The following is a 128,648-nucleotide window of genomic DNA, read 5'->3' as shown; positions in this document are numbered from 1 at the left end:
GTAATGTGATTGTATGTATGATTGATTTTAGAGAATTGGCTCACATGATTTTGGAGGATGACAAATATAAAATTTTCAGGGTAGGTGGATAGTCTAAAGATCTGAAAATGAACTAATGCTGTATGTGGTTCAAATTCTAAAGCTGTTTGCTGCAGAATTTCCTCCTGCTCAGGGGAGGGCAATCTTCTCTTCTATTCAGACCTTCAGCTGATTAAATGAGACCTACCCTTATTATGGAGACAGTCTGCTTTACTCCAAAGTCCATGAATTAACATGTTAATCTGATCCAAAAATACTCCCACTGAGACATCCCAAATAATATTTAACAACATATCTGGGTACTGTGGCCCTGCCAAGTTGATATATAAATGAACCATCACACTTACTTTACTTTTTTTTTTTTTGGTACTGGGAATTGAACCCAAAGATACTTTACCACATAACTATATCTCCAGTGTGATATTATATATATATATTTATTTATTTTAATTTTGAGACAGGCTCTTGCTCAGTTGCCGAAGGTCTCACTAAGTTACTCAGGCTAACCTGGAACTTGTGATCCTTCTGCCTCAGAATCTTAGGAGAGGGATACAGCCATGTATCACTGTGCCAGGCATAACTTCTCATAAGTTTAATTTACAGCTGGAAGATTTTGAGACTTTTTAAAAGACTAGAATTTGCTGGGCTTGGTGGCACATGCCTGTAACAAGTTCACAGCCAGCTTCAGCAACTAATTGAGGTGCTAAAGCAACTCAGTGAGACCCTGTCTCTAAATAAAATACAAAAATAAGGCTGGGGATGTGGCTCAGTGGCCAAGTGCCCATGAGTTCCAAACCTGGTACCCCTACACTGTCCAACCCCCCCCCCAAAAAAAAAAAAAAAAACAAAAAAGATTACAACTTTTGCACCTGTAATCCAGCGGTTAGGGAGGCTAAGGCAGGAGAATCACAGATTCCAGGAAACCCTCAGCAATTCAGTGAGGCCCTAAGCAATTCAGTGAAACATTGTCTCAAAATAAAAACTAAAAAAGTGCAGTGGTAAAGTGCCTCTGATACCCAAAAACAAAAGAAAAAAAACATAATTTTAAAAAAAAATTTCACTTAATTTTCCTTTCTTTTTTCTTCCTGTTTTTTTGAGACCACATTCTCTGTCATTTTTTTTTTTTTTTTTTTTTTTTTTTGAGACAGTCTAACTTGCTTAATTGCTGAAGCTGGCTTTAAAGTTGTGATCCTCCACGCCAACCTCCTGGGCCATTGGGATTAGAGGCTTGCACTACCTTGCTGGCTCTAAAACTTTCACTTAGTTTTTAATTGGATCACTTGTATTATTTTACTATATTTTTACAAAAAGTGTCAAAGGGATGAAATTAAAACATCACAGATTCCTTTATTACTTTAGAACAACAACACGAAAACTTCCTTATCTAAGTAGATAAAGACACCAGACAAGGGCTGGGGTTGTAGCTCAGTGGTAGAGCACTTGCTTAGCATATGTGAGGCACTGGGTTCAATCCTCAGCACCACATAAAAATAAATAAATAAAATAAAGGTATTGTGTCCATCTACAACTAAAAAAAAGACACCTGACAAACAACACAGTGGCTTTGTTCTTGAAATCCACTTAAATTTCACCTATTATTTTTCTCATATCTTACTAATATATTGGGGAAAAATATTTTAGAATCTCATCTTGAGATGGCTAATTCTTCTATAATCATTATTTTGGGCCCTAGGCATGCATTCTGTTTAGGATTAAGAGTGTTTTGTCCACCCTCCTGAAATTTCATTGTTTGGGGAAGAATGGGTAACCTGCTCACATCTAGAGGAGTGGTGGAGGCCATCATTCACTGGTCCCTAACCTGTTTTGTTTTCCTGTCCTTGACAGAGCTTCCTATTTGTCCATCAATCTCTGGCCAGAAACTCAGCTGGAACCTCCTTATAATATAATGGAATAGCCATTGCCAGTCCCTGGGTTAAAATAGTACTGTAGAATTTTATTGTTGAAATTCTTTTACTTTGGCTCTAAATTTCCTTTTGATTTAGAGACTATGTCTGCAAGATCATAATTTCAAAGAGCTACAACTCTTCTTTTAGACAAGTGTACAGACAACACACATGAAACTATCAGCGCATAACCCTTTCTACTCTTTGGGGTTAACGATCATGTGTGTAACTCCTGTTAAAATAATAAAAGCATAATTCTGAATTTAGAACAATTGACTCTTGTTTTTATTGTTTTTCTGATTGTATGAACAATAAATGATTTCTTAAACATCCAAGAACACAAAATAATGTGTAAAATACAAGGTGAAATCACCCCCTTAGAGCTGCATTTTCTTATACAGTAGGCTTCTAGCCACATGTAAGCTAATGAGCATTTAAAATGTGGCTTGTCCTCACCGAGACATGTTGTAAATGTAAAATATACTTTTTTTTTTTTTAATTTATTTATTTATTTTTAGTTTTCAGCAGACAGAAATCTTTGTTTGTATGTGGTGCTGAGGATCGAACCCGGGCCGCACGCATGCCAGGCGAGCGCGCTACCGCTTGAGCCACATCCCCAGCCCTGTAAAATATACTTTGAATTTTAAAGACATAATTAAAAACAAGAATGTAGCTAAGCACAGTGGCATAGGCTTGTAATTGCAGTGACTTGGGAGGATGAGACAGAAGGATTGCAAATTTGAAGCCAACCTTGGCAATTTAATGAGACCCTTTCTCAAAGTAAACAAAGCAAAACAAACTTCTGGGATTTAGCTCAGTGGTACAGCATCCCTGGGTTCAATCCCCAGTATTTACATAGAACCAAGAAAAAACAGAATAAAAACCCAAAACAAGAATGTAAAAACATTAAGTTTTAAACATGCATATGTTGAAAGGAGAATATTTTTTGGTATATTGGGTTAAATAAAACAATGTTTCTTTTTACTTTTTAAAAATATGACTTAGAAAACTGAAAATTTCATAAAATCTATACTTTTTTTTTTTTTTACTGCAAAGTGCCACCTCTTAGCAATAATAATTTTAAAAAATTATTGCCTTTTATTGAGGCAGTAATTATTTACTGTTTTGGGTCTCTAAGATTTTTAATTGAATTATCATGGTGGTGATAATAGTTTGGAAATTATCATTGCTATTTTTCAGAAGGCAAAGCACAATTTAAATTACAAGTCCAAGATTAGGAGAAACATTACATATTTCTATAATATAACCTATTTCTATACGTAAATAGGTTACACATAAAAATATATGAAATTAGGAGAAACATTACTAACATATAAAGTAGTTATCACAAAGCCTAGCATAAAGCAGGAGATAAATAATGATAATAGATAATAAAGAAAGTTAATGCTCATTTGGGGCTTCTAGATAACTTTTAAGTGGATATTTCATTGTAGCAATCTCCTTCCTTGTTATGGTTCATAAATAAGGTTGCAAGACCTTAAAGGTCTACCAATGAATAATAACCAAGAAAGGGCATATTTAATTTAATGTACCTAAATCTTTGAATAAAGATTCGTGTGTGTGTGTGTGTGTGTGTGTGTGTGTGTGTTGTGTGTGTATGTGTGAGATATTGGGAATTCAATCCAGTGGTACTTTACCACTGAGCTACACTCACACTTTGAGACAGGGTCTTATTAAATTGCCAAAGCTGGACTTGAACTTTCAATCCTATGGTCTTACCCTTCTGAGTAACTGGAATTATAGCCATGGGCCACTGTGCCAGGCTAATGACTTTTTTATTGTAAAAAAATATCGGCATATTTTTAAAATCTTTACAGTATTACAATTCATTATATTAATAACAGTTTTAAAACTTGAAAACTTAAAAACTATTATGTTTATTTCTCTAAAAGATAATTAGAAAACTACCTTCGTTTTGTCAAGGTAAATTGTACTAATGTTGTTCCAGTTTTTTATCTACTTAGTACTTTGCGTTGTCTAAACTATATAATACTCTCCAGAAATCCACTATTACAACAATCTCCTTCCTGCTGCAGATCTACATTTCAGTTTAGCCTTGTTATATGAGCAGTGTAACTTTTCTAAAACACAAGCTCCATTGTGTCAATCCCTTACTTAAAAACACCAAAAAAAAAAAACAAAAAAAACCAAAAACTAGTGGATTGAAAGGTGGGAAGCAGAGTGAGGCCAGTAGTTTATAGGTGACCTTTGAAAGTTGACTTTCAAGTGGGAGCTTTTGAGAACGGGATTAATTCAATAAAAGGCGTTGTTTTACTTGGTTCATGCCAGTATGGTTGGCAGATGAATTAGAGCCAGCAAAGATGAGTCAGGGCAATTGTCTGTTGGCAATCAGGTATACTGGGTTGATAGAAACAAAAATGTTTCTTGTAGACCCTGGGCCTGCCAAAGAAATACTATCTTGCTGAGAGGCTCACAGTTTTAATTAGTAGAAAGCTCCAATTTTTTCAGAATTTGTAGGGTTAAATATATAGAAAATGAGTTAATTTAGTTAAATGGGTAGCCATTTGATTTTGGACATAAAATCTGTATCTGAAGCACAAAAGAATTTCTGTGCTATGATTGAAGGGTTGCTGAGTCATTTCTGCATGTGAGACCTTGCCCAGGAACATCTGGACTTTTTAAGAGCCATGACTATGCTTCTGCCATTAGGATCCTAGGGCAGGTAAACCAGTTAAAACTTTATTTTGGTTCTTGTTGGGGTTACCAGTACCCCGGGAGAGCAGATTCCTGTTTGGAGCTATGAACTGGCCAGGAAAATAAAGAGTCTGAAAATAATCAAAAAGGAACAGAAGACAATAGGCAGAAATAGTTATAAAGGCAGGGCATTGGTGGGTCTTCCAGCCCTGATAGGAACTGGAACTGAACAAGGGAAAAAGGCCCAAATCCTTTTTTTTAAGGGGAACTATGTCAGATAGGTTTCAGTGTGGTAGGCTTCTTGAGAAAAACAGGATAAAAATGGGGAGAACAAGTTGGGGCTTGGCAGGTTCCACCATCTCTAGGCAGCTGCATTTGAACCTAGGGCTGTGAGCTAAGTCAGGGTACCAGCATGATCTGGGCTTTCTTGGATGGGGGAATTTCACCCAGGAGTTCCCAGAAAAATAGGCTCCCTGCCTTATGATACTCAAACAAACCCATAATTTATACACAGTTTCCAACAAGTTCTTGCTGTAAATTTGCAGAAATCTGTGATTCTGAAGTACTCTCTAAACTTCCAGAATTCCCTCCCAAGTCATTACTGTCAACATTTTGTTCCTCCCTAAACTAGATAGATAGTCTTTTCTATCATCCTGGCTCATTTCAGGTGTGAAAGAAATGTGACCCTTGTCAGAATAAAAAGGGAGTCACTTTTGTCAACCCTAACAACAACCATAAATAAAGCTGGAGAATTATGAAGGAAGGATTTCTTCCTCATGATTCTATTATAATAATTATCATAAGAGATTCTGGCAGAGCCACAAACTTGCACAAAAGCCACCATAACCATACACAAAAACCAACAAACCAAAAAAAAAAAAAAACAACAACAACAAACAAACCACTTTTACAAGAACATCTGCCCAGTAACTGTTCACCTTGGACTGACTCCACTTTTTAAAATTTACCTTTGTGACTCAGATTGTTTCAAAATATCTGATACAATCTTCATTTTTGTCTTTAAAAACATTCCCTTGGCTTAGGGATGCATGTTGCTCAGTGATAGAGCACTTTGCCTAGCATGTGAAGCCTTGGGTTTGATCCCCAGATCCACAAAACCAAAAAAACAAAAGCAAAAATAAAACAACAAAAACAATTCCCTTCCCTCAACTTACTAGAATATGTTAGTAAATCAGGCCCATTTTGCATGCCATGCAGTAGGCCACTCACTGAAATGTCTAATTTTGCAGAAGAGAACATGTTTTGTCACAATGTGGCCAAGTGTGTACAGCCAGGAGAGCAAGTCTCAAGTCTACTTCCAGGAAGACATGGTTTGAGATATGTATGAGCAGGTACAGGGAAAAGTGACTGGAGGTTAACTATGAGAAGGTGGAGGGTTAGGTCTAGGAGGTTTAATCAGTAACTAAGAGTGGGTGGTTTATTCAGGTTTCCCCTCCCTTTCAAATATTCCCATAGTTTACTATGGTATACACATTCCCATCAGAGGGCTGTTCTATTCCCAAGTAAATTCATTGGAGAATCTCTCTTTGGTTGTTTTTTATTTTAGTTGACACAGACAACAGGCAATATTCATATTTGCTGTTCTTACACATATAATAAGACTGTGTTCTCTAGGAAATGGGTCTCTTGATTAAAGGAATAAGAATACTCCTTCTCATTGCCTCTTCAGATCCAGGTTCAGACTAATCCCGTGGGAAATAGAAAAAAGCTAAGGCAAATGAAGCCAGAGGTAGTAGAACCTGGGAAGGAGGGAGTCCTTACAGAATCAAATGCCTTAAAATCTAGAAGCTTGAGTTACTCGATTTTTCCCAAATTATCAGAGACTGGAGAACCATTTCAGAAAGAGGGGAGTTCAGTATAAAATGGGAGAGTTGGTAAAAGAAAGCAGAAGTTCCCTTTGTATATTTGGTATACAAATTTGGTATCAGATTATTTTTTCACTTCCTGTGAGCACAACTTCTTTAGCACCCTTCACCTGCATGCAGCCTGTGCTAATGTCTTTTCACTTTCTACTTCTGAACTGTTTTAAAGTCTATTTTAAAGTAGTAAAGTAGCTCCATTTTGCTTCCCCAATCAAGTCATTCCTGAAGATTATAATTTACCTTTATTTCTCCATTTTCTGAAATATTAAGTTCATACTTAAAATTACACCATTTAGTATGTAATAGGTATATAAAAAATGTAAGCCTACTCTCCTTCAATTAGATAATGTAATTCCTGAGTTTGGAAACTATATGTTAAACTTCTTTTGAATTATCTGGAAAAAAAAATTATGAGCTCACGCTTATTAAATATACTCCCAGGTCAGAAGTTCTGCCAACTATGCAAGAACAACTGCTTAAAAGCAATGTGTAACAGTTTCTCTTTCGGAATGCTTTAAACACTTTTAACTAAAATTTCATATAAACGTATCCATCCGTTTTGACTCAACAAGATCGCCAAGTTATTCCTATGACTGAGTTGATTGAGATCTTTAAACTTATTCAGAATTGTCACAAGAAGGGGCAGCCTTCACTGAGACTTCTAGCAATCAGCTCCCAAATTCGGTCCTCAGTAAGGAGCATCCTTATAATCATCCTATGATAAAAGCTTCAAATTTCGCAAACACCTGGGCAGGGTGTGAAACGATCATCTAACAATGCCATTTGCTTACCCGTCAAATAAGGCAGTTGACTAGGGTCCCTGAGCTCACTACCGCTCAGATCTTAGCTCGGGTTCACATCATTAGGCAGCCAATTGAGCCGTCTGGGTGCCGTGCATCCTGGGAGTTGTAGTTTCCGGCTCTTTCCTGCAGACCACAAGCTCCACTGAGCGGCTGGAGGACGGTTGCCTGGTGTTATTAGCAAGCGGCAAGTATGGCTGTAGCACGCGCTGATGCGACTTTGCCTCCCGGAGAAGGTAAGGCGATCCCTACCCCAGAATCCCAAAGTTTACTCCACCCAGCCGAATTAAACAGATGCCTAGTAGAGAGGAGAAGCCTGGGTTTAGAGATGCAGTTCTGGACCAGTTCTTTTGATGCGGAGCTGTGGGCGACGCGCAGGCGCGCTGCCTTCTGGGAGTTGTAGTCCCGGTGCGCTGTCCCGCTCCGCAGCGGCGCGGCGAGGGCTGTACTGGGGACTTCAGTCCCCAGGAGCCTTCGCGACGCCAGTCGTCCGCGTCCCGCGCTCCCAAGCCTGGCTGGGCGGTGGGCTTCGGGTTGCTGTGACCTTTCTTAAACGTTTAGTTTGAATTCGGGAATGCCTAAAGGGAATTGGCAGAATCTATCTGTTTTGCTTCACGCGTCCGTGTTCCCCCTCGGTTCTAAGAACGTTCAGGAAACATTTCCTCAGACTCTTCTCCGTAGACTGACTTGGAACCCTTGGAAATGGCCACTGGCCGTGATAAAAATCTAGGGGTGATCCAGAGCCCACAGTTCTCTACCCCTCGTTCTGCATCCTGGGTCGGGTTTGATCGTTGCTGAGCAGAGCGCGAGGTGTAAGTGGTTTTGTGGCCCGGAGATACCCCTGTGGAGTGCCGGACCTGGGCTCCTTTGTTTTGGTTACGGCTCTGAGGCTGGTAGCCGCCTTGTGGATTCTTGGCTGGACCGAGATCGAGGCTCGTCTCCACTACTCAGACCCGGGACTGGTTGTCTGGGAGCCGTAAATTCTTGGGGCAGGAGTCGGTAGACGGTTCTAAGAGGTCTGTCGATCTCTTGGAATAGTGTGAGGAGATTGCACTTTCCTGGGACAGCATACAGCTTTCAACAACATTCCCAGAGGGGCTTAAGACCCCTCACATGCTAAAAGCCTTTAGGTAATAGGAAATGTTGAGACCCGCCGGGAGAGCAATCACGCCTGATTATTTCCCGCAGTAGTCCTAATCTAGGTAGAAATTTGAAATTGGCAGTTTCTCTGGCCCCGCCCCTTCTGATGGTTGCTTTTCTTAAGAAATCTCCACCTCCATAGCCCACCAAGGCAATTTAACTGACGATAATAGCAGTTAACGGTTATAGAGCGATTTTTTATGAGCCCATTTTCTGAATGCTTTGCTCACCTCGTGTGTGTGTGTGTGTGTGTGTGTGTGTGTGTGTGTAAAACAGCATTTATAAGGCAGGTGTTATAGGATAAATTCCCATTTTACAGAAATAGAAAAAATGAGCTCAAGAGACATCGGAAACTTGCTTAGGATACCAAAGTGGTTTACTGGTGGAGCCAGGATCTGAATGTCTGTTATGTTACCCTAAAGAGCTTTCCTCAGCATCAGACTAATGTAATAAGTGTATTATTCTATTTTATAGAATTAACTGAACTATGCTTTGGTTTTCAAATAGTTTGGGCACTTACAGATAGGCCTATAGTTAGGTTGTAAGCAGGTTGATATTTATCAAACGTTTATTTCCATAAAAAAATACCATTGTTACTTACGTACAAAATATGGAAGTAATAGCTCATACTTAAATGGGAACAATTTCAAAGAATTATAGAAACTTGAATATCACAAATCTAGTTGTAATTTGATATTTCTGAGGAAAAATTAGTTATTGAATCTGTGGTTATTTAGAACTCAAGATTGCTTTAGCTTTACATTTTTAAAAAAAAATTATTGATTCTTCTTACTTATATATGACAGTAGAATCCATTTTGATAAAATTATACAAACATAGGATATATCTTATTCTAATTAGGACTCCATTTTTGTGGATGGGGCACAATAGTGGGAGCTTTAAAATTTTGATGTTTATTATGCTGTAGTATTTTTCTAACTTGTATAGAGGTTTTATTAGTATAATTCCATCCCTCTGCTCAGCTGTCATATTTTTTTTGTGTGTTTTCTAACAAATTTTCTTCTCTTTTCAAGGATCAGTGGTCAATTGGTCAGGGCAGGGACTACAGAAGTTAGGTTCAAATTTACCCTGTGAAGCTGATATTCACACTTTGATTCTGGATAAAAATCAGATTATTAAATTGGAAAATCTAGAGAAATGCAAACGATTAATACAGGTGGGTGTTGCTATCCGTGAAATAGCACTAATTTATTATTAAACAAAATAAAGCAATAAAATAACCTGACAAAAAGTAACTCTGCAGGCCTGGAAAGCGGTAAATGTTGCCTTAAATTTTTACATGACAGTTTCTCTTGAATATGAACACATATGTGCTACATTTAGAATAGACTAGAGAAAGAAGCATTATTAAAGAGAGGAAACATTTTATGTTGGTAAAATACTGTGTTAAGATAAACTTTTTAGGGGCTGGGATGGTGGCTCAGTAGAAGAGCCCTTGCCTAGCATGTGTGAGGCATTGGGTTTGATTCTCAGCACCACATATGCGTAAATAAAAATAAAGTTCTATCAATAACTAAAAAAAAAATTTTTTTAAAAAGATAAACTTTTTACCTAATAATGAGAGTAAAGAGTTTATTCAACCATTCATCATCCAAGAAATGTTTATTGGGTCTCTGTCATGTGTCTCTCTATATTCTAGGTTTTGACTCAGGGCTTACATTCTCAAGTTGTTGCTTTGTTAAAAATATCTTTAGAGACTGGGACTGTAGCTCAGTGGTAGAGCCATGCCTTGCATATGTGAGGCAGTGGGCTTGATCCTTAGCACCACATAAAAATAAAGATATTGAGTCCATTTACAACTAAAAAAAAATTTTAAAAAAAAGGTCTTTAGTGATTGAAGGAGGTCTAATCACTCAGTTGTACCTGTGTTTTCTGTTGCTTAGGAACAACAATAAAAAACTAATACTGCAAATAATAGATTTAGATGATATATGTGAAAGGTACAAATTGGGTTTGTGTGTTTTAAACCACTGTAATGTGAAAATAATGTACACATGTATACACATATAGACACATATAAACATACACACACACACACACATATTTGTTTGTTCCTGGGAATAATGATAATAATATGTTTCCTTTCTACAGTTGTCAGTGGCTAATAATCGGCTTGTTCGGATGATGGGTGTGGCCAAACTGACCCAATTGAGAGTATTAAATTTGCCTCATAATAGTATTGGCTATGTGGAAGGGCTAAAGGAACTAGTACATTTGGAATGGCTGAATTTGGCAGGAAATAATCTCAAGGTAAACTGTGTATTTAATTTTAGTAATTAGGTTTTTTAGTTTTTTTTTTCATTATAGATCTATTTTCTATAAAAAAGAAAAATTGAAGCAGTATAGAAATAAGTAGTTTAAAAAAAAATGAAATTACTCCCATTCTCCAGGGATAACGTTTGTCGACATAAAGTTTTAAAAAAAAATCTCATTTTTAAACACACAAAGCAGTATTCTTGTAAATGAGAACAAGAATCCATATTATATTTAGGAAAAAAGTCAATCAAACAAATATAATGGTAAGGACAGAGTTTATGTCCGCCGAATTAAGTGTTAAGTAATATTTAATGGTACAATGGAGAATATACTGTTTTAAAAGTCATAATATCGGGATTCTAGACCTGCTTCCACTACTTAGAAACTGTATAATTTTGGATAAGTTAATAAGTGTTTCTTTGTCTTACTTTTCAGTGGACTAGATTAAATGATAGTAATAGCTGCCTTTTGTTGAACAATTTATGCTAGTTATTCTCCTAGTGCTTTATCTGCTTTAGGTCATTCAATCTCACCACAGCCTACAAGGTAGGTATAGTTATGATACCAATTGTATAGATGAGGAAATTGAAGCATAGAGAAGTTAAATAACTTGCCTAAAGTCATACATCCAGGAAGTTGCAGAGCGAGGATTTAAATCCAGGATGTTTGGCTACATTCTAAACTTGTAAGCTCTGTATTAATTTTCATTTATTACGGTTTTTTCAGACTAAATATCTAGGATGGTATGAACTGCTTGCTAGTCCTCTATTCATAGAGGAATTGTGAGAGTGGAAATTTGTAGCATGATAGTTTATTAAATTTTGTTAGCACTCTTCCCCTTTCTCTTGTTCAACTTTGCTGCTCTGCTTCTAATAATAATAAGATATGGTAGGTAACTCTTTCAGCTTCAGGAACTATGGAATAATTTTAATTTTTGATTTTGAGTGCAATAAGTAATGTGATAATTTTCTTGTGATAGGCCATGGAACAAATCAATAGCTGCACAGCTCTACAGCACCTTGATTTATCAGACAATAATATACCCCAGATAGGTGATTTATCCAAATTAATATCCTTGAAGGTAAGCATGTTTTCTGTCATTTCTGAAATTGTATCCCAAAAAACAAGAAAATATCATCTGATTAACTTCAAATTAGCTTCCAATATATGAATAACAGATTGTTTTTATTATGATAAGAATTCTTTTAGAGTACCAAAATAAAGTATGGAGTTTTTTATAGTTCTTTTCTTTTTTATCCTATCTTCTCTCTTTCTTTTTATTGTGACAGAGTCTCAGTGTGTTGCCCAGGCTAGTCTCCAAATTCTGGGCTCAAGCAATCTTTTAACTTCAGTTTTTCAAATGCTGGGACTATAATAATACCCCACTATGCCTGGCTTTGTTGTTAGTTTCTATGACTGATTTGTTTTATGTGAAAGTGATCATTGTAGCTCAGATTCTTATTTACCATTGTGTGCACATGATAGAATTTCCTTCATGCTCAACCAGCAGACATGCTAGTGGCTTTAGTTATATAGTAAAAACACATTAGTAGGTTTGAAAGTAACAAAACCTGAACTTGAGTCTTTTTTGTTTGATATGGGGTCTTATGTTTTGTTGTGCAGCTCCTGAGCTCAAGTGATTCTCCTGCTTTATCCTCTTAAGCAGCTGGTGCTAATAGGTGCTTGCAACTTACAGGTGTGCACAATCATGCCTGGCTGAGTTTAGTTGTTTTTTTTTTTTTTTTTTTAACACTTAGTGTTGCTATTTTTTTATAATAGTTGCTACTTAATTAACAATTAATTTCTCTTTACTTTAAAAGATGAACACTTTTTTTTTTGTTTATTTTATTTTTTTTAAAGAGAGAGAGAGAGAATTTTAATATTTATTTTTTAGTTTTCGGCGGACACAACATCTTTGTTTGTATGTGGTGCTGAGGATCGAACCCGGGCGGCACATATGCCAGGCGAGCGCGCTACCACTTGAGCCACATCCCCAGCCCCAACACTTTTTAAATAAATATATTTAGTTGTAGAGTGACACAATACCTTTATTTTATTTATTTATTTTTATGTGGTGCTGAGGAGCAAACCCAGGGCCTCACATGTGCCAGGCAAATCTACCACTGAGCTATAAACCCAGCCCATAGAATATAGTACTTTTTAATGAAGGGTAATGTATCATGCAATCAACAGATGAAATCACAGCTTTGAAAAACATATGTAGGCCTTTTCTGTATTTTTGATTCATTGGATAGTAGTACTTAGATCAGAATAAACTCATTAAACCTTAGAAGCAATATCTTATCTCTGTGTTTTTTAAAAAATCACTTGGTTTTGGGGGATGGGGGTTGGTATACCAGGGATTGAATTCAGGGGCAGTTGACCACTAAACCACATCCCCAGCCTTATTTTATATTTTTTTAGAGACAAGGTCTCACTGAATTGCTTAGCACCTTGCTTTTGCTGAGGCTGGCTTTGGACTTGGGATCCTCCTGCCTCAGCTTCTGGAGCTACTGGGAGAAATCACTTTTAGCAACAACTATACTAAATACGTTGATGTAGACAGATACTACTCTAATAGATACTAAGAGAATTCAAATGAACTAAAGATAATTGAACATTTTAATTTGTTTTTGTTTTTTTCTGGAATGGAAACATGATTACCAGATCAGAATCCTGAATATTCAGAGTCTTGTTTTTATTCTTGTTTGTTGTTGACTTAATGTGAATCACCCTCATATGCAAAATGCACATTCTGCCTTCCTCCAGCTTTTTTTTTTTTTTTTGGTGTGTGTGTGGGGTACTGGCGATTAAACCCAGGGCCTAGGACATGGTAGACAAGCACTGTAGTGCTGAGCTAGATCTGCAACTTTTTATATTTTATTTTACTTTATTTTTTGAGGCAGGACCTTTCTAAGTTGCCTAGACTGGTTTTGAATTTAATGATATTGCCTCAGCCTCCTGAGTTGCTGGGATCATAAGCATGCACCACTGCACCTGGCTTCCTCTAACTTTTAGTTACCAAAAGAGTGTAGTTGTAACCTATGGGCTATTGTATTTTATTTTATTTTATTTTTTGCTGTGTTAAGAATTAAGTCCCGGGCCTTGTGCATGCCAAGCAAGTGCTTTATCACTGAGATACTCCCTAATCCCTGGTTGATTTTTTTTTTTTTTTTTTTTGGTCTGTTTGTTTGTCTTGTTTTTTATTTTATTTTTTTATATTTGTGGATGGTCAGCATGCCTTTATTTATTTAGTTTTTTATGTGGTGCTAAGGATTGAACCCAATGCTTCATACATGCTAGGCAAACACTCTGTCACTGAGCTACAGCCCCAACCCTGTATGATGGTTTTAATGACTTTTTGTTCACTTTTTTCATTCTCTATTTTGATGTTTTGAAGGAAATGAATGAGAGTATTCAAAATTGCTCTCTGTATTTAATAAGGTAAATCTCACAGTATGCTTGGACAAGTCTTTAACTTGGACAAGTCTTTAATCTTCCCTGAGCTTAAGATGCTGTCATGAAAAGACAAAGTTGGATCAGAATATATCCTAGGTCCCTTTGAAGTATTAATAATCTTTGATTTATGTGCAATGACAAGTATAACAAAATAGATTCCTTTATTCTTGCATATGCCATTTTAATGTTGTCTGACAATTTATTTGAACTTTATTCATTGGTAATTCATACTGTTTTTACGTTCAAGACCCTGCTTTTACATGGAAACATCATCACCTCGCTTAGAATGGCACCTGCTTATCTACCCAGAAGTCTTGCTATACTGTCTTTGGCAGAAAATGAAATCCGGGACTTAAATGAGGTAAAATTTGAAGATATTCTGTGGGATCCAGGATATTGGAAGGTCCAGGAGATGCATTGGAGAGGTTAGTGAGCTCACTTTTAGACTGTGAGCATCTTGGAAGAAAATCCATCAAGACGAAACACTTGGCTCTAGATAATCGTTATTCCCCCCCCCCCCCCCACTTTTTCTGGATGTAAGTCACACATTAAGGTTTAATTTCATTTGTTATACTGCAGCTATCACATTGGGAAGTGATTGGTGATAGTGAGACATCTACATTTCAAGTGTTACTAAGGCACCCTATGTTTTCAAAATAGGAGTATCTCTCCTAGGAAATAGTGCTGATACTTTTTAAGGGAATCTGTGCAGCAAGGACAAATGGTCATATTGTTGGAATTTTGGAAGTCTGTTGCTAATGAAAGAGTATTACTTATTGCTTTTCAGAACAAGAGGTAAATTGTTAAATTCTAAAATGCTGCCAAAGATGTGTAATCAGCGGAAACCCCGTGCTTGACACTGAATAGTCCATTTTGTTCAACAAATATATCCTTTGTTCCAGATCTCTTTTTTGGCATCTTTAACTGAACTGGAGCAGTTGTCGATCATGAACAATCCTTGTGTGATGGCAACACCGTCCATTCCCGGGTTTGACTATCGGCCATATATTGTCAGCTGGTGCTTAAATCTGAGAGTCCTAGATGGATACGTGATTTCTCAGAAGGAAAGGTGAACATGACCTCTTTAACATCACATAAATCATGGAAGACCGAAAAGATTTCTAATGTATTACAGATTAATAAATTGGATATTTCTAAAAATGTTCGTTTAGAAATTAAGAGTATTACTGCAATCACATAGCAGGCTATATGCTGATTATTTAGGATTGTCTCTCCCTTCTGCATAAGAGCAAGAAGAAAATGTGAGCCCCAAAAGTTGTGGGTAGTGAGTCTAACTTAGTGCCCAACCTTATAATAATTTAATTTTGAAGAGTTCTTTTGTTAATAAGTTGTTTGGAACTTGAAACAGTTTTGCATAGATAAGAGGTTATAGATATTGTGGAGCATCTTTGATCAATCCCACAAAAGCTTATAACCTATCATGTAATTAAGTGAAATATTAATGATAATATCTTAGTACTTAGGGCTAGTGATGTAGCTTAGTGGTAGAGTGCTTATTTACCATGCACAGGGCCCTGGGTTTGTCCCTAGCAACACATACTCACCCCCCCCCCCAACAACAAACAACAAAACAAAACAAATAACAATAAAATTAGAACCCAATTACCTTTTATAATTCGTGCAGAGAGTTCCAATTTGGAACTAGTAGCAGACATACCAATTGGTCTTTCCCTTCTCATACCTGAGAACTGGCAGAACTGGAACTTCCCCCTCTCTGGATCATTGATCCTCTCTGTGGCTTGGACTGGGACCCTGACAAGTGGAATCTTCTGGATACTGGTACAAGATCAGTAGAATCAGCAATTTAGAAGAGTTAAGGAACTAGGATGTGGACAAGAGTCAGGGAATTAGAGGGGATGAGATGAAAGTTACTCTTTTTACCATGCCTCATTTCACTCTTTGCTCTTAGTACATACACACATGCATTCATGAACATAGCACTTACATTCTCCCTCACTTTTAAAAATCCTCTGTACTACAGATAGGTTACTTGAGGGGTTTCCTCATAGAGGATGAGTGGCATATTGTAATGAAATTTCCTTCTTGAAATTTCACGTAGTTGCTGGATAGAGTAGGGAACAGTGAGGAAAGGCATCCAGGAACTAAATAGTGGTGATGCTGGTACAGATTAAAAGATATATGTTAGGTCTAGTTTGCTCACAAAATGGGTGGCTTTTCCTTTTTCCTGAAATTAGTGTTGCTCTGAGAAGAAACCTTATTTTGTTTCAAACTGATTGGTTCTAAAATTAGAATATAGGCTTACTTGAATTATCTTCTGTGGTTCTTCCTTTAGGAGAAAGAAGATATAATTATTGCATTTTTCTATAGTGGCAGCGTTTTCATATCTGAGAAGCATTTTTATATCTGGTAAGGTGGACAGAGATAATGACCTTCCATAAGAGCCCAATTTCAACATGGCCAACCTGGTTTCCTTTATGTACCTTCATTTACTCCCCCCTTTTCTGTATTATTTTGAAGGAAATCTCAGTTTACATATCATTTCATCTGTGAATATTTCAGTATTTTTCTCTAAAAGAGCTTTTAAAGTGGTAATCACAAAACTAATATTACATCTCAAATAATTAAGGATAATTTTGTAATTACAGATATTCAGTCAGAGCTTACATTTCTAATAGTTTTTCTATTTTTTAAAATGGATTTTTTTTGAAATAAGATTCAAATAAGGCCATGTTTTGCAATTGATTTATATTGCTCTTAAATTTCTTTTTTTAGTGTCTTAAAATATCAATTTTATTTATTTGTTTTTTAAAACACTTTTTTAGTTTTCAATGGGCCTTTATTTATTTACATGCAGTGCTGAGAATTGAATCCAGTGCCTCACCCTTGCTAGGCAAGTACTCTACCACTGGGGTCCAGCCCCAGCTCAATTTATTATTATTACATGCTCCATAGATTGATTGTGCTGATTGGGTGGTTTTCACTTGGGATCATATGTCCCTGCAGTCACATCACATGGGACTAGAGTCATCTGAAGGCTTGACTTGACTGGATGTCCAAGGTGACTCCCTTAATCCCTTAAATCTATCTTTTTTTTTTTTTTTTTTCTTGGTTGTTGAAGAAATTGAATTATTTGGCCTAAAAAGTTTTCCCACTGTCTGCTCATTTTGCTGGGTATGGTTATTTCCTATGTCTTTAACATGTTCTTCTCTCTTCTGTACTACCTGAAAATTGGTAACTGGATATGAAGATTTGATCAGGTTCAGGTTTTTTTTTTTTTTTTTTTAAGGTAAGACTACTACTTTGTGTCCTCTATTGGATGACATCCAGTGTCATGATTCTGATCAAAGCCTAAAACAATTAATTGATTAACAGTTGTAAAATGGTAAAATTCTAATTCTATCATTCAGTTTTTTATTATGAAGAATCTAGGTTACCCATTGGTATAGTTTGTATAAGAAATTATATTTAATTCTTGCCTTTATTTACCATTTTTAGAAAATGAGTTGGTGGTTTACTGGCATTCTCTGTGACTAGTTTTTTATTTTAAAAATTGTCATTATGAACTAATGGATTTAATGTTGTTAATGTACAGAAGTACTTCAGTTTGATAAGATGAATGGAGAAAATACTGATTGCTTCTCTGCAAATAATTTAAAAATATTTGGAGTAGGGCTGGGGATGTGGCTCAACCGGTAGCGCACTCGCCTGGCATGCGTGCGGCCCGGGTTCGATCCTCAGCACCACATACAAACAAAGATGTTGTGTCCGCCGAGAACTAAAAAATAAATATTAAAAAAATTCTCTCTCTCTCTCTCACTCTCTCTTAAAAAAAAAATATTTGGAGTCATTAATTCAACCTATGGAAAATCCTCTAAGTAAGAATAAAGCTTTAAAACATTATTAGAGTAAGAGAAATGAGTCAGAGCATAGATTTTTAAAAACTTGAATGGATTTATGAAAAATTGCCAATGGCTTTATAAAGGTTAATTAAGAAGGAATGTCATTATTGCTTAACAATGTATTTTGAATACTCCAGTGTCATCCTCTCTTCTTTATTTCTTTCAATTCCAGTTTAAAAGCTGAGTGGCTATATAGTCAAGGCAAGGGGAGAGCATATCGGCCTGGCCAGCATATCCAGCTTGTTCAGTATCTAGCTACAGTCTGCCCTCTCACTTCTACACTGGGTCTTCAAACTGCAGAGGATGCCAAATTAGAGAAGATTCTGAGTAAACAGAGGTAAACCCATTTATTTGTGGCAGTTGATGAATTCACAAGTGAAAATACCTCTAAGTCTTTTGTATGGTTAAGCCAGTGTTTTTGGCGTATATCTCCAGGCACTTATGCCCCTTGTCACTGCAGTAGTTCTGAATCACACAAGTGTTGCTTGCTCTGTGGCATCTGTATTACCAATAATTTCCCCTTAATGAGGGAGGAGCCAAGCAATATGAGCTGGGGGAATGGAATTTTTAAAACTATGTACTTGTCAGGGGCTGGGGGTTATAGTTCAGTGTAGTAGACTTCTTGCCTATCTTATTCAGTCTCTAGCACCTCAAAAAAATGTATTTGACTTTTTAATGTAGGCGTGTCATAGGTTTTTAAAGACTAATATTAAGAAGTATAAAAAAAAGAAGTGTAACTAGAAGCATTTAGTGGTTACTTTATCAGAGATCCTGTATTTAAATATTTCTGTATGTGTATACGTGTGTATATGAGGCTGTCTATAGAATTTAAAAATGTTTTAACCTTCTTTTTTTGTAGTGTTTCCAAATAAGACTATAATTTGCCAGTGATTAATGGTTCCTGCTTTGTAAACTTGTAAACTTCTACCTTTTTGACATTGTTACCTAGGAAGAATAAGAGCTTTCTCTTTTGTTTTATGCTGGATAACATCAGATGGTTTGATTTTTAGGTTTCACCAGAGACAGTTGATGAATCAAAGCCAAAATGAAGAGATGTCTCCTCTTGCTTCTATTGAAACAAGGGTACCCCTTGTACCTGAGCATTCAAGCCCTGTTCAAGATTGCCAGATAGTCCAGGAAAGTGGTAAGAAATTAATTTATTTCTATTCACTTTTCTTCAGGTCATTTGATTTATTTGGTATCATAATATAGAATAAGTACATATTTTATAATTTCTTATTTAACTTCACTGATCATTTGGATCTGCTGCTTTATAAATGTATGTGTGTGTGTGTGTGTGTGTGTGTACATTACAATTATTGCGTCTAATTTTAAAAAACATTTCAAGGACTATTAACCTTTTGTATGGACTTGAGGCATTGAGTATTATGATTATTACAAAAATTCATATTCTTAATAATGTTTGGTTTGATGTTTTAGGTATATTGGAGAAAATCACTGAAGGCATTTTATTGTATTTTATTATATTTCAAGGAATAGATTTCATTAAAAGCATACAACTAACAAAACAATTTAATGATTTAAATCATACTCTGTTGATTCTTCTAGAACCTGTCATCCAAGTGAATTCTTGGGTTGGGATAAGCAATAATGATGATCAATTATATGCTGTTAAGAATAGTTTTCCAGCCTCTACACACACTACAAGATATTCTCGAAATGACCTTCACCTGGAAGACATACAGACAGATGAAGACAAGTTAAACTGTAGTCTTCTCTCTTCAGAGTCTACTTTTATGCCAGTTGCATCAGGACTATCTCCAGTATCACCTACAGTTGAGCTGAGGCTGCAGGGCATTAACCTGGGTCTTGAAGATGATGGTGTTGCAAATGAATCTGTGAAGGAGCTGGAAAACCAAGATTTGGATAAGGAAGAGGAAAAGGCTTTATGGGTTTCAAATGAGGATTCTGTTCAGATGCTGAAAAGTAAGATCAGTTCAGAGATAAATGAAAAAGCTGTGTCGTTACCTTGTCCTGCACCAGCAATAATCAGTGCTATCTTGAAGGATGATAACCAAAATCTTACGTGTGTGTCATCTGGACAAAATGTTTCCCATATAGAGACAGATAGTGACGAAACTGTGTCTCAAATAACTTCAGAGAAATTTCCCTGCAGGATTTTAACCCAAAGATCTGTTGCTTTGGGACAAGATAAATGTACACTTCAGAAATTGAATGAAGCAGCCACAAAGCTTCAAGCCTATTGGCGGGGCTTTTATGCCAGGAACTACAATCCTCAAGCAAAAGAGGTGCGTTATGAAATCCGACTGCGCAGAATGCAGGAGCATATTGTCTGCTTGACTGATGAAGTAAGGAGGTGGGTCAAAAATCTTGTTGGGTGCTGTTTTGTCTGTTTGAAATATTGGTTTCTTAAGTCATTTGAACACTGTGCTGTTCTGGTCATGACACTTTTCATGCCATGTAGCCACTGTTAGCTTACTCGGTTGTCTTATAGAAAATGCTGAAAGCATTTTGAGGGTACAGATTGTCAAATGCATTCCTATCCCCTTCATAGCAATTGCTTCATGGATGCAGTATCACAAAATGTTGAATCAATGTGAACTATAAAGGCATCTATAATTCTAAACATAAAAAGGTCCAGATGATATAGCAAATTTGGATAAGTAAAAGAGAGAAGATGAGGAAGTGTAGATGACATAGACGTAGAGAAAATAGCAGGGACTTAAAAGGGACTAAAATTTTGCAGTTACAATAGGAATTCTTTCTTTTTTTTAATTTTTATTTATTTTTTTTTAGTCATACATGACAGTAGAATGCATTTTGATAAATAATACGTACATGTAATGTACATACATCAATCATATTGTCTATTTCTTTTTTTTAAATATGCATATATGTTTTTAGATGTAGGTAGACACAATACCTTTATTTTATTTTTATGTGGTGCTGAGGATCAAACTCAGTGCCTCATGTGTGCAAGGTGAGCACTCTACCATTGAGCTACAGTCCCAGGCCCGGAATTATTTCTTAATTCCATGGCTCATATGATTTACTGACTACCAACCCAAGAAGATTAGGATTTAATTAGCATTGCAGCTGGCAATATTTATTCAAATTATCAGATGGAAGAGGAGAAAGCAGCAAAGGAAATTGAGAAGGGACAACCTGTATGGTAGGAAAACTAGGAGAATAAGTGTCCAATTCCATAGGAGGAAGGTGTTTTAGGAAAGATGAAAAGTGCCTTAGGAAGGAGAGAGAACTAGACAGTAGATTTTTAGCAGTTGGAGCTTGTTGGTAATTGTGTTGGTGACCCTTAAGACTATTCTCAGGTGTTATGATTTGCTAATGTACTTACAGAACTCTGGAATATTCTTTTTTTCATGCTTATGGTTTATTTCAGCCAAACATACAGATTAAAACATCAAAGAAAAATGGCACATAGGGCAGAGGGCAGGAGAGGCCAGGTACAAGCTTCCTGTTGTGTTCTCTTGGTTGCGTTGTACAGACAGGGCTTAATTCTCACAGCTATGATGTATGACAACACATAGAAACTCTTGCCAAACAAGTATGCTCATTTTGAGTCCTGATGTTCAGTGTTTTTTTTTTTTTTTTTTTTTTAATATTGTTTTGTAGTTGTAGATGGATACAATACCTTTATTTTATATATTTATCTCTATGTAGTACTGAGGATCAAACCCAGGGCCTCACACAAGCTAGGTAAGCGCTTTACCACTGAGCTACAACCCCAGCCCCCAGGGTTTTTATCTGGGGGTCAGTAACAGGGATTGAGTGCTGACCTTAACTACTCAGACATCAGGTTCCTTAGACATCAGACTGACGCACTGTGGCCTAAGTTCCCAGGTGAACAAAACAGGTGTTCACTAGGAATCACATTGTTGGCATAAACTATCTGTTATGACTCAAGACTCCATGAATACAAAGATACTCTTCAGACAGGATATTCCAATGGCTTAGATTGGAGGTTATCAACCAGGAGCCAATCAGGGGCAGGTTCTGTCTTTGGAACATGCAGGCTTGAATGTGTCAGTCCTGCTGAGTTAAGCCTTTGCTGCACAGTGACTTTCCTACGAGCACCTAGTGGTGTAGGAGGATGAAAGCCAGTTTGAAATTGGTTGGATAGGAATGGGAGGTAAGAAGTTTAAAGAACAAGTATAGCCAACTCTTAGGAAGAGTTTCTTTAAGAAGAGAATCAGTGGTTGCTAGAGGAGAATCTGGAGTTAAAGAAGATTCTCTTTTTTTAAAGATGGGAAATACAGAGTGTATTTAGGTGTTGATGAGAATGATTCAGTGAGGGAAAAGCTGATGGTATGGAAGAAAAAAGGGAGAAGCACAGGATTGAAGTTCTTGGAATACAATAAGAAGGGATCCTGTGCAAAAGTAGAGGAAGTGGCGTGAGGTAGAAGCAGGAGAATGTAAGGTGGTGTGTTTGATGGTGGGAGGATGGGAAAGTCCTGTCTGATGTGTGGTCTTTTTTAGTAATATATTAGTTGTGGTCAATATTTGAAAATGAGAAGAGAAGTGAGGGTTGAAGTATGAGGTTTGAGATAGTCATCTTAATAGTGAATATATGAGAACTGGATGTTGTGATGCACCCAGTGACTGTGGAGGCTGAGGTAGGAAGATCATGGGTTCAAAACCAGCCTTAGCAAAAGCAAGGTGCTAAGCAACTCAGTGAGACCCTGTCTCTAAAAAGTGCCCCTGAGTTCAATCCCTGATACCCTAAATAAATAAATAAATAAAAATAAAGGAGGTTAAAGAACCATTTGAAAACAGCAGTGATAAGCAGTTTTCTGACATTGATGTACAGAAGGCAAAAATAGCTTCCACTTGAGAAAGTGATAACGTTCTCAAAAGTGGGTCTTCTTTGGCCAAGGAAAAATCCAAAGAGAAATTGAGTGGAAAGGGAGTTTGTGATCATAATTCAGAAGTACGTGACATAGCAGAATGTCTTGAGAGAGCTGGAGAAAGTAGAGAATTGGGCCTGAAGTTCAGAAAAGGGCTGGAGGCATAGCTCAGTGGTAGAGAGTGCTTGCCTGACATGCATAAGACCCTGGGTTTGATCCTCAGCTCTGGGGAAAAAAAAAAAAAAAGTTTGGGTCAAAATGGTAGTGACAGTTGGATAACTGAGGGAATCTTGGTTTGGTATGGAAATGGCAGCAGTGAGGTTTTGTGACAAAATTATGGAGATGGCAGCAGTGAGACCAGAGCTAAGACTTCTTAATAAATAAGAGGAGTGATAGATCTCAGAGGTCTGTTGATAGGAAGGAATATGTCAGGGACTAGGGCAAACAGGAATGTGAAGTTTGATGGGATTAATCCTGCTAGTCTTAGACGAACGAGGGTATTTCAAGGTGTGATCATAAGTGTTTAAGTGTGAGCCTTAACTTTTTGGATGTTTTGAATAACCAGTCCTTTCTGCACCTCCACCCCCTTAATGTATTTGGCTGGGAAATTGAAGGCAGATAAAGAGCCATTTGATATTTTATTTTTTAATTTTTTATAATACACAATAGTTTATAGAAGAATATCTGAATTTCAGTCACATCTTATTTTGTTTTTACTTTGAGTCATAGTTTAAAACTAAGGTGTCAGTTTAGATATTCTAAAAGTAGGAGAGAATTATTAGATTAATTAATGTCTTTATACTGCATGTGTTTATACTGTAGTTATATTAGGTAGTACAGGTCAAAGCAGCCTTCCTTGATCAAAAATGTATTTTGAATTATTGTAGATTAAGAAAAGAAAGAGATGAAGAACATGTTAAAAAAATCGTGCAAGAAGAGGCTGTCAAATTCCTTTGGAACCAGGTAAACCCCCTTTTATTGTTAAGAAAGAATACTAGATTCATTGAAACAACTATAGAGTAATCATGTATATTAAGTATGCTTTTTTTTTCTTTTTTCTTTTTCTCTGTTTATTTGTTTATTTTTGTGGTGCTGGGGATCAAACCCAGGGCTTTTTACACATGCTACCACTCTGCTGTATCCCCATGCCTAACCACTTTTTCTCAGTTAAGGGTGTATGTAGTTTTGTTTCTTTTGTTTGTTTTTGTACAGGGATTGAAGCCAGAGGTGCTTAATTTAAATTAAATACTGGGGTTGTGACTCAGCATTTAATTTCAACCCTAGGCCTTTTTATTTTTGGAGACAGGATCTCAATAAGTTGCTTAGTACTATAGTGACACAGCCACATCAATGTTTATAGCTCAATTCATAATAGCTAAGCTATGGAACCAACCTAGGTATTCTTCAACAGATAATGGATAAAGAAAATGTGATATATATACACAATGGAATAATACTCAATCATAAAGAAAAATGAAATTATGGCATTTGCCAGTAAATGAATGGAACTGGAGGCTATTATGCTAAGTGAAATAAGCCAGTCCCACAAAACCAAAGGCCAAATGTTCTCTCGGTATAAGATGCTGACATACAATAAGGGTAGGAGAGGGAAGAATAGAAGTTCATTGGATCAGACTAAGGAGAAGAAAGAAGGGAGGAGGGATGAGAATAGGAAAGACAGTAGAATGAATTAGACATAATTTTCCTATGTTCATATATGAATACACGACCAGTATAACTCCACATCATGTTCCACCACAAGAATGGGAAGTTATACTCCATGTATATATAATATGTCAAAATATATTGTATTATCATGTATACCTAAAAAGAACAAAAATTTAAAAAGTCACTTAGGGCCTCACTAAGTTCTTGAGACTGACCTCAAACTTGTAACTTGGGAGGCTAAGGCAGGAGGATCACAAGTTCAAGATCAACCAACTTAATAAGGCCCTAAGGACTTAGCAAGAACCTGTTTCAAAATAAAATATAAAAAAAGGGCTGGGGATGTGACTCAATGGTTAAGTGCCCCTGGGTTCAATACCTGATGCCAACAAAAAAAGTAAAGGTCCTATTATCAAGAATTTGGGATATTTTTCGGCATTTTAGGAAGTTACATAATACTGTATTTTTAGATAATAATTTAAAACATGACTATATTGAGATCTAAAATGAGAATTATGTTAAAGGATCTACTTAAACAAATAGGATCTAATCTGTCTTCTTGAATAATTCTTGATATATATTTTGTACATTATTGAACCCTTTTTCAGCTAGACAGGTACTGTTGTGCTTCTCGTTTTTCTGGTAGAAGCAAGAAAACTGCTTGGCCCATTCACACTGTCCTGGTGAGGGCCTCTTGTTACCAAGGACATGTTCTACTTGTGCTAGCTTCGTTAAGGCTAGGGCTGCTATAGAATGGATAAGTGGGGTCGGGTAGTTTTTAAAATTCCAGTTCTGCTATTTACTAACCTTCATGACTGCTGGAAATAAAAGCTCAGAGAATTGTTTTAAAACTAGCGTGATTTAAATATTTTTTTAGTTGTAGATGGAGACAATACCTTTATTTTATTTACTTATATGTGGTGCTAAGGATTGAACCCAGGGCCTCACACATGCTAAGCAAGCATTCTACCACGGAGCCACAACCCAAGCCCCCAAACTAGCATGATTTTTATCTTATATAAAACTGTACTCTCTGGTTTATAGGTAAGGTCTCTACAAGCTTGGCAAAAGACAGTGGATCAGCATTTAATTTCCTGGCATACTGATGTTCCTCCTATATCAAGCATTCTGGTACCATCTAAACCTCCATTATTCACCCAAAGTCATGAGCCTTCTTCTGATTCAAATTCTGATTGGTTCATTGCACATGATGAAGTTCGTCAAGAGAAATCTTTACCAGAATTTCCAGATTCTGGTTTTCATTCCTCCCTAACAGAACAAGTTCACCATTTGCAGGATTCTTTGGATTTTGAGAAAAGTTCCACAGAAGGCAGTGAAAGCTCCACAATGGGGAATTCCACTGATACAGTCAAATATGGCAAAGAGCCAGATGTAGGGGATGTTAGTGAAGATCGTGGTGACTGGAGTAAGGAAAGCTCAAATGATGAGCAGGATAATAATCTGCTTGAACAATATTTAACTTCAGTTCAACAGCTAGAAGATGCTGCTGAGAGGACAAATTTTGATGAAGGGACAGGAGATAGTAAGCTCCGCATAGCTTGTTCTTTGGAAAAGTTAGATGCTTTGTCTGACAGTGCTTCCATAGGTGAGACTCATGGTGTATCTCCTACTTTGCAAAATGAAGTCAGCCAGATGCCAGAGAATTATAAATTAAATGCAGAAGTCCAAGGACAGCAGCCAGAATGTGATTCTACATTTCAGGTATTGCATGTTGACGTTATTGTGTAGCATGTCTGGCTTCTAGGGAAGCAGAAATCCAACATTTTCTTAATGTTATAAGTTACCTTTTTTTTTTTTTCTTTTTTTGAAGGAGAGCAACCTCTATCCATTTTGTTACTATTTATATAAAATTTGTATTCTTGTCTCACTTTTCAGATTCTAGGTACTAAGCTGAGTCTTAATTTGATTTGCTAGCTTTATATATATATAAAATGTACCAAACAATATTTATATTGAAAGCTATATGCACTTTATTTCTTAACAATTGAATTAACAATGTTTCATTTATGTAATTGTTTCCTTTCAAAAATAAATTAGAATTTTCTAAAGAAAATTGAAAAATTTACCTTAATGATAAATAGAATTTTGGTTCTTTTGTTCTGGGGAAATTAATTATATATTAAACAATATTTTATAATCAATTTATATCAATATAAATGATAACTGTGAAGGTTGTGAACTATTGAAATTTGCGAGTCTACTTAGAATAAGAACATGTTTCCTAAGACCTTTTCTTTTTGAGTCAAAAAAAAGCCTTCTTATAAGCAAATTTAGAAAAAGAAAGTAAGATTATAGGATACTTATTTTTGTTTTGTTTTAGTTTGAACCCAGGGCTTCAAGCATGCTAAGCATGAGCTCTATCACTCAGCTATTTCCCATCCTCAAGATTATAGGATTCTTAGTGGGAATGACTAAATTGTCTCATGAAAAATTGTAGTTTATGTCATGCATGAGTTTTAACATATAAAGTAAAGTGTTCCATCCGGGATTAAAATCAAGCATACTTAAGAGAGGTAACCTAAAAATATTTCTTTTTGATATGAAGAAAGGAGATGCTAAGCTCCATTTACTTGTTAATGATGTCACTGCAAACATTTATCTTTTCATCAAGTGCTTTTTTACCCTGCTGATTGAGAATTAATGTGCCATTACATTGCCAGAAATTAATGTATGTTCATCTCTGTTCCTGCTTTTAGTTTTTTATGTATTTCAGCAGAGGATCCAAGGCCATTCATTTCACTTTTGACCTCTGCCCTATAGTGAAGAATATTTAAAATAAGATTAGTGGTAGAATGTGAATGATTTTTTTTTAAAGATTTATTTTCTGTCTACTCTTTGAAAAAAAGTGCCACATTTGAAAGATAATGGTATTTAAGAAAAAATAAACCTCACCTCACTTTAGTTGTTTAAAAGAATATATGTATGTAACTTCAGGAAGACTTAAGACTGTGTTTTAATGTTGTAGGTAGGTACATCTGTAAATCAGAGATAATTTTTTAGAAGCTTAGTATTTTATTCTTTTAGCACATTCTAATATTATTGGATAACACATATCTAATTTCCCTTAAACTATGGACATGTACCTATTTAAAACTATGATAACACTTGAGTGTTCTCTAAGTTTAGGTGCTAAATATGTATTCATAATTCTCTTTAGAGCCGTTAGATCCTCTTCTTTGAAATTATATGAAATAAAAACTTCTGATCCTTTAAGAATAAAGTTGAAGCTGGGTGTAGTGGTGCATGCCTATAATCCCAGCAGCTCAGGAGGCTGAGACAGGAGACTCTCAAGTTCAAAGCCAGCCTCAGCAAAAGCGAGTTGATAAGAAACTTAGTGAGACTCTGTTTCTAAATAAAATACAAAATAGCACTTTGCATGTAGGTCAGTGTTTGATTGTCCCTGAGTTCAGTCCCTGGTACCACAAAAAAAAAGTATTAATAAAGTTGAAGATCACATGGTATAGTTTGTTGATAGTTAGAAACATTTGTCTAGTATAGTCAGATGTATTTTTCTCAGTTTATAAATAAACGCAGGTTGAGAAAGCTTGGATTTCATTTTCTGAAATCTAGAATTCCTTGAAAAGGAATTGTTTTCTGTTTCTTATATGCAAAACAGCAATCTTATCTTCAAAAGGATTTTTTTTCCCTATGAAGCATGTGTAACATTGACTGCATGTTAAATAAAAATTGAATTTTTACTTTTTGAATAATGCTTATTATCTTTTATGGATGATGAATTTTAATTTCTTCTTAAATATATCATATTTTTCTATTTGTAAAGTGCCTCCTTTGCTGCACATACTTAACTAGAAAAACCAATTTGCACTGCACTTTTACCAAAATACTGCTTCATGGAATGTTGATTTTTCTGAAAGCTTCTGAAATGTCATGCTTCAGTATTACTTAAGTAGGTTTCTGCTAACATCTTTTTTTCTCTTTTCTTTTGTTAAGTAAGGGCAAATGCAGCTACATTTATTTTATCATCAGCATGTCACCAGGATTTTCTTTTTTGCCTTTGGTTTGTTTTTCTAGCCCATAAATATTATTCAGCATTCATTATAATAAATTTGGCAAATTATAATAATTTTTAATATTCTTCTTTATGTTTTACTTTTTCTGGCATTTAGAAGTACAAGAAAATTAAATAGCCAACTCTCTTAACTAGACAGAGTATGTTGAATGTAGATAGAATGAAAATAATGTAAATTAGAATGTAGGAAAACTGAGGCATAGACTTAATAGATTTTGATGGGTTTATAATGTAATTTGAATATCTAAGATATTAAGTTTTAACTCTTATGATGTATTCATTATCTTGACTGAAGAGGGAATAGGTCTGGTAAAATTTGTGAAGTTGAGCTTTCAACATGGTCATTTGCCACTTTTCTAAACCAGAGAGGTTTTGTTCAGTTGTGCTAATTTAATTCACATTAGTTCTCTTGATTTTTGGAAGAGCCTTAGTAATGTATATTTATATAATACATAAGATTTTCTCATAAAAGGCTGAATTTGATCTTATTTTATCTTCAGTTTTACAGAACAACAGTTTTATAATTTTAATTCTCCTGGTGGTTCAGAAAGCTTTAATCATGACAGTTGATGATGTTCAATTAGTTTGCTTTTATAAGTTTAATTATAGAAGACATCATAATATGCATATTTTAGGAAGGTGTTTAGCTACACAATTGTTTGTATAAATGTAAATAACTTTATTTTTTAATAATGTGAGTGCCATTCTTGAGTGTGTTTTTTCTTTGTTTTGGGTTGTTTTAAATATATAAATATCATCATAATGTATTTTTCTGTTATCTACTAAAAGACATCTATCTAGTTCGTTCTTTTTTTTTTCGATTCTGAGGATTGTGAATCTTGTGAATGTTATCCCTAGTCCTTTTCATATTTTATTTTGAGACAGGATCTTGCTAAGTTGCCCAGGCTGACCTCAAACTTGTGATTGATCCTCCTGCCACAGTCACTGAGATTGCAGACATGCAGTGCTGTGCCAGCCAAGTTCTACTTTTTGTAAAGATTTTCAGAAGATACAGGCTTTAATGTTATACTATTTCCTGTGGTATGTTTCTTTGTGCAAAGTTTTCAAATTGGATTTATGACATGAATAATATAAATGAGTCTGATCAATTTCCCATTCATAAAAAGAGAATTAATTGTTTAATGTGTATTTTATTTTGCCACACCCCTTATTAAAAGGTATTTATTATACTCTAATGTTTTAAATTTTAAATATGTGTGAACACTAATTCTGAAGTGAAACAGAAAGGGTCTGTAAGGAACATTCTAAACTTTTTTTGTTTTGAGAAGGGTCTTGCTATATTCCCAGTTGTCCTTAAACTCCTGGGCTTAAGTGATCATCCTGCTTCAGCCTCTGGAGTAGCTGGGAATACAGGCATCTAAATATTTTATTTTTCTTAATTTTTTTTTAATTGTAGATGGACACAATACCTTTATTTTTATTCATTTATTTTTATGTGGTGCTGAGGATTGAACCCAGGGCCTTCAAATGTTGTGGGGCAGGTCACTTAGAAAACACATCAAGTCCCAGTTTTGTTCAAATTGAAGAATCTTTATTTAGCTGGCCAGCTGGTGACTGCTCTTTGTAGGACCCATAACTGTCTTTGCAAGGAACAGCCCCAAGCCTGAGCATTTTAGGATATTTAAAGTTAAAAATCACATCCGAGTTGACGTAGCTGCAGGCAAGCAGGTACAGAAGCTGAATTTGGCAGTTAGTGGGACAATGCAATGGGTACATTGGTACTTCCCATGGGACTTTCCAGGTTGGCACAGCAGCAAGCAAGCAGAAGGGAAGGGGGTCAAAATGACCCTACTTGAGTACAAGTTAGAGAATGGTTACTAACGTCTAGACAATCTCTGACAAGGTACGTTACCAAAGAAACACGGAAAGCAAAGAGAACAATTTCACATAGTATAAGAATTGCTATTTTGTGTTTCCAAGTGTGTTATGCTAGGTAACTATTAATGGGTACAGAGGTGGGGCTTTCCCATGGGAGAAGCATTTCTTTCATGATATGGAGTCTCAGGGTAAAATGGAGTCTGTTTGGTCATTGCCATATAGCCTGACCCATAACATTCCCCACTGGTTTTATGGAACTAATCAAACCATTGATTAATCATCATTGGTATACAGTTGATTATAGTGAGTACAGAGGACCATCTGTTTTACAGAATTTACTTTTTATATATATCTTATTAAACAGTTGAAAATGCAGGGTCCAATTAAAAACCCTAAGAGGACAAACAGAAATGGACTGGCTACAGCTGATATAAGAGTAGTTAGCCAAGGGGACCAGGAGAACAAATTTTGATACCAGTTTCCTCATGTTGTCTTGCTTCTTCCCTTTCCTTTAATCACTTTCTGATTAGAGATAAACTGTCTCTTACCATTATTGAGTGATTAGTATAGAAGCAACATGTTTCCCGTAATGCCATACATAGGCTTCCCTGTTTTAAGAGCAAGAGATCTAAACCTCTTCTGTTTTGTAATACCACTTCTGCCAGGGAATCAAGAGAAGTCTCAAGTCTGTTCACTGATTAATAGTTCCCTCAGATCCAAATCTATATGTTTGCTCAGGGCTTTGAAATTTTTATTTCTAGTTAAAAGGAATGCTATACTCAGGGTCTGAAGATCCCACAACCTTTGGGCCCATTAGTAGGGGAACTAGTATAGGGGTTGTACTTCTAGGATGGTATATGAGCCCCAGATGTTTTTGTCTAACTTCTCGTCTAGCTACCATTATAGTGGCACACTTGGGGAATAGTGTGAACAGTCACACAAATTTGTCCCATCTTAATGTGCCAAAAAGCTGTAGGACAAGCAGGGAGTTACTCTCTCTTTTTTTTTTTTAGGGAGAGAGGGAGAGAGAGAGAGAGAGAGAATTTTAATATTTATTTATTTTTTTTAGTTATCGGCGGACACAACATCTTTGTTTTGTATGTGGTGCTGAGGATCGAACCCGGGCCGCACGCATGCCAGGCGAGTGCACTACCGCTTGAGCCACATCCCCAGCCCAGGGAGTTACTCTTGATAGGCAGGCAAACCAAATACCTTCTGGAGCCGCACAGAAATTAGAAGACTCCTGGAATGTATTTAATAATACCTTGGTGGAAAGACAGGAATGTCAGTAGGGGAGTTATGTATTTGGAATGGAAGCATAAGCCTTGTTCCTATAAGTTTCCTAATGTTTGACTCCACCTTTTGTAGTCCAAAACCATATTAATCATAAATGGCTGTTGTTATGATTTGAAACCATAAACAAATGTCATGAGATCTAAAATCATAGGCTGAGCAAGAGAAAAACATGATTTAACATTTTCTGGACTTAAGCTGGCCTTCATTTTGTGATTTAAATCAATTATTTATCTATTCTGACTGTAATTTTCCCCTCTAATGTTAGGGACCTCCTACTACTACTGTAAGGAAAAAGGACGATGACTGCTCTTGGTGCTTTGAGCTGAGAGGGGGCAATGTGCAGTGGGGCAAGCAGTTTGGAGTCCCTTTTTAGAAATTGGGTGGGTCAAGGAGTCCATGGTAAAAATCTGGTTCAGGAACAACCGGTTGTAAATTCATCTGGGGGTGGGCATACAAAATAGCAGTTGTAGCATCTGGAACGTGTCAGTGAATATCCTGAAGATGATAGAAATCAAAAATTGTTTACCAGGAGGTGGAAGACCTGAGAAATTGTCCCCATAACAAGGCCTAACAAAGCCTAATAAGGCCCCTTTTTAGGGAACATAAATCTTTAACATTGTCAAAGTTAAAAGGAATGTAGACACAACATTTAGTTAAGTTAGTTAATGTCATCTGATTTTTGTAAAATATCTTTTTTATTGGCATGACCTCTGTGTTCAGTAGAGATCCCTTTGTTACTTAGGGCTAGATAATTATACTAGCAGACATTGATTAAGTCTACCTGTGCAGGAGGTTAGGAAGATCTGTAGGCCTTAAACTGACTAAAAACTTCTGGCTCTGGCAGTTTCTATTGATAGTTATCAGGCATCCTTGCCTAAGAATCTCTCTTCTGTTGCCTCTTACTTATTCTTGGGGGTGCTAACACAAGTGTACATCTTAAGTTAGATTAAAATATTGTTTGTTTTTAATTGCCCAGGAATGGCTGTGCTTTGGTTTTAACTGTTTTTGCTAGGTGTTTAGGATCAAGCTGGTCAAACTGACCTTGCTCCTATCTATTGGTAAGAGTCAGCTGAGTTCCCTTGAGGGCAATATTGGGGAAATCATGAGCAGCATTTTAGTGCCATCTGCGTTAGGATGGGTCAAGGTCTTGCTGACCATGTGGCTTCCCTTGGAAGCATCAGGCATGTCTCCCCTTTTCAGTAACCCTCCTCTTTTGCAGCATGCACACTCATTGGCTGTCTGTTCTATAGTGGTCTCATTAGTCTCCCTTATCGGGAGGTTATGTGGCCCAGAGTTGCAAAACTCTTCTCCTTTTTCCTGGGTTCAGGCTGACTCAGAGGGCAAGAGCCAAATATCGGTTTTCTTGGCCCCTTTATTTTAACCTGAATCTTTAAGCCTTAGTCTTAAACATCCAGCAAGTCATTCTTATCAGTCTTAAACTAAGAGTACTGGCCTTTAACTTTAATGTTTATAACTTTACAGTTAATTTTTTTTTTAGTTGTACATAGAACAATAAATAAATAAATAAATTTATTTATTTATTTATTTATTTATTTATGTGATGCTGAGAATCAAACCCAGTGCCTCACATATGTAAGCAAGTACTCTCCTGCTGAGCCACAACCCTATTCCCTTTACAATTAATTTAATCCCTTTGAATTACTGTCTACAGCTGGTGGCTTAATATCTCAAATTAATTTAGTTGTGTGTTCTTGAAGTTACCTCTGCAAAACATTAACAGACATCAATTATAAGGAAAATACAAAGTGAAATAAACAATAGTAAAAACCTAGTTAGCTTGTATATAATCTTGAACCTTGACTGAGTTATACATTATATCCCCTATTTGAGATCACAGTGATCTTTACAATAAAGTCAATCTTTGAATACAACTTTAAATCAACTGAAGTCTGGCCTACTTTGAAGTCATTCTGACATGCCGTAGGGTGAGAGGTAGAGCCTTATCTCAGCTAAGGCTGGGCTCTTCACAAATCTTAGGTAAAGTATTCTAGTTCTGAAGCTGAAATTTGTCTCTCTTTTTAGATATCATTTTATAAAGTTTGCACATATTGTTTCCTGAGTCTGTATGAAAGTTTGCTAACTCAATGTGCATTACATCTAAAACATGAATCAAGGAAAGGCTGAGAGCTCTTAACTTTCCTTTTGTGTGGAAAAGTGGCAAAATGTTTTACAGTATTAACCTTTAAACAGATCACTTTCTCTTTATCTTTTTTTTTTTTTTCAGTGCTGAGGATTGAACCCAGGGCCTTAGTGCATGTGAGGCCAGCATTCTACCAACTGAGCTATGTCTCCAGCCCCTCTCATTATCTTTTAAAATACCTTTCAATTTTTGTATCACAATGTAAAAAGGAACATAAATTTTGGTTACAAAACATCAAATGATATAAATAAATCCCCAATAAAATCTGTTATCTTTATAAGTTTAAAATTATCATTACAGACAACTTTAATTTGGAGAACACCAGCTTGGTAAAATGCTCCTTTAAACTTTTTACCTTGTATACCTTGTATACCTGAAAGATGTGAACACATTTAATATATAAAGAAGAGTAATGTACCACAATTACATTGATATTTTTATAGTAACCAAGTTTAGCTTTTAAAGAAAAATCTAGACTCTGTAATGTAGAACAATATTCTAAAATAACAGTTGTTGTTTAACTACGATGTGCAAACCTTAATTTCTCCAAGATTAGTTGCTCTAGAGAATAAAACCTCAGATACAATGTAATTAATATATTAAGAAGTTTTTTTTTTTTTTTTTTGAGAAAGAGAGAGTGAGTGAATTTTTCAATATTTATTTTTTAGTTCTTGGCGGACACACATCTTTATTTTTTTATGTGGTGCTGAGGTTCGAACTCAGCGCCCCGCACCGCCAGGCGAACGCGCTACCGCTTGAGCCACATCCCCAGCCCCTGTTAAGAAGTTTTGTCATTTTAACATATAGGTCAAACTTTAGTTTTTATCAGCATATTAATATTTGTTCTTAGGGAACAACCTTGAATAGTTTCAACTATTTGTGTTACATGTATAACTAACTTAATTATATATAAACTTTTTAATATTTATCCTTTATTATAGACCTTTATATTACTTAATTAGACCCTCTTATTGTTTACTTAGATGTATTATAATTATACTTTACCACATAAAGACTTTCTTAAACATTTTTTTCTAAATATATTTTATATTTAGAACCTTTTAATAATTTTTAATCCATTAATCCCTCTTTGTTTATACCTTGAAATAACCCTTATAAATTTCTGAATTTTGATAAATTACTCCATTTTAATAAGATGAAATACTTCATTATTTACAGTACGCTAATTGAAATGCAGTTGAAACCTCTTGACCCCTTGTGTATAGAATTATACCTATTGGCACTTTTAACTTTTAGTAACCTTGTTTTTGTGATGATACAAAGGAATTTTAAATTCCTTTTTTATTTTTTAATTTACCAATTTATGAAAACACCAGTAATGTTTAAGTATTTTACCTTATGGAGTTTAAGGAGTTAAGAGTACTTGATATTATATTTAACAGTTAACATTTAAACTGTAAACCAATCAGATGTCTGTAACAAACACATCCATGATTAATTCCATACATGTCAGATCTAATTTACTTATTAAAAAAAATAACAAAACCAATATATCAGACAAATGCATTGAACAGCATTAGACATTTTTTTCTGTTGAAGAGAAATCCTAGAGACAATGGATATTAGACACTTTATAGACATTAACATTTTATTAACAACTGTTTGACCTTTTAGAAACAAAACTGTGCAAGAGTAACTTTGAAGACATTTTTACTTTTATTTATTTACCCAGTTTAAGTTCAACCTTTTAAATCATATGAATCAAAGGTATTTGGATGCACTTTTTAAGTTTTAATTTATGAGCTCATATGTCAATTTTGGTACCAGATATATGTAGACATGGCAGTACATGTAGACGGACAGTACACCTGTGCACCTACACAAGACAGACAAACAAAAGCTTTGTAGGTTATTTTTTAAAAACCTGTTAGATTGAGAGTTAACCATTGTAAATTGGCATTAGAACAAAGCAGAGTGTAATCAGAAAAACATTAACCTATGCCTATCAGATCAAAATCATGAATTTAACAAATATAGAATTTTAAAAGCCTTCCTGGCCTTCGTCCTGAGGTGGTCCTACTTATCAAAGCTAAAGAGAGTTAAGGGAACATAGACAAATGACGGGGACTTATTCTTCCCTGTAGGAACTTCCCAAACAAACAGCTCGATTGTCTCCTTGGGAGAGTCCCCCCAGGTTGGGGTCCCATTCTAAACTGGTTTTTCTGGTTTCTTGGATAGTGGCCACCAAATTTTAGCCTGACATTGAAAAATCTTTGGACCATTTTTAATAGTTGGGAGTTATTCATGCTTGCAAATACTAAGAGACAAAAGCTAAATTTCCTAGACAAGATTATGCTTTTTGTTATAAAATTTAAAAGTAACAATTTAATAAAATACTTTAGTCCTAATCTGCCTTCTATAGGAACTGAATTGGCCTCCAGCTTATATCTTCTATCAGTTACAAATATCAACTCAGAATGTATTAGACTTAAATGTAAGACCTGAAACTATGAAACTACTAGAAAAAAACATAGGGAAAATACTTCAGGACATGAAAATGGGCAAGCATATTTCTTGGACAAGACCCCAAAGCACAGAAAACAAAAGCAAAAAATAGACAAGTGAATTGTATGGAACTAAACAGCTGCACAACAAAGAAAACAATCACCAGTGTGAATAGATAACCTACAAAATGGGAAAAAAAAAATTTGCAAACTATACATGTGACAGTGAGTTAATATGAAGAATATATAAGGAACAAAAAGCTAAACATCAAAAAAAATTTTTTTAAATGGGCATTAGCTTCATTTATATACGATGTGTCAAAATGCATTCTACTATCATATTACTAATTAGAACAATTTTTAAAAAATATTTTTTAGTTTTAGGTAGACACAATAGCTTTTGTTTTATTTTTATGTGGTGCTGAGAATCAAACGCAGTGCCTCACACATGCTAGGTGAGCGCACTACCACTTGAGCCACATCCCCAGCCCTAGAACAAATTTTTTAAAAATCAAAAAAATTATATAAATGGGCAGTAGAACTAAATAGACATTTCTCAGAAGGATACATACAAATGGCCAATAATTATATGCCAAAATGCTCAAAAATGTTTAATATGACTATGTCATCAAGGAAATGCAAATCAAAACCACAGTGAGCTATCATCTTAACCTCATTTAGAATGGTTGTTTTAAAAAATGAAAAGTAAATGCTGATGAGAATTCAGAGAAAGGGGAACTTCTACACTGTTGGTGGGAATGTAAATTAGTTCAGCCATTATGAAAAACAATATGAAGTTTCCTCAGAAAAGGAGAACTAGAACTATGAGGCCCAGCAATACCATTACTGGGTGTTTATCCAAAGGAAATGAAATTGGTATTTTGACAAGACATCTATACTCCTATTAGCATATTCACACTCACTATTCACCATGACCAAGAGATGGAAATGATCTAAGTTAATGAACAGATTTAAAAATGTGGTATATAGACAAAAATTGAATACTATTTAGACATAATGAAATACTGTCATTTTGATAACATGGATGGGACTGGAGATCATTATATTACATGAAATAAACCAGGCACAAAAAGACAAGTACTGCATGATGTCACTCATTTGTGGAATCCAAAAAAGTTTGCTCTAGAAGTTGAGATAGAATGATGGTTACCAGAGGCTGGGGAGAGTGCCAGGGAGGGATGGGGAAAGGTTGATCAGTGAGTACTGAGTTATGGCAGAGAGGAGTTAGGAAGTTTGGGTGTGCTGTTGCACAGTATGGTGACTATAAATAACAGTTATATACTACTCATTTCAGAAAGGTAGAAGAAAAAATTTGGAATGTTTTCACCATAAAGAAATGATAAATGGGAAGATGGATACATTTAACCTTATTTAAACATTATACAGTATATACTCTACCATGCGGCCAGCGCAATGGTTTCATTAATGAGGTTCTTGGCATAAAAGTTAGCTAGCAGAGATCGAAATAAACACACAGACTCAGTTACCTTTTTCTATGACCAGGTCTGAGACGGCTCCCCTCTCTGGTTCACTGTTCTAACCGCCCGGCAGGGCAGCAAGGATTACTCAGGGCTAGCAGGAGAGAGAGAGAACACGCCAGGGAGTAGCCTTTTATTGGGGAGCAAGAAATTCAGGGGAGAATTCCATCCAATGAAGGTTGAAGGGGGGGCCGCACTCCAAGGTCAGGGTCAGTGATTGGGCCCCCGGGATCAGTGGTCAGTTACACCCCCACACGGACAGGTTCTCTCAACAGGAGAGGGCCGGGAAAGCTCTCAGACCCTAACCGGGAGTCACCCAGTCACGTGTGAGAATGGCTCCCGACAATATACAGTATTGAAACATGGTACCTCATTAATATCTACAATTTTTTTAACATATCAAAAATAACTACTACATTTTGCCATTTCAATATTTCTTTAAAATGGAGTGAGAACCTAAAAGAATTTACAAAGCCATTTGAATTCAGAATACTTCTAAATTTTGATAATTTCTTTCTCTGGTCTTTAAGTCAATAGAAGGCCCCCCCCCCTCCGCTTTCAAACAATATACTTCTGAGTACTTCCACAGCATGTAACTTTGTTTTTCTTGACTATTTTATCTTTTTACACTTGATTTCAAAGCTTCATATGATACTAGGTAATTAGAATATGTGATTAACAGTAACATAACTGGCATAAACTGGTTTGGAAACAAATATAACTCAAATGGGTGGAAATAGGAAGGAAGAAGTCAGCAGGGTAACAAAACTTTTCTTGTATCTTCTCATGCTTCTTTGAAAGGAAATAAGACCTCTTTGCACCTCAGACAAGGTTCTTCCAAATTTAGATAATTTAACCAACCTGGGAGGTTATACCCTTTAAAAATGTGTCTAAAATGAGACTGACTCCCAGTTTGGTGATTAGTTGGATGTCAGTGCTTTATCACATGGTATCTGAATTAGTAAGAATAATGGTTGCCAAACTTGCTGATAATCAAATCTTGGGAGTACACATTGTATGATTCTGTCTATATAACATTCTGGAAAAGGCAACACTATAGGGAGAGAAAAGAGGTGAGTGGTTGCTAGGCATTGAGGAAGGGATTGACTTTTATAAAGGGGTCACATACAGGAATTTTTGTGTAATGAAACTATTGTATATCAAACTGTAGTTGTGGATATGAGTCCATTTCTTTGTAAAAGTCTATACAACAACATATTAAAAGATTAAACTTTACTGTAAGCAAGTTTTATCACCTTCCCAAATCTGAACTATGATGCAGGGGAATCTCAGGATGGAATATAGACTATGAAAAAGAAATCCTACTGTGTAACAAATGTATGACATAATCTCACTGAAGGAGATGAACAAAAAGGGAGATAACCTAAGTAATTTTGGAAAATCATTTTGACTGGATAGTGTAAGGCTAAGACAAAAAGTAGGGGTGAGCATGGTTATGACCTCCTGTAACCCCAGCTAATTGCAAAGCTGAAGCAGGAGGATCCCAAATTCAAAGTTACCCTGGCCAATTTAGCAAGACCCTCTCTCAAAAATAGAGCTAGGGTGGAGTGCTTGGCTAACATGCACAGGGCTCTGGGTTCAAAGCCCAGTACCACATAAACCACCACCACAAGAAAACAAACACTTGCTCACAAAAAGCAAACAAACAAACAAAAAAATCTGTACTAATAGTACAGAAACAGTGTACTCTAGTTGATAAGTTTGTTTCTTTCAGGGTTATAAATTATCAGTTATTTTACTACATGTATACTAGGGTTAAGAGTGAAAATAATGATTGCTAGGTATCTTATTGGAGAAAGAAATAGGCAAAGGGAAAATGTTAGAATGAAACTTGTGATGCTTCATTCAAGTTATATATGTCTATCAACTGATGTTTATATTAATTTATATACAGTTATGGAACTAAATATAGAAATGTGTTTATACATGGGTTAGTGTACACACATGTACTTCTGGTGCTTTTGGTTGAGACATCCTAGAAAGAATGATGCTGCCATAGCAAAAAGCACACTTAGTACCCAGATCTTGGTCTCTACCAATTTTCAATACAAGAAAGCCCAGAACATCCTAAAGTGCCAGAAATATAGCAGTGCTTAAAAAAAAAAAGAAAAAGAAAAAAGAAATGACAGAACATGTCAACCTGAAAGAGCTTCAATGGCCAAAACTGTAATAATTTGAGCAATAATAGCTTTGTATTATAACCCAAGGAACAAAATAAATATCCATAAGTGTACCCTGATAAACAAACTGTTAAATAAATAAATTAAGCTGGAAGAAGGGAAAGCTATTTCTTACAGGAGCTTTCCAGACAATGAATATAGAGGAAAACAGAAAAATCATTTAGAAAACTGATTAATGCTAAAATTGGTGGACAGAACTTTAAGGAGAGACAGGATATTTACATTGCTTCAAAGTTTTTTTAAAAATATATTTTGTTTTGGTTGTAGATGGACACAATACCTTTATTTTATTTATTTTTATGGTGCCAGGGATCAAACCCAGTGCCTCACATATGTGAGGTAAGCAAGCACTCAACCACTGAGCCATAACCCCAGCCCCAAAGTGTTTTCCCCTAAACAAATATTGATTATTAAGGTGGTTTTAACACATATCCACAAGTTCTCTTATACTTCTTCCTTTAGAAACTAGAGCTCATTTCTCTTTCCTGAGCTTAGGCTGGATTTAATGGCATGTTTCTAACAAATAGAATATGAAAAGGGAAAATTAGAAATTCTTCTGTGGAGAAACCTAGATATCACTTAACCAAGTGATCAAGATTGACACCATGAATGATAAATCATGTTACTCTGATAGGCTTCCTGCTCTGATGTGATGGGAGGGACACTTCACTGTAGTATTCTTCTTCCAAATGCAGACCCCTGAAAAATTGTGAGTAAACACAAGACAAACCCAAATTGAAGGACAGTTTACAAAATGCCTGACCAGTATTTTTCAAAAGTTTTAAGTTTACACACACACATGCACACACACACACACACACAAAAAAAAAAAAAAAAAAAAAAAAACCACAAAAACAAAAAGGAGTGTTCGTCAGTTTTTCTGTCACTGACAAAATATCTGAGGAAAACAACTTAAAGGATGAAAAATTTATTTTGGCTTATAGTTTCAGTCCATGACTGCTTGGCCCCAGTGCTATGTATGAGGCTGTGCTGAGGCAGAATATTATGGGGGGAAGCATGTGGCAGAGCAGAGAGCTGGTCCACTTCATGGTGACTGGAAGGAGAGAGAGAGGGAAAGGGAGAGGGAGGTTGTGGTCCCAATATACTTCCTCCAATTAGGCCCCTCCTCCATCACTTCCCAGTAGCACCACTAGTTGGGGACCAAGCCTTCAACACGGGAGCCTTTTGGAGACATTCCAGACCCAAACTGTAACACAAGGAAAAGACCGTCACAGATTGGAAAAGACTAAGGAGACAAGATGAATAAATGCAACATAGAATCCTGGATCATAAAAAGAACATTAACGGAACAACTGGTGAAATCCAAATAAAGTCTACAGAAATAGTATTATATTGGTCTTCATTTCATAGTCTTGGTAATTGTGCTGTTGTTATATACAATATTAACTTTAAGGGAAGTTGGATGAGGGGTATACAGGTACTCTACACACTAGAGCTCTTTGTTACTCCTCTTTTCTTTAAAATTAATTGAATAGTTTTAACATAAAAAAGATTTTTAAAATCTGGAGAGTGCTGGGCTTGGTGGCATATGCCTGTAATCCCAGCTATTCAAGATTAAATTTGCCTGGGCAATTAAGCAAGACCCTGTCTCAAAATAAGAATAAATAAGACTGGGGATGCATTTTCCTAATATGTTTGAGGCCCTAAACTCAATTTGTAGGACTTAAAAAAAAAGTCTGGAAAGCTTAACATAATGCAGGTATTACATATTCCTGCCCTTGAGACTCTGACTCAGCAGACTGGAAATAGGACTTAAAATTTCTACTTTTATGTATGTGTGTGTGTGTGTGTGTGGTGCTGGGTGTAAGCAAAAATAACTGAAAACAGGAGCAGACCTCAATGGATCACCAAGCTGTCTTTATTAAGCAGCGGTGGAATGGCACATTTTCAGGGGAGAAATTAGCAATTGGTTGCAAGAGGGGTCTGTTTATAGGTTTTAATTGGAGTTAATTTTAGTAGAATGTTTAGTGTGACTTAATCATTAAAGACTTGGGTAGTCAGGAAACTAGTTATGCAGGTTCAAAGTGTAAATCAGGAAAACATCTGTAAAAGCTTCAACACCCATTGATACTGGGATGAAAGTCCAGATCCTAGAGCCCAAGAGCCCATTGTCTGCCTTTTCCACCCAGGACTCATAGTTACTGGGAAAGGATGAAAGTCCAGAGCCGAGAGCCGATTGTTTGCCTTCTTCATCCAGGACCAATCTTTTATCCCTGAGGGTTGTTATTTTATATCCTTCACTGGGTATTGAACCCATGGCCTCATGCATGTTAACAAATGCTCTACCTATTTACTGATGTTATTCTGATTATCAGTGGAATTTGATTTGAGCTGGAGAAATAAAGAGCAGGAAAAAAAAATCTAGTATCTCCCCAACCCATATATGTACAATTACCTATCATCAATTATAAGTTCAGAAAAGGAAAATAACTGGGCACAGTGGCCTGTACCTGTAGCTGCAGCTACTGGGGAGACTGAGGAAGAAAAATTGTGTGTTCAGGGCCAACCTGGACAACCTAGTGACATCTTGTCTCCAAAAAAAAAAGAAAGAAAAAGGCCGGGCTCTCGATGGCACATGCTGTGATCCCAGTGACTCCGGAGGCTGAGGCAGGAGAATCAGGAGTTCAAAGCCAGCCTCAGCAATGGTGAGGCACTAAGCAACTCAGTGAGATTCTATCTCTAATTAAAATACAAAATAGGGCTGGGATGTGATTCAGTGGTCAAGTGCCCCTGAATTCAATCCCCGGTATGGGGGAAAAAAAAAAGGAAAATAGACACATTTAACCTGATCTAAGCATTACATATTCTATACATGTGTTGCAACATCATATGGTACCTCATAAATACATAGTTATTATGTTCTATGTTTTTATGTAACAATTAAAAATATATTTAAATAAAAGAAGAAAATCTGTCCCTTAATTTGAGGGCATGGAACAACACAGTAGTGGCACCAAAACCTCTTCCTGTGCACTGGTTCATTATGGTTCATCATGTTTTTGGAATTAGTGGTTAGTATGTAATGTTATGCCGGACGCTTACTTTTTTTGTTTTAATATTTATTTCTTAGCTGTAGCTGGATACAGTAACTTTATTTTATTTATTTAGTTTAAATAATTATTTTTTATTTGTTGTTAGACACAATACCTTTATTTTATTTACTTTTATGTGGTGCTGAGGATCGAACCCAGGGCTTCCCACCGGCTAGGTGAGCACTTTACTGCTGAGCCACAACCCCAGCCCCAGGGTGCAAACTCACCACTTGTTCAAAGGGAGGAAGCAAAGGCACCAAATTAAGAACTGACTTAGGTTCCAGAGCACTGTACCCCAAGCTTCTGCCATCAGAGATGGAGCCAGATTTGCTAGTGAATTATCCCAAAATAGCTGCATCAGAAATGGGCTTAATTTGCTTTTACTTATCGACCCTTAATACCCACAGTCTATTTCCTAAGAGAAATAAATTCTGTGTTGGATGTGCTGAGTTGGAAGTGTGATGACTTTGCAGTGAGAAATCTTTTAAGAATCGAGTAGAGATGGACAGGTCTTTTTGCCCTGACTGCTTTTTGGGAGACTATAACTGTAAAATATGTGCACGATTACTCAAAGGCCTCATTTATTTTAAATGTACAGAGAAGTTCCTCTTAGCTCATTCTGAGGCTCTTCCTCTTTTCACTCAAATGCTTCTGGGTGATGAGTGCCTCTGAGTGAACGGGGTCAATGAATCCCAAATCGTCATGTCTTGTCTAAGTATTTGCCACTTGTGAGCCAAACTGTGAAGACTGGGCTCACCTATTGGGAGATAAAGCTTAATCAGAGCAGAAGTTCAGCCTGGGGCAGAGGGCAGTCTCTTCCTTAAGAACAGAGACATGGAAGCTACCTTTTATGACTACAAAAGGCCTTGGAAAGCTTTATTTCCTCCAGAAAGGAGAATGAAATTGTTACTCTAGAAGTTAGGGCAGAGCTACCCATTATTCCATTCTTGAGTCTGGTTATTCATGCATGTAGGGCTGCCATGAAAACATCTGAATGAGCACATCGAGTCCACTGTGATCAATATATGAAAAAAATAAGATCAGTTGTAATTTATATTAATTCTTCTCCTTCAACTGTGGGAAAACAGTCTGGGGGCGGGACACTTTTTGAACTTGTGTTTTGCTGTGATAACACACTGTGCTCTGAGCACTTTTGAGAAACTAAGAAGCCAGCAATTCCTTTCAGCTTCCTGAGAGTGCATCTGATTCAGTTCCTCAATTTCACACAACTGCTACTGATGTTTCACAGTTAGAATAATGTTCAAAACAGGATAACTGAGAATTGAAGGGCAAAGAAGATTCTGGTATTTTTTGCCAGGAGACCTGCGTCATATATTGTGAGAGTAAAAAGGATGGCTTCAAGTGTGAATAGAAGTCGATTAATTTAAAAGCAAGGAAAGATTCAAGGTCTTGCCATCTCTATAATTAATAAATTGTGTGTGTTTGGTACACGGAACAATAAATTCCACCACTGCACAAGAAAGACAGCCTAAGCAGGGTTATCTCTGGTTGTGGTCATTTTGAGGACACAGAAAAGCCTTGAGGCCAATGCTTCAGGGAAATGGTGATGTCAAAAGGAACTGGGTCACCTAATAGAAGAAAAAGTAGGCCCAATTCTCCATCTTTTTTTTTTAGAGAATTTTAATATTCATTTTTTAGTATTTGGCGGACACAACATCTTTGTCTGTATGTGGTGCTGAGGATCGAACCCGGGCTGCATGCATGCCAGGCGAGCGCGCTACCGCTTGAGCCACATCCCCAGCCCCCCAATTCTCCATCTTGTCAGCTTAGGCCCTGACTTCCTTAATAAGACTCCTATAGTGCAAGAATTAAAATCAAGAATCAATAAAGGGGATGAATTAAAACTAAAAAACTTCTTCTCAGCAAAAGAAACAATCAGTGAGGTGAATAGAGAGCCTATAGAATGGGAACAAATTTTTTTTTTGGGGGGGGAACAAATTTTTACCACATGTACATCAGATACAGCACTAATCTCTAGGATATATATATATAAAAAAAAAAAACCCAAAAATCTTAACACCAAAAAAAAAAAAAAAAAAAAAAACAAAACAAAACCCAATGAATGGGCCAAGGAAATGAACAGACACTTCTCAGAAGATGATATACAATCAACCAACAAATATATGAAAAAATGTTCAACATCTCTAGCAATTAGAGAAAGGCAAATCAAAACTACTCTAAGGTTTCATCTCACTCCAGTCAGAATGGCAGCTATTAAGAATACAAACAACAATAAGTGCTGGCAAGGATGTGGGGAAAAAGGCACACTTATATATTGCTGGTGGGACTGCAAATTGATGCACCCAATATGGAAAACAGTATGGAGATTCCTTGGAAAACAGGGAATGGAACCACCATTAGACCCAGCTATCGCACTCCTCAGTTTATACCCAAAGGACTTAAAAAGAGCATACTACAGGGACACAGCCATATCAATGTTTATAGCAGCACAATTCACAATAGCTAAATTGTGGAACCAACCTAGATGCCCTTCAGTAGATGAGTGGATAAAGAAACTGTGAGATATATACTCAATGGAATATTACTCATCATTAAAAGAGAATGAAATCATGGCATTTGCAGGTAAATGGATGGAGTTGGAGCATATTAGGCTAAGTGAAGTAAGTCAATCTCCAAAAACCAAATGCTGAATGCTTTCTCTGATATAAGGATGCTGATTCATAATGGGGACAGGATGGGGAGCATGGAAAAAACGGAGGAACTTTAGATAAGGCAAAAGGGAGGGAGAGGAAGGGAGATGGCATGGGGGTAGGAAAAATGGTGGAATGAAATGAACATCATTACCTTAGGTACAAGTAAGAAGACACAAATGGTGTGACTCTACTTTGTGAAAAACCAAAGACATGAAAAATTGTGCTCTGTATGTGTATTATGAATTGAAATGCAGTCTGCTGTCAGGTATGACAAATTAGAATAAAATGCAAAAAAAAAAAAAAAAAGAAGAATTGGGTTGCCAAAGGGGTCAGACCCACCGCTGGCAGGAGACCAAAAGCTGCAGGGTCACCTAGTGCGCTGGAGCCTAGTGGCTCCGAAGTAAAAGAGCCCCAACTCCGCGTCCTCGCCTCAAGGCTCTGGGCACCGCACGCTTGGATGTCAATCAACATCCTAGGCCCGCCCATGGAGGAATTCGACCAATAGAAGCCGGGGGTCGGGGGTGAGGAGACGTTGCTGGGTCAGGAAGCAGGGGGTGAACGGCCTGGCGCTGCCGAGCAAACCCCGGTGTCAGGAACCCGCCCCTGGGGAGCAAATGGGGTGCGGTGGAACCCAGAGGTGAGTGCAGGGCTGCGGACTATGTGCGAGGTCCCAGCTTTCGGAGCGACCCGCGCTTGGCTTCTCAGGAGCACTTCTGGGCTACGGAGCCCTTCCCTCCGCGCTCTCTGGCTCCGCAGTCCCTGGCCCGGTGCAGAGGAGGTGCAGCCTTGGGGGTCCTGGCTGAGAGCGCTGGGGCCAGGAAGTTGAGGCCCGGGCCGAAGGGGAAGGCAGCTTTGGAGCCCCGGGCTGCCGCAGCCTCGCACCACAGGAACCGGCACCACGGTAGGGAGGGGCGGGATGGGGCAGGAGTAGCCCCATCTTCAGCGGTCTTTCTTGTGGCAGCGCGGTGTCCTGACCTGGAAAACGCAGCTCAGACCCTCTTTCCCGACCCCTCCCCGAAGCGGCGTGCTAGGCGATGCCGCCAGGTCAGCCCCTATCTCCAGTCTCATCGCTGCTTTGAGTACCAGCCAGCTGCCCCTTGGCCAGTGGTGCTGTCACACAGTGGACTGCTCTCACATTACTGAGCTGCAGTTTTGGGACATCAGATGTGGGTCAAATGTGGAGTGTGACTTCTCAAAGATAATGTGGAGACCCGGGCCTATGGCCCATCTCTGCTTGACCCAAGGCCAGGGGCGGTGAAGACGGTTCTCTGGAAGGATTATGCAACGTTTTATGAAATTGTAAAATTTTCCTTGCTTTTCATTATGCTAAAGGGGGATTGCTGCCACATTGCCCAAAGATAAGGAATCACACTGCTCTAGTGGGCCTTACCCCTCCTCACTGCCTTTAATTATCATTTGGAACATGAGGGTGTGTTTTAATCTGGCAGGACTCCTACATCCTGATAATTGTCTAATTCTGCTTAGTGGAGGAAGCACATACTATTCCTCCATAGTATTTGGGTTCTGTTTCCCTTTGACTGTGTTTATTACACCTTATCAATGTCTCTTTTCCTTACAGTCTCTCTCTGGGGCTGATAAAGTATTGTTATTTGTTATGGAGAAATGAAAAGAAGGGATATATCACTAAAGTAGGGATTGCTACCTTCATTGCCCGGGAATCCGAGTGTCTTGAGAGGGCAAGATAAGTTACAATTCAAATTTCATTTCAGAAAGGCCATCCCTTACCAACTGATCCAACCTGTACTAGTGGTTCCCCTACTTGACTGTACATTATAATCATCAGGGTACCTTTTTTTTTTTTTTTTTTTAAATGTTTCTTAACTACTCCTACAGAATCTGATGTAATTGGGTGAGTGGGACCCAGGCATTGGTGTTTTAAAAAGCTTCTATAATAATTATTAATGTGCATGCAGGGTTGAGGCTCATGACTTACCAATGCCCTAGTTTTTTCTTATAGCACTTATTATTATGAGACTTATTTAATTTGGTTACTTCTCTACCTGCCACATAATCTCTGTGGATACATCAACACTGGGCATATGAGGTGGGGAGGAAGGTACATGAAAGAAGTGGAATCTGTGGAAACAAATTCTACACATTACCCTCCTTCCTTAATTTTTCTAAATTTTTAAAAAATGACAGTGGAATGCATTTTGACCCATTATACACAAATGGAGCACAACTTCTTCTGGCTGAGGTTGGTGTAGAGTCATACTGGAAGAGTAATCATACATGTATATAGGGTAATACTGTCCATCTCATTCCACTGCCTTCCCATCCCCAGATCCCTTCCCCTCCCCTCACTCCCCTCTGCACAATCCAAAGTTCCCTTGCTTAATCTTTATTGAAAATTAACACTCTCTGATTGACTAATCCATATCATGGTCCTGGATAGGTCTCCATTCTTTCTAGATGAAACACAGCTGCTCTTTGGGAAATTTGAAATATAACCATTTATGTTTGGTTATATTCCATGAAAAGGTAAATTTCCAAAAAAGGTAAACCTCTGCTTGTGTCTCATAAGTAGGGGAGAATACATTCTGAATTAAAATTCCAGGTACTTGCTCTAACTAGTGAATTACATTTATGTGGATAATAGGTCAGAATATTTAGGATAGGGACCATTTTAGAGACTTGAGAGGTGCAATTGTCTAGTAATATATTGTCTTTGTGACCTCTCCAGAGGGTGGTGTTCTTGTCAAATTTTCTTTGTTTAGTAGTTAACTCAGGTATTTCATTTATGTCATTGACATTTATTATTTCTAGTAATGTGAGCAACCACTGGTAATTCTCTTGTGAAATTGGGATAGAAAGACATTCTATGGCTGTTACTACAAATACTAAAGAAAGATTGCTTAATATATGTCTTAGACTTCAAAACAGTCTTAATCAGAATTTGGCAGAATAATCCCAATAAATACTGGGTTCTACCTGCAAGACAGATTCTACATTTTGCTTTTTTATTTTTTTTCCCCAATACTACGGATTGAACCCAAGGGCACTGTATCTCTTTACTATATTTTCAGTTTTGTTTATTTTTATTTTGAGAAGGGTCTCACTAAATTGCCCAGACGGGCCTTGAATTTGTGATCCTCCTGCCTCAGCCTCCCTAGTTGCTGGAATTATAGGTATGTGCCACCATGCCTGACTACATTTTGTTTTTTGCTTGTCCTTTGCACATAAAAATAAAGCATGAATAAGTAGAGCTCTAACATTATACAAAGATTTGAAAACAAGACTGCTCAAGTTTAGATTCCTTGAATTACAACTTTTATTTAAAAATTTATACAAATACCTGTTGTTTTCTATAGTGGGAAAATGGATTGTTGAACTACATAATTATGTAGTCTTTAAGAAAAATAATATTTGGAGTTTTTATCTTTGGTTTATATTTTTTCAGTTATGCTGCTACTTGACCTTCAGCCAAGTTTTTAGAGTGATTTTCAAGGTTAAAGTTAACTGGTTAACAGCGAGTTTTGTTTTTTATTAGTAGGAAAAAAAAAAAAAGAAATGTTCTCACGACTCTTTCCACTACATCATACATTTTTTTTTTTTCTTTTTTTGGTACTGGGGATTGAACCCAAAGGCGTTTTACTACTGAGCCTCATCTCTATTCCTTTTTTTATTTCATATCAGTATGTACCTAAGTTGCTAAATCTGACCTTGAACTTGGAATCCTCCTGCCTCAACCTTCTGAGTCACTGAAATTGCAGGTATGTACCAATACACAACATTGTATTTAAATCTATGCATATCTTTCTGCCTATAATATTGTAGTCTTAATTGCTAACATGTTTTTCTTTATCTTATTTTCAATATCTTTAACCTTTATATCTTGTGCTTATTTCTGTTGCAGTAGGAAGAATGATATAAACATGAAAAGACATCAATGTATGCTTCAAATATGGCAAGAAAAGAATAAGGACTGCTGCTTACAATTGCCTGGGTTCAGGATTTCACGCTGGAAGGAATTAGAAATAAATTCTATTTTCATAGTTCCAATACATATCTCTTGGGAAATTTCCAAAAAAGGTAAATTACAGTGAATTATAAATTTTATTTTTTGGTTGATCTTAACTTTTTATTGCGTTTTTTTCCCATCCAGTACTATTGTTCTGACTTGATTCCAAGTGATTGAGGTACCGATTGATAGTTTTTTGTTCACTTTGCAAAATAGCTGTCTTGTGATTGTGTCTGTGTTTTGTATTTGTAGGAAAACAGCTGAAACCTGTTACCAGTTTCCTCTTATTCTTAGAAATCTTTCATTTAAGCTAGGCATGGTGGCACACACCTGTAATCCCAGTGACTCAGGAGGCTGAGGCAGGAGGATCACAAGTTCAAAGCTAAACTCAGCAATTTATAATTTAGTGAGGCCCTAAGCAACTTGTTGAGACTCTGTCTCAAAAATAAGTAAGTAAATAAATGAATGAATGAATAAATAAAGGGCTGCCAGTGTGGTTCAGTGGTTAAGTACCCCTGGGTTCAATCTCTGGTTCTCCCTCCCAAATAAATCTTTCATTTAAAATTGAATTATTTTCCCAAATATGGTTTAATGCTTTCTTTTTTCTTTTTTTTTTTTTTTTAATATCTTTATTTATTTATTTATTTTTTGTACCAGAGATTGAGTGCAGGGGTGCTTAACCACTAAACCATATCCCTTTTTTCAAATTTTTTGTTTTGAGACAGGTTCTCACTAAGTTGCTGGGGGCCTCACTAAGTTGCTAAGACTTAGTTGCTTTGAACATGGAATCCTCATGCCTCAGTGTCCCAAGCCACTGGGATTACAGGCATGCACTACCCCACCTGGCCTTTAATTTTTATTCTTAGAAATCAGTTTTATTCTTTTTTTTTTTTTTCTTTTTTTTTTGAGAGAGAGAGAGAGAGAGAGAGAGAGAATATTTTAATATTTATTTTTTAGTTCTTGGCGGACACAACATCTTTGTTTTTGTATGTGGTGCTGAGGATTGAACCTGGGATGCACTCATGCCAGGCAAGCGCGCTACTGCTTGAGCCACATCCCCAGCCCCTCAGCTTTATTCTTTATGTTTTAGATTTTTATTTCTTGGTGGAAATTTAAGACAGATAGATAAAGGAGAAAACAAAAACTGCCCAGAGGTGACTCCTGAGAACATTTCAGTTTGTCTTTCAAAGAGAGATCTATCTAGTGTGCCTCAAACAATATCTACTTAGTTGAACAAAGGAGTCTCTGAAGTGTCAGTGCTCTACTTACTTATAGCAGGAAGTCAGGTCTTTTCCTGGCATGACCCTTCATGATTAATGTCAGCAGAAATCTCTAGCCATGAGGGCTTCTTATATTGCTGCCTGAAGCCCTGTAGTTCTTTTAGCTTTGGAGTCTGCTCCCCTTGCCGTCCTTCTGCATCACTGATCATCTTGTGCTGCTGCTGACTTTCTGAAGCATTCTAATGTTCTCCGAATGACTGGCATCCACAGGATTCATAGACCATGCCTGCCCATGTGCAGCTAAATTCCTATGGATTGTCATCTTTGTTCTTCTCCCACTCTGTCCATTAGGGAAACCTATGATTTTTATGGCTGACTCTGAGAGAGGATTTCTGTAGCAGAAAAGTTTGGGTCTTGGTGAGAGACTTTTCCTCTGTTTCATAGAATTGTGCTATGAAATTTATAGGCACTTCAGGGTGGATGAGTGCCTTGGTATTAGAGAGGGATGGTGTCAGGGGATATGAGATGTTAGGTAAAGTCTTTCATAATCCCTGCATCTGGTGGAGATATACAGGAGTGATAGATTTCTTTCTTTTATTCCCCCCCGCCTTTTTTTGTGGTACTGGGTATTGAACCTGAGGCCTTGTGCATACTAGGCAAGCACCCTAACACTGAGCTGCACTCCCAGCCTTTATTCCTCTGAAAAGGGAGCTACCTTATGTTTAAGAAGACAATTGCCCACACCTTCAAGGCAGATGTCCTCTATACTTGCTACTTAGCTGGGGGAAAAGGAGTTTTCTGCTTCCTGTCTCCTGCCACATAGAGGGATGGCATTCCTTATTTTCCAGAATGAAGGATATGAGTATAAACTCTTCAAGGGGAATTTCTGACAGTACAATGCAATTATGAAGTAGACCACTATAATTATTTGTTAACATAGTCTTTTTGAATCATTGTATACCATGTAAAGAATTAAGTTGTAAGAGGAAATTCAAAAAGTATGATGCATTATCATTAAGTTGCTTTTTCTCTGAAATATAGTTACTGTTTTTTTTTTAAAAAATATAGTCATAATTAGTATAGTCTTGTTAGAGAGACAAGAAAATCATACTAGTAGAGATCAGGTGAGAAGTGAAAATAAGCACTATGGGAATTGTGAGGACAGAGAGCATGTTGTCAGTCTTGTCTCCTTTCTGAAGCTGGGTTGTGGAAGGCTTGACAATGGTCCTTGTGGGATGGGAATGGTTCAGACAGGTGGAGTAGATAAATGAGAGAATAGAATACCTGCCAGGTCTAGCATAAAGCAGAGGGGGATGTTGATGCAGTTGATCTATTCTGAGATACTCTGCAGTATGATTATGCACCTTTTCCACCTTACCTCAACATTGCCCTCCATGGAAAGCCTCTCTAGCAGCAAAATACCAGTATCATCTCTGTTTACCTGCATCAAATAACAACTGGAGAAAGTATTTTGAATTTGTTACGTGGAAAATTGTTAGGAATAGCTGCCTCTGAAGTCCTCTGCCTGTAACAGGTATGATGGAGAATGGGAGATCTTGTTGCCCACTCCTCCAGCTTAATGTACTCCTCCACTTCTTCAGGACAGGTATCTTTCTTTCTGTACTTTGTTTCTTAGCTGAGGGAGAACAAGGACCACATTTTTGGTGGGGGGAGCTGGATATTTTATGTCTCCTACCCTTCAGTGGGTAGCCCTCCTTGTTTTCCAGAGAAGACTATCAGAGTGGTTTGTATAATATCTCAGAGTTCCTCATAAAAACACAGGGTTTTCTCTTAATACCCTTTAGATATAATTTATATGATAATATTGTATAACTTAAGCTATAAGGGAAGGGAAATGATTTTATTTACTTACATCTCCGTGTGTTGTGGGGCAGGTCACTCAGAAAGCACACCAAGTCCCAGTTTTGTCCAAATCGAAGAGTCTTTATTTAGCTGGCCAGCTGGTGACTGCTCTTTGTAGGACCCATAACTGCCTCTGCAAGGAACAACCCCAAGCCTGAGCACTTTAGGATATTTAAAGGCAAAAAATCACACCTGGGTTGACGTAATTGCAAGCAAGCAGGTACAGAAGCTGAATTGGGCAGTTAGTGAGACAATGCAGTGGGTACATTGGTACTTCCCACAGGACTTTCCAGGTTGGCACAGCAGCAAGCAAGCAGAAGGGAAGGGGGTCAAAATGACCCTATTTGAGTACAAGTTAGAGAATGGTTACTAACAGGTAAACAATTAATCTCTGACAAGGTACATTGCCCAAGAAACATGGAAAGCAAAGAGAACAATTTTACATTGTATAATTGTTTCCAAGTGTGTTATGCTAGGTAACTATTAATGGGTACAGAGGTGGGGCTTTCCCATGGAAGAAGCATTTCTTACATGATATGAAGTCTCAGGGTAAAATGGAGTCTGTTTGGCTATATTGCCCATATAGCCTGGCCCATAACACATATTTAACAATTATAAAATTTAAATTTAAAAAATTTTATTTTGCAGTTTCTGAGTTTGAATACATTCATTTTTGCTCTGTTAAAAGTTAAAACCTAAAAAGGTAATAGGGCAAATGATACAGCCTAGAGTTGGGATAGTAAACGGGGGTGATTGTTGGTAATTTGAATATTACTGTGCTCTGGCTCTTTGCTCTCTTCTTGTGACTTTGGACCTTACATAAGGTTCAGGAAAAGGAAATCTGTTTTTTCTTTTACTCCACTCCAGGATATTGCAATTGGTGATGTATTCTTTATTTCTTCTATTTGAAGGAGTTTGTTGAAGAAAAATATGCTTCTTGAATCAACTGCAGTCTCTCCTCTACACAAAGAGCTCTTAAGGCTACTAACAGCATAGAAGCAAATTACATTGAGAGCTCATTTGCAGCTCAAAAAAACAAAGACATGAGTTTTGAGGAGTGAAAGTATTATGATGTCGGCCATGGGTGATCAGGACACAGCCAGACAATGTGGACCAATTTCTTCAAACTGCGGATTTTTTGCTGTCTGCTTGCAGTGCTGATGGTGGTAGTGCTGGTCATCATTGTTACTGAGGTAGAGGTAAGTACCCACAACTAAAGCAGCCAGATCTGGGGACTAAGGATTAACTAGCCTGAGGCAGTACTGTCATCAGGAAACTTATCCCAAGTTACAATTCTTCCTTCCATTTATTCATTAAGTATTTGAGTGCCTCTGGTGGTCATATACTGTGATAGTCACTGAGGGTGCAGCAGTGAAGAATAGAGATGATTTCATTACTTATGGAGTTCACATTCTGATTGTGCATGGGAGAAAATAATATGGGGTGAGTATCCCTTGTCTGAAATGTTTGGGACCAGAAAAATTTCAAATTTTGGAGGTTTTTGTTTTATTTTATGAAGAAAAGAGCTTTATTTAGCTCTGAGTTTTTTTCAATTTTGCATAACTATTGCTTGAGTGTCCCTAATCTGAAAATATGGAATCAGAAATAATCAGAACTTAAACATTAAAAATGTTTTGCAGGAGGCTGGGGATATAGCTCAGTTAATAGAGTGCTTGCCTCGTATGCACAAGGCCCTAAGTTCTATCCCCAGCACCACCAAAATAAATAAATAAATAAATAAAACTGGTTTTTTTTTTTTTTTTGCTTTTACTCAGATAATTTAATAAGACTGGGTTTAGAATTTGATTAAACCAGGGGCCTAGAGCATACTAAGCAAGTGTCCTACTACCGAGCCATATCTCCAGCCCTTTCAATCTTTTTTTTTTTTTAATTAATTTTTATTGTTGGTTGTTCAAAACATTACATAGTTCTTGATATATCATATTTCACACTTTGATTCAAGTGGGATATGAACTCCAATTTTTACCCCGTATACAGATTGCAGAATCACATCAGTTGCACATCCATTGATTTACATATTGCCATACTAGTGTCTGTTGTATTCTGCTGCCTTTCCTATCCTCTACTATCCCCCCTCCCCCCTCCCCTCCCCTCTTCTCTCTCTACCCCCTCTACTGTAATTCATTTCTCCCCCTTATATTTTTCCCCCTTTCCCCTCACTTCCTCTTGTATGTAATTTTGTATACCCCTGAGGGTCTCCTTCCATTTCCATGCAATTTCCCTTCTCTCTCCCTTTCCCTCCCACCTCTCATCCCTGTTTAATGTTAATCTTCTTCTCATGCTCTTCGTCCCTACTCTGTTCTTAATTACTCTCCTTATATCAAAGAAGACATTGGCATTTGTTTTTAAGGGATTGGCTAGCTTCACTTAGCATAATCTGCTCTAATGCCATCCATTTCCCTGCAAATACTATGATTTTGTCATTTTTTAATGCAGAGTAATACTCCATTGTGTATAAATGCCACATTTTTTTTTACCCATTCGTCTATTGAAGGGCATCTAGGTTGGTTCCACAGTCTTGCTATTGTGAATTGTGCTGCTATGAACATGGATGTAGCAGTGTCCCTATAGTGTGCTTTTTTTAGGTCTTTAGGGAATACACCGAGTAGGGGAATAGCTGGGTCAAATGGTGGTTCCATTCTGAGCTTTCCAAGAAATCTCCATACTGCTTTCCAAATTGGCCACACCAATTTGCAGTCCCACCAGCAATGTACAAGTGAACCCTTTTCCCCACATCCTCACCAGCACTTGTTGTTGTTTGACTTCATCATGGCTGCCAATCTGACTGGAGTGAGATGGTATCTTTGGGTGGTTTTGATTTGCATTTCTCTGACTGCTAGAGATGGTGAGCATTTTTTCATGTACTTGTTGATTGATTGTATGTCTTCCTCTGAGAAATGTCTGTTCAGGTCCTTGGCCCATTTGTTGATTGGGTTATTTGTTATCTTATTGTCTAATTTTTTGAGTTCTTTGTATATTCTGGATATTAGGGCTCTGTCTGAAGTGTGAGGAGTAAAGATTTGTTCCCAGGACGTAGGCTCCCTATTTACCTCTCTTATTGTTTCTTTTGCTGAGAAAAAACTTTTTAGTTTGAGTAAGTCCCATTTGTTGATTCTAGTTATTAACTCTTGTGCTATGGGTGTCCTATTGAGGAATTTGGAGCCCGACCCCACAGTATGTAGATCATAGCCAACTTTTTCTTCTATCAGACGCCATGTCTCTGATTTGATATCCAGTTCCTTGATCCACTTTGAGTTAACTTTTGTGCATGGTGAGAGAAAGAGATTCAATTTAATTTTGTTGCATATGGATTTCCAGTTTTCCCAGCACCATTTGTTGAAGATGCTATCCTTCCTCCATTGCATGCTTTTAGCCCCTTTATCAAATATAAGATAGTTGTAATTTTGTGGATTGGTTTCTGTGTCCTCTATTCTGTACCATTGGTCCACCCGCCTGTTTTGGTACCAGTACCATGCTGTTTAATAAAACTGTTTTGTAACACAGTGGTGGAGTGCTTGCCTAGCCCATGTAAGGCACTGGGTTCAATCCTCAGCACCACATAAAAATAAATAAATAAAGGTATTGCATCCGTGTGCAACTAAAAAAATTAAAATAAACGAACAAACAAACAAATAAATAAATGTTTTGGATTTTGGGCATTTCAGATTCAGATTTTTAGACTAGGGATGCTTACCTTATAATAATAAGTAGTAATCTTAATCACATGGTATAGTAGTAATGTTAATTAGAGATTGTGAAAAGTGCTATAAAAGAGGAATTCCAAGGTAGCTTTAGGAGAGGAAGAAAAAGGTAGCTATCTTAAGCTGGATGTGGTGGTGCACACCTATAGTCCCAGAGCTCAGGAGGCTGAGGCAGGAGGACCACAAGTTCAAAGCCAGCCTCTGCAACTTAGCAAGGCCCTAAGCAACTCAGTGGGACCCTGTCTCTAAATAAAATACAAAAAGTGCCCCTGAGTTCAATTTTCGGTACCAAAAAAAAGAATCTTTTAGTGATTCCTGGCAAAAAACTGAAGTAGTATGCAAGGGTAGGGAGTTGAAGAGTTTGTTTTGAAGGGTATTGTATGACACTGAAGAGCAGGGAGCATGTCTTACTGAACCCTCACAAGTGCTTTATGCTAAGAAGGTACTTGGTAATATTGATATATGAACTCATATATTACCAAAATTTATGGAGTAGTAAAAAGGATGCTGCCCTTTTTATTTTGTTAGTGGTGCTAATTCTGATTCAATTATAGCTTTTTTTTTTTCTTATTGGGTTTTATTAGCACAAGATGCTTTAAAAGCTAAGACACAGGCTTTTTCATTTCTCCGGCTGGAACTCACTTTGTGTTTTTTCAGCAGAACACCTAATCTTATTATGAAATGGGCCTGTAGAGTCCCTTTTTGTTTGTTTGTTTGTTTGTTTTCCCCCCTGTGGGCCATTAATAAAATTTGTTTGGTATTTTGAAGAATGCGAAGTGATTCTGTTAAAGATTTCTTTTAGAAAAAAAAAAAAAGCATAAGACCTAGGTCACTTCCTTTTCTTTGCTTAAACTGTTCTTGCATGTTTTTGCTGCAGGTAAGGCAGTGCCAATTCCATGTTGATAGTATCTTCTACCTGGAACCTGTCAATGATATATCTAGATATTTAAGAAATTCCTGTCTCGAGGAAAATATACATAACATAGAATTTGCCATTTTAACCATTTTCATTGTACAGTACAGCTCACATGTACAACTTTTGTGGGGCAGGTCGCTCAGAAAATACATTAAGTCCCAGTTTTGTCCAAATTGAAGGGTCTTTATTTTGACCTGCCAGGATTGCTTCCTACAGGACCAAGTTCTCTCTGCAGAAAACAGCCCCGAGCCTGAGCATTTTAGGATATTTAAAGGCAAAAACTGCAAAGAACACATCTGGGTTGATGTAGCTACAAGCAAGCAGATATAGAAGCTGAACTGGACAGTTAATGAGACAATGTAATGAGTACGTTGGTACTTTCCATAGGACTTTCCAGGTTGGCATAGCGGCAAGCAAGCAGAAGGGAAGGGGGTCAAAATGACCCTATTTGAGTACAAGTTAGAGAATAGTTACTAACATGTAGACAATAAATCTCTGACAAGGTACATTGCCTAAGAAAAATGGGAACCAAAGAGAGAACAATTTTACATTGTGTAAGAATTGCTGTTTTATGTTGCCAAGTATGTTATGCTAGGTAACTATTAATGGGTACAGAGGTGGGGCTTTCCCATGGGAGAAGCATTTCTTACATGATATGGAGTCTCAGGGTAAAATGGGAGTCTGTTTGGTCATTACCCAAATAGCCTGGCCCATAACACAACTACTACCACCATCTATATCCAGAACTTTTTTATCTTACCAGACTCAAACTTGTATGCATTAAACAATACTTACCCTTTCTTCCTCCCTTCAGCCACTGGCATCTACTGTTCTATATTCTGCCTCTGTATTTGATGACTTTAGGTATTGCATATAAATGAAATCATATAGTATTTATCTTTTTAAAATATTTATTTTTTAGTTTTTTAGGTGAACACAATATTTTTATTTTACATATGTGGTGCTAAGGATCAAACTCAGTGCCTCGTGCATGCTAGGCGAGCACTCTACCACTGAGCTACAACCCTAGTCCCAGTATTTGTCTTTTGCAACTGGCTTATTTTTATTTTTGGCAGCATAATGCCCTCAGAGTTAATTTATGTTGTATTGTGGATCAGAAATTTCTTCCTAAGGCAAGTAATATTCCTCTGTACACACATACACACAGACATTCCTTTGTACACATACACATACACACACACACACATACACAGAGAGAGAGAGAGAGAGAGAGAGAGAGAGAGAGAGAAGTGTGATTTAGCCTTATAAAAGGACCCATGCTATAACATACATACCCATTTTGACCCATACTATAACATACATACATTCATGGACATTTGGATTATTTCTACCTTTTGGTTATTATGAATAATGCTGCTATGAAGTTAGGTGTACATATCCAATTCTTTTGGATATGTACCCCCAACTACAAGTGCTGAATTGTGATAATTCTAATTTTTTTCCCCTGCACTACTGGGGATTAAACCCAGGACCTTGTACATGCCAGGCAAATGCTGTACTACTGAGCTACAGCCCCAGCTTATTTTATTTTTTATTTTGATACAGGGTCTTGCCAAGTTGTCCTTGTGATTCTCCTCCTTTAGCCTCTCAAGTAGCTGGATTTACAGGCAGATACCACAATGCCCAGCAGTAATTCTAATTTTGGGTGGTAATCCTAATTACAAACCACCAGAAAGTTTTTCACAGCACCTGTGAAATTTTTCATTCTTACCAATACTGAACAAATATTCCAGTTCTTCCACATCCTTGCCAATACTTAATATTTTCTTTCTTATTTTCATTTCTTTGTTATTGGGGATTGAATTTGGGAGTTTTACCACTGAGTTACATCCCCATGTTTTTTATTTTATTTATTTATTTGTTTATGTATTTATTTATTTGTTTTTTGGGTAATGAGGATTGAACTCGGAGGCACTTGACCACTGAGCCACGTCTCCAGCCCTATTCTAGATTTTTATTTAGAGACAGGGTCTCACTGAATTGCTTAGCTCTTCATTTTTTTTGCTGAGGCTGGCTTTGAACTCGCATTTCTCCTGTATCAGCCTCCCAAGTCTCTGGAAGTGCAGGTGTGCCCCACCATGCCCAGCTGATATTTTTTATTTTGAGACACAGTCTTGCTAAATTGCTGAGGCTGGCCTTAAATTTATGATCCTCCAGTCTCAGCCTCCTGGGTTGCTGGGATTACAGGCATGAAACACTACACCAGGCTGATACTTAGGCATTTTGCAGAATCTGGTATCAGTGTAGTGTAGTTGAGGTTATAGCTATGCTTCTGCAACATGTTGGCTGTGTGACTTTGGAAAAGTCACTTAATTCTTTTGAGTCTGTTTCCTGATTTGCAGTTATAAAATGTTCTCCATCTTCCTAGAAAGCTAAAAAGGCACCAAACACAAATGCTGTAGGTGTACATAGGAAAACATCAAATCATTTTCAGATGCTAATACTGTGATGCTCATACCTGAGACTCATCATCTGGAAATGACTTAAGGCCTTAGTTTCCTAGAATTCACCATAAAACTGTCATTCCAGAGTTCAGGAGGAGCAAGTGATCTTTTCCCTTTCTTTAAGCATGTGGTTGCTTCTGGTATTTCTCCTATTTTTTTTTTTTTTTTGGTGTTATTTTAAAAATTGACACATAATATTATATATATTTATAGAGCACCTTGTGATATGAGATTTTATTTGATGAGTTGAGGCTTATCTTTGTTTCTTTTTATGTAATTTCTTGTCTTTCCATGTGTTTCACAATTTTTTTACTCTCTTGTTTTGAGCAACTTAATGTTGACTTGCCTTGGTGTATTGTCTTTAAGGTGTTGGAATCAAACCCAAGGCCTCATGCATACTACACAAGTGCTGTACCTCTGAGCTGAACCCCAACCTGGTGTAGTTTTAATATTTCTTTTACTTGAGGTTCAGAAGTTCTTGGGTTTGTGTTTATGGTAAATTTGGTAAATATTTGGCCATTATTTTTCTAAGAGAGAAGTCTTTATTTTTCATTTCACAAGAGAAGCTGGCTGAATTGGCTTCTTTTTGGTGATTACTCAGAGGACAAATCCCATATCTTTTCCCAACCCTTTAACTCTTTCTTTGCATCAAGTTGGAGGGGTGCAAGTTTATTAGTAGTAGCAGCAGCAGCATCGGAGGCGGCAGTGCTATAGATGCCTCAGGCTCGTGGCCATAGGTGTGGATGGGTCAGCCAAAATGATCTTGATCTTTTCAGTCAATGGAAAGATGTAATCAGTCTCTTTAGAGAAAGCCAGGACTCGCTTGTACCCACTGATGATTGAGTAGGGTACTGATGTCATAGGTAATCAGTATGTACACATACACTGGCAAAGCTGTACATACCCTCCAGGAAATGATAATGTAGTTTCTTCTGTTCAAACTCTTTGTGTTTGTAGATATTGCCATTGTTCTTGTCTCCTTGTAGACCAAAGGAGAAGAGGGAGATTTGTGGCTTTGCTGGCTACAAACTCTTAAATCAGCTGTCTGTCACTCAGGATTTCTATGGTATCTGTGGAGATTTTAGTGGTAATGCTTTAATCCTGAAAGAAGGAGATTGTTTGTGTCCCCTGCCAAATTCATGTGTTGAAGCTATAAATCTCAATTTGATGTGTCCTTTTGGTAGATAATTAGATTTAAAATTTATTGTGAGGGTGGAGCCCTTATGAGGGAATTAATGTCCTTATAAAGAAAAGACGTATGAACACACAGTGGCTGTCTGCAATCCAGGAAGAAGAACCTCACTAGAATTCGACATGCTTGTACCCCTATTTTAGACTTTCATTTTTTAGTACTAGGAGAAAATAAATGTCTGTTTAAACTACCTATTCTATGGTATTTTGCTAAAGCAGCCCAAGCTAAGACAGAGATCTTATGGCCCCAGACTAGTGACATTACATGGGCAATGGCAATAGCACAAGTGATAGCTGACACCTTGTTGGACAATAGCATATTTCTGATTTTGGTGAGGTCCTTCTTTGTGAATGCAAAGCCTACGTTAATTCATATTGAAGCAATAGTTTCTCCAGAACCAGATGGTTTTCCAGCTGCCCTTAGGTGGCCTTGAGCATAATGGTATTCTTGCCCCTCAGCACAGATTTCCTGTGGAGAGACATGCAAATCCGCTGCATCTCTAGTGTCTTTATTATCTGCTCCAACATTGAAGCATTTTGAATAATCATCTAAAAGTTGGATGATCTTAGGAGAGTAGTTGTACTTTTAAGGTTTGCTGTGCTTTCTTTCCCTGGGCATCATGGGCATCATGGGCATCATCAGAGATTGGCATATAGGATTCAAAGATGATGTCAGGTCAGATTCTTCAAGCATAAGGTAAGCCAAAGAGAGCAAAGAACCCTAATAATAGCAGCATATTAGCATGCAGTTGCAGGTGACTTTCATGGTTCTTATAAACTTTAATCCTGTCTGTCCCATTTATGCAATACCTGTACAATTGAAATTGAGCAACAGTTTGTGGTAACTTTGAAATAAATGTGTTTTTAGAGTTTTATTCTTTTGAGAAAAGTAATAGTTGAATTATTAGTGATAGTATTAATGATGAATTATGTATAAAAACTCTAGGTTATGATTTTCAACCTATATTAATGTAACTATGTCAATTTCAGTGAAATATTCACAGAATTGAAAACTTGGGATTTAATGGGTTAAACCTAGATTGGGGATTTGGTCTTTAAGTGACTCCTCTTGCACAAAAACTGGCCTCAGAGAAAAAATTCATTGCATTTCTCAAGAGTGCTACAGCCAGGAACCATCTTGAGAAGGGGATCAAGTATTAGTGACTAAACTAGGGATCAAAAAACATGAAACAGTCACAATTCAGGGTCCCTTTGGCTACTCTGCCACATTGTGGGGAAGATAGCCACATGAAACAGTTGTGGCTTGGGAGAGTATCTGACACCCTCTGAGAGATTTCAGCAGTGGGGAATGTGGGTAATAAACAGGGGAGTTGGGAGCATAGCAGTCTGTGCTCTTGCCCTCTGTGAGAAGCAAGACCCAGACAGTCATTTATGGTTTCACCTGGAGACCAGGTCTGAGGGCATTGAGACTGAGAATAGAAAATCTGGGGGTTCCTATGTGTCGTTTCCCCTACCCCGCCCCCAGCATGGAATTTGGTATTCTGATCCCCACCATACACCTGGGAAGGCATTTTAGGGCTATCCTATGAGTTGAACATTTGCCACACCCCAAGTGCACAGTCTAGAGACATCCATGCTGAATGTACATTTGTTTGGTGTAACCCACATATTAATGAAGTTTAGTTGGTGAGAAGGGCTGCTGTAGGCCAGATATTGGCTGCACAACCAGGCATGTAGACTTAGGACTTGGAAGTAAGCATGTGCCTGCCTGGTATGGTCCACATACCATTGAAACTTGGACAGTAGCAAGGAATTGCTATGGCTGTAATGGGAGTAGGGGCCATCTTTGTTACAGTCTGGTGAAGAACTTGTCTGCATTTTGCCCATGTTCTGAGACTTTGTGTGAGGGCGAATAAAGGTGATAGGCTAATTTATTTGACAGGGAAAATTTTATGGTAGCACAGCATTTAGGCAGTGGCATTTAACTATTGCTGGCTGCTTTTAGTTAGGTTTATAGTGAGAATTGGGAGCTAAAAAGGGAGTGGACGGATTTGAAAAACTTGGAATTTGGCCAGAAAAGAAGCTTGTGTAAAGTTGGGACCACAGAAGGTGTAGTTGCTGAAGAGATTAGTGCTATTAAAGAATCCTTGTACTTTGCATCTAAACAATGGGAACAATATCGTGAGGGCATTTTAGGATTTAGGAATTGTCTAGATCTCAACCTTTGCAGACTCAAGGGTATTAAATTATAAGACTTTTCTTTTTATGCCCCTATTCCTCCCTTTTGAAAAGGGACTGTTTACTTTGTGTCATTGTGTATCACATATATGTAACTTACTTCTGATTTTTATAGGGCAGCACAGCTAAAAGTTTGTCTTGAGACTCAGAGGAGACTTTGGACTTAGACTTTTGGGTAATGCTGAAACTGTTGAGACTTTGGGGGCTCTTAGAGATGGACTAAAGGAATTTTGCATTTTGATCTAGATATGAATTTTAGGAGGTCAGAGGTGGAATGTTGTGGTTTGGATATGAGGTATCCCCCAAAAATTCATGTGTGAGACCTGGCAGGAATTTTCAGAGGTAAAATAATTAGATTATGAGAGCTGTAACCTAATCAGTACATTAGTGCACTTGATAGGATTAATAATTTGAATGTATTGCTGGTTGGTATTGGAGGCAGGTGGCATGTGACTGGAGGAAGAGGGTCACAAGGAACATGCCTTGGGGATTTTATGTTTTGTCTCTGACTCCTCCTATTCTCTCTGTGTTTTCCTTCTCCTTGCCTTTCTGCCAGGATCTTCTTTCTCACCTTAGTCACAGAGCAATGGAATTGGTTGACTGTTGGCTGAGACCTCTGAAATTATGAGCCCAAAATACACTTTTCCTCCTCTAAGTGTTCTTATCGGGTATTTTGGTCACAACAATAAATGACTTAACACAATGGTGTGGCAGTAAATAGAATCAAGGACAAAATTCGTAATATCATGTTAGTAGATGCAGAAAAAGCCTTTGATAAAATTCAACATCCTTTCATGATAAAAGTTCCGAAAAAACTAGGTAGATAAGGATGATATTTCAGCAGCATAAAAGCTATGTGTGTTTGTATGATAGACCCATAGCCAACATTATACATCATGCTGATGGGAAAAGCTGGAAGCATTTCTTCCAAAATCAGGTACAAGAAAAGGGTGTCCTCTTTCACCACTCTTATTCTGAATAGTACTTGAAATTTTAGATACAGTTATCAGGCAGGAGAAATAAATAAAATGGATAAAATAGGAAAGGAAGAAATCAAATTATTCCTGTTTGTTTTAGTATAGAATCTAACTGATTCCATACTTAGAAAACCCTAAAGACTCCACCAAAAGATCCTTGGAACTGTTAAACAAAGTTAGCAAGGTAGAGGAAAGCAAAATTAACATCCAAAAATCAGTACAGCAAGAATGAATTTGCTAATAAAGAAATTAGGAAAACATTTACATTTATAATAGTTTCAAGAAACAAAGCCTTGGGCTGGGGCTTTTTCTTTAAGTTCACTGAATTTTCTTCTGAAATGTCTAATCTACTATTAATCCCATTTAGTGTATTTTTCATCCCAGAGGATTTATTTCTCTTCTCCTATCTCTCTGTTTCCTGTGGTGCTGAGGATTGAACCCAGGACCTCATGCACCTGAAGTTGTACCACTGATCTATACCTCAATCCTTGCCTTATTTCCCTTAATATTTTGTATTTATACACATCTCTATGTAGTATTCAATCTTTCCTCTTTTTTTTTAAATACATAGAATATGGCTATAATAACTCATTTAATGTCTTTGTCCTAGTAATATTTTTGTCAGCTGTGGGCTGATTTCATTTGATTGATTTTCACTTCCTTATAGGTTGTATTTTCTTCTTCACATTTTTGGTTGGATTTCAGATCTAGTTGAATGGTGAGTATTTTTGGTATTTCTATAAATAATCTTGAGCTTCATTCTGGGGTACTATAACTTATTTGGGAATAGCTTGTTGCCCACCCCCCCCCCCTTTTTGTTTTCTTTTTTCTTTTTGTTTTGGTGGTGCTGGGCATCTGTCTCAGGGCCTTGCACATGCTGAGCATGTACTCTGCTAGTGAACTGTATCTCCTACCCCTAGTTTGATTCTTTTGATTCTTGATTTTAGGATTGTTATTTGGGACCAGATCAGTATTTAAGAGTAATTCTTCTTCACTACTGATTTAAAACTTTGCTGAATACTCTATTCATATCGTTTGAATGCTGAGGTTTTCTAGTCTGGCTTATGGGAACAAGTTCTGTTCTGGCCTGGTATGATCTAAGGTTCTGTTCTCCCTTATATTTTTTTTGTGGGTTCTTTCCACAGCCTCTAGTAGTTTCCTTAAATATACTTATCAGTACTTTGCTGAATAGTCAAGCAGGATCTTTTTTAGATCTTGAACTCCTTTGTGTAGCTTTTACTTTGTCCTATAAATTTTGATTGCTTGGTCTTGTTAAGATTCAGCTCCATCTCTTTGACTTACTTAGTTCACCAGGCCGCACCAGGGTTCCCCTCATGTTCTGCATTCTGGAAACTCTCTAAAGGCAATATGCAAATGGCAATCACATGGTTAACTGTTTCTTTACTGCCTCTTAGGCATCACTGTCTTTTATTGTCCAAATCTAGTGTCTGGACAACCATCATTTCATTTATTTTGGTCTTTTTAAGAAAAGTTATTTCAGATGGGAGGATAAATTTGGACACTGTTTCTGTATCCTGGTTGGAAGTGGAAATCTGAGGGACTTGAATTTGAGAGTCAGGAAATAATATAAGAGCTGGAGAGGAAAAGGAAAGGATGGGATCTAGAGCACAGATAGAGCATATACCCAGATATACAACAAGGAATGCAAGTACTTTGTGAGTATTCTTGTTATTTTATTACTAATTATGTAGGAGGAGCCACATTCCTTCCTTCAACGTAAGAGAGAAAGATGACATGACAGATGCATTTGCAGAGTAGGACATTAAGAGAATTCCTGCTTGTGGAGCAGGTTGAAGGTGGAAAGGTGGAAGGAGGGTGGAGCCCAAGAGGTTTGTATTGGAACTTGAAAGAAGGGGTTGGAAGATGGAGCTGGCTCTCTAGGGCTACAAAGGGAAAAAAAATTTCAAGACTTTATGAGTGTATGGTACTCACCTGCATTGACTTTGTGTGTGTGCTTATTTCCACCATATCTAATGACCTGAGAATAAGAATGGAGAAAAAATATAGTTGTGTAAGTCTTGGGTGGATGAGAAGGAAGGTAAAGAGGGAGAGAGAGAGACTTCAGAGGGTAGGTCAGAGTCCCACATAATTAATGTTTTGCAGTCAGGAAGGAATGTTGGAAAATTCCCCTTCAGTACTGATGTAGTTCTCAGAAATTTCTGGATTGAATGCTAGTTAAAAGATCTAATTATCTGAATGAACACAGCCTTGAATAATAATGGACAAGGGAGGTGGCAATAATAACAGCAGTTCTGAAATTGAAAATAATAAATGGGTCTTTTAGTGGAGTAAGATAAAGCATTTTAACCTTGACTAAAGAGGTCATCTTGACCAGGATGAGAATATTATAATAAATTTTAAACTGTTCAGTTTATTATTGCAATGATAATTTATAAAGAAGCTTTGGGTGATGTAGAAAAGTTTTTTCAGAGCCTTGGAAGTTTCCATTTCTTAATTTGTTCTACATCCCTTGCTTCAACTCTTCTTGTGATTAGAGTGTCTGATCATTTTCTGAAAAAATACAGACTTCATTTTATTTATTTATTTATTTTAAAAAATATTTATTTTTTTTAGTTATAGATGTACACAATATCTTTTTTTTAATTTTTATGTGGTGCTGAAGATCGAACCCAGTGCCCCATGCATGCTAGGCAAACGCTCTACCTCTGAGCCACAACCCCAGCCCCAGGCTTTATTTTAATTAGGAGCATCACATAATATGAGAAGAAGGTGTATGTAGCAGCATCTAACAAAATATTGCAGGGAGTCTTGCTGTCTTTCATTACTCTGATAAGCTCTCATTGAGCATAGCCTCTAGCTTTCTTTTTGTCAGATTTATTAATATTTTAGATATGTATTATACTGCATATTAGGGCTTTTGGTGGGACTAGAATATTTCCTCAAAGATAGTAAGTTGGTAAGGGTAATTTTTCAGTCAGTTTTGTCTTTCCCTGTGCCACTGTATAAATGAGCAAATACTCCTTTAAAATGAGGCTTCTAATGAGATCCTTTCAAATGAAAATAGATGCATGTAAGTGTAAAATGTTACTATTCAGGCCTTTTATGTTCTTGGATTTTTCTGTTTTACTGAATTAAATCTATCATTTTTTTTTCCTGAAAGGACACATGGAAAATAATCTTACATGTCTGAAACTGCCCTTATTTTGCCCTTATGTATAATTGTTATTTGTATTTTATAATCCAGATTTGAACTGTATGCAATGTCCTTTTTCCTCAGAATCATGATAACTTTGTTTTCATTGTCTTCTAGTGTTGTAGAAGACAAGTCTAGTGCTGGTCTAATTTTTAAAAATTGGTATCATTGTTTTTCTTTCTGGACGCTTTTAGGATTTTCTCTCTATCAAATGTTTTCACTTTTTTATTGGTTGAATATTAATTATAAGAATGGTAGGTTTAATTATGGAATGTTTGTACATACCCCCAAACAAAATTGCCCAATACCTGCCCCATGCTCCCCTTTTACTACCCCTTGATCCTTTTTCCCCTATCCTAATGGATACCTTCTACTATCATAGAGTTCCTTTTTTCCCCTCTAGCTTCCACATATGAGAAAAAATATATATAATACTGTTTTCCTCTGAGTTTGACTTCTATCACTGAAAATTATGATCTATAGTTCCATTCCTTTTTCTACAAATGACATAATTTTATTTTTTGTTGTTCTTTTTAGTTACACATGATAGTAGAGTTTATTTTGACATATTTATACAAACATGAAATAATTTTGTTCTTTATGATTGAATAAAACCCCATAGTGTATGTCTCTCACATTTTCTTTTATCCATTCTTCTGTTAATGGACACCTAGACTGATTCTGTAACTTGGCTATTTTGAGTTATGCTGTGAAAACATGAGTCTGTGTGTGTGTGTGTGTGTGTGTGTGTGTGAGAGAGAGAGAGAGACAGAGAGAGAGAGAGAGAGAGAGAGAGAAAGAGAAAGAGAGATAGGGAGAGGCAGATACTTGGGACTGAACTCAGAAGCATTGTATCTCTGAGCTACATCTACCCAGCCTTATTTTTATTCTACTTTTTGAGACAGGGTCTTCCTAAGTTGCCCAGGCTGCCTCAAACTTGAGATATTTCTGCCTCAGCCTCCTGAATATCTAGGACTACAGGCATGTACAGATACTCTCCCCTATAATAGAAAGGACTAAGTCTTTTTTAAAAATATATGTGTTTTTGGACTGGAGTTGTAGCTCAGTGGTAGAGCACTTGCCTAGTATGCATGAGGCACTGGGTTCAATTCTCAGTTACACATATAAATAAATGAATAAAATAAAGGTCTATCAATAACTAAAAATATCTTTAAAAATATGTATTTTAAATTTTAATTGATGCAAATTGATACATAGTATTGTGCATAATTATGGACTAAAGTGTGACATTTCAATCCATCTATACAATGTGTCATCAGGTCAGGATAATTGGCATATTTGTCACCCCAGATATACATAATGTCTTTGTGTTGGGAACATTCAAAATCCCCTCTATCAGCTATTTTGAAATATTCAATTAATTGTTAATCATAGTTCTCTTACTCTGCTCTATAACATTGGAAGTTATTCTTCCCGTCCAATTGTACCCCTGTACTGATTGTCCATCCTCCCTATCCCTTCCTTCCCTGCACTCTTCACAGGCTCTAATAACTGCTATTCTGTTCTCTACTTCTTTGAGATCAACATTTTAGCTTCTACATGTAAGTGAGAATATGTGCTATGAGTCTTCTGTACCTGACTTATTTCATTTAACACAATATCCTTCATGCTCATCCATGTTACTGCAAATGATAGAGTTTCATTATTTTTTTCTAGCTGAATATTTCATTGTGTATATATGCCACATCCCCTTTATCCATTCATCCTTCTGTGGATGGATACCTATGCTTATTCTGTGTCTTTGCTGTTATGAACAGTGCTGCACATGATGTATATATTTCTCCTGCATATTAATTTCAGTCCCTTTGTCTATACACTCAGTAGTTAGTTATGTTGATGGATCATATGGCCATAAGTAGTTCTATTTCTAGTTCTTTAAGGAACCTACATTCTGTTTTCCATGTTGGCTGAACTAGTTTAAATTCCTACAAACAGAGTACAAGAGTTTCCCTGTCTGTATTCTTGCCAGTATTTGCTTTTTTTGGTAATAGGGAGGTGCATTATTGTGGTTTTGATTTGCATTTCCCTGATGATTAGTGATGTCAGGCATTTTTTTCCATATACTTTTTGGCCATTTTTATATCATCTTTTAAGAAATGACCTTTTCCATGTCATTCATCCATTTTTCAAAAAAAAAAAATCAGATTATTTTCTCTTTTGCTATTCACTTGTTTGAATTTCTTATATATTCTGAAAGTTAATCTCTTGTCAGGTAGTTGGTAAATATTTTTTCCCATTCTGCAGATTGTCTCTTTACTCTGTTGTTGTTTCCTTTACTGTGCAGAAGTTTTTTAGTTTGATGAAGTTTCACTTACAACAGACAGAGGTCTAAGCAGGAAGACCAAAATGAAGATTAAGGATTGTTTTTTAGGAGATATAAATTGTGCTCCTTAGGAAGCACTGGAGTCCTGTTAAGGCATTTTCTTGCATACTTGAGATAGAGCTTCCATGGTCATGGTGTATAATTCATTTTATACACTGTTGGATTCAATTTGCTAATTTTTTTAAAGATGTGTAAATTCATGAGAGATACTGGTCTGTCATTTTCTTGTAATGTCTGTGTGTAGGCCAGAGGAACACTGGCCTCATAGAACGAGTTAGCAAGTATTTCCTATTGTCTTTATATTCTGGAAGAGATCGTAGAAATTGAGTATAATTCTTCTTTAAACATTTTTAAGTAGTGATTCAATCTTTTAATATCTTTACTGTTTTTTATTTGCTGTCCTTTTTCTTTGTTCCTGCTTTGACTTTCACTTTTTTTTCTGCCTTTTTTTTCTGCGTTTTATATGATTCTGTTTTCTCTCCTTTTTTAGCTATCAATTGAATTTAATTTTTTTAGTGATTGTCCTAGATTTTGTAATATACAATCAGATTTCACTTTCAAGTAATACTATACCACCTCATAGATAGTATGATTACCTGTAACAAGACATTCTGTCAGATCACTTAAGAATAAGAAAAAATGGCTGGTGTGTGAGTGCATGCCTATAGATCCAACTCCTTTGGAGGCTGAAGCAGTAGAATTGCTTGAACCTAGGAGTTTGAGGCCACAGTTTTTAAAACCCCATCTCCAAAAAACAAAACAACAACAAAAACTGGCATTTTAATTTTGTGTTCAATTATCTCTTCTCTGATGTTCTTCCTTCCTTTATATAGATTCAAGTTTCTGACCTATATTTTCCCACTCCCTGAAGAACCTCTTTTAACATTTCTTCCAAGGCAAGTATACTGGCAACAACTTCCTTCAATTCAATTTTTGTTTATCTAAAAAAGTCTTTATTTCCCCTTCATTACTGAAGGATGATTTTTTATTTTTTATTTTTTTTAGTTGTCAGTGGATCTTTATTTATTTATTTATATGAGATGCTGAGAATCCAACTCAGTGCTCACACATGCTAGGCAAGTGCTCTACCAGTGAGCTACAGCCCCAGCCTCCCTGAAGGATGATTTGACAGGTTACAGAACTCTAGATGGATTTGTTTTTCCTTCTCAGTATTTTAAACATTTCATTTCCCCTCTATTCTTGCTTGCTTAGTTTTTGAGGAGAAGTTGGGGTGTAATTCTTACCTTTATCTCTTTGTAATTAAGATAATTTTTTTTCTTTTGGCTTCTTAAACATTTTTTTTAAAATTTATTTATTTATTTTTTAGTTTTTGGCCGACACAACATCTTTGTTTGTATGTAGTGCTGAGGATCGAACCCGGGCCTCCTGCATGCCAGGCGAGCGCGCTATCGCTTGAGCCACATCCTCAGCCCCTAGCATTTTGAAATTTATTTTTAATTTTCTGCAGTTCAAGTATGATAGGCCTACATATAGTTTTATGGGCAGTTACCCTGCGTGTTGCTTTTCAAACTTCCTGTGTCTGTGGCTTGGTGTCTGTCATTAATTTGGGGGAGAATTCTTAGTCTTTATTGCTTCAGCTATTTCTTCTGTTCCTTCCTTTTTCTTCTGGTGCTCTCATTATGCTTATGTTATACCTTTTATAGTTGTCCCACAGCTCTTGGTTATTCTTTCAGTCTTTTTTCTGTTTTTAGTTTTGGAGATTTCTATTGAAAGATCCTTAAGCTTAGGAACTTCTTCCTTAATTGTGTCCAGTTTACTAATGAATCCACCAAAAGCATTTTTCATTTCTCTTATGGTATTTTTCATTTCTAGCATCTCTTTTTTGATTCTTTGTTAGCATTCTCATCTCTTTGCTTTCAGTGCTTATCTGTGTTCACCTGTGGTCTACTTTTTCCATTAGCATTATTAACATAGCAACATAGTTTTATGTTAAAGTTAATTTTTATTTTTATTTTTCATGGTGGTGGGGATGGAACCTAGGTCCTCACAGTGCTATACAGGCACTCTTCGCTGAACTACATTCTTAGTTGTTTCAAATTTCCAGTCTGATAATTCTAATGTTTCTGCCATATCTGAATTTGGTTCTGATGCTTACTCTGTGTCTTCAAACTCTGTTTTTTGCCTTTTAGTTTGCCTTGTAATTTTGTTTTTTGATGGAAAACTGGCATAATGTACAAGATGAAAGGAATTCCAGTAAACAAGAGTTTAGAGGTGTGGTAGTAAGGTGTGTGGGGGGAGGGTATGCATTCTGTTACTGTCATTAGGTCTCAATCTTTGAGTGTATATACCCTTTGGCTTTGAACTTTGCTAGTTTTCTTGGTTTTTCCTAGTAGGCTGGAGTTGTTTTTTTTCCCCCTCCTTCCAGGTAGGTTAGGCTTTGATAAAACCCCAACAGGGTAGGATCTGGTAAAATAATTACTGTTGAGGATGGGCTTTCTTAAGTACACAATAAGGGGGTAAGTTCTGGGGATTGATATTGGCCAAATTATGTAGTATGCATGTACGAATATGTAAGAACAAATCCCACCATTATGTTCGACTGTAACATACCAATAAAAAAAATTGAGGGAAAAGAATAATTCACTCTAAGAACCTGGTGAATTCCTCTGGGTAAAATTTGCTAAAGTGTAGAGACCCATCTATGAATTCATTTCTCACACTGACTTTATTGTGTAAAGTAAGATAGTAAGACAGCCCTGTAAAACTTGTGAGCTATGGTTTTTAAAGCAGTGTCATCTTGGTTGATTTTATGCAAATTTAAACTGAAGCAGAGATTTATTTGACTAATATTCAGATATTTAGTGTAGTAGTGATTTCTGTTTTTGTGTCTTTCTCTTTAGTACTTGGACCATGAGACTGTTTCAGCCACATTCATTGACAGCAGCGGGCAAATTGTTTTATCCCAGGCTACAGGCATTAGCCGAAATCCCTACTGTGGCTATGAACACCAGACTCTCTCCCGTCAAGAACGTTTGGAGGAGGACTCCTTGCTGGCCACCTTACAGGGGCAGGTACCTAATGTGGGCTTAGTCCCCTTTGTGAAGAGCACCGACCCTTCTTCTAGCTACTTTGTCATCTTGAACTCCGCAGCCTTCTTCAGGGTGGGAAGCCAACTGGAGGTACTGGTTCATGTGCAGGATTTTCAAAGAAAGCCCAAGAAGTATGGTGGAGACTACTTGCAGGCCAAAATCCACTCCCCCAAGCTTCAGGCAGGGGCTGTGGGCAGAGTAGTAGACTATAAGAATGGGTTTTATAAGGTTTTTTTTACTTTGCTCTGGCCAGGCAAAGTTAAAGTGTCCATATCTCTGGTTCACCCAAGTGAAGGGATCAGAGTTCTTCAGCACCTACAGGAAGAAAAGCCAGACAGAGTCTATTTCAAGAGCCTGTTCCGTTCAGGAAGGATTTCTGAAACCACTGAGTGCAATGTATGTCTTCCTGGGAGTCTGCCCCTGTGTAACTTTACAGATCTCTACACTGGAGAGCCTTGGTTCTGCTTCAAACCAAAGAAACTCCCTTGCAGCAGCAGAATTAATCATTTCAAAGGTGGATATCTCAAGGGTCTTCTAACTGCTACAGAGAGTGCTTTCTTCCAGAGGTATGTGCTCCTTGGTAATTTAAGAGTTCTTTTTTACTGCCCTAGTCACATTTAGGAGACTTTGTTGTTTTGAGCATATATTCCTTATCTTGCTGAGCTTGATCCAATTCAGGAGAAGTAGTGAATAAGAAAAATACAAATTTGTATTTATTTATTTATTTAGTCATTCATTCATTTGTTTATTTATTTTGGGGTACAGGGGATTGAACCCAGAGATGTTTAACCACTGAGCCACATCCCCAGCCTTGTTTTATACTTTATTTAGAAATAGTTGCTTAGGGGCTCACTAAGTTGCTGAGGTTGGCTTTGAACTCATGATCCTCCTACCTCAGCCTCTTAAGCCACTGGGATTATAGGCATTCGCCACCATGCCTGGCACAAATTTGTATTTGTAATTAGTATGCCCTACTACCCCAGCACTAGGGATTGATCCCAGGGCCTTGCACATGCTAGACAAGCACTCTACCACTGATCTTCACTCCCAGCCCTTTTTACTTGGTTTTGAAACAGCGTTTCACTAAGTTGCCCAGACTAGGCTTGAACTTGCAATCCATCTGCCTCAACCTCCCAAGTAGTTGGGATTTTATAGGCATGTGCTACAATACCTGGTTTAATTAGTATTTTAATTAGTTCTTCTCCAAGCTCAAATTAATCTTTTATTCTTGAATTGTTGGTCTTTCCCTGTTGTATTTTACTTAGAACTACACATCATATTAGTGACTTTAGAGACAAGGTCACTTATTCACAGAAGAGATTTTCAAAATCATCTGAGAACAGGGCTTCTAGTGGTATCTAGTGGATAGGTTATTGTTTTAGCTTTCTGGTGTCAAACTGAAAACAGCTTTTAAAAAGTGACATAATATTAGTTTTCAAGAAACATTTGTTGATGAATAGAAAAGTATACATATGGCAAAATTACTGGGTTACAAGGCATACCACAGCAAACCATGTATTTTTTAAGTTAGCAATCATTGAAATTTATTGCACTATTTTGTTCAAGTTCCTCTTTTGAATGTAAAGCATAAAAAAATTAGCACAACAGTCAATGTGTGGAGTAATGGGCAGAATGTAATGTATGGAAACAGTAAAAATTGTAATTTATGTTTTCTTTAACGTTCCTTACATTTCTGAATAAACGAACATTCCTAATAACTTCTAGTATTCTCCTGCATAGTAGAGTAACTATGATTGACAACAATTAATTGAATATTTGAAAATAACTTGCAGAGAGGATTTTGAATGTTTCTAACACAAATGTCTGAGATGACATGCCCTTTACTCTGATCTGATCATTACACATTGCATACATGTATTGAAAAGACACAGTGTACTCTGTACGTATGTACAATTGATATGTGTCAGTTAAAAATAAAAAAAAAATTAAAAAAAAGTAACATGTTATAAATTATTTGGTAGAAAGTATAACTTTTTAAACTTTTTAATGAAGTCTGTACTTTTTAAACTTTGCCTGGTAGAGAGTTATTTTTGTTTAATACGTCTGGGCATCCCCCAGATTGCATATTTTATGTCTACTCTACATGGTGGAGGAAAAGTTGTTGTCATAAAGCTCCTGAAATCAAACCCTCCGCTTCCACTGAAGTTTGCTATAGGTCCTGGCAGTGTAAGTCTAGTGGAGTCTTGCCATGCATACACGGGGCCAGCAGAGGGAGCCGGACTTAACTATATTTGCTGTACTGTTCTTGAGAAGACTAGGTATAGCTTAGCACAGAGTAAAAACGACACACACTCATACACACACACACACACACACTCACATATCCTAAAGAAAGGAAAAAAACAACAACAACAAAAAAACAGTTTTATTTTTAATCCTACATTCAGATCTCAGACTTTATCAATGACTGTTATCAGATTATTTTATTTCTGTGCACTGTTTTGGGCCTATATGTGAAGACTACCCACCTATCCCTTTTGTTTTTATTTTTTTTTATTTTCATTTTTTTTATAGAGAGAATTTTTAATACTTATTTTTTAGTTTTCGGCGGACACAACATCTTTGTTTGTATGTGGTGCTGAGGATCGAACCCAGATTGCACGCATGCCAAGCGAGTGCGCTACCCCTTGAACCACATCCCCAGCCCCACCCATCCCTTTTAGAGTTGTGTTGTCAATCCACTTGGTGGCTTAGCAAAAAAAAAGAAACACAGTTTATAATTACTCAATTTCTGTGTGGAAAATAGTGTGTGTGTGGGGGGGAAGCTAGAGAATTAGTGATAATCTTTAAAATATTCCTGATACTAAGTTTTACAATCAAAAGCACCTGTTGTTAATCTAGAAGAATAATGTCTTTGTAATCCTGCATTTATTTGCATGTCCTGGGTGAAGATGGCTGATGGCCTATTGTAGAATCATTACAAAATTCTCCTTATCTGGAGGTTTGCTGAAAAAACAATGTTTGAGGTGGCATACATCTTTGGAAACCAAACATTTGCAGAGTCCTGATAATTAATATTCCTATCTTTTCCTGTGATAAAGTTCTGCAATATTACATCAGATTGTCTAAAAAGAAAAAGATTGAAATTGATCTTTGGAGAAATTTTAGGGTGTGCTATTTGAGCTTATTTGGCCTGAGTATGTTGAATTAATACCTGTATGTACCTCTTTTCCTTGGTGGCTTCTAACCTTGCTTAAGTTAGAAGGAATTAAGAAGGTTATTTTTGGTATTTGACACCCTAAGTAACAGATGGACAGTTAAATCAAGGTAATCTTTGTTCTTTACCTTTAAGGGGGAAAAATGTGTTTGTCTTGGAAAGATAGAAGTACTTTCCTTAAAAGATCCTGTTAATGTAAGGGAAGGCCTTTTGAAAGAATGAGCTTATCACCTGAAAAGTTTCCCTTTTAATTTAGCACTGTTTTTATTTTTTTCTAACTTTGTGTTAAAAAAATTCATGTCTTCAGAAACATTTTTAAGATTAATAACAATGAACACCCATATAGCTTTTTCCTAGAGTCACCATTGTTAATGTTTTGCTGCATTTGCTTTATCTTTCTGTGTGTGTGTGTGTGTGTGTGTGTGTGTGTGTGTGTCTATGTGTGATTTTTGCCCCTGGATCGTTTGAGAATAAATTAGTCATTATGGAACTGTACCCATAAATATGAATCTAAAAATGTGGACTTTAATGTATCACCATAACATAGTCATCATAAGGGAGACTTGTATGATTGATACAATATTATTATCTAATATTCAATCCATATTCAAGTTTTCCAGTCATCCTAGTAATATCCTTTGTAGTCATTTATTTGAGCTAATCTAATCTATGATCACACAGTGTATTTATTTATCTCTTTAATCCAGGAAATCTGTTTAGTCTATTTTGTTTTTTTATGACATGATAGTTTAAATATTGCTGTTTTGTAGAATGTCCTTTACTTTGGATTTGCTTTATTGTTTCAAAATGACTAGATTCAGGTTAAATATTTTTGCAGGGAAACTAGAGAGGAAATTTTCCTACAGATATTTTTATGGGGAAAATTATGTAATTGTTATATGATAATACTCAAAGCTTATGAAAGTAGTTTATTTGGACTCTTTTAAAAGTCATGTTCTCCTTAAGTATCACTTATCTCTAATGAATCCAGCCCTGTATACATTCTTCATTACTTGTTTTTTTTTTTTGTCTTTTTTTTCTCATTAGAATGTCAGTCCATTAAGAAAGAGATTCTGTGTGTGTGTGTGTGTGTGTGTGTGTGTGTGTGTGTACTATGATAGCTCCTGGCATCTAGGACAGTGCCTGGCACATAATAGAAGCTTCAAAATTATTTGTTGAATGAACAAACACATCTGTTCTGAAATTGATGAAACAATTATAAAAAAAAAAAAACAATGACTGAACATTCCTACATCAAGAGTTTAGAAATTTATTTCATTTTTTATTTGTTTTTGATCTAAGTATAATAGACTTGATTTTTGTGGCTCAGTATCTACAATAGCTGTATTGGGTTTTTAGTATTCTGATATTCACTCTTTCTCAGTTTTTCATGCAGCCATTCAAAAAAAGTCTGAGCATGGATTCTAGCCTGAGCTAAGTGCAGAAGTCACAAGGGGGAATGAGGCGCCATTCATGTCTTTGAGGAATATGTATTTTAGTAAGGGCCACAGGCACTTGAGAGTCATAGTAATGATGAATAAAGTACTGCATCAGTACATATCTGGGGGCAAGTGTCCTCAGTGGGACTCATCTCAGATCTGGCAAAGCCAAAGGAATCTGACATGCTACAGAGACACACAGCCTGATAACTAGGTAGTTACCAATTAGACATTCTTGTTATTGTGAGCTATTCTGAGTACCAGAAGAATAAGTAATGTAAGCCAGAACTTGTCATTTTGGATTTTGCATTCTTAGGACTGGCCAAGAATATGCAGTGTGGTGAAAACTTACTATGTTAACTTCCTCCTCACTTTATATACACATATAACGTGCTTATTACAAAAGACCTGGTTTGTCAGTTATTCATATTGTTGGTTAACACATTTTACCATAATAAGGCACTGTGAAATCATATCCATTGTTTTGCTATGTGCAGATAAAGATGCATACCCGAAAATAAATGCCTCTGAATCTAAGCTTGTGCTTTTTTTATTCCTTTTAAAGTGGTGTCAATATCAAAATGCCAATCAATTCCAGTGGACCTGATTGGGTGACTGTGGTTCCCAGGAGGATAAAAGGTAAAAAAAAAAAAAAAAAGGAGTTTGATGATTTATTGTTTTTCTTGCTAAATGGGTTGAAGCTCTGTCATTTCAATGATGTTATAAATTTTTTTTTGTCACTTTAATGTGCCTGGTTACTTCTGGCACAACTGAAAATATTAAAAACTGATTTTAAAAACATTAGCTAAATCTAATGTGATTAATTCTGGGTTTTTCTATTTATGTTTATATGAAAATTATATTTTCTCATCATCCCTTCCCTTCTGTTTGTTGAATGAACAAACACATCTGAGCCCATAGTTCAGTATAGTAGCTACTAACTTCATGAAGCTATGTAAGTTTAGATTAATTAAAATTAAATAAACATTCAGTTCTTTAGTCACACATACTTGAGAGTGATCATGTTTTAACAGCATTTAATATAGAATTTATACACAATTACAAAAAGTTCTGTTGGATATTGTTATACTAGAGATACTCAAGGAATGTGTAAAATTGGCTTGCAATTTTTATTGGTTCTTTTTAGCTATAGCTGACAACAGAATTTATTTAGACATAAAAGAATGGAATATAATTTGTTCTAATTTAGCCCCCAGTACTTCCTGATCCCTTCTGTTTCTCCTACCTCCTGTTCCCTTTTCTCTACTCTACTGATCTTTCTACTATTTACTTTTTTAAAAAATTAATGTCTTGTGGGTATACTTGATGGTGAGATTCACTGTGGTATATTCATGTATGTACATAGGAAAGTTAGGTCAAATTCATTCTACTGTCTTTCCCTTCCCTTTATTCCCTTTTGTCTACTCCAATAATCTTTCTTCTATTCTTTTTTTTTAATCCCCTGTCTCCTTATTTTGAATTAGCTTCCACATATCAGAGAAAACATTTGGTGTTTGACTTTTTGGGTCTGGCTTCTTTCACTTAGATTGTTAGTCTCCAGTTCATCCATTTACTGGTAAATCTGTGTTTAACTTTCCAGGTCATTCTGATGCATTGATGTAGGATATTAATAGTAAAAGGATAAAATTCAGAGGAATGTGTTATGATTTTGCAGAATAGATATAGCTAGTTATAATGACTTTTAGAAAGGATGAACATTATTAAGGAGATTTACACAGATGGTGGGCAAGATCCTTTTAGTTGTTGAAAACATATTAATATTATCCCACACAGTAGATGTAAAGCCTTTTGCCTTAGGGGTGAGGTATATAATACACATGGACCAAGCATGGGCAGTTAGCCATACCTTGTGCGGTTGTGGGGAATTAATGAAAAGCAAGAACCATCTCAGTAGGGCAGCCTGAATTCTGTTCGTTCAGATTTGTTTCCATGCATAAACAAACCCAGTACAGCCAGATTTGTAGATTTTTTTTTCCACAAAACCCCAGAAATGTTAATTTAAAAAATGTGATATTTCCAGATCTTACAGCATTAGCATCCAATTCAGAACTCTCAAAATAGCATGGGGGCTAAATAAAATTAGTCTGTGGCGGCGATATAGGCAAGGAACTGCCGGTTGTCTCTCTAGTCTCCACTGTTGTGTGTCATAAGAAATCTCAATCTTTTCCTAACGAAGAGCTACATTTGATTTACTTGAGCCAGATGGATCACTAGTTTTAAAAGGTACATATGAGAAACATCATTAATAGAAATACTTATCAATCTTGATCTCAGCCCATGGCCAAGATGTCAGTAGACAAGATGCCTCTCAACACTCCCATGTTTGACATCCTCAGGAGGCCCTGTCCCAACACCAAATTTACTCTTCTTTTCCACAACCCTGTCTGGCATGCCCACCTTTGATGTCTTAGGTGTTCTTGGAATGGTTAGTAGAAGGAGCTTTTATGTTTACTCCACCTGACAGATCTTAAAGATCAGCCAGGAAGTGGTGTGGTATGTGATATACTATTCTACTTAGAGGGAAGGCAGACTCTGTAACTAGTGAGGCTTTTGATGGATTTTTAGAGGAATAAAGTAACCCTAAATCAGTAGGAGCAGAGTAGGCTGGCTTTCATTGAGAAAAGCATCTTGTACCAGATAGGTAATTAGAAAGAAAGAGAAGGCCAGGTGCTTTGCTTTATGTAGGATCAAAGGAACTCAGCTTAGCAGTACTTCATTGAAATTCACCTTAGTGACCCACAGAGGGCACTCAAAGACCTTAAATAAGAGTTCATATTTTTCCTCCTATGCCAACATTTTGTTTCTGCTTCAATTTTCACCCATTAATTTTAGCACCCATTAGCTTTTATCATTGGTGGTTATTTCTGTGGCAATCTAGTGATAACAATCTAATAATGATATCACTCATTCCTTCAACACTTGTAGCTGAAATTCTTTTGTAAAGAGTATTATCCCTTTCCCCACATTTATTTATATCAGTATGGACTCATCATAATTTCATATTTGAGTTATAATCTAGCTTAATTGCTTTCTCTCAAATTGTTACAGATTTGAAACCTTGTCAATTGGAATCGTTCCAGGAATTTTCTCTACCTTTGACATGTTTTCATTCAATGGAGCACTTTCTTACTCTCTAGCACCACCAGTTACTCTAGCCTCCTTTTTTTTTTTTTTTTTTTTTTTGCCCTATCCCTGGATGTGTTCATCATCTTCACATCTTTATCATTTCACTTACAAAACCTATATTTTGGAGTTTGCTCTCTATGAAATTTTATTATTTTTGTTTTAGCTAATTAACTTCCTATAAGGTAAAATTATTCCAACATTCCTATTTTGAGTCTAGTGGATTTCTTGAGACTGCTTAATGAATGGATATAATTGTAGTCAAGAACAAAGAAAGAGTTTTTAATAAGAGTAGGCTAGCTTATCAAGGCCAAGTGTTTGGTTTCTGACAGGCTTTTTCAGTGTCATAATTACTGTTGAACTTTCATTAGCATTGTATTGTGGTCCCCAGACTATCATAACTAAAGGACTTGGCAACCTTGATGGATCCCAACCTCATCAGAAACTTGAGCTCATGTTTTTTTAGGGGATGAGGGTCGGGGTGGGGTAGGGGATGCTTACCTATTCTACTGAGATATAATACCCAAATTTCCACCCTTAATTCACATTGTATCCCTCTTGTCCAGGTCTTTCTAGATGGTTTAGGAAAATTTATCTTACTGCCTCCCCCTTCATTTGTCCCATTTTTTTGGCCCAGATAGCCCTCCTTATGGTTAACAATGGCATGGGATTACACCCTCTGGAGGAAAATGTTAACTATGGGCTTTCAAGAGAAGCCAGGCCATTTTAGAGATGACTAGACATTATTTGCAAATCAAAGATAAACCTGATTTTGTACAAATATCTTCATATCGCCTTTACAACCACCTTGGCGTCAACATTTCCTCTTACCAGCAATATTCAATATAACTAACCACTAAATTGAGTAATAAATCTTTATTTTTATTTAATCTTATTCCAAATTAATATCATATTAGGGGTTATATTATCAGTTTAAGATACTTTCATATCTTAGTTACCTTATGTGAAAATGCATTGAATTTAACAACTCTGACCCTTTGAAATCAGTCAGGTAATATTTTTGAAACAACTGACCATAAGGGGGCAGTACAGTCATGTACATTTCACCTTAAAAAATACAGTTCTTAAAGAATGGATGTCAGATTCAGTAATTGATTTGCTTTGCTTGATTTAACTCTAGTAGTAATTGTAATTGAAATGTTAATTTTTCCTGTGTGATATATACATTTGTTTTTAACATGTATTTGACAGAAAATAGTCAAATTACCAAATTAAAAATTTAACTTCAAAACCACTTTTAATTTTCTCTAGTAAATGTTTTCTGTGGACCTGGGTGTTTTCACTGTAGCTCTCTAGCTCTGCAATTTTGATGTACTGATGAAACGAGGGAGCTTGGGCAAGGTGTAGTTACATGGTAAAGCCACCGTTGACAACATGTTGAAAGATTCTTTGATTTTTTTGTTTTTGAGATGGGGTCTTGTTCTGGTATCCAGGCTATCCTTGAATTCCTGGCCTCAGGATCCTCCTGCCTTAACCTCCTGAGTAGCTGGGGACTAGAGGTACTATCTGACTTGAGAAATTTTTTTAATAAGTTGAATAAATATTTATTCATCACCCTTCCATTGTTCTTTGTTAATAATATTTACCAAAGTAAAGCTTTTAAAGCACTTTTACTTTTCATTTGGGCCCTGAACCTATAAAGAATTAGCAGATAGCCCAGAGGAAAAATGATTAGATCTGCACTCTGTTAAATAGGGCATTTTCTTTGGAGGATATAAAAAATCCAAAATAATTTTGAGTAATGTGGATAATATCGAGAATTCAGATAAACTGAAAATAGTCACAAATAGGGGACTTACTTAAATTTCTGATTGGTGTAAACATTTGCATTTCAAATTGTGGTTTAACAGATCACTACACTGTAAAATGATTGGAATATGATCAAGGTTGAACTTTGGGTTATGTAAGGAAGTGACATAAAATGATTGGTGGTTTCTTGAAGATTAGAGATTTGAATAATTGTTAGAAATATAAATATATGTACCTTCAAGAAAAAAGCTGAAAGAAATGGCTGACATCTACTGATATCTATTTCTGAGAAGTACCTCCTGCACAGTGGTTAAGAACCTGGGCTTTGGGGCCCACCTGCTCAGGTCTGGTTCCGATTTCATTACTAGCTCAGCTCTGGGACATTGGTCAAGTTGCTTAATTATTCTGAAAGGCAGGGATAGTAACAGTACCTTTTTTAAAGAGTTATTGTGAGCTTCATGTGAGATATTAGGTTTAATTGCTCAGAATAGTGTCTAATGCAGAGTAAACTGCAAGAAATTTAGCTATCACTATCTGTTTTGACGCATGCAAAGCGTTTGTTTCCATGGAGGCATTTTTCCAATGGAGGTGTTAGGGCAGACAGAGGTTGACTCTCCCTCTAAAAGGTAGATGGTGATTGTGTTGTGCTTTGTAGCTAGGCTACAAGGTGAGTACACGTTGTGATGCTTTTTTATGCCTAAAGACCTTACGAACCTTTTATGTTGTGGAGAATAATCCTTTATATGTCATTTGTCTCAATGTGGTCAATGAATTTAGGACCCACAGATTAAAATTTTCCTTTTAAGGAACCAAGAAACATTGGACTAATATTACTATACATATATAAAATATTAAATTCTTACTTGCCTCACAGGTATTTCGATAAAAAATAGTTATGCTTTTTCTGGGACATTGCTGGACATGTGCTTATATCTATACATATTTCTTTGGTTTTTGCCTTCCTTTATTTTTTGGCTTTGATAAAAACATGCATACTCAAAGGAATGCTCAACGTCCCCCTTTCCCCTGGTGTCCCTTAATACTCCCACACCTATTTCACATCTTCCCACTTCTGTGCAAAGGAGAACCTTTCTATATGAAGGGGAAAGTCTGGGATTTCTTTGAGATACGATAACAGGAAATGTTGCCCAAATGCTAGCAGTCTAACAGATATATAGGCATTATTATGTTTCCTGCAACATTTTTCATCTATTACTAGAGGAAAATTAAAAATATATATATAGATATATGTGTGTGTGTATTCGTTTGTTTATTTATTTGTTTATTTATTTTCCCTTTTTCTAACTAACAACCTAGAAGTACCTGAAGGCTCAGAAACTTTTCCTTCTGGGTATTATTACAAAGACCAGTGGAAGCCCAGAAGATTTAAGATGCGGCATTTTAATGACCCTGACAACATTACAGAATGCTTACAAAGAAAAATGGTGTATTTATTTGGTGACTCGACAATCAGGCAATGGTTTGATTACCTCACTACATTTGTTCCAGGTTGGTACTTTGCTTTTTGTTTCATAACTATATCCTAGAGGGATGAAATCCGGGTTATGTAAGGAAGTGACTTAAAATTGAAATACGTAGACTCACTCTAACTCTGAAGAAAGGCATCAGGTGAAGAAGCAATTTCTCTGTAGGATTAAAGAGGTATCCTTATTCTGGAGAGGTATGTGCAATTTCTGATCAATCCAGAAAGATTTGTCCACTGATTATCTGTTTGATCACCCTGGACAAGTCATTTACTCCTCAGGGCTTTCTTTCTCCATGTGTGAGATGAAACAGCAGGACCATGTCATTTTACAGTTGTCTTTTACTTCTAATATTCGGGATTATAACATAGAGGTAGACATTTCCAGTTGTTTCTCTTCTAGTTGCTGGGTCCAACCTCAAATTTATAGTAGATTTAACTGGAAGGAAATTTACTGTGGTTCATTTTACTGCATCCATGTAGCAAAACCATCCTTTGGGCCTACCACTGGGGGCACTCTGAGGTAAGCTGGCTCCTCTGGGGGGAGTGTGGGCAAGTCCCAGTGTGGTTAGCTTCTTGTTTCTCTGGGGCTACTCTCCAGACTCAGAACAAAACCCACCACTTATTCACAATGGTGTTCTCTTCTTTCTGGAAGGAATATTGATGGGATGAAAAGGGATGGATCCTGGTAGTAAGAATAAAGACCCTGCTTACAATTCAGAAAGTTCTGTGGGAACTGGTTTTTTTGTTTTGTTTTGTTTTGGATGATTATATATGGGAAAGGCTTTTCATAAAGTAAATCCTCAATGTTTGTTATGAGTTGGTGCTTGTGATGTGTTTCATTCATTCTCCTATTTATTACAACAGCTTACTTTCAAATTTAATATTTAGAAGGAAAGGAAGAAGTAGATATTACCCCAAAAGGAGAAAAGTCAATTGTAATTTTCACTTATTTTTTTTATTGAAACAGATATAGTTGAGTTTTTGTTGGTAAAACAAATTAAAAATCAGAAGGGAAATAATTTGTATAGCACAGTGCTAAGCATGATTTGGTGCTGATCAGACTGGGCCTTTCAGATACCTATAGTTTCTTCTTAATTTCTAACGTCGTAACTTGGTGTCTCCTTTAATTGCAATGATCATATAGACTGTTTTGGTTGTTTTCCACAGACCCTTTATAGACAAATTTTCATCTAATAAAAATAGAGCCTCAGGCTGGGATTGTGGCTCAGTGGTACAGCGCTTGCCTAGCATATGTGAGTCACTGGGTTAGATCCCCAGCACCACATTAAACAAACAAACAAAAACCAACAACAACAACAACAACAAAACTAAACAAAGTAAAGGTATTGTGTCCATCTACAATTAAAAATATTTAAATAAATAAATAAGAAAGAAAGCCTTGTGTGGGTACTTGATCTTGATCAAAAGCAAACAAAAGCTTGAGCTTTTATTTGGTTTAAGTAGGGTTGGGTGCTAAATAGTGGTGAATCTGGTAGGAAAATCTAATAGAGAAAACTTGGATTGTAGGCAGAAAAAAGTGAAACCTGTTTAAACCCTTATAAGGAATATAGGACACTTACAGTCTGATGCTATCTCTTCACAATTGACTGTAAACTCCCTCAGGGCAAGGGCTGTGACACCTCTCCAAGCCTTGCTGGAAATGAGCCCTGAATGCTTAGGAAATGCTGATGGAATTGTGTTGCCAATATTTGTTCATTCTATTCCCTGTAAGGCACTTTGGGAATGTTAAAGGATATGAGCTCCCCTTTCCTCATGGGGGCATATATAAAGTGATCAAGTACAGAGTTTTTAGGAGTAAAAAGGGATCCTATGGATTCCTTGGATCTCCAGAATATTTCAGAGAAATAGACCTTGAAACACAATTTAGATAAAGGGGGGTGGGGGTGGGGCGGAAGGGAATTCTAAATTACACTGCTGCCTTTGTCATTTCTCAGACCAGAAAAAATTCTGTAGGGTATTAACTGTGATTTTTTTTCAACCATGGGGTAAAAACTGAAAGTCAAAAGAACCCAGACTTGCTTCTTTCTTTTCACTTTTTGCAAAAAGAGGAACTTTCTACCCTCCCCCCAGAATTACAACTTAGATTATTTTATTTTTTTTAAAAAAGTTTATTTTTATCCAGGTGTGATGGCATACACCTCTAATCCCAGCTGCTTCGAAGGCTAGGATTAGGTGTATGCCACCTGCTTTGGGAGGCTAAGGTAGAAGGTTTCAAATTCAAGGCCAGCCTGGGCAAGTTAGCCAGACCTTGTCTCAAAAAATAAAAAGAGCTGGAAATGTAGCTCAGTGGTGGAGGACTCCTGAGTTCAATCTCCAGTACTTGCAAAATGTGGGAGGGAAAAAAGCTTATAATTGTGTATATTTTTGGGGTACAATGTGATATTTTGATATATATACATTTTAGAATGATTATATCAATTAACATATCTATCACAAATGCATTTATTTGTAATAAGAACGTTTTAAATCTACTTTCAGCCATTTTGAAATGTTCAATACATTATTAACTACAGTTACTATGCTGTACAGATCCCTAAAACTTATTACTTCTGTCTTACTGAAACTATGTACCCTTTGAATATCTTCTCACTCCCTCTACCCCCACCAAACTCCTTAGCCTCTGTGAGTTTCTGTATTCTACTGTAAGTGTGAAACTTTTTAAGATTCCACATATAAGTGAAATCATGCATATCTGTCTTTCTGTACTTGGCTTATTTCACTTAGCATAATGTCCTCCAGGTTGATCCATATTGTTGCAAATGATAGAATTTCTCAAGAGAATTATTTGATTACTAATTGTGCTCATAAAACAGAAGTTACAGCCCTTGTCTTGGAAGAATATTTACCTATTAGAAGCATAAAGTGTAAATGCCAATTTGACTTTTAAATATTCAACTAGTGGTGCAAACAGCAAGAGTTTTTGGCCTAAAGTTAAACAGGTATGTTGTTTTTTAGGCATATTTATAGATGCAGAATCTTTCACTGATGGCTTTACTTATAATATCACATTTGTGGAGTATTTTGAATAATTAAAACGTCAGAATAAAGGTCGATTGATTCAAAGGTGGGCAGGGAACAGTGAAATAGGTATTCCTTTAATATTTCTATTGTATGTTTTTGCTGGACTTTTATTTTAAAAGCTGTTCTTTGAAGCTACTTGGTAAAGAATATTCATATATACATGCATAGCTTGAATGTGTTTACGAATTTGAGTTTTCCTTGTTTCAGACTTAGTGGAGTTTCAAATGGGTAGTCCCAAGAATGTGGGTCCCTTCCTTGCAGTGGATCAGAAGCACAACATCTTGCTCAAATACCGCTGCCATGGTCCACCCATCCGCTTCACAACCGTCTTTAGCAATGAGCTCCATTATGTGGCAAATGAACTGAATGGAATCGTGGGAGGGAGGAACACAGTGATTGCCATATCTTTGTGGTCTCACTTCAGCACCTACCCCTTGGAAGTGTATATCCGTCGGCTCAGGAACATCCGTCGGTCAGTGGTCCAGCTCCTGGATCGAAGCCCTAGGACTGTGGTGGTCATCCGGACAGCCAATGTCCAGGAACTGGGGCCCGAAGTGAGCCTCTTCAACAGTGACTGGTACAACTTTCAACTGGACACCATCCTTCGGAGGATGTTCTCAGGGGTCGGAGTATATCTCGTTGATGCCTGGGAGATGACCCTGGCCCATTATCTACCCCACAAGCTGCACCCAGATGAGGTTATTGTGAAGAACCAGCTGGACATGTTTTTATCTTTTGTGTGCCCCTTGGAGACCTAGGTTGCCCTGGAGGGGACTAGAGGAATAACATTCTGTGACCTCCCCAATTGACTTCCAGTGCATAAAGTTTGTGGGTGACCCCATTATGAGATGGCTACCATCAATATATATAAAACTTCAAAATATGCCGTACTTTATATAATGACCTGTAAGGACCTTGGAAAATGCAGGCTACATTTATATCTACCTATAGGATTTTTTCCAATCTTGACTTAACCATGGTAGAATCCTTATTAACAGCATCTACACACTGTATTGCTCTTATAACCAAAGATGCTAATGAGTTTTTTTGACCTAGCTTCTTCTGGGACTGGAGACTACTGTGTTAAAGCATGTGAGAAATGTTTTGATGTAAATGGAAGGGACAAATTTGGTTGTCAGTGGAAGTGTTTGTGGCTTATTTGGTAAAGGAAATTGAATATATCTGCATGAATAGTCCAAGTGGTCCATCTTTAGGGGGCGAATTAAAGAGGGCTTATACTTATAGGCTCCTGTGAACATACTGAAGACTGCAGTGACCCAGGAGTTTCTCTTGATCTACCTTTTCTGAATTACTTGAAAAGGCCAATGTGCTTGGTCAGAATTTTATAGTATGGGATATTAATAATTTCCCACTTTTATCTAGGAAAGAAGTGAAGAGGAAATATGAAAGCAGTATAGATAAAATCTGTGCTTTGAATTGATATTTGCATTGGATGATTGTTTCTTATTTGGATCAGCTAAATTTTTGTGTGATGAATATTTATTCTAAAATAACCACTTTTGGAACTGAAAGGGGGAAATCTATGCCCAGAAGTTTATTTTTATGTTCTAAAGTTTGAGGGGTTTTAAGAATTGACTTTTATGTAAAGAATGCTATTTATTATTATAAAGATGTAGAAGTTTTTTTCTGCCAATTTCAAGTGTTTCCTTTTTGATTATTTTGAACTACATACCAAAATTAGAAGTTAGAATCCAATTAGATATTAATAAAATCAGAAATTAAAATTCACGACAGGTATTCCTTATTTAGGCATATGTATACACATTCTCTCCCATTCTCAATTGTCAATTTTCTTTGACTTTATCTTTCGTTTTTCTAAAAAAATTTTTTTTAGTTGTAGATGGACACAGTACATTTATTTTATTTATTTTTATGTGGTGCTGAGGATGGAACCCAGTGACTCACACATGCCAGTCGAACACTCTACTACTGAGCCACAACCCCAGCCCTATCTTACTAGTTTTAAATGAAGTTTATTTGGGGTCATTTACTAAGTACTGTCCCATGTCTAATTTTAGTTGTCATTAGGTAGACACATGAGGAAACATAGGTTGTTTTAGAGATGACGATGGATGCTTAAAGCATGAGAAGTATGCACACTTAGAAGAATGAGTCAAATAATTTGGGTTTTTAACTTAGCGTCTCAGATCTTCCTTTCCTTTTCTTCTAAAGATCATCATTTATAATACATTTTACGGGTAAAGAGCATTTTTGTTTTCTGAGCCTGAAGAGGACCAAAGGAGTTAAATGAATTTTAATGGACCTTAAGCTTGTTATATTTGATAAAATTTCAGAATTGGGGTCTGTGCCTCCAGGAATTGGGGAATTAATGTTTGTGACAAGAGGTCAGTGATTCTGAAGCAGCAGTGGGGTTTGCACATGAAGAAACACACAGAAGGGGAAGAAGGAAGGCAGAACCAGGAAAGTAACACTGCTTGTCTACTATTTCAAGGGCTTCCCGACAACTTACTTAATTCTGATCATGATCCAATAGTAGAGGTGGTATTAGCTCCATTTTATAGATGAAGAACTTGAAATTAGATTTGAATTAAGGTAAATGGGAGACCAGCTTCTTACAATTTTTTAAAGAAGTTTATTTTTATTTTTTTGGTACTGGGGATTGCCCTCAAGGGTGCTTAACCACTGAGCCACATCCCCAGGCTCCCCCACCCCCCAACTTTTAAAATTTTATTTAGAGACAGCATCTCCCTCATCGAGTTGCCCAGGGCCTCACTAAGTTGCTGAGGCAGGCTTTGAACTCCAGGTCCTCCTGGCTCAGCCTCCTAAGCTCCTTGGGTTGGGGGATTACTGGTACTATGCCTGGCAGAAGTTTTCTTTTTTGATAACTTTTTGGCATTTTCTCTAGAAGAACTGTTGGAGCAGGCTGAGGAGTCACTTTTTCAGGGCAATTTCATGGAGAAAGCAAACACTGTATCTCCAAGGGGTTGGAGTGAGGCTGCTGCAACTGATTTTCTTGTGACCTTGTCCAGTTTTTAATTACTTTTTAATTTGGTTATATATTTTATTTACTTACATATTTTAATTACTTTTTAATTTGGTTAAAGATTTGATGACACAATTTCTTGAGGTAGTTTCAGTCACTTTCATTCCTCTTTTGTCTTTCTGCACTGTGTGTCAACTTTGATAGAGATTGAAATATTACATAAACCTTTCTTAAAACAATTAGACACAGGTCAAGTGTCTCTAATCTGAAAATGCGAAATCCAAAATTCTCCACAAACCAAAACTTTTTGAGCACCTGACATGATACCACAAGTGAAAAATTATACACTTGACCTCATGATAGTCAAAAAAGATGCACCAAAAAAGTTACATAAAATTACCTTTAGGGCAACATGTGTAAACTGTATGTGAAACAAAGTTCATGTTTAGACTTGGGTCATGTCACTGGGCTATCTCATATAAATATGCAGATGATCCAAAATCCAAAATATTTCAAAATCTGAAGCACTTCTGGTCCAAAGCATTTTTTTTAATATTTATTTTTTTTAATTGTCATTGGACACAATATTTTATTTAATTTATTTATTTTTATGTGGTGCTGAGGATTGAACCCAGGGCCTCGCACGTGCTAGGCGAGCCACAATCCCAGCCCCTGGTCCCAAGCATTTTGAATGAGGAAAATTTAACCTGCACAATACTTTTCTGAAAATTTTATTTTAGGACAGCATCACATAGTTCTATGTATTAGCATTTCAGCCAAAAAGTGGTTTTAAATATATATATTTCTCATTATAAAAATTAAGGCCATCATAGAGTACAAAATCTAGAAGAAAAATCCGGATTAAAAAATCTATAATTCTATCACATGAATGCAATGAACATCAGCATTTTTATATATTTTCTTCTAGGATTTTAAACCACATACAGTGGGCCTTTCATATCTGTAGATTCAACAAACTTCAGATAAAAATATTTGGGAAAAATTGCATCTGTACTGAACACATACAGACTTTCCTGGTTCTTACTCTCTATACAACATAGAACAACACTTATTTGCATAGCATTTACACTGTATTAGATATTACAAGTAATCTAGAGGTGACTTATTAGATTAGATGGGAGGATAAACAAATTATATAATACCATCTTACTTAAGGACTTTAGCAGCCTCAGATTTTGGTATTTGCAAGGGTACTAGAACCAAAATATAGAGGGACAACTGTAGCTAATAGAGAATATGTAATTTGGATATGTTTTTTTAATTTAAAATATAAATATTTTCTGTTAAATAGCCTTAAAAATTATAAAGATCTGCCCAATAGTTCTATTAATGATGTTAATATTACCTAAGTTGGCCGTTATGGTTGAATGTTTTGGCTTATAATAAAATATTAAAGCAATGTTTTATATATAATTTCATTGGATTAAAATATGGACTTTTATTTTGGAGTCACAGTATTAATATAACTTAGTAAATTCTCATATTCCAGAACTAAAATGATTGATTTAATGGTATTGTGAAAGGGAGAGCTCTAATAAGGCTCTCCTATACAAATTATATTTTACAGAAGTTACCTATTAAAAGTAACATTTAGCAGATAGCAAACAGACCTTTGGTGTTCCAGTATGATCCATTTCTGAATGGATCTAAACTTCTAAATCTAAACTTCTTTCTTCTTTTTTACCTTTATTTTATTTATTTGTTTTCTTGTGGTGCTGAGGATGGAACCCAGTGCCTCACTCACGCTGGCAAGTGCTCTACCACTGAACTGCAATCCCAGCCCCCAGGATGATACATTTTTATCATTCCATAATTCTACTAAATACCACTTGACTGACATTTCCTGGCTGCAGGTCTTAGGTTTCAGATTGATAAATCAGGGTTCATGACAAGAACAATATGGTAAATCTTTACATAGTCATGTGTTACATGTCAGAAGTGAGTCTGTTTCTGGATCTGTTAAAGGAAATGGTGATCACTGAGTAGTACAGGGAAATAAACTCCCAAGGGAGCAACAGAAATAAGACTCCCCAACCCAGCAAAAAAGCTGATTAGTATTATATTAGTGGGTTCTGGGTAAATTCAGCTTTTAAATATTAGCTAGTCACTAACACCAGAAATTCTTTTTTAAATGTATTCATTTTTTTGAGTGAAGCATTATTCTCCCCAGTTTATTCAACAGTGCAGTCAATATCTGGCACTGCTGTGTGCAATAAAGAAATAAGGTTTGGAAGTTGCTGTTTTTCTCTTCCAAAGTGAGAATGCAGTGTGAGGCTTAGGGGCACCTGGCAGTCTGAGGAGAATGGGAGGTTATGGAGGTCAGCAGGTTGTTGAGAGCAGAAGTTAAATAGGACACAGACTGGAAGAATGCAAATGCACTGCCCCAACTTCAGGTTGAAAGTGCACTTAATTTTTTAAAAGTGTAAAATACATTAAATATACAATTTCCTCTTTAATATTTTGCATTAAGTGAGAGGAGGTTAGGTAGGCCTGTGGAGTTTAAGGGACCTGCAGGTAGCTATAGATAGGCCCATTTCTACTGCAGAACCAGACATGGGCATCTCCTGGATTATAACACGACCTGGAGAAGACAACTCTAAAAAAAAAAAAAAGAGAAAGAAAAAGGAAACACTAGAGTTCACAGTATCAAGTGTCCCCAAAGGAAAAGCGACCATGAAACTAAATGTGATTGGAGAAATCCTTTCAATGTGCTCTGAGGGCTCATTCTTTGTTTAAATCCACCCCACCCCCATCGCCAGTGAAAATAATCGGGTTCCAGGACCATCGCTTTATTTATGCTGCAGAGTCCTTTAATTCGTCAATGAAAGCACATGACGGGGATACTGCTTTTTGATTGCGGTGTTTAAAAAGCTGCGAGGTGGAAGGCAAGCTCCCCCCGCCCCCCCACAAATACCCATTGCAACCCACACTGAGGCCCTACAGAAAGAGGCGGCGCTAATGAGAAGCCAGCCCCAATCCCTGCTGGAGATTCATCCGGGACCTTCAAGAAACGCATCTTAAGAAAAAAGTCTGGTTGCCAGACGTGGCCTCTGATCCCCTCGCGTGATTCCAGGCCGGGTCTTGGAGCCCGCCCTCGAGGGGAATGTCCCGGACTCGTGTCGGTACCTTTTCGGTCTGGGAATTTCCAATGTGCGGAAAAAAATCCACAGACCTAGTCCTGGCTGCCCCCTCCCGCCTCCCCGGGCCCTCTGTGCCCACGCGGAGGATGGAACCCGAGGAGGACCGGGTTCGGCCTTTCAGAAAGCTCGCGCTTCGTTCCCCGCCCCCACCGCCCGCTCCCGTGGGGAGCAGAAGGCGAACCCTATAAAGGGGGCCGGGGACTCGGCAGCCTCCTGCTGCCACGAGGTCAGAAGACGAGCTGGTAGAGGAAAGGCGGCCTCTGCTTCTTATCATGTAACCTCAAAAAGGAAACTGATCATCTTTTCTCATGCTCTCACGTACTTCGTTTATTATCGCTGATTACAGCTGGAAACATTTGATTTGCTTTTACGTATTTGTATGACTTGACTCTTCAAACACAAAGGTATATTTTTATTATTTGATATTTAGTATGAAGAAGTGTCTTAAAATGCTAAGTCCCCGCCCCTTTCTTTTTCCCATATTTTTTCCTTGGGAATCACTTTCTGATGTTTGAGTAATATTTGCTTTGGGGCAAAATATTGGGGGTGGGGTGGGGCAGGTTTTCTTTTTTGGGGGGGAAGATCTGGGATGATTTTATAGTTTTTAATAGCATGAATGGTGTCTGTTTATTTTAAAGGCTTAGGAGGGACTAAGATGCTGATAGTGGAAGTGAATAGGACAAGTGGCGAAGGGAGCCTAAATCTCATGTAAAGGGTTTAGCTTTAGTGACATAGACCTGTCATGCCACAAGGCAGAGGTATGGCTTTAGAGGTATGCTTTTCCAAAAAGGGCAGGCATGTCACTGTTTTTATGGAAAAATATATCCAAGTATATTGGAGTATTTGGTAGCTTGCCCTCAAAAATTTTTATATTTCCTCTATAAAATTAAAATTTATGAATGACCGTTTTATGAATGAGGGAAATGTGAAATTTGATGACTTGGCTGGATCATCAGTTTCATAACAATCTGTATCAGTATTTTAAGGTGTTTTGTCCAAATAAAAGCATGTTTCTATGTAGGATCAATTAAGATTTTCTTCACAGGGATAGGAAACTGGCTGTAGTAGGTGAGGGTGTTGTCCCCAAAAGGCTGACATTTATTATGTAAATTTTAGTACATGGTTATATATCTCCCTATATATACTCTCAGTTTGAAACTGGCATCTGAAGAAATACATTATCTGGCTGAGTGGAATTTTTTTTGCTTCTCTTAGTCAGACAGTAGGTTGTTTCACAATAAAAGGAGAGTAAAGTTTCCAAGGCCCATTCACCACTCTCAGTATTCCTTGATAGAGGAGGGAGCCCACCACAGGATCATCTAAATATGCAGGTAACCCTGAAGTCTGTTTATTAGCTTCAGAATATAAGGTGTGATCCAGTAGCGGCTCCACAGTCTCTTCAGCATCATTTTGCTCCGGCTAAGGATACAGTTGGGCAGGTGCAGGTGCAGGGGTGGAAGAGTCCATCTGGGAGGAGTTAGCTTATGAAGCCAGTGCTCAGCACTGGCTTGTTAAACCCTTGGCTTCCTTTCTAGTGTGGAGGTGAGGACCACGTCAGCCCAACTGAGTTGTTCAGATACTGACTTTTCCTCACTAAGGGAAGGGATGCAAACCCTTATTCTTATACTTTGTCTTGAAATAGGTCCTCCTTTCCAGAAATCGAAAGACACTCTCCAAGAAGCTACAGACTCCTGAGAACATTACTAAGGGGAAGGCTTTCTGATTTTTCTAAGATCAACCATGAATTACTCCTGGGGGAAAAAAATTTTCCTTTTGGTTCTTAACCTGATGCTGATTTGGTGGCCTCTTGATTTTTTTCCCTTCAGGTTAATAGGAAGATCACGAGGGCCCAGGCTGAACTTCACCTTTTGACTTCTGTGGCCTGATGCTGAATTCCCAAGGGTGAGAAAGGCAGATTTTTCTAACCAAGGAGGATCTAAGTATTACTCAAGTCTTGGCTACTAAAGTCAAAATGGGGAGTGGGATGTTTTCTAAAGGTTCTAAGATTCTTGTCTTTTTAACCAATTTTTGAAGTTGTTTCAAGACTATTATGAATTTTACTTATAGGCATGTGACTATGATTTCTTGTGAACTAAAGCTTTTTGGTGGTTTAGCAGTTTTTCAACAACTTTTGTTGAATTTCCATTATTTTTCATGGGGAGAGCATATGAACACATCTAAGAGGGAAATTCAGCTCTCTGCTGACCAACGGTTTCAGGGTTAGGTAATTTTTAACAGGCTCCGAAAGCATCATATCCTCAGAGTTTTGGTGAAGAGGCTCACTAAAGCTAGCGTATGTGGTTTCTGATCAAAGTACTTCCTGTTCCTTTAACTTGGAGCTCTCTGTGAGGAAAAACATTTTCCTTTCAAGCTTAGTGGTTAAAATTATCTTACTGGAGGTGTTAGTGGACTGGGAATTAACAAGTGTTTGTAAACACTTGTTTTAGGAGTCGACTAACATTTGAGGTGAGTATAATTAGTCTTATTTTATAGATGAGGAAACTGAGACTCAGGATGATTGAGCAATTGGCTCAGGGCCCTTCAGGTAGTAAGTAGCAGAGCTCTGGTTTGCCATCAGGCAAAGGTACAATAGGGAGAGATCCATTCTTCCCAGGGTCCTGAATTATCTAGCCCCCCTCCCCAAATCACACACTTGGCCACCACCTCCTCCTTTTTCATACTCAACTAATAAAGTTTGAGTTGATAACTGCCATAACCCTCTGTATTTTAAGAAGACCACAGAATATGCTTTAGAACTATATAGGTGGCTGGACTAATATTTTGGAGAAAGGCAGCCTTTTACTTATTAAGCCATTTTTAGAAATTGTAGGATTGTAAAGAAAGGGGTATTGTGCTATACATTTTTCTTGCTTCTGGCAGGACCTTTCATTCTATTCTGGAAAATGAATTGTTGGAGCATTCTGAGTCACAGCTCTGGTGAAGGGTTCATGGCAGCTGCCTCTAAAGAGTAGAGCCTTGGGCATCTAGCAAACCCATTCACCTGTTCCAAACCATCCCTGCCAGAGCAGGAATCAATTAATAAACTACCTGAATTAAAGACTTCCAGAGGTAGCTCCCAGGTTAGTAATTTGCATGAGTTAGGTCCCTGGTGATTTCTAAGAAGTCTCCTGTTATTCCTTTCTGGTTTACATTTCCTTTATTCTCTATAGGAAATAAATTCATTTGAGAGGAGTAATAAGTGAACCTCTTGAATGATTAAAATGCGTTGAATTAAGGAAGAGTATATATAAAACAGTAGTGGAGTTGAACCCTGGGGTGTTCTACCGCTGAGCTACATCCCCAGCCCTTTTTATATTTTGTTTTGAGACAGGGTCTAATTAAGTTGACCAGGCTGGCTTCACACTTGTGATCTTTCTCCCCCACCCTCTCAAGTAGTTGGGATTACAGGTATGTGCTCCTGCACCCAGTTTTATATTTGTCTTTTAAGGCGGTATTTCTCAATTAATGTGAGTAGAGTCGCTTAGGGATCTTGTTGAACTACAAACTCTGTTTCAGCAGGTCTGGGGAGGAGCTTGATTCAGCCTTTTAAACAAGCCTAGGTGATGCTGATGTTGCTGGCCCAAGGTCCACACTTTGAGTAGCAAAATTATAAAGCTCCATAAATTTCTGTTAATAAGAAAAATTATACAGTTTTTTCTGCATATATCATTTTACCATGTGTGAAAATAAATCCTGTCATCGTTATGTTAACAATGGTAATACTACATTCTCTATTCATAATGCCAAATATCTGAATTAAACTTACCAAAATTCTGTTAAACACTTACATACTATAACTATACAATGCTAACCTCCAGATATTTGGAGACAGTAGAAATGAATTTCTCTTTTTGTTTAGATGTTTATCAATGTTCAGATACTTTTAATACTGATATGAGACTTTTGGACACATTCAGCATTGAGTAGTATATGTGCACCCTCAGTCCTCCGATTTTTTTTTTCCAGTCATATTTGCTGTTTGTACAGCACCTGTTTTTATAGAGTGACTAATACTTTAAATCATGCATTCTCAAAGAGGGTGATGTCGCCCCCAAAAGGACAAGTATTGACTCTTGGGGGAAGAATCTTAAGATAACTGCAGTGGTTTATGGGCTTGCAAAGAACCAGGGTACAAAAAATGGATACACAGTATATCTGTGCAGTTAAACTTTTCCTCAAGGGATATTTAGGGGGAAAAATATGTAAAAAGTTTCCTGAGGGAATCTGATAGTGAAAGAAAGGCTGCTATAAATGCTCTTCATGTACTTACTCATTTAATGTGAAACATTTTTTTTAATCTGGTCTATTGTGTTTTAGTGTCTTGCTTTGTGTCTAATCATTGCCATAATTTTTAAAAATACTGGATTCCAGAAGGAGAATAATTTTTTAAAGTTTCTTTATTTGAGGAAAAAAATTTTTTTCTATTATGTCCTTAAATATTTTAAATATATTTTTAAAATTGTGGTAAACAACATAAATGTTACCGTCTTAACTATTTTTAAGTGTATAGTTCAGCAGCATTAAGTACTTTCACATTACCTTATAACCATCAACAGCATTCATCTTCAGAAACTTTCATGTTCCCAAATCGAAACTTCATATTGATTTAACAATAACTCCCCATTCCCTCTCCCCCTTCAGCTCTGGCAACCACCATTCTGCTTTTTGTCTCTGTGAACTCATGGCTGTAGATACCTCACATAAGTTAAATCATAAGTTCTTTTGTGACCAGTTTATTTCACATAACATCATGTTTTCATGGTTCTTTGACGTTGTAATGTATGTCACAATTTCCTTCCTTTTTAAAACTGGATAGTATTCCTCTGTGTTCATGTGTGTCTGTGTGTGTGTGTGTGTGTGTGTGTCTGTGTGTGTGTGTGTATACAAATGCCACATTTTGTTTGTCTATCCATTTATCAGTGGACACTGGATTGCCTCTACCTTTTGTCTATTATGAATTATGCTGCTATGAATATGTACATATAAGTATCTACCTGAGTTTTTGCTTTCAGTACTTTTGGATATGTGACTAGAAGTCAAATTGCTGGATAATGATAATTCCATGTTTAATTTTCTGAAGAACTGCCATATCATTTTCCACAGTGGTTTCAAAACTTTTTTTTTTTTTTTTAACTCAGTTTGTACAGTGTTTGGCAGAGTCTAAGTGTGCACACCATGAATATAATAGAAAATAATGCAAAGTTTGGAGTAAATAATTTGCTGAGTGATTCAGCAAGACAACTATTGAAACAAAACAACCTTCCCTACACACACACCCTTGCCTGGCTATATACTTTAGTGTATACACTTTGAAATGAGTGCATAGTTGGAGATAATCCCTTTGAGAATCATGAGTTAATTCATTTGGATTCCATATGGGTCAGATCCTCTTGTAAAATTTGGACCTTTTTCCATGAAATTCCATATTTAAAGAAACCCAGAAGGCTTGCCAGAGGTTCAAAAGGGGACAGAACTACAAAGGTGACCCACAGATATGGGGATTAGGATTTGTGATTGAAGATGAACCAAAAAATCCTGATACAGATTATGTGAACTCTGATTGGGGCCCTGCTCCTTTTCTCCACTCCATTCCCTCATCTTTGCAGTGTAGCACTGCAAAATCCATGAATTTTGGTTGAACAAATAATCCATAATGTGAAACAAAAGTGAAAGAAGGTTTTATTTTCTAATCACAATAGCTGTGAAAAGCTACTATTAAAGATATAAGAACTTCCTATTTTGTATCTCTGGTAAGGGCAAAGGAGGTAGGTTTAATTTAAGGTAGAAGACAAGAATTGGTGGAAACTGAAAGTGATAGGGCCAGGTTTCTGAATTTAGCCTTGAATCTCCAGTGTCATCTGAAAGATGGCAGAGGCTAGTGTGGGGACCTTCCCAGCCCTGCTATTCTGCGCTTATGTTTTATATCTTTTAACAGTCAGTGAAAACAGTTTTGTTTGTTTGCATGTGGTGTTGTACAGCATCCAGCATGAAGATAAGAAAAGGATTCTTAAACACAACAACACTCATTTAAAATCTAGGGCATGGTGAAAGATCCGCAGCCAGGGTTTGTAACAGGCAGGAGGTGAAATGTGGGGATAATAATGTTAAAGGACATCCTCTCTTCACACCACATCTGATTTAGGTTTGTCACTTCTCAAATTTTATGGTTCTTCCCTTTCTGGGGGAGCCTCTCTTTAAAATGCAAATAGCCTTTAGGAGAGGTTTCTGTTTATGCCTTGATGTGACTAGATTTTTAGATCCTTTCTTGAAATTTTTCTGGAGGAGAAGGACACAGAGATTGCCCTGTCAGATTGCAGACAAAAAGTAAGATGCAGTGGTGGGAGCAGAACAGGGAACAGAATATGAAGGTTGAAATCAGACTCAGGCCCCCCTGTCTCCTTCATCTGGCTTCCTTATTTCTGTCCCTGCTGCTTGCCCTCTAGTCATGTCAAGGTTATGGAGCTACCTCTGACTCTCCTCGCTTGCTTGGCCAGACAGCCTGGTGCCGGTCCTATAGATTATTTGCCTGAAATATTTCTCTAAATATTTCCCCCTCTCCATTCCCATGGGCACCACTCCAGTTCAACTGTTTATGACCTGTTACCTTGACTATTCCGTAGTTTCTGTCCTGGTCACCTGCATTCACACAGCTACTGCTTCTGAGCATGTCTTTACCCTTTTTAGAAACACTGAATGGCTCCCTAGGGCTCCTTGCATGATCTCTCCAGAGTTCTCAGGCAGTGTCAAGGCCTTAAGGGACAGGGCTCAAAACTCAACTCCATGATTCTCCCCTTCTCAAATGTTCTCTTCAGATTTGGCTGGTGGACCAAAGATGCCAGAATGCTCAAAATCAAATAATAAGCATAGCTTAGAAAAATGGATAATATTTGTCATCGTTGGGTCTATACAGTGTGCCAGGGATTATACTAGTCATATCATGTACACTATCTCTTTGAACCTACATAATGATTTAATGCAATTAAAATGCCCATTTGAAAGATGAGAAAACAGAAAAGAGAAGTTAATTAAGGTAGGAGGTTAAGTAAAAGGAGCTAGCATATGAACCCAAATGTTGACTTCAAAACACAACATTTTTTGCTGGGTGTGGTGGTGTACACTTGTAATCCCAGAAACTCAGGAGGCTGATGCAGCAGGATCACAAATTCAAGGCCAGTCTCAGAAACTTAGAGATACCCTGTCTCAAAATAAAAATAAAAAGGACTGGGGATGTGCTCATTGGTAAAAAGCACCCCAGGTTCAATTCCCAGTTACCCAAACCATCCCAAACCAAACCCCAACCAATCGTCAAATCAAACAAACAAAAACCACAAAACAGAAATAGCACTATGTTTAAGTAAGGGATAAAGAATATTACAGACAAGAATTCTAGCTTGGACAAAAGTTTATGGCAAAAATTAATGTTGTGTTTTTTGAAGATCATTCATAAGATCTACATGTAATGAATAATTGGAAGTACTGTGGGGTTGAGTATTAGTTTGTGGGAGCTGTCATGGCACAGTACCCCCATTCCCACTGGGTAACTTAAATAACAAAAAAGTATTTTCTCATAGTTCTGAAGACTAGAAATCCAATATCAAGGTGCCAGCATGTTTCATGTCTCCTAAGTTGTCCCTCTGATTGACATATACATGGCCATCTTCTCCCTGTGTCCTCCCGTGGCCTTTTCTCTGTGCACACGTATCCCTGATGGCTCTTCCTTTTCTTTGGACAACAAAAGATCAGGACTCAGTCAAAGCCTCATTTTAACTTAATTACCTCTTTAAACGTCCTGTCTCTAAATATAGTCATATTCTGAGATATTGGGGATTAGGGCTTCAACATATGCATTTATTTTGGAGGGTACAATTCATTCAATAACTGGTAAATTTGATATGGCTGAATTTTAGAGGATGTGCAAATCAACAGATAAGGGTTTAGTTTTAATATGGGAGTATAGGGTCTAATTGTGGTTGAGCAGGAGCAGTGTTTCCCTAAACTTCCAGCTACTCTTAAATGTGATTTTTTTCAAATGCGTTCCAAGAGGTGAATGGGACCACTTTGGAAAATGAACTATTAGGACTTTTCTATTGTGGTGTGAAGGAGCAGAAAAGAGTTGAATTTTTAATAAGTCTTTTAGAGATTTCTGGAAAAGCGAAGGTAGTATTTTGGTGGGGGATACAGGGGCAAAGAATGAGTGTGGCCAGTTTGGTTTTAGACCTGTCAATTATACTTTGGTCAACGTGGGATAAGAATTTAAAGAAGAGGCCAGAGTTAGGGATCAGCATTTGGAGTCTTTGCCCTGGTCAGAGTTGAGCCTCTGTGAGTGAGTAACATCAGAGTTTGAAAAGGACAGGAGGCAAGGATTCCCAGGCCTTGAACTGCTTTGTTGTTACATAGGTCTGGAAGGTGATAAGGGAGGCTTTTAAAGATCTATCTAAAATAGCCCCTCTGACTGTCTTCCTTCATCTTGCCGTTTCTCTTCATAGCACATTATTACAACCTGGCACTGTATTGTATATTGTATTATATAGCTATTTGATTATTGCCTATCTTTCTCATAGAATGCAAATTCCATGAGGGCATAGACTGCCTGTCTCTTTAGTACTATACTCCTACTACCTGGAGGAGTGTTCATTATTCAATGAATCTATGAATAGGTGAATTTTTTTATCAATAGAATTTAATTTGATGATAAGTATATTTCCAGATATTGCCTTTTTATCTTTTCTTGAAATAAAATTTTGTTCTTTGAACAAACACTTTTTGGTAAATGAATATACAGACAAATGTGTTTGAGAATCCAAAATATCTAACCTGAAAATTTAATTTTTGTTCATATTTTCCCTCAACTTCTGCCTTCCCCAGATTAAGATCACCCAGTCTCTTCTTTGCTATAGTATATCTTTTTTTCTCACATTGTTATTGGTGCATTATATACATAATGGGGGGTTGTTGTTACATATCCATAGTGCACAAAATACAACAACAAAATTTAGCCAATATAGCTCCTCAGCACTCCGCCCCCCCTCCTCCTACCTGTCTATAGCATTTCTTAATAAGAAAGTAGAAGTGACTCTGAAAATTCAGGCATTTTGGCAGTCTGGTTACTCTTAGCTTATCTGTTTGCATCTACACTTTTTTTTTTGTTATTTTCATAGAAGGTTATTTGTCAGATCTTTTCTGCTTTTACCCACCATACCTGTATTTAAAGACTCCCATCTCATGGTACCTATGTAGATGTCATCAGTCCACACAAACCTGAGAACTCTTTTTATGACCATTCTCCATACTTTTCCCTGGGATGGGGTTGTCATAATTATAACCTTAGATAGGATAGGCATTTGTAAATTTGTAAATTTAAATATGACTCTACATGTGTTTCATGTAGGTAAGACCTAGTACAAATGACTTCTGTCTTCCAATAGTCTGAGTGATGTAAATGACCCTAGAATGATTGGGTCATTTAGATTTAGAGCAGTGGTTCTCCAACATGTGGGGAAGTCCTTCTTAAAGAACTATGAAAGTCGCTGAAGAAGTGTTTTCAAGAGCCGCAGAGCATTTTGAAGATCATAGTGGCTGGACAGTACTTTCTGATGGGAGCATGTCATTCCTGTTGGACACACTGGAAAGAAAAGGGTTGAGAGAGAGATTTATCAAGGATTCTGAGAGGTTTGAACACATAATACTGAAAGATGACTTTCTTTGTTTCTGTCCTCCACTCTTCACCATAGAATTGCTTTTTGGTCTCCCAGATCCTGTTTGTTTGGAGTTTTGTGGAACTTTTATCCTGTATAGGATGAGTAGGCTGACAGGAAAAAGTTACTTTCTAGGCAACAGGAGAAGCTGGTAAAATCCAGAAAAAAATTAAGTGATGAAATTTTGAATATTATTGTTGGAAATAGAGAAAAGTGGAAGGATGTTACGGGGAGAACCTGTTGGCTAAACTTCATTGCCAGCTTAGTGCATCTTTAAAATTGTTCATTATAATGGTTGTCTGATTTGTAAATTTAACAATTATGAATTAAAAATACACAGGCCTCCTTCCTAACCAGTTTGATTGCACAATGTAAAAGTACTCTGGGGGAGAAATGCTATGCAGACATAAGTTATAACAAGAGGTTTTTGTCCAGGCTTTAGTTTGTGATCTATCCTTTCTGCTTCCCACAGCAACAGATACACAGTGGTTATAATAATTTATGGAATTAATGTTAAGTTTCTAGGATGTGTCAAATACATTACATACATTGCACATTATTTCATGTAATTTTAGCAATTTGATTTAGAAGCTAGCATCTCAATTTATAGAAGTAAAATGAGGCTCAGAAGTTAAGGGACTTGCCCAAGGTCATACAATTGGTAATTGTTAGAGTTGGGTTTGTAGGCTTCAAAGTAATGACACCATAGAGCCTTTGAGCACTTTTGCTTGGAATAGGGTTGGCAGATTTTTTTCTGTTGTGGGCCAAGTAGACAAGATTTTTGTTTTAGGTTTTGTGGCCCAAGAGACAAGATGGAGGATATTATGTAGGCACTTATTTAACCATTTTGACTCACTTGAACACTTATATAAACACTTAAAATATAACCATTAAAAAAATCCAAAACCATTCTTAGGTAATAGGTTGTCCAACAGACTGGATTTGACCTGCAGGTGGTAGTTGGCAATTGCTGGCCTAAAGTATCCTGAAAATTTAAGCAAAAACAATTTTAGGGGAAGAGAAGCATTTGTTCAAATGAATAATTGTCATTAACTGTGTATTAATTTTGCATAGTTTGTTTAATATTAGAGTACAGATTTCTTCATTCATTACTTTCAGTGTTAAATCATCTTTGTATCATAACATTTTCCCATTTGTAGCTATGCATATTTGTTTTATTTTATCTGCTTCTCAAGGGTTGTGGTTGGTAAGATTTCATAACTGTGTATTTTACTTCAATCTTTGACCATTCTCCCAGTTATTACTTAACACTAGAGATAGTGTGTGTACAAGTTATCTAACATAGCATTCAGTATATGGTGGACTTTCAGTAGTGATATCAATAAGTTTGCCAAAGTATATATTATATTGTGGGTCTATACTTTTTATTGTTTCATTAGTGATGATATCTGTTTTGCACATGATCCAGGCCAACTTCGATTTCTCTTCTCTTAAACATTTTTATAATTGGACTTTTTATATCTGACCTACTGTCCTTTTGATAGAAATTTAGAATAAATCTCTATAGACCAATGTCAAAGACAACAACAACAACAACAACAAACAAAAAACTCCCCTAAACCAAAAACTTTAAATTTAAATTCTGAATTCAAAGTCCTTCTACATAAAGATTATTTATATAAAAAATAAAAATCCTACAATTAAAATTCTTCTTAAAAAGATGTGGCACATAAAGTTTTCATGCTTTTATATAAGCAATAAAATTATCTGATTATCTTTCATCTATTTTGATAGATATGTGTTATCTGTGTTTAAAGTAAAAGGGATAAGAGATTATGAATATGAATGTTTTGAAAAACATAAATCAATGTGTAAATCAGTCTAATAAACATGTATATTAGGCAACTGTATAATGAAGATATGAAGATTTAAACATACAATATCCTGTTTCTATATTAATGAGGCAGTGAGTTAAATTTAACCTTTTCTTCTGTCTTGAACAGTGGAAATAGAGATGGGGTAGAACCAAGTATTCAACAACTAATAATCCAATCTGGAACTGTTTAGTTGGACAATATAACATTATCTACATTCTATCATTAAAAATTATTTAAATCTTTACTTACCATTTAAATAACTATATTTCTTAAATTAGAAGAAAATATTTAGTGAAAAAAACTATTATTTTACATTTTTGCAAATATCTTAATGTCTGTTTTTACAGAAGAGGGATTCTCATGTCTATTTCTGCATTGAACTTGTTGCAATGTGCTGTTTTTGGTGAAGAACATGAAAATAATGTTGTCTTATTCAGATAGGTAGTTGGAAAAAAGAAAAAAAATAATATTTTTAATAGCTTTAAAATAAAATTTTAAAATAAAAAAATAATTTTTAATAGCTTTTCAGATAATTTGGATGGTCTTTAACTTTTGTTAGATGGCCTTCCATCACTATAACAAAATACCTGAGAAAATCAGCTTAAATGAGGAAAAATTTGTTTGGGCTCATAATTACGGGGTTTCAGTTCACAGTCACTTGACTGTTGTTTTTGGGCTATGGTGAGGCCATCATGGCCAGGAATGTGTGGCAGAGCAAAGCTGCTGCACACCTCCTGTTTGGGAAGGAGAGAGAGAAAGGGGATGGGAGTGTAGCGCATGCACAGAAGAAAGGAAAGGGGCTGGGGATAGGAGGTAAAGTTCCTAAGGGCATACTCCCAAGAACCCACATCCTACAACAAGGTCTTACCTCCTACAGTTTCCGTTAGTCTATCCAGCTATGAATCCTTTAACAGACTAATCCATTGCTGAGGTTAGTGCCCTCATGATACAGTGAACATTGTTGTAGTGGGGACCTAACTTTCAGCACATGAGCCTTGGAATATTTCAGATCCCAACTACTGTAGTCTCCCTTTATCTGTGGGGGATATATTAAAAGACCCCCAGTGGATGTCTGAAACTGCAAATAGTACTGAACCCTATTACATTGTGTTTTTTTTCCCTATACATACATACCCACAATAAAGTTTAATTTATAATTAGGAACAGGAAGAGACAAACAACAATAAAATAGAACAATGACAACAATATACTGTCATATAAGTTATGTGAATATTGTCTGTCTCTCAAATTATCTTACTGACCTGTACGCACCCTTCTTTTTGTGATGAGGTGAGACAGTGCACAGCCTGCACGATGAGATGAAGTAGTGAATGGCAGAGGCATTGTGTTATAGGCTGTTAGGTAAAGGCATTGTAATACTGACACTAACCGTTGATGTGATAACCCACATGGCTACTAAGTGACTAAGAGAGGACAGTGGGTAAAGTAAGGAGACTCTAGACACAGACATGATTCATGTCCAGAATGGGACAGAAGGGGCAGATCAAGATTTCATCACATTACGCAGAATGGTGCACAATTTAAAACTCATGAATTGTTTATGTCTGGAATTTTTCATGTAATATTTCCAGACCATGGTTTAGTGCTAGTAACTACAGAAAATGAAACTTCTGATAAGGATGGGAGATAGCTACTACGTGATAGTTATTTAAAAGATGGATGCAATGTGGGATCTGAAACCATACCAAAAAGCTTTTTGTACACTGACCCATTTAAATCCCTTGTCCCTCTTGCCCTTTGAATGGATATTTTGCCCTGTGTGATTTCATAATGTATTTAGAAAATATTAGTTAATTGATTTATATAAATTTCCAAATGATATTATATTTCATTATATAATATTTAAAAAAATCACATTTGTGAGTAATATCACCACTGATCTCATCAAAAAAGTCTTTAGTATTGGGCAGCTGTCAAGCTCAGGACATCTGATAGAAGTTTCCCAAAATTCATTTTATTCGTAATATTCACTTGAAAACTTGAATTTTATCATTGGCAACAAATATTTGTGTTAGCTATTTTCCTTAAGATAACAGGCTTACTTTGTTCATTCAAAAAAAAATTGACAAATACCAAAGTTTGATTATCCTGTCAGTCAAGTAAAATTGGTGTGCCATGGCAAACAGTGATTAGCTCAGCTCATAGTTCAGTGTTTGATTAGAACAAATGGATAAGTCATGTTGTTCAACCTAACAGACAAGCACTTTCTAGGAGATAATCATTATACTTCAGTACGCAGTACAAACTTCTATGCCATTTTCCATTTTGACACATAGAATAGTAAAAAGATGTACTTTCAAGGGTCAAGATTTATTGGTTTCTTTTTCTTTTTTGTTTTCCTTTGGTGATGCTGGAGCCCAGGGCCTTACACATACTTAGCAAGTACAGTACTACTTAGCTACAACCCTAGTCCAAGAGTCAAAATTTAATAAAATTAATAATCATAGTTTCATCTAGGACTTTGTTAAAGTAAAAATGCTTTTGAAAAATACTTTTGCAAGTGAGTGGTAGTGAAGAATACAGTGATTATTGGTTCATTTTGCTGCCTGCTTTGATTTGCTCTGAGGCACAAGCAGCTTTACTGATCATTGCTTTTGTACCGTCATTGCAACTGTCAATGTACTTGTTCCAGGATAAATGATGAGATTCAGAAAAGTTATTGTACACTTTGAACATTTCAGTACATGGTGTGTTTGTTGTCAAGTATTCATATAAAAGACTGGATAATTAGCTGGTGCTAATATCAGATGAATGTAACCAACATAGCAAGTCTGAACAGTTCTGTAGATTTGTCCTTTCTAAGGCATAAGTGTAATTTGGCAGGCAAGATCAGTTTGCAGTTAAATCTTTAATTCAGTGAGTAACTGTACCTTTGGAAGTTGACAGTGCAATGATTACTCTTGCTGACTTTTCATGTACAAGGCTTCCAGGCTTTATTGGTTTCTCACCTCTTATGTTCGTCTCCTCAGCCAACGCAGTACAATAACTCACCCTTTAAAATACTGGCTTTTTCATTTCAAGTGTGAAGAACTCTTCTAAATAGTTCTTGGCTTTTCAAAAGTTTGTTACATTTACAGTTAATTATAGTTATCAACTAGGGGGTGTAGCTCAGTGATAGAGTGCTTGCCTAGTATGCAAAATGCCCTGGGTTCAATACCCAGCAACAAACACACACACGCACACACACACACACCATACCACACACACTCAATTCCTTTTTTAGCGTCTCAAAGTGGGGTTACAACATAACTGGGACCATAAAACTATTCAAGATGTTTTATTGCATAAAACATAATAAGGTAAATTATTAACAGTTCTAAAGCCAGGGGAAAGATAGCATTGCCAATTTTAATTTCTATCAACAGTTTCTTCCAGTCACTTGGGAAAAGATCGGTTCTTTTTATGAGTGACAAAACTCTCCAATATGGCATTTTTATGTTTTTTTAAGTGTCTTTAGGTATAGACAGTACATCTGAGCCTTGAGAAAGTAAGTTGTCTAATCTCCCTTTTTAAAGCAAAAGATCAGACTCCAACATCAGAGAAATAAGAATTTTAATCTCTCCTCACCTATGATGACTTTGGACAAATTCTTATTATTTTTTTTTTTTTTTTGTAAATAGTTTTTGTACACCAGGAATCTGGAAGTGGCACTGGAGTTCTGGCTCAAGGTTTCTCATGAAATTACAAACAATATTATTGACTGAATCATCTGAAGGCTGTGCGTAGTTCCAAGATCTGCTTTCAGAGTAGCCACTGAAATGACTGGCAAGTTGGTGTTGCCATTACCCTAAGTAGACTTTTCCAGATGGTGTTCTCATAACATGGTGGCTTTCTTCCCCAGAGTGAATGTTCGACCGTAATGGATTAGAACAATGGGGGTGTTATATCATTAAACCTAATAGACTAAATGAAGTTTATACTTCAACATTTAAATGAAGCAAAATATATCCAAATTTTCTTCTTACAGCGATGTCAACAAAACCCATTCCTGACCATGTCAGGGAGAGTTTCTGAGAATTGGGGGTTGTGGTCTTCTCAAACAGTACTACTGCTTTGGTATTTCATGGAAAATTTGTTTATTGTGAAACATTAGTCATTCATTGACTATATTAAGGTCTCCAGAGACCATGATTCTTGTTACTAGATGGGGCCTGAGGAGGTCTTCAGAAGCGAAAAGGGGACTTCAAATCAGCCCTGGCAGTTTCCCCAGAAAGGAATTTCAGGATGTGTGAAAAGAGGTTCAAGTAAAGATTTATTCAAGAAAGCAAATAATAGAGTGAGATATGTGCTCAAAGGGAGAGAGTGCTGGTACTGAAGAGTGAGACACACTTTTGGGGTCTCAGGCGTCTTCTTTTACAGGAAACTTCTTAAATGGTGATCATGAGAAACATATAAGAGGGGTGATGTTAGCGTAATGAACTCAATTCTTTTTTTTTAATATTTATTTTTTAGTTGTAGATGGACACAGTACTTTATTTATTTATTTTTATGTGGTGCTGAGGATCGAACCCAGGGCGTGGCATGTGCTAGGTGAGCACTCTACCACTGAGCCACAACCCCAGCCCGAACTCAATTCTTTTGATTGATCTTGGAGCACCGAGTGGATCACAGTGGTCTGGATCTTTTTTAGAATCTTCAGGCTGACATTACCTAGTTAATAGCACATGGACTCCACTGTGACCAAAATATCTGACAGGGACAATTTAAAGGAAGGAGAGTTAATTTTGGCTCATGGCTTCAGAGGTTCAGTCCATGATGGGCCAACTCCATTGCCCTGGGCCTGAGGTGAGGCAGAACATCATGGTGGAAGGGTGAGGCCGAAGAAGGTTGGTCAACTCATGATAGCCAGGAAGCAGAGAGAAAGAGAGAAAGAGTGGAAGGGGCCATAGGGAAGATGTACCCTTCCAGGGCACACCCCCAGTGACCCACCTCCACCAGACACATCGACCTGACTTTAGTTACCACCCAGTAAGTCCATTCAAAGTAGGATGGACTGATTAGGTACAGCTCTCGCAATTCAATCATTCACCTTCTGCATTAGCACAGGAGATCTGGGGGAACATGGCATATCCAAACAATAACCAGTCTTTATCTAGGGTTCTTTTAATCAGTCTAAAAATAACATTCTATAAACTAACAAAGACAGCTCTCTAAGATGTAGTGGACCTTTTAAGAATTCAGGCCTGGGGGGGTGGGGTGGGGGGATGGGGCGGGGGAACAGGCCTGGGGTGGTAGTAGTGAAGTTAAGGGCCTACATGGAGTTTTTAGATGTAAAGTTACAACCCCTTTTTCCTTCCCTGCTTTTCTCCTTTCTGCATATCCTTATTTCTTCTATTCTACCTCAGTTTGAATTTTGTTTTCTTCTTCTTCATAATGGCGATCAAACCCATGATCTTGAAAATGCTAGGCAAGCACTGAGCCACATCCTAGCCCTTTTTATTATGAGACAGAGATTTGCTAAACTGCTTAGGCTGGCCTCAGACTTGCAGTCCTCCTGCCTTAGCCTCCTGAGTAGCTGGAATTAGAGGTGTGATGGACCTCCCATTGAATTTAAAATATATATACATTTATTTTTTCATTTTCAATGGACACAATATCTTTATTTTATTTTTATGTGGTGCTGAGGATCAAACCCAACGCCTCATGCGTGCTAGGCAAACACTCTACACTTGAGCCACAACCCCAGTTCCCCAATGACTTTTTATATACCAAGTAGAATTTATTCGAATGGGCATTTAAGTTCTTTATTATACGTGTATTAAAGTGGGAAAAAATCCAAACAGATTTTGACAAAGTCCAGTGTATTTAGGTTTTCCAAAGAAACAGAACCCATAGGGCATACATGTAAATACAAAGAGATGAAAGATTAACTAACACTATTATGGAGGTCAGGAAGTCTCATCATCTGCTATCTACAAACTGAACCAGAAAAGCCTGTGGTGTAGTTCTGATACAAGCCCAAAGGCCTGAGTAACAGGGGATCTGATGACATAATCCTCCGTTGGAGTCTCAAGGCCAAAGAATCAGGAGTGCTAATGTCTGAGACCAGAAAATAGATAACTGAGCTCAATAAGAGATTGTACCTTTGTGTTTTATTCTGGCCCTTAATAGATTAATGATGCCTGCCTATGTTGGTAAGGTTTTCTTCTTTAGTCTGTTGATTCAATGTTAACAAACACCCTCATAGACACACAGAAAAATAATGTTTTACTAGCAGTCTGAGCATCCTTAACTGAGTCAAGTTGACACATAAAATTAACCATCATACTAACATCTCATCTGGAGCATTTTTAAGTGATTTTGTTTCTGAGGAACTGCAATTACTACAACCTTGTATTTTCCACAGATACACTAAGAGAGTTGTTTCTGATTTATTACCAAAAATTGGGTGGAGGCAGAGGCAGTAACAAGTTACAGGTAATGCCACATTTGTGAGAAATAAGGAAATATTTACTTTGTAATGATCCCCTCCAGGGTCTGATACCTATTAATGTTAAGTTACAATCCAAGTTTATTGTGTCATTCCCCACTTCCTAGAACCCAAACATTGTGCTTCTGCTGATTTCCCTTTGATCTGAACTTTACATCCCTATTCACCTGTTCCTGGCCTCAAGCCACCAAGAGATTGGAACTCTTTCATTGCTCTTCACCACCAACTATGTCAGACCTATTTATTCTGCCCTAGCAATGTGGCCCCTACTGTGCTTTCATTTGGTTTCTTCTTTGCCACTCACTGTTTCTGGCCTAGGGTTAGGTCAGTTCTCTCCTGGTCTATTGCAATCCTTTTTAATGGCCACTGGGCCTGCAGTCTTTAGTAGTCCTGTGAAAAATTGATTCTGTGTCTCAGTAGGTCCCTGGATATGCTCCATCCAAAGGCAACAAGTTATTTTTTACATTTGTCAACATCTTCCCTTTGACGGTCCTATATGTGACTGTAATGTCCTAGCTGACTCCACTCCTTAATTCTTTTGCTCTTGATGTCCTTCTTCCTACAAACCCTGTGGCTGAAATCCTACCCATCTGTTAAGGCCTGTGCAATGTCACTGCTTTTACAAACTTTCTTTGTGACCTCCCTTCTCTCTTACCAGACAAGTCACCTCTCTTTTTAGGCTGCTCACTGAACTTTGTATCCCTTGTGATATTTAATCATAATCGGTTTCTTTTCATATAGTACGTGTGTACTTACCTTATCATACCTACAAGTTATAATGTACTTGAAAAATAGACTTAATCATGCATCTTTTTCTTCTGACAACTAGCATGTTTTCCCCTCTTCAAATTGGACTTCGATACATAGTCGTAATAAACCCATTGGGAAAAAGTATTCAAGATAGAAAAGGTTCAAATTCCTGTGTTTATCAAACACAATGTAAAGCTATACAGACATTTAAAAAATCACATATTTACGTAGGCACATGTATGTACATCATTTAGCTAAGATGGCTTTATTGTATTGAGAGCTACAAAACAGTGGGCATTACTTTTTGCTCTGGGACTGCAACTAATTAAAAAAAAAAGAAGTTGGGGCTGGAGATGTGGCTCAAGCTGTAGCGCGCTCGCCTGGCATGCGTGCGGCCCGGGTTCGATCCTCAGCACCACATACAAACAAAGATGTTGTGTCCGCCGAGAACTAAAAAATAAATATTAAAAAATTCTCTCTCTCTCCCTCCCCCACTCTCTCTCTCTCCCACTCTCTCTTTAAAAAAAAAAAGAAAGAAAGAAAAAGAAGTTGTAGCCCAGATAAATTGAGGACAGAAAGATTGAATGTGGGACCTTGCTTAAAAGAACGCTGGTAAACTCCTAAATATTGAGAAGGGAAAGTATTCTCAGGCTCCACTTAACTCTAGCAGTGGAGAACCTCTTTGTGCCAGCGCGCCCCGGTGGGCAGGAAGGTGGCACGGGGCTCGCGCCTTCCAGGACTTCCCACTCTCCCGGAACCAGGCCGACCGATCCCCACCGCCGCCTCCCGGCCTCCCCCTGCAGGCCTCAGTCCCCTGCGCAGCCGCACGCCGTCTTCCTGAGCATTAGGCCCAGCCAAAAGTGCGGCGTGTCGAGGGCAGGGCTGGCTCTGGATGGGGGCGAGGGCCTGGGTGCGGGAGGCCGGAGGCCGCGCTCCGCCGAGATTTCCAGGTGAAGGGCTGCACAACAACCGGTCGGTCTGGGCGGAGCCGGGCGGGCGGGGCGAGGGCGGAGGGCATATTGCCTCATCCTGTACATTTTACTGGAAACTGCGCATCCGGAGGAGGGGTCGGGAGGAAGCCCCGGCGCCGCCTATGGCAAGGCTGGGCGCGGCGGCCGGTTAAATAGCCCGGCAGCCCGCGGCGCGCTCGTGTCCGCGCCGCCCGCCGCCGGTAGGTCCCTGGTCAGCCACACCGCGGCCCCAGGCAGCCGTGCGCAGCGAGCCAGTGGCGCAGGTGTCGGGGGCTCAGAGCGCCGAGCCCAGGAGCATGATCGTGGACAGGCTGCTGGACGACAGCCGCGGCGGAGAGGGGCTGCTGGACTCGGCCGGCGACTGCGGCCTCATGACCAGCCCGCTCAACCTGGCCTACTTCTACGGCGCGTCGCCGCCCGCCGCCGCTCCGGGCGCCTGCGACGCCGGCTGCTCATCGTCGGGGCCCTCGGCGCCCGCCTCGCCCGGCTCCGACTCCTCTGACTTCTCCTCCGCATCGTCCGTGTCCTCCTGCGGGGCCGTGGAGTCCCGGCCGAGAGGCGGCGCCCGCGCCGAGCGCCTACAAGGTACCCGCCTGCCCCGCGGGGTGCGGCCGCTGCGCCCAGGTTGCTTGGAGTCCACAGGCCTGGGAGGGCGGGCATCACTGCCCCGATGGGAAGGGTCCTGGCTAGACGTGAGGTGCCCCCTGCGTCTATCTTAGCAGCATGACTTAAGCACATTAGCCATCATTTATTAGGCGACTGCTGAATGCCTTGCCCCGAGCCAGGCGCCTTACTTCCCATTGAGCTCCTTTGACCTTCTGCGAAGTCCGGCCGCGGTCTACCTGGCCTCGGAGGTTGAAGCACCCCGAGTAAAGCGCTGACTTCAGAATGAAAGATATTAGATTAAGATCTCTCATGCGCACTCCCTCCTTCTCTCACTCTCGGCATCCCCCATACCCTATTGAGTAATAATATACTATGTCGAGGTTTGGGGGTCTGATGTAGGTGTAATTTTCTTGTGGCAATTTTAGTAAACAAGTGCGGCAGAGGATAAGGCTTTGTGAACTGTTGAAAGTCATGACTTATTTCTTCCTAAGCGTGGAAATTTTAAGTAAAAGGACTTGACCATCGAAGAACAGAAATCTCTCTTAATCAAGATGTAAGGAGAAGGTGATCTGAAAAACAACACAAGTTATGCCTTTAGTTTGTGGTGTTGGGGAGTTTCGGAAGCCTGCCCAGAATTTTGTGGTCTTGTTTTTTTGTGTGCTTTAAAATGGATAAGCTCTATCTAGCAAAGAAAGGCAGACTGTTTCCTTTGTTCGGTTGTAAATTCGTTTTCTTTCTTAATGAACCGAGTTGCATAATTTGGGGGAAAACAGGATGCGCTGTGAGTAAAAATTTAACACCTAGATAATCTTAAATGTTGAAGTCTTATTGGCATGATTTTAAAAGAACATCTCTTTTCAGTGCTTTCTACTGTTAGCCACCCCTCTTTTCTTTTTTGTTTTAAAAGGTTATTTTTCCTCTAAAATTATTTAAATAGTGATTTAAGCCACAGTATGTTAAGAGAGTAGCCCATCTGAAAATTGTGTATTTGTGTATTAAGGACCTTTTCTGAGGTCCTTAGGACCTTTGGCCTTCCTCTGGCTGAAACTTTATTTTCCTAATTCTTGGTTTCCCGCACAGCCTAGGGGGATTCCTGAAAGTGCATTTTTCTCCCTGTGACGTTCAATTGCTAACTGCTGTCATTACAGAGGAATGTTATGTTAGATTAGGGCAATTCTGGTATTTATTGAAATCTCTAAACTTAAATGAAGCCCAAGTGATTATTTAATTTGCCTCATCCTTGAGCTGTTTACCTCATGTATTTAGTACCATATATATATTCAAATTATACATTGTTTCTTGTCTCATCTTCTTAATTTTACCCACTCTTAACAGGGTGGCCCAGTTATTCATTTCCTGACTTTTTGAATGGTTTTTCTTCATCACATTTCCTAAGAGGCTATGATTTAGTAGTGGCCAGAAGTAGAATACTATACTTCTAGAGTAAATTTTAAAGTGTGTTCTGAAGTTTTAATGTGAAACAAGCATATTTTCTTTTTACTTAGAAGGCCTATGTAAGCAATTCTGAAAACACTTAATGAAAGGAAATCCTGAGTATGTACGTGAAAAATGTGTTTAAACTTAGTAAATTTAAGCAGCTTCTTTAGTACAGTTGGATTGAGGGAAATCATAAGAAATCAATATAAGCATTATTAATTGTTAGGCTTTTGGTACACTGGGATCTTCGGAGGAAGTTGTTTTGTACTTATTTGTTTTGTGTCTTCTTAGATGAGTGGAAATTAATAGACTTTTACATTTCTATGTGAACATAAAGCCTTTGGTTTGAAAAGCTAAAAATGCACCATTTATTCTCTGTTCCCCTAAGTATTTTTTACCAAAGTCAAGAATAATTAAAAATTATTCCAGAGAGAGACTTAACTTGGGTTTATCACAGCTGGCTCCAGGGATCCTGGACAGAGCTTTCATTGCTTAGGGTGCCTAGTACAGAGCACTATTAAGTAACGTAGAACCCTTGAGAAGAGCAGGGTACTGACACACAAGGCCATTGACCAGAGAGAGTTGGAAAGGCTTTTAATCTGTTGCTTGGGAACTTTATACATAAAGCAGGTAGCTATACTTTAGGGATTATTAGGATTTGCGTCTGTGATGAGGTTTAATTGGGACATGTTTTGCTTTCTTTAAACAGTTGAGCCCCATATGGGGGTTGGCAGGCAGCAGAGAGGACCCTTTCAAGGTGTTCGTGTGAAGAACTCAGTGAAGGAGCTCCTGCTACACATCCGAAGTCATAAACAGAAGACTTCTGGCCAAGCTGTGGATGATTTTAAGGTGACATCTAGTTTTCATTCTGGGTGGGGTTGAAGGAGATTGATCTGTTAGGATAATTATTTTTTACTAAACTAGGACAGTAAGTCACTTCAAGTTTTTCATAAATGACCAAGTTTGCAGGACAGACTATATTTGTCTTGTTGTCTGCTGTATTTCTATCATTTAATCCAGTGCCAGGCGCCTAGGGTGTACAAGAGAAATTTAGTGAATGAAAGTGAAAGCAAGTTAGGGACAAGGAAATAAATAGGGTTCAATTGAAGTGGAACATTTGATAGGAAGGAAAAAATCAAAGGGTCTTACTGATTTCATCTTGACCTGAGTTGAACTAAGATGAAAGTGTAAATGGAGAAGTTGAAAAATAGAATGAAATTGAGATAGAAAATAAATATTGATAGAATAGCCATATTAGAGATTTATGGTATGCTATAAAGAATGGTAGAGATAAGTCTTTATTGATGTGTATTAAGCAGGAAACCATTTTATATATACTAAATTGGAATTTTTTTCCTTATAGACACAGAGTGTGAACATTGAACAATTCACAGGTAAGAGTAATTTCTGTTTATAATTTGATTGGGGCTGTAGAGTTAAATAACAGTGATAATGGGTAAAATTTATAAGTAGAATGATCACAGGTTCCATATCCCTTTTTTGGGTATAGAATTGAAGAACACAGTATCATATAGTGGGAAAAGAAAAGGACCTGATTTTCTGTCTGATGGACCAGCCTGCAAAAAATCAGCTCTATTTTTGGTAAGTATCTTATTTTTTCCTTCTGAATACCCTTTGAATATCCTTCCTGGAATAATTTTATTATTTAAAATTTGTGTGTGTGTGTGTGTGTGTGTGTGTGTTGGAGATTGAACCCAGACTCTCTACCGTTGAGCTATACCCCTAGCCTCTGGAAATTTTTTAGAAGGAAGTGAGTGTGCAAGTTGAATTTTCTCTCTTTTCAGACACCACCTCAAACACCAACACCTGGTGAGAGCATGGAAGATGTTCATCACAATGAATCCAAACCAGACAGCAGTGCTGATCTGCTTCAGAACATTATAAACATTAAAAATGAATGCAGCCCAGTTTCCCTGAACACAGTCCAAGTTAGCTGGATGAGCCCTGTGGTACCTCAGAGCTCTCCCCAAGAGCAGTGTCAGGACTTCCATGGAGGGCAGGTCTTCTCTCCAACTCAGAAATATCAACCATTCCAAATCAGTGGCTCCCCACAAGTGATGGACCAGGCTTCCCTGTACGAATATTCTCCACGGAACCAGAATGTAGAGCAGCAGCAACAGCAGCAGCAACAGCAGCAGCAACAACAGCATTATACCCACAACCCAACCCTGGAATATAGTCCTTATTCCAGAACTTCCCAGTCACCCAACTATGAATCAAACCTCTTTGATGGTCAAGAACCACAGTTCTGCTCAAACCGAAGTTTTGTATCCCTTCTAAGTGGTCATGGGGAATCTGAGAATATTGCTGTTCCCCTTCAGACTCCCCGCAGTGTGCAGCAACCAAGTGAAGCTCACCTGCAGAACTTCAGTGTGATGCCCAACAGTGCCTGCGAGGCTCTGGGGGCGCTCGATGCAGGCCCTGCCTCTTTAAACACTTCCCTGCCATTCCCGAACCTTATGGGAAACCAGATGAACACCACACAGTTAGGGAAGTCATTTTTTCAGTGGCAAGTAGAACAAGAAGAAAATAAATTGGCAAACATTTCCCAGGATCAATTTCTTTCAAAGGATGCAGATGGTGATACGTGAGTATCCTTTTTTCTTGTGCTTAATTGGGTATGCCACACTAGTTGGGACTAGTGGGCATAGCATTTTTCTGGAATATACCAGGTTATAGCTTGGTGGTTGGTTAACCAACAACAATTTAGGTAGAAACTGCTGTCCAATAGCTAATATTTCAAGGAAGCATGTGCTTTTTTTTTTTTTTGGCTGAAATAATTACCTAAAATATGTGTCTTTGAGTAATTGGTTTTGAAGGCCAGATGTTTATAGAGCAGAAACAGATCATGACTAGGCATAGATGGTGAGTTGATTTGTAGACTGAATCCTGATTTGTCTTGATGTCTGTTTGACCTTGGACAAATTATTTGAAATACCCGCCTATATTTTTTTAAGACTTTTTTTTGAGAACTTTTTAAAAACACCATTTTCAGCACATATATTTAATATGTCGTGCTGAGGATTGAACCCAGAACTTTGTGCATACGAGGCCAGCACTCTGTCCACTGAGCTACCTCCCCAGCCCCTGCCTCTATTTCTTTTTTTTTTTTTTTTTAATATTTATTTTTTATTTTTCGGCGGACACAACATCTTTGTTATGTGGTGCTGGGGATCGAACCCGGGCCGCACGCATGCCAGGCGAGCGTGCTACCGCTTGAGCCACATCCCCAGCCCCGTGCCTCTATTTCTTGATGTATAAAAAGTAATACCCACTTCATAGGGTTTTTATGAGTATTAAAAAAATAATTTAAAGCAGTCAGCAGGGTGTTGGGCAATCTTCTCTTATTTCTGTTACCTTAACTTATCCTGTTAGAATTTGGATGTGTCATCCATTTTGCAGAAAAGATCAATTGTGCTCTGGAATGTTTTATTTGAACGCACTATTATATCAAAAAAAGGATGAGAAAGATTTTTTTTTAAATGAACTTAGTGAAATCAGATGAATTCACATATTTTTCTTTTCTCATTCCCTAGGTTCCTCCATATTGCTGTTGCTCAAGGGAGAAGAGCACTTTCCTATGTTCTTGCAAGAAAGATGAATGCGCTTCACATGCTAGATATTAAAGAGCACAACGGACAGGTGAGGATCTGAAATGGCAAAGATACTGTCATGGTGAAGCGATTGATGACTGTCTTAAGTGTACATTGTGTCAAAGCTCAAGATCAAGAGACTTTAGTTAATATTAACTTTCAAATATTGACTTTTTGCCACCATCAACCTTGACATTATTAATGTTAACTTTGTATTTATTGACTAAAGATTGAGTATAATTAAGCCACACCCTAAGCTTATTTTAATTTCCTTGTTTTTCTTACGGTGTCTGATTGTTTGTTAATAGGATTTATTTTCTCTGTGTGGGTTTTGGTTTTCCCCATAGTTTAGTTTCATATTCTTTGTTATAGTGTTACATCTTTAAAATATATATATTTTTTCCCCTGAATGTCCACAGAGTGCCTTTCAGGTGGCAGTGGCTGCCAATCAGCATCTCATTGTGCAGGATCTGGTAAATCTGGGGGCCCAGGTGAATACCACCGACTGCTGGGGAAGAACACCTCTGCATGTCTGTGCTGAGAAAGGCCACTCCCAGGTGCTTCAGGTAAGAGGCAGTGACTTCCACCATCACAGGGCCAAAGAGATAAGGCTTAGATATTAGAAGTTGCAAGTAGGTTGCTTGTTTCAATAATCTGTTTTGAGTTGATTTATTCTTTTCTTAGGAATTCTAGTAGATAAGTGTTTGTGTTCTCATCTTTTGCTAATGATGTCTGTTTTAAAATTTTGTAGGCAATCCAGAAGGGAGCAGTGAGGAGCAATCAGTTTGTGGATCTTGAGGCAACTAACTATGATGGTAAGCAACTGAAATCTTATTGGATTAAGAACCATATGGAGGGTTGTGTGTGGTGGCACACACCTGTAATCCCAGCTGAGGCTGAGGTAGGAGTTTCAAATGTTCAAGACCAGCCTCAGCAACTTAGTGAGACCCTAAAATATAAAGGCTGGGGATGTAGCTCAGTGATAGCACACTTGGGTTCAATCCACAGTGGGTAGGGATGAAAGGGGGAAGAACCATGTGGAAAGTAGGGCCCTTAAGTTCTAAGGGTTATTAAGTATCATACTAAGAAGGAAGGAAGGTAATTAAAATGTTCTTTAGGTAAAATTAGCACTAAGGCCCAATGAAGGGTCTATTCAGATTTCATTACTAGTTTTTGTGAAGCCCCTTGATAGGCAATCTGAGAGGTCATCCTCAAGCTTTGTAATTACAGAGCAATCAAAGAGTTGACAAGATGCTTGACCACTGCTTTACTGTCCTTTTCTCCTAGGCCTGACTCCCCTCCATTGTGCTGTCCTGGCCCACAATGCTGTGGTACATGAGCTCCAGAGAAATCAACAGCCTCATTCACCCGAAGTTCAGGAGCTTTTACTGAAGAATAAGAGTCTAGTTGACACCATCAAGTGTCTGATTCAAATGGGAGCAGCAGTGGAAGCAAAGGTAAATTCACAGAAGAGGTTTGAGATGAGGTCGGGGAGAAAGGTGGTTGTAGCAAAAGACCTTATTCCCAAGTACATATGAAAGCAGCTTTTTTCTTGTTTTTAAATTAATGGAGTGAGTAGCAATGTATGGATAGTTAAGAAGATTACATTATAAAGGATCCTTTAATTTGCTTTCTTAATCTGCTTGTTTTCTGTGGATTATTATCCAAAAAGATCATTTAGCTGTGAAATAAATTAGTCTTTGAAAGGAAAAGAAAATGCTTGAAATTGATGTTGTCATTTAGGCTTTCATTTGCATTTTATGACAATAAAGAGTGCTTTTGGTGGGGGTTTCTTTATTGTAGGATTGGGCTTAACCTTTTTTTTTTTTTTTAAACAAGCTGTTTATATTTTATTGTTAAATAAGCTGTTTGGCCTTTCCAAGCATTTGTTTTTTAAGCTGTGACTATTTTGTTTTTTTTAAATTGGAGGTTTGTTTACTGAATATTTCCTGTGTCCTAAAGCATTGTGTTAGTTGCTTTTAGGGGGGAATGCCTACATCATAAATCATTTGGGCATTTGGGGGGCTCACAAATAGAAAAGCTAAGAGACATGGTTCATGATAGCTGTCCTTGGTACCACAAAGTATAAAAATGATGATATATAGCAAAAAGCTTACTGAGATATAATACATGATAAGAAGGTATCATGTTTCTACATTTTATGGCTACCCTTGATACAAGGGTAGATGGTGATGAGAGTCAAGTAAATAAATTATTAAGAAATTTAGGAGGAATGAGATTCCATTTAGCTTGGGTTTCAGGAAGACTTTGTGTATAAGAGAACATTCAAAGTTAAGTCTCTAAGACTAATTCAGACATTTTAGAGACAGGATAAGAAATGTATTCCAAGCCTTGATATCTGGATTTTCATTTTTTTCTCTTCTTGTCTTTGACAAGGACCGTAAAAGTGGCCGCACAGCACTGCATTTGGCAGCCGAAGAAGCAAATCTGGAACTCATTCGCCTCTTTTTGGAGTTGCCTGGTTGCCTGTCTTTTGTGAATACAAAGGTGCTTTTAGAAACCTTCAGTAACACCTGAGTTGAAGTGACCTTTGACACACCTTCTTCAATTTTTCAGGCTCTTTTCATGAAAGTCCCCCTTCCTGATGTGAGTTATTTCATTTCTTTGTCTTCAGGCTTATAATGGAAACACTGCGCTCCATGTTGCTGCCAGCCTACAGTATCGGGTGACACAGTTGGATGCTGTCCGCCTGTTGATGAGGAAGGGAGCTGACCCAAGTACCCGGAACTTGGAGAATGAACAGCCAGTGCATTTGGTACCTGATGGCCCTGTGGGAGAACAGGTGAGGGAGGAAGAGGAAATACCTTCAGGCACTCTGGTCTGAAACAAAAAGAGATGGATGAGGTTGTTCAGGTGAAGGCCAGCTGGTGCTCCTTGGGTAGGCAGTGTCCTTGTCTCTCAGTAGTCAGTATGGCACTTTGGAGTTAATAATTTTGTTTCCAAAGGAAGGGTAAGAAATTTGAGGGTTTATCCGTAAAGTGGTCAGGTCAGGTGAGATAGTCTCCTTTTTTCTTTCCACTGACATAATCTTGGTTTTAGTTAAGTTCAGAATGGTTCAAGATTTGGAAGCTGATGAAAGAGGAGGTACTAAGGTTCCTGTAGTTATCAAGGCAAGAGATTCTTAGTTTTGTAGCTATGAGCCTTCAAATATTGTGGGATTAAATGAGTTCACATCTGTAGAGTGTTCAGGATAGTCCCAGACATATAATAAGTGTTCAGTGAGCACCAGCCGTTACAATTATTTCTATTCAAGTGATATAGAAATAAGAAGTGGAAAGGCTATAATGTAACTTAGAACATAGAAATGTTTTATAAACAAAATTGTGCTTTACTCATCAAGTGTGGTTTATATTATCACTGGGGATTGAATAATTGCATGAGTGGATTTCTAGAAAATAAGAACTCACTCCTTTAAGAAATTAAAAGATTTTTGATGGAAATCTTCTCCTGTGGGGAATGAGAGTGAGTTGTGTAGTTCATCACATTATTAATTAAAATAAGATATATGAAATGTAATTTAACTTTCTTTGATTTCTGATTGTCATTATGACCATAATGATATCATAATAACCCCTCTGTAAGTTAGAATCTCTATAGTCTGTAGCAGATTTTATGTATATCACTTAATATCTACAAATACTTTGTAGTATATTCAGCTGTGAAAGTTGGTATTTAGAGAGGTTCTGAGGACAGGAATAATCATTAACTAGTGCACATCAGAGTGCTAAGCCCAGGATTTGCTCTGCCTTTTACTATTTTGGTGTGCACTCACATAACAGTGCTCCCAGGGAGCATTGAGGTGTGGAGGCTCATTTGCTTCCTTAAAAATGTTCTTAGATTACTCTCCTTTTTGCTTTTGCATTATGTTTGTTGGGGAGTGGAGAGATCTTTCCCCTTGCTTTTATTGTCAGACTATCAGTTAAATCTCCTACCCCAGTTGTCATTCGTCTAAAATTGTTACTTCTAATTTGTTGGGGTTGAAAGACAGATAATCGGTTTAATAGACCAAATCACTAAAATCAAATCACTAGCCTCTGAATGAGCCTGAGGACTTTCATGTGACCCATAAAATTATGTATAGATGCTTTATTGAACACTTTTATATCATGACAGCTGTTTTGACTTGAAGGGTGCTAAGGGAGACATGGCATGCATTTTATTAGGTAGTTTATACTTTGCTATTGTTAAGTACTATAACTTGTTGAGGCTGGCTTCAGGATAATTGAGATATTTTAATATATCATAATTACAGTCATAATTAAATATTTTCATAAATAACAATTCTAAATTTGTGAGGAAATATTCTATTTTAGCTGTAGATTTTCAACTTCATATAATTTATTTTTCAGATAATTAAAACAAATTTTTAATCATTATTTTTTAGCTTTAGGTAGACTCAGTATCTTTATTTTATTTCTATATGATACTGAGGACCAAACCCAGTACCTCATGCATGCTAGGCAAGCACACTACCACTGAGCCACAACCCCAGCCCCCAGTTTTTCAGATAATTTTTAGTAGAGATGTTTGATTTGTCTTGCACTCAAAGATCACTATAGGAGTTCTTAAATAAGCTTTAAAAGGAGTTGCATTTTTTAAGTCACTTTAATCTTTTTTTTTAATGTCTTTCTAACTTATTGATGGACCTTTATTTTATGTGTTTATATGTGGTACTGAGAATCCAACCCAGTACCTTGACATGTTCTAGGCAAGTGCTCTACCACTGAACCACAACCCCAGCCCTTTAAGTCACTTTAATCATGACAGATATTTTGCACATTTCTTCTTCTTTTTTTTTATAGCTACACATGACATTACAATGATCTTGGCAATTCATACATTTGAATCATTGTGGTATAATTTCTCATTTTTCGAATTGTACAGATTGCAGAATCACACTGGTCATAGAGTCACCCATATGCATACATCAATCATAATGTCTAGTCTATTCTGCTGCCTTTCCGATCCCCCCTACTCCTCCCCTCCCCTCCCCTCCCATCATTTCTCTTTATCCAATTTAATGTGACACACTTCATTTTTTTTTCTCCTCACAACATCATACATGTATTCTGTATAACGATGAGGGTCTCCTTCCATCTTCCGTGCAACTCCCCTTCTCCCTCTTTTTCCCTCCCACCTCTCTTCCCTATTTCGTGCTCTTCCTCCCTATCCCATTTTGAGTCACCCCCCTTATATCAGAGAAGACATTCGACATTTGTTTTTTAGGGATTGGCTAACTTCACTTAGCATAATATTTTGCACATTTCTTTAAGGAATGCTATAGAGTATATAAGAAAGGAATTAAACTCTGAATAAAATATACCACGTGACCCTCAACAGTAAACCTCACAAATCCTATTTATTTATCTTGCAGATTCGACGTATCCTGAAGGGGAAGTCTGTTCAGCAGAGAGCACCACCATATTAGCTCCACTGACCTGGAGCGTGGTCAGCAACACTCACTGTCAGTTAGGCAGTCCTAATGTATCTGTACATAGACCATTTGCCCTGTATCGGCAAATGTAAGTTGTTTCTATGAAACAAACATATTTAGTTCACTATTATATAGTGGGTTATATTAACACAAAGAAGAAAAATATCTAATTTCTCTTGGCAGATTTACATATTTCATACCCAGGTATCTGGGATCTAGACATCTGAATTTGATCTGAATGGTAAAATTGCCTTCAATTAACAGTAGTTTTTGGGTAGAAGAAAACTGGTTTGTGGCATAAGGCATCACTTATGTAGCCATTACTGGTTCCAGGCAGGTAAATTTTAAACATTTCTTTAAGAAAAATGAAAGAATTTGAAAGGGGGAAAAAATATGGATATAGTGTGGAGGCTTCTTATAGTCTGATGCACTACCTGTCATTGTTATTGGTGTTGGTATGTCTCTAGTCATTGGACTAGATGGAAGGCATCTATGGTTAGGATTTGATCTTTGCAAACTGTATATAACTGTTATTTTTGTTTTTAGAAATATTGTACATATTTGACCAGTAACATGGATATTTGAAATGTTAATAAAATAGAAATAAATAATTGAATTAATAAACAAGTGTATCTACTTTTAAAAAGGAATGACATATCTTCCTCTTTTCTATTTTCAAATAATGATAATGTGCCATGATGTTTATATTATTCAGAAGAAAACTTTATTTTTTAGTAATTTTGATTCTGTTAACATTTTGCTTACCTCTGGCATGCCCTGAGGAACACATTTGGCTTTAATTGTTTCCTAATTCTTTGTGATAAATTTGACTCATTAAAAAAAAAATCTTATTTTAAAAAAGATAAGTCTGATAATTGATTTATTGTCTTTGTAGCTTAGTACTTACATTCTTTTAAAAAAGATACCATTAGGATTAATCATATTATTTGACTCAGTATGTCTTGTGGACAAAAGTTAGGTATAGTCACTTGACATCTGTAAAAAATATGAAAAACGCTTGCATGATTTTAAATAAACATTAATACATGAATGTTTGTCTTAAGGATATGCATTTTCTTTTCCTACTGTCTTATTTATATTTCTGTAGGCAGGAAAAATACTATTAATGACTAATATAAATACCTTTAAATTACTTAATATATTTTAATTTCAGTTTTTGGGAACATGTTTCTAAAGGTATGTAAGATTTAACAACAACAACAAAAAAAACCCTCTCATCATTAGTAGAGATTTATTAAGTTCTGAAAATATCATGGAAGTTTAATAGATACTGTGATTATTCAGAAACTTATATGGTTCAAAAACCCAAAAAGCCAGTAGGAGCAGTGAACATATGAAAAACAGTTTGGGGATTACCAGTATCATCGTGAGAGGGATACATCTGGGAGAAGTAGTACATGGGGTTCTTCCCTTTCCCAACATGACATTTCAACATGTGAGAGGACAAACACACCTGTCAGCATCAGTCATCACAATTACTGCACATATAATCTAATTCTTGTAACTTGAGAATATGAAGGATATAAATTCTTTCCCTGGAAAAATGTACATAAGCATATGGCCACAAATGCTATGTATATCAAAAAACCAGATTTACAGTCTGAGAATCTACTGTTGTACTATTTCTGTATATTAGATAAACTTTCTTTCATATAATGAAATCCGGAGAATAATTTGCTTTGCAAATACAACCTGATAACCAGAACTTTAGAAATGATAGATGCCCACTGAACATAGCTGTACAGTGAGCTTTTCCCAAGTGAACTTATATGTTCTCTCTTAATCCCAAATCCTCTCATATATAATCAATTGAATCAATGCCTGGCAAGGAAATTTGTGTGTGTGTTCACAGATGTATGGTTGATAATATGAGGTCAAGATCTAAGACATTTCTTAGCTTTAAGGAGCTTATGGTATGCACTTTATTAGGTCAACTAGACTTTGTTGCTATTAAGGAGTGTAACAAAAGGAAGAAGTAATTATAGAGATTCAGAAGAGGAATTACAACTGAATGGGAGGATTCAAATGTTCTGTCTGGTTTTTAATTCCGACAGAACATTTGTGCTAGATCTTTAGGATGGTTGATTTGAATGTTTGTAGGAAGGAGAAGCAAGTCGAACAAGATAGCATGAACCAAGGCATAGTGTTTTGTGGGATCAGCAGTTGATTTCAGTATAGTCTGGTTAGGATCTAGGACAGTAAATCAGTTTTATCTAGTGTTCTACCTCTAACTGACAATATTATGGGTATCATGTTGGGAAATATCCCCAGGCCTCCTAAGGACTTGGCAGGAGAGGATACTGTGATATCTGCCACAGGAATGTGAATAGTAGCTCTTATGGAATAGGCCTTTAGAATGAGCCTAAAAGAAACCAAGCTGATGTGCTCATTATGGCAACCTCACCTAGCATAATGTCCAGCACAAGGTAGGAGCTTGTAAAATATTGCTTCAGTGAGTGAATTAATGTATACCAATCTTAGTTGGGATCATTGGTTTTAGGGAGAGTCATATTTTGAACCAGAGTTATGCTATTAAATAATACTGAATTAATAATGATTATAATTCTGAACTTAGCCATATAATTTAACATCAATCATATGTTAATGAAAATGGGCACAGCTGGACTTTTTTTTTTTTTTTTTTTTTTTTTTGTGTTGGGCTGTCCCTCTTTGCAAAGGACAAACTCTAGAATTGTAGTTTGATATTCACTAAGGAATCCCCACAAGAGTCAGAGACCAAATCTTTCACCTCTATTTGTTAGTCAAATCAGAAACATTAACATTCTTTCTATAATTTTCCTTAACTAGGAGTTGAGAATTTCCTTATATTCCTCTAACTTTTAATAAATGCCAACTTCTTAAACCTAATGCCACTGACTTCCATGTTTTAAAATAACATCAGTTTTGTATTGAAAGTGACTGCAGAGAGAAATCCACTTTAGCCACAGGCTACGCTCTTGGTGGTTGCCCTGAGATCAGGCCTCAGTGCAAGTGTTGAGATTAGTTATAACCATGCTTCTGGTTTCCCAGTGAGTGCCCTAAGTTAGGGCTTCAGAGAAACGGAGGGACTGTTATATTCTATATTAGAGGACCTATACCTCACACAGTATCTGAGACAGTAGACATTCAATAACTAGTTCTTAAATCAAATTTAATGTCATGGCTCTCTTTTATTTTTTTTTCTGACATGGACTTCAGTGCATAAACATTTTATCTTTTATATGGAGTATATGTTTTAATCCAGAAATACTCTAATACTTCCACTACATACAAAGTCTGATTTTACTTTATTTTCTCAGTCCTCTCTTTCCACCTTTCAGTCTGTGCAGACCCAGCAACATGCTATGGATGAAATATTTACTTCTAGGAGTGAGACTGTCAAAGGGTGTCCATCTCATTTATGTTATTCTGTGCACCATGATCTCTATCAGAATCATATTCCCTCCAAATGGGGATCAGAATAGCCAGATGGTTCAGTTGCTGAATGCCCTAGGTTCAAGGTTTCAGTCATAGGGGGATATTAGCATATTTCGTGAAATTTGTTAAGGATGTAAATTCCTAGGTCTCACCCCAGACTTCCCTAGAATTTGCAGGGTTTTCAGGGTTTCTGACAGGCATATATGAAGACGGTTCCAGTGCACAGTGTAATGTAAATCTGTTGGGAAATGCAGATTGGGGAGCGTTGCTGTGGTGTCACAGTAGCCACATGATGGTAACAGAATGGGTTGCTGTAACATCCACGGGAATGATGTAGCAACCCCATGAATGCATGCAATGTGCAAGACACAATGTGATACAGACTCTAACTAGGGTAGAAGATGAAATCATGAGTCACCTTGTCTGTTTTTCTGCTTTCAGAAAATGTTTTCCTTAGATCATTCTGGTTTTTAAGTCCTGGGGGTGCATTAGTTTGCTAATACTGTAACAAATACCAGAAATGCAGTAGCTTAAATGAGAAATCCATTCTTGCACAGATCAGGAGCACAGAACTCTGAAATCGAGGTGTTATCAGAATTGTCTCCCTCCAAAGGCGGTAGGAGATTCTTTCCTTGCCTATCCCAGCTTCTGGAGGCTCTTAGTGTTCCTTGGCTTGTCAGTGTAACATCAGTCTCCTTCCATCTTCATGTGGCCTTCTCTTCCTGGGTTTTTCCTCTGGGTATCTCTTATAAGGATGCTTGTCACTGGATTTAGGGTCCACCTGAATAATCTAGATGACTTGATCTCAAGGTTCTTAATTACATGTGTGAAAACACTGTCTCCAAATAAGATCTAATTCACAGGTCCTGAGGGTTAGGATGTGAATGTATCTTTTTGGGGGGGGGGGTCACTATTTAACTAACAGCACAAGGAAAAGGACTTACCTTTCATACTAACATTATTTGTGTTATCAAATGAATAAGATTAAGATTTCCTGTTTTAAAAGATCTATTCTGGAGTTTTAAGAACCCTTAACATGAGTGCTATCCTCTTTAAATTGTTAAGTGTATGATAAAGTATTGCTAACTCTGGTGACAGTGTCAGGTACAGAAGAGTGTGGGAGACCAACCTTGCACATGACTGAGTTAACTTCCCTGCTGGGCAATGTGGCATCAGGCACCCATGCTGCTAGACTGCCCTGCTCTTCTAGGGTCCGAGTGACTTGTGTCTTCGTGCCCGGACGTGTCTTCCTACAGCCCCATGGGTGGAGCTATGCTCACCTGTTCCTTTGTA

At 37.2% G+C, this 128,648-nt stretch overlaps 3 protein-coding genes across 7 annotated transcripts; all 3 read left to right on the top strand.

The window, feature by feature from the left end:
* Nucleotides 1-7,435: 7,435 nt before the first annotated feature.
* Nucleotides 7,436-41,263, top strand: Cep97 (centrosomal protein 97). Of its 3 annotated transcripts, none has more exons than XM_076868031.1 (11): nucleotides 7,436-7,538; nucleotides 9,477-9,619; nucleotides 10,555-10,713; nucleotides 11,699-11,800; nucleotides 14,426-14,539; nucleotides 15,081-15,247; nucleotides 18,232-18,396; nucleotides 19,070-19,203; nucleotides 19,629-20,397; nucleotides 23,794-23,869; nucleotides 41,229-41,263. In XM_076868031.1, the coding sequence occupies exons 1-11, from the start codon at nucleotides 7,496-7,498 to the stop codon at nucleotides 41,235-41,237; spliced, it is 1,881 nt and encodes a 626-aa protein (XP_076724146.1). In that variant the 5' UTR covers nucleotides 7,436-7,495; the 3' UTR covers nucleotides 41,238-41,263. The 3 variants fall into 3 exon arrangements, with proteins under 3 accessions (XP_076724146.1, XP_076724144.1, XP_076724145.1); XM_076868029.1 differs by lacking the exon at nucleotides 41,229-41,263 and adding an exon at nucleotides 25,616-26,465; XM_076868030.1 differs by lacking the exons at nucleotides 9,477-9,619; nucleotides 41,229-41,263 and adding an exon at nucleotides 25,616-26,465.
* Nucleotides 41,264-46,329: 5,066 nt separating this feature from the next.
* Nxpe3 (neurexophilin and PC-esterase domain family member 3) lies at nucleotides 46,330-91,269 on the top strand. 2 transcript variants are annotated; one of them, XM_076867470.2, is made up of 8 exons: nucleotides 46,330-46,448; nucleotides 49,469-49,545; nucleotides 49,689-49,864; nucleotides 53,788-54,075; nucleotides 72,727-73,481; nucleotides 78,098-78,171; nucleotides 83,764-83,955; nucleotides 87,182-91,269. In XM_076867470.2, the coding sequence occupies exons 4-8, from the start codon at nucleotides 53,983-53,985 to the stop codon at nucleotides 87,730-87,732; spliced, it is 1,665 nt and encodes a 554-aa protein (XP_076723585.1). In that variant the 5' UTR covers nucleotides 46,330-46,448; nucleotides 49,469-49,545; nucleotides 49,689-49,864; nucleotides 53,788-53,982; the 3' UTR covers nucleotides 87,733-91,269. The 2 variants fall into 2 exon arrangements, with proteins under 2 accessions (XP_076723585.1, XP_076723586.1); XM_076867471.2 differs by lacking the exons at nucleotides 46,330-46,448; nucleotides 49,469-49,545; nucleotides 49,689-49,864 and adding an exon at nucleotides 53,051-53,096.
* A 3,675-nt stretch (nucleotides 91,270-94,944) lies between these two features.
* Nfkbiz (NFKB inhibitor zeta) lies at nucleotides 94,945-124,534 on the top strand. Of its 2 annotated transcripts, none has more exons than XM_076867501.2 (12): nucleotides 94,945-95,002; nucleotides 115,558-115,697; nucleotides 116,212-116,242; nucleotides 116,359-116,450; nucleotides 116,654-117,456; nucleotides 118,406-118,511; nucleotides 118,882-119,028; nucleotides 119,214-119,277; nucleotides 119,750-119,919; nucleotides 120,860-120,970; nucleotides 121,098-121,265; nucleotides 123,858-124,534. In XM_076867501.2, the coding sequence occupies exons 2-12, from the start codon at nucleotides 115,569-115,571 to the stop codon at nucleotides 123,909-123,911; spliced, it is 1,875 nt and encodes a 624-aa protein (XP_076723616.1). In that variant the 5' UTR covers nucleotides 94,945-95,002; nucleotides 115,558-115,568; the 3' UTR covers nucleotides 123,912-124,534. The 2 variants fall into 2 exon arrangements, with proteins under 2 accessions (XP_076723616.1, XP_076723615.1); XM_076867500.2 differs by lacking the exon at nucleotides 94,945-95,002 and adding an exon at nucleotides 112,996-113,390.
* Nucleotides 124,535-128,648: the final 4,114 nt, after the last annotated feature.

The sequence above is a fragment of the Callospermophilus lateralis genome, chromosome 10 (genome assembly GCF_048772815.1).
Source record: "Callospermophilus lateralis isolate mCalLat2 chromosome 10, mCalLat2.hap1, whole genome shotgun sequence".
NCBI lineage: Eukaryota > Metazoa > Chordata > Mammalia > Rodentia > Sciuridae > Callospermophilus > Callospermophilus lateralis.
This window is presented reverse-complemented; position numbering and strand designations above follow the sequence as displayed.

Bases quoted from the DNA above. Each gene is read 5' to 3' on its own strand.
- Cep97 (XM_076868029.1), top strand. From the start codon at position 7,496: ATGGCTGTAGCACGCGCTGATGCGACTTTGCCTCCCGGAGAAG. The intron at 15,248-18,231 runs GTGAACATGACC...TTTCAATTCCAG, and splicing joins GTGATTTCTCAGAAGGAAAG to TTTAAAAGCTGAGTGGCTAT. The intron at 18,397-19,069 runs GTAAACCCATTT...TTTGATTTTTAG, and splicing joins AAGATTCTGAGTAAACAGAG to GTTTCACCAGAGACAGTTGA.
- Nxpe3 (XM_076867470.2), top strand. From the start codon at position 53,983: ATGTGGACCAATTTCTTCAAACTGCGGATTTTTTGCTGTCTGCTTGCA. The intron at 54,076-72,726 runs GTAAGTACCCAC...CTTTCTCTTTAG, and splicing joins TCATTGTTACTGAGGTAGAG to TACTTGGACCATGAGACTGT. The intron at 83,956-87,181 runs GTTGGTACTTTG...TCCTTGTTTCAG, and splicing joins CCTCACTACATTTGTTCCAG to ACTTAGTGGAGTTTCAAATG.
- Nfkbiz (XM_076867500.2), top strand. From the start codon at position 113,102: ATGATCGTGGACAGGCTGCTGGACGACAGCCGCGGCGGAGAGGGGCTG. The intron at 113,391-115,557 runs GTACCCGCCTGC...TTCTTTAAACAG, and splicing joins CCGCGCCGAGCGCCTACAAG to TTGAGCCCCATATGGGGGTT. The intron at 119,278-119,749 runs GTAAGCAACTGA...CTTTTCTCCTAG, and splicing joins TGAGGCAACTAACTATGATG to GCCTGACTCCCCTCCATTGT.